A 144,179-nucleotide genomic window follows, 5' to 3' on the forward strand; every position below is an offset into this window, starting at 1 on the left:
TTTCATGGTAACTTTATTCTCAAATATGTAAGGTGCTCGAGTGATTTAAACATCTGTTCCACTAATTAGCATTTGCATATAAACTCTGTAGCACCGTCTTCCCAGCATCATGATTAAGGGTGAGTGTTTTCACCTGAAACGCGTAGTGCTGGTCATGTTATTCCCTGTGTCTGCATGATGAAATAAAGACGTGATTCTTTGCCTGAAAGAGCTGGACATCTTTTCTTCTTACAAAAATTATGGATGTCAAAGTGTATTCTCACCTAGACAGGTAGATGTAGGATGAAAGTATGAGTGTGAGCTGCTGCGGATCCATGGGCTCCACGAGCCGGGATATATGCAAGGTGTAGGAGGAGATTGTGAATATCCTGCATTGCTACTGTAACCAAAGATGTCACTCAATTGGAAACAGATGAGAATATACCTGGTTTTTATTGATCTACGAGTTTCAAAGTCATCCAACTTCTTCCTCAGGATCCAGCCACATTTAAAGTTTACAACATGTTCAATCCAAGAACGCAAGTGACGGCACTGCTGGAATCGCGCCGTCATCGAAGGTGTGTGTAGCCTTTTTTATTTTAACAGGGCAAACATGGTAAATGAGAAGGGGTTGTCCGAGTAGTGGACAAGCTCTTTAAAGGGTCTGCCGCATCTTGTTTGTGCTTTAGTTTCTGTGACATTGGCTGATAAATACCCATTGCCTTTTTGCTATGTTTAGAAATTCATTTGGAGGAATTTTTTAAAGTTCTTTTGGCTATGCTTTTAATTTAACTTTAGTGTAAGGACTTGCAAGTAGTGATGGGCAAACCCAGACTGTAAATTTTATGGATCTGTACCGGATATCTAGTATCCATGCACCGATCCCAAACACGGAATTCTCAGGGAATTCCATGTAACTATTTGGATTCAGCCACCTGGATAATTAAAAAATAAAAGTACGGAATAAAGCAGAAGAGTTATACTTACCTAGTCTCCCACGCATCTGTAAAACTACTTCTGGGGCCGCTCATTACACTCATACATATTCACTGCTTCCACGCCAACCGGCAGTCCCAGCATCTGTGATTGTTTACAGTCAGACTGTACCCCCACCCTGTGTGACACTGTGTGTGATTTCTTGGAATTACGGTGTCTATATATCTATAGTGGTGTAAAAATAAATAAATACAAAAATTGGCATTGAGTCCCCCCATATTATGATACCCAGCATAGATAACGTATACGGCTAGAGGCTGCAGCCCCCAGCCTTGTGCTTATATTGGCAGTGTATCAAAATAAGAGGGACCAATGAGGCTTTTTTTATCATTTCAATAAATAATTAAAAAAACGGTGAGCAGTCCCCACCAATTTTGATATTCAGCTGTGATAAGCCGTTATCTGGGGTCTGGTATTCTCAGGCCAGGGAGGCCCATAGTTACTGGGCCCTTCCATCCTAAAAATAGCCTGCAGCTGCCCAGAATTATTGCATCTATTAGATGCGACAATCCCAGCACTGTACCTGGCTCATCTCGATTGCCCTGTTGCAGTGGTTATCTGGGTAATCAGCCACAGAGCCGTGTGGGAGACTTGGTAGGTACAGTCATATGAAAAAGTTTGGGCACCCCTATTAATGTTAACCTTTTTTCTTTATAACAATTTGGGTTTTTGTAACAGCTATTTCAGTTTCATATATCTAATAACTGATGGACTCAGTAACATTTCTGGATTGAAATGAGGTTTATTGTAGTAACAGAAAATGTGCAATCCGCATTTAAACAAAATTTGACCGGTGCAAATGTATGGGCACCCTTATCAATTTCTTGATTTGAACACTTCTAACTACTTTTTACTGACTTATTGAAGCACTAAATTGGTTTTGTAACCTCATTGAGCTTTGAACTTCATAGGTAGGTGTATCCAATCATGAGAAAAGGGATTTAAGGTGGCCACTTGCAAGTTGTTCTGCTATTTGAATCTCCTATGAAGAGTGGCATCATGGGCTCCTCAAAACAACTCTCAAATGATCTGAAAACAAGGATTATTCAACATAGTTGTTCAGGGGAAAGATACAAAAAGTTGTATCTGTCAGTTTCCCCTGTGAGGAACATAGTAAGGAAATGGAAGAACACAGGTACAGTTCTTGTTAAGCCCAGAAGTGGCAGGCCAAGAAAAATATCAGAAAGGCAGAGAAGAATGGCGAGAACAGTCAAGGACAATCCACAGACCACCTCCAAAGACCTGCAGCTTCATCTTGCTGCAGATGGTGTCAATGTGCATCGGTCAACAATACAGCGCACTTTGCACAAGGAGAAGCTGTATGGGAGAGTGATGCGAAAGAAGCCGTTTCTGCAAGCACTCCACAAACAGAGTCACCTGAGGTATGCAAAAGCACATTTGGACAAGCCAGTTACATTTTGGAAGAAGGTCCTGTGGACTGATGAAACAAAGATTGCGTTGTTTGGTCATACAAAAAGGCGTTATGCATGGAGGCAAAAAAACCACGGCATTCCAAGAAAAGCACTTTTTACCCACAGTAAAATTTGGTGGAGGTTCCATCATGCTTTGGGGCTGTGTGGCCAATGCCGGCACCGGGAATCTTGTTAAAGTTGAGGGTCGCATGGATTCAACTCAGTATCAGTAGATTCTTGACAATAATGTGCAAGAATCAGTGAAGTTACACAGGGGATGGATATTTCAGCAAGACAATGATCCAAAACACCGCTCCAAATCTACTCAGGCATTCATGCAGAGGAACAATTACAATGTTCTGGAATGGCCATCCCAGTCCCCGTACCTGAATGATTTGAAGCGTGCTGTCCATGCTCGGCGACCATCAAACTTAACTGAACTGGAATTGTTTTGTAAACAGGAATACAAATATACCTTCATCCAGGATCCAGGAACTCATTAAAAGCTACAGGAAGCGACTAGAAGCTGTTATTTTTGCAAAAGAAGGATCTACAAAATATTAATGTCACTTTTATGTTGAGGTGCCCATACTTTTGCACCAGTCAAATTTTGTTTAAATGCGGATTGCACATTTTCTGTTAGTACAATAAACCTCATTTCAATCCAGAAATGTTACTGAGTCCATCAGTTATTATATATAGGAAACTGAAAAAGCTGTTGCAAAAACCCAAATTGTTATAAAGAAAAAAGGTTAACATTAATAGGGGTGCCCAAACTTTTTCATATGACTGTATAACACTGCTGCACTAATCCACCCAGCCCTTTCTAGCACCATTTTAAAGCACAATATTTAGGTTCCCATAGACTTATATGAGGATTGGCGTTAGGGTAAATATTCAGGATTAATTCTGGTCCCGAACCAGGTTTTTTTAAAAAAAAAATCTGGTTGGACCAGCCAATCCTGAATAACTGCGGGTTCACCCACCTATCTGACATCACACCTGAAAGATACTGACGAGCCTTTCTTGAATGTTCTAGCATGCCCCCTTTCTGGTTCTACAGTATATATACCCCATTTTATGTCTGATGTTTGTATATAATTTGTCCTCAGGAAGAAGCCATAAGGCTTTGAAACGCGTAGACAAATAAAATTATTCCTTCTACATGGATCCTGTTTTCTACGGCAGCGCAGTCTATTAATCCTTTTCTTTTCATATTTGAACTGCATGTCCACATGGGTTCTGCTGCAGCCGTATTTACGCCATTACAGTGGTTGTGACTCTCACAAGACCCTATTTGCGCTTACTGTTCCTTCCAGCATTTTTAACCAAGAAAGACAAAGCATCACTTTTACTCTCCGAAATATTCAGGTTTTTTATTTGAATAGACTGACAGCACTTATATTATCAGAAATACACATTGCCTAATAATTGTGGACACAGTGTATATGAAGGAAAATCATGTAACCTTTGACCACTACGCGAGTTTGAATTGAGTGGAATTTCAATTGTTCTGTTCCTTAGTCCCCTAACTCATAGCACCCTGAATGAACTTCACCAGAACAACTCCTTTCAATTGATTTATTGAAAGAAATGAACAGTCCGCCGTTTTATTCAGATGATATGGAGCCTGAGGAGATGGAGGACACAATTCTAACACCAAGCTGTGTTGCTGGTTCTGCGAGCCTAGTGTTAGGGATCCTGACAGTGGTAATAGATAAGGCAGAGTTTGCTGTGATATATACAGTGCCTTTTGAAAGTTATTCACGCATCTAGCCATTCTTCCAATTTTGTTACACTACAACCTGTGTTTAAATATTTTTTTAATCCTATTTGTGTGTGATGCATGAGAGCTAAATAGTGTGTTGGGGAAGTGAAGTGAGAAAAATATAGGTACAAATTAAATGTATGGGATAAAATAAATCAAAATTGACATGTGAATATGTATTTAACCCTTTTGCTCTGAAGCCTCTAAACATTTCTGGTGCAAGCAATTACCTTTATAAGTCCCATGCTTAGTGACAGGAAGTCCACCTATGTGCAATCTAAGTGTCCCATTCTCTGTCAGTATTTACACACCTTTTGTGAAAGGCCACAGAGGCTGCAACACCATTAAGCAAAAGGCACCACTAACCAAACCATGAAGACCAAAAGATCTCCAAACAAGTCAGAGACAAAGCTGTTGAAAAGTACAAGTCAGGGTTGGGTTCTAAAAATGTATCCCACTTTCTGATAATCCTCTGGAGTATCACCAAATCTATTATCATCAAATGGAAAGAAGTTGGTACCAAAACAAACCTACAAAGAGAGGGCCGCCCACCAAAACTCTCAGCCCGGGCAATGAGGCAGTAGTCAGATCTGCAGCACAGAGACCAAAGATAACCCTGAAGGAGCTGCAGAGTTCTCAGGAAGAGAATTGAGTATCTGTCCATATGACCACAATAAGCCATACACTACATAGAGCTGGCCTTTATGGAAAAGTCGCCAGAAAAAAAACTTTACTTACAGTCAAAAATTGGAAGACTCAATTTGATTTTGCCAAAAGTCATGTGAGAGACTCCCAAAATGTAAGGAGGAAGGTGCTGTGGTCAGATGAGACCAAAATTTAACTTTTTGGCCACCATGGTAAACGCTATCTCTGGCATTAAACCAACACAGCTCATTACACTAAGAACACCATCACACTATTTAATCACGTCATTAAACATTGTAAAAAAAAAAAAAAAAAAAACGTGGCAAGAGACCATGCTTTTTAATGATACCACTCAAAAAAGTGGAATAAAATGCGATCAAATAGACACATGTAAATAAAAGTGGTGCAGCTGAAAATTTCAGCCTGTAAAAAACAAGACCCCATATAGCTCCATCAGTGGAAAAATAAAAAGCTATAGCTTTCAGAATAGAGCACTGCAAAAATAATTATTTTTTTATAAAATTGTTTTATCTTCAAATATGGTGATGCAAAACTTTTTTTTGTACAAAAAAAAGCGTCGTTTTAGTGCGTTTGTAGCCTCAAAAAATATATAAATCTGGTATTGCTGTAATCGTACCGACCCAAAGAATAAAGACGTCTAATCACTTATACCAAAAGGTGAATGGCATAAAATATAAAAGCAATTTTTGAACTGCTGATTTGCTCATTCTTCCTCCCAAAGATCACAGTAAGACTCGGCTCACATTTATCTGCGCTCTATGATGTGCACTTACACCAGGTTTTACATGTAAATCTCTGAAATACATGATTCACACAATGCCCCTGACAGAACATTCACTATAATGAGGTAGAAGGAGTCACCTTGAACTCAGTTTGTCATTTGATCCGGAGGTGTCCATCTTTTCAGTGGTGCATATCAGTGTAAGCCGTGTAGCGGGGTGGGCTCTTTAGGATACACCAAAGTCACAAACGGGGCCCCAAAACTAGATCAACCAACAAAAAGTACTTTACTACAATATGGATATGAACGTAATCAATACAGGAGAGAACACTCAGGGAAAATCCACAGATACTCAGCGAAGAGGCTAAGACCCTTGTGCTATACAGCGTGGCGCCTTACAATATGTGGCAACTACAATATATACACTAGTATTACCTACAGGAGTGACTGGATAATCCAACCACCAACTATCCATTAATAACCTTTAACCTGAAAGAATTGAATGGGTGTGTTATACAAGCCGCCTGCAGCACAGCACAGCAGTTTACAAACTTACAATAAATTCACTCTAAATCTCAACTAAATATTCCATAGCCCCAATATAACTACAGTGAACTTTGATCGAGGGTACTTTCTCAGATTCTCCTGGAATGGCCAAAGAAATTATAATATACTGCTTAGCTGTAAACGGAGTGTTACAACTTGAACAAATAGCACATACTTATATTGTTCTTCACAAGTTCCCTCCTGGATGAGCTCAAATATGGCCTAAAGTACATGATAGGCCTTAGCAACACCTAGAAGTAAGTGAAGTCATTGTGGTCCACACAGAATACACAATGGTGAAGAGATAGGTGATATAGCCGTGGAAACGGTGATCCCAAATGGTGATCTGCAGTAACTGCAGCCTGACAGTAACTATATGTCTAAACTAACTGCAGGCCCTGACTCAGTCTCAAATATTCTGGCGCCAAACTGTTGTGAGGTCCGTGCTCGGTTACCCACTGCGATGTTGCAGTGAGCCTTAGATATCTTATCGACCCGGGTCTTTTCTAGACAATACGAATGAAGTTCGCAGTCAGACAAGAGGCTCTCCAACAGATGAGCAACTCTGCTGGTAACTGTGGCTTAACTCCTCAGCAACGCCAGCGTCCTATCAGCAATTTTCTCACATCTGGTAAGGATTTGTTAAAAAAATGTTAAACGAATATCCTCATGTGCCAAAGCGGAGTCAGGCAAAGCAGTTTACCATTAATCAAAGGATAACATTACCTGGATGTTGATAAGTGCAGGTTCATACCGAAATGCGCATTGGGCGCATTCCCACTGCACTTACCAACATCCAAGTAATGTTATCCTTTGATTAATGGTCAACTGCTTTGCCTGACTCCGCTTTGGCTTGCTAAGTAGCTATGTTGCCCCTATGTTTCATTCATGTCGTTTATGGTCAGTGTCTATGCTAATATTTACTATATAAAGGCACCCTTTCTCTGCTGCAAATAGTCTATAAATCAATATTGATTGAGCTTTGATTCTGCGATTTTTTTTGCAGCTTAGATAGTATATGACAATATACGATCCTACTTTATATTTATATTTAGTTTTATTGGGTGTCATTTTTTAGGATTTACACTGACTAATGACATGGGGATATTTTTTTAACATCTATGCTACACATTTGTTCGCTAAATATGATTGTTTCTGATGTACTCCTTCCCACGTTTCATGTTGGGTGTTTTTCTGCATGAACTAATTATTGATTATATATTATCAGTGGTTTTGAATTAACTTCATGCACAGAATACACCTTACATTAAGGATTAATTTTCATCTCTTTGAGTATGTCAGTTATTAGCGGTTCTTCAGGCTAATTATTCAATGTTTGGCCCATTAATTTCTAGACTGAGGATTTTTGCAGTCTGATTGGTGTATTTTCTTGCATCTTGATGTTATCATACCTGTTGTTTTGCAGTGATGTAATCCGTTTTTCTCCCCTACCACCTCTGCACCAATAAAATTTATATTTTGGACCTATTGATCGCCTTTCTCCTTTCTTGTTTACTATTGTCCTTGCGATTTGGTCCGTATGTTAGTCCTATAAGTCTGCAGGCTATATATATATTCATATATGTATATATGTTTTTTGCTTATTAATATGCAGCTATTTTTAACACCTATATTTACAAAACGGATTATGACTGATGGAAAAAAACGGAAGTGTGAAAAACACGGTAGCTGTGAGCTTAGGCTCCAGCTGATAGGTACCGTGTTTTTCCAAAAATAAGACAGTCTCATACTTTTTTTGCCCCCCAAAAAAGCACTAGGGCTTATTGGTCTTATTTTTGGAGAAACATGCTTGGGGTAAGTTTACCCCCCAAAAAACCAAACCCCTCCACTTCTCAGGAGAATCATACTTACCAGCTCCCGACGTCTGCGTGGCTCCCAGGTCCTCCCTGTGATCTCCAGTGGGTGCTGCATGCCGTCCTCCCCTGCTGCTGGCTGACGCTGACACACACACAGACACAATTTACGTCCAGCGTTACAGAATACTTCTGGCCGCAGGGAATGATGGGAGGAAGTCACGTGTCTGGCCCGCAGGTGCTGTAAGTAAGCATTCTTGCGCTCCACTGCACTGCCTCCCAGGATTCTGCCAGTCTGAAGAAATTGGTGTCGCTGGATGGGGTGAGTATGTGTGTGATGTGATGTGTGTGATCCAATGTTTGTGTGTGTGATCTGATTGTGTGTGTGTGAGATTGGATGTTTGTTTGTGCGATCTGATTGTGTGATCTGATTGTGTGTGTATGAGATCGGATGTTTGTGTGTGCGATCTGATTGTGTGTGTGTGAGATCGGATGTGTGTGGGGGTGTGATCACTGCAGGTCCTGCCGATCGGCATCTGTGAGTGTGATTGCGGGGTGCCCGCTTTCTATAATGAAGTGTTGTGTAGTATCTGTAACTTTTTTAGCTGCATGGACACTTCATTATTGAACCGCGACTAGGGCTTATTTTTGGGGGAGGGCTTATATTTAAGCCTTGCTCCAAAAATGCAGAAAATCCCTGCTAGGGTTTATTTTTGGGGGAGGGCTTATTTTTGGAAAAACACGATATCTAAGTTGTATTTCAACCTTAAAGACCGTAATATATCAATATGTTCATCTATTTAAAACACCTTTTATCTTATGAAAAATGTACTCTATGTGTAAATAAAAGCATTTGCTTGAAATAGTTTAATCAAAATATCCATTATTTCAAATAAATCAATAACGTGGAATTTAAATGGCTTCCTCTTTTCCCTGCAGGCTAGACTTTCACATGGATCACTTTGACCAACTTCAGGAAGGTGCATAGACCGTTATCTGGTATACAGTCATAAATATGGGAAAGAACATGAACATGGAAAGTATTTGAAAAAACAAAAAAAACCTATCCTTCATATTGCATAGCATGATGAGACTCACAGAGAACTCAATACTTAAATAGAGCAATGTATAAATGTAAGGTTCACAAAAGTATAAATATAATTCAGAAAATAATTTGATATTTTAATAAATAAAGATTTAAATAACTGTTCCAATAATATGTTCCTCCCTGAAGTGACAATTTGAATATTTCCCAGAGGAGCATTGCAGCTATAAGACTCCTCACCACTGACAGCCAGATGGGTTTGTCAGTCTAGTTATCCCCTTAGACCCCACTACAGCTTCTCATACGGCCAGATCAGATCTCATAATTTCACTGACAAGGGACAATCATCCCGAAACACCGGGTCTGCAAATTGAGGGTCTGATCTGGTATAACTCCTAGGTCATATGACAAGGCTTGTTAAAGGGCCACTTTTGACTTTTAGGATTGCTACTTCCAAGAGGTGGCACTAGAGTTCATCTCCTTCCTCCCTAAAGAGAGAATTTGAATATTTCCCACAGGAGCATTGCAGCTATAAGACTCCTCACCACTGACAGATTGATTTGTCAGCCTCCGCAAGGAGAAAAGTTTTCCCAAAAATATGTAGGCAAATTTTCTTCCTCCTTTCCTGTGTATAGTGGCCGCCGCTGATGTGTGATCCTGTGGTAGCGAGACGCTAATATACACAGGAGAAGGATGATTATTTATGTCTATACCCTTTATCTATCCCCCCATTTTTTGGAGATGGCTGGACTGTCGTTGTGAATAAGCATTTGAACCTTGTGTCATTCCCCCCAAAGAACTCCATTGTAGATTGTAAGTGCTCATGAGCAGGGTGTCTTTATTTTTGCAATAATTATTGTATCTTCTATAACTGTTATTTGCTTGTATATAAACCTCTGAATTGTAAAGTGCTGCAGAATATGTTGGCGCTATAGAAATAAAGATTATTACTTGTCCCTTGCACTATAGACACCAACACTGTGTCTATAGATGATTTTTGCAATCACCATAAGGGGAGGGGCGGAATATTGTAACTGAGAGGGTGGAAAGGTACACTGAGCTCTTGGACGTGTCAAGTGTGCGCTGAATTCCATTCATTTACAAATGTAATGAAACTGTTTTTCTGAAATTACATTTACTAAAATTGACAGAATCAGTAGGATTTTTATAGGGGCTAAGTGTTACACACCTCTCCTGGATCTGTGCTTTGCTTTCCTCATTCTGATCCGCCAAACCCTGTTTTTTTCACATAAGGCTTTGGTGATGGCCCAATCTATCAAAATATAAAATCAATTAATCTGATGAGTAAACAGCATAGCAGCAAAAAATTTCAAATGCCAAAATACATTTTTTGGTCGCCACGAATTTTGTGCAAACTATAATAACAGGTGATCAAAACAGTACCATTAAAAACTTCAACGAGATGCAAAAAATAAGCCATCACTGAGCCCCATATCCTGAAACATGTGAACGCTATGGGTTTTGAAAAACGGTGCAAAAAGTGCTGCACTTTTTTTGGACAAATTTGTGATTTTTTTTTAACACCTTAAATAAAAGTAAATGTATACATGTTTGGTGTCTACGAACTCATACCTACCTGAGGCATCACACTGACACATCAGTGTTACCATACAGTGAACACGGTGAATAAAATATCCCAAAAACTATTGTGCAATCGCACTTTATTTTGCAATTTTGTCCACACTTGGAAACTTTTTGCCGTTTTTCAGTACATTATATGGTAAAAGTCATGGTTTCATTTAAAAGTGCAACTTGTTCCACAAAAAATAAGCCCTTATATGGAGAGATTAACGGAAAAATAAAAATGTTACGGCTCTTGGAAGAAGGGGAGCAAAAAAAACAAATAAACGGAAAATCGCCCGAGGGTGAAGGGGTTAAAAGATACCCTACAAAATAGTTAATAAAAAATGACCATATATCAACTTTCAGTTGGCATAATTTCAATATGTCTATCTATTGTTTGGGGGCCTTAGATGGATTTGAAGAATTGTTCAGAAACCTTTTTTGTAGGGAACGATCTACAATCCCAAAAATGTAGGGCTCTATAAAATATAATGAAGATGAGAATGCAATAATTTGAGAATATTTTCTTCATAACAGAAAATAGAATGCAGATAAGAAATTAAAAGTTAGAGATTTTTCAAATTTATTTGAAAAGTTAAAGGTAACCACATATCTCAAAAATATTAGGACAGGGTCGGCCATGCCTACCATTGTGGCATCCCCTCTTCTTTTTACCAAACTCTGTAAACATAAAGGAAGTGAGACCATTTTCTGGAGTTTGGGGGAGGTATGTTGTCTCATTCTTGTCTGATCTAGGACTCTCGCTACTCAACAGTTCTGGGTCGTCTTTCCTGCTTTTTTCATCTCATAATGTGTCAATTGTTTTCTGTTGGTAAAAGGTCTGGCCTGCAGACAGCCAGTTCATCACCTGAACTTTTCTTCTGCGAAGCCATGTTGTTGTGATGGATGCAGTATGTCTTTAAGAATAGCAATGTGAATATAGAAATGATAGTGAACACCTAAAACGTACCTTTTAATAATAGATCGATAAAAAGGTCAATAAACAGACCCCAGGATAAAAAACAGACAGACAAGGACAATTGTATATGTAACAATAACAAGAGAGGGTAACGCCAGGCAATGGTCACCCCCTAGGGTAACAATACATGCCAGTCACCTCACACAAAAAAGCCCTGGACGATCATGAACAGGACCAACCTGCTGTCATTTCAAGAACAGCTCTGATACAAGTAAAGATAAGGGAACGGTCTTACCCAATCCGCCGTAATCCCCCTCCTTGTATGATAAATACCCCTGCTCGGTGATGTGGCTTGTTCAGGTCAGAAAACCTGGTCCTCTTCCTTATGACCCAGGATCCCCATAGACATAAAATGTGTGCTTTATATAGGGTCATGTTTGACCACAATCAGTAAATACACATCTCCCCTGATGATTTTGGAAACGCGTTGGGAGACAGTACCCTCTGTGATACTTTGGTGATGCGGTCTATGGGGATCCTGGGTCATAAGGAAGAGGACCAGGTTTTCTGACCTGAACAAGCCACATCACCGAGCAGGGGTATTTATCATGCAAGGAGGGGGATTAGGGCGGATTGGGTAAGGACCGTTCCCTTATCTTTACTTGTATCAGAGCTGTTCTTGAAATGACAGCAGGTTGGTCCTGTTCATGATTGTCCAGGGCTTTTTTGTGTGAGATGACTGGCATGTATTGTTACCCTAGGGGGTGACCATTGCCTGGCGTTACCCTCTCTTGTTATTGTTACATATACAATTGTCCTTGTCTGTCTGTTTTTTATCCTAGGGTCTGTTTATTGACCTTTTTATCGATATATTATTAAAAGGTACGTTTTAGGTGTTCACTATCATTTCTATATTCACATTGCTATTCTTGTCCTCATTGAGTGAATACTGTCCAGTAGCTATTTCTAATGCAGTATGTCTTTAGCATCATCTTGCTAAAATATAGAAGGCCTTCCATGTAATAGACATTGTCTAGATGGAAGCACATGTCCTAAAACCTCTATATACCGGTAATACTCAGCATTGATAGTGGCTTTCCAGATGTGTTAGCGGCCAATACCATGGGCACTAATGCAACCCCATACTATCATAAATGAAGGCTTCTGTAGTCTGTTGACTAAAAGCTGGATATTCCCTCTCCTCTTAAGTCTGCAGGACATAGTGTCCATGGTTTTCATAAATAATTAAGAGCATCCAGTGTTGACTGCCAGCCTTGTCCTTCATGGACATGGATTATCTATTGATGGTTTTATTACTGTAGATGATTCAAAGTGTTTACAATTTTCTTTGAGAAACATTTTTCAAATAATGTTCAACAATTGTTAGATACAGTTCAGATTAGTGATCCTAGGACCAGTTTTACTTTTGAGAGACTGTATAGTCATGCGAAACCAAAGTTGAAAATTGACCCTCCAGCTGTAGCACTAGTTTTCCAGCTCTTTGTTAACCCTGTCTGAAACTTTGAAGTGTGTTGGTGACATCAAATTCAAAATTACTTCATTCTTTCAAATGGAAAAATGTCCAACTTTCAATTTTTGATCTGTGTTTTATGTTCTGTTGTGAATAAAATATAGCTATTGGAATTTGCTAAATCTTTACATTTTTGTTTCCTTCATATTTTACACAGTGTCTTATCTTTTTGGAATTAACCTTTTCCTATCCTGAGTACCCCGGGGTGACCTTCAAAATAATTCGTTAAGCTCTTTTGTCCCCCTTTGTCCCCTGACAGGGGACATCACGTTGATGGATGGCAACGAATGTCGTCTTCTGCCAATGGGTTTGAGCAGATTCCGTTCTCACTACCGAACGCTGGAATAAATATAACTGATGACAACCTATAATAGGTTTTCAATGGGTGAAACAGGAAATTGTATTGGATAGGAAAAAGGTTAAGTTTGTAATTACCAAGTCATTTTGAGATGACTATAAATTAGAAACCCCACACTAATCAGTCCTTTTTAAAAAGGTGCGCTCCTTAAATATTTAATATACTAAGGAAGTTTCCTAACCCTTTAGGAGTATTATAAGAACTGTCATGATATGTAAATATTTAGTCATTTACTTTTGCAGATATTTAGTTTTAATGTATTATGCCAACGAAATCAGGCAAACACAATTCAATATTAATTACCCTTTTTTATTTTTTTAGAAATATCCCATATGTGGTCCAATGTGCTACTTGAAAAAAAGCCTAGGTCTGGCAACCGCCAATAAGTAGGGGTTCTGTGCCATACACCGAAATGCAGTAAAGCTAACAAGAGTAGGATTGGTGTGAACACGCACTAGTAACCTCAAATAAAGGAATATATACGACAGTCTACATGCAAGAATATGTGAAATATTTATTAAAAATCAAGGTGAACAAGAGGGCATTAAAAACATTTAAAAGGCAAAAAAGGGGGGAAAAAAGAGCTTTTTCACATGACCATAGCCCTATAGAAAAATATATATGGAGATGCTAAGCCAAAAATAAGGTTAAGCAGAATGAATAAATGGGTTACAAAATTGAAAGAGAAATACAGTACAACATATACAAAGACAAGAGCATAAATGCAAATGACAATATGTAACGGTTGTAATAAACCAACAGATCATAGACATATAATGGATGGAAAGCGGAAATAAACATAAAAACAAGATCAGGAAAACCAGATAAAAAAATAATAATCAGCATGTGACCTATGAAAAGTAAACCCTAATAGAGGTAGAAGAGAGAGGGAGAGAACCACACGCGTTACGGTTACGACATCATGTGACTGATACCCCTGAGGAAGCTACATCATGGCGTAACACATGGGGTTTATTCTCTCTCCCTTATACCTTTTTGAAGGTTTACTTATTATAGATCACACTCATTTTTTTATTTGTTTTCACTTATTTTTTCATGCAGACTGTTTTATATTTTCTTTTATTTGGAATTATACTAGTGCCAGTATACACCAATCTTCTTCTTCTTAACAATGTGCTACTTGACTATAACACAGGCCTTAGAAATAAACACATACTGTATGGATTTTACAACTTCCTCTTTATAATGATATTTTAGACATCTTTTCAGTTAGCAGAGGCCTTTCAGTGCCAAAAACATAAGAAAATGCCCAAAATATCCCCAGCTGTGGAAAGTAAACCCTAATTTTCCAAAAAGTGAATAAGATAAAAATATTCTACAATCTGTTGCACAATTGTAAATTTTGCTGGAATGGTTTTCTGTTGTTATATTGCATTTGCAGAGCCCGTGAGGTACCAGTACATTGTAAGGGGTACTTTGCACACTACAACATCGCAGGTGCAATGTCGGTGGGGTTAAATCGAAAGTGACGCACATCCGACGTCGCTGTCGACATCGGAGTATGTGAATCCTTTTTACTATGATTAACGAGCGCAAAAGCATCGAAATCGTATGATTGGTGTAGCGTCGGTCATTTCCATAATTTCGGAAGGACCGATGTTACGATGTTGTTCCTCGTTCCTGCGGCAGCACACATCGCTGTGTGTGAAGCCGCAGGAGCAAGGAACATCGCCCTACCTGCGTCCCGGCTGCAATGAGGAAGGAAGAAGGGGGCGGAATGTTTACGTCCCGCTCATCTCCGCCCCCTGCTTCTATTGGCCGCCTGCGTGTGACGTCGCTGTGACGCCGCACGACCCGCCCCTTTAGGAAAGGGGCGGTTCGCCTGCCAGAGCGACGTCGCAGGGCACGTAAGTGCATGTGAAGCTGCCGTAGCGATAATTTTCGCTACGGCAGCTATCACAAGATATCGCAGCTGCGACGGGGGCAGGGACTATCGCGCTCGGCATCGCTACCATCGGCTTGCGATGTCGTAGTGTGCAAAGTACCCCTAAACCCCAGAATTGATCCCATTTTGCAACCTGCACCCTTTCAAGCAGTGTTGGACTGGAGTAGCTATGGCCTACAAGTAGAATTGACTCTAGGGTCACACTACAGGTGTATGAAAATAACTATTAGATGTTTTCCCGCTATAGTAGAGTGTTGACAGTAAAATACCGAAGGCTTGTGCACATCTGCTGTGTGCACACACCATAACTGTGATGTACAAATATGATAGTTTGTAGAAGAGGGGTTCTTTGGTTAAAACAAGACATCACCTATTCAAAGGTGGGGATTCATCCGCTGGGACCCTCAGGGAACTTTTACTTCAAATGGACACTTTTATCCCAGTTTCCATATGGAAATGGAGTTCAGATGTCCATTCATGATCCATGGAGCTGTCAGAAAAATTAAAGAGCAGTGCTCAGCAGCCATATAAGGAATGAAAGAAATTGTGGTCGAACATACCGTTTCATTCTAATGGAGATAAAAATAACTCATTTTGTTGGTCACACTAAAGCCCCCATCACAGTTAATGACTTTCCAGCGATCCCAACAACGACACGACCTGATAAGGATCGCTGGTAAGTCACTATGTAGTCACTGGTGAGATGTCAAACATTCAGATCTTCCCAATGATGCAGCAACGATACAGTGAACGTAGCGACCTGTATAACAATCTCGGTGGTCGTTGGGACCCTGAGCTCTGAGCTCTGAGTCTTCAACGAGGTCATTGGTAAGGTGGCAAACACACCGATGCATCCTGCCCAGCAGGACCTCGCTGATCAAAAAATGGTCAAGGCCATTCCGACATGACCAGCGATCTCACAGCAGGGACCTGGTCGCTGCTCTGTGTCAAACGTAGCGAGATCGCTGGCGAGGGCATTGTTGCATCACAGAATCTGTGACTCAGCAGCGATCTAGTGATCTCGCTATGTGTGAATGTACCTTTATCCTCTGAATGAGTGATAAGCTGTTTTCACCAGAGACCACCTGTAAGTGCATCTTTGCCCCTGTGTAAAAGTACATTACAGGACAGGGGGGTTAAACTTTCAAGTTGGTTTTCTATAATTGAAAGAAATAATCTTATTAGTAACAGAAAGAAAAAGTTACCTTATGACACAAACTTTACTCAAGCATTTACTTTATTCGCTTGATTCATTGTATTTTAGTCACATGATTTTCCATAGTTTCATTTTTGTTCTTTCCTCACCTTTTTCCAAGAACCATGACTTTTTATTTTTCCATCAATTTTGCCATATGAGGGCACGCCTCACATGAGACTGTGGTCATGACACCACAGCATTCACTGTGTTACCTCTGACCACCAATGCAATCAGTTATGTTCTGATGAAGACTATGTTGGAATAGCCGAAATGTCAACTATTTGTGATTGCAAAAAATAATATCCTGTATCTAAATCTGCAAATTGAGTGCCGAGTTCACTTCATAAAGTATATATGTCCAAAGTCATGAAGAGATAAAGAGGTGTATACTTGTAAATAAATTAGGTGCTTTGCACTCTAACCAGCCCTCTCATCAAGACTGGTGTAAAATACACCAGTTTTGATTATTTGGGGGAACCTAATGTATAGTGTAAGTGCTCAGGTACATCCTGTGATTTATTAGTTATGTCTCTAACTGAAATCATTCATCTTCGCGTTTCTTCTTCATCTGAGCCAAGATTGGAGAAGAGATGTACTGCCACTAGGGAAGGATAGGGAGTAGCAACCCTCAACAGCTCTGAGCTCCCTAATGTCCCTAGACAGGTTATTTCACCCCGTGCGGAAATTAGGTTTATATCCCTGTCTTGCCCTGAACACAACATTGTCTAGTGCAGAGGTTCCCAACTCCAGTCCTCAAGGCACACCAACAGTGCATATTTTCAGGATTTCTTTAGCATTGCATGGGTGTTGGATTCAGCACCTTTGCAGGTGATTAAATTATCACCTGTGCAATACTAAGGAAATCCTGAAAACATGCACTGTTGGTGTGCCTTGAGGACTGGAGTTGGGAACCTCTGGTCTAGTGCACATGGCAGCGAGAACACTAGTCCCACTCTAGGTTAAAGACACAGAGAGGATAAGACAGACAGGGTTCAATGAAATAGCAATCGTACAAGGTACTCCAAACTACAGGAAGGTGTAAAGGGGAATGGACCGTTGAGTCAAACTGAAAAGGGAATAAAGAAGGTGAAAACATAATACAACTTCCACACAGTAATCTCTAGCAATGACTCCCAAAATGACTTCCTGGTCCTCAGCTCACAGATTTCCTCTAGTGACTAGCTATAGTAGAGCTATCACTGGCAACTCCCTAAGCTGAGAGAGGAGTATTTATACCAGAGGAAAACGGGAAACTCAGAACAGCTGATTGTCAGCTTTTCATTCAGCATTTAGGAGAAAAGACAAACTACCTAGACCTTGCAGCTCCAGATCTCAGGGGAATATGCACAACCAGCAGAATTAACTCGCGCAAGTATTCCTGAAGCCATGTGCTGCGATCTCCTAACACCAGAAATAGATGAACCACTCTCCGATGTAGTACCCTTGTGACAGATAGGTCTTATTTTTGGGGAAACACAGTAGCATTCACTTTTTATGCCTTAATACAGTTAGATGTTCAGAAATTATATATAATGTATGAGACCACAAAGGAGGCATTATTAATGTATCAGGTTACAATGAAGGCATTGTGAATGTCCTCAATTGTGGGCCCAAACATTAATATATATATAGTATATTGTGACGCCCTGGCAAAACCAGGTAGTCACAAAAGAGTTAATCCTCCTTGGCACCAACACAGTCCCCACACAGACATAGTCTGGTCATAGGGAACCTGAGGCCGACCGGGACAGGGTTGTAGCCCGCCGGTGCCAGGAGAGGGGATCCAGTCCGGAGACCGTTCAAGCGAACTAGTCCAGACAAGAAAGAGACAGACAGAGAGTGTGGAAGAAAGGGCCCCTGGCTATATATCTGGGTGTGGGACCCGAAGACACCCGCCAAAGGTGACTGGCCATTGGCAATTTGGTTTACAATACAGACTGTGTGTGGTTACTGACCATCCACATCATCAGCAGCTCATCCAACACCACGACAACCGAAATGTGAGTTTCCTGCTCCCTGCAATCCCTCACCATTCTCTGGGTCCCGGGACAACACCTCCCCTACCCGTGGAGGGGATCCCATCTTGCTGCTACGCTCCATCAGCCCCGGGCACCCAATCACCAGGCAGCGGCGGTGTCACCATCCCCCACCGCAACCCATGGGTGGCGTCACTGACAAAGACTCTATCCCCTGTAAATAACCCCTTTTCACTTGTGAGCGAAGGACGGCTGCGCGAGCCCCGGATCCAGCTGCCACTCGAGCCACAGCCACCGCCCGGATCCGAGTGCCTTGAGCGGCCCCCCCCGGTTGTTACCTGTCCCCCGCCCGCGACAATATAGTATATTGTCCCCCTCTTTGACCCTCATACTGAATAATGTCCTCTTTTTTTGCCTCATATAGAATGTCTCACTCTTTGGTCCCCATATGATATAATTTCCCTCTCTGTGGCCTATGGCCGGTGTTTATATGAAATCATGATTCTGCTGTACAGAACAGTGTTGATGTACTGCTGTGTGTAGCACAGATGATTAGACTATCGCAGCTTCAAGTCTCCTTAGTGGAGTATAAAATCCAGTAAAAGTAAAAAAAAAAAAAGCACAAAAGTTTAAATCACCCCTTTATTTGCCGCATTAAAAATAAAACAATGAAAAAATACACAGATTTGGTATCATTCAGAAATGCCCAATTTCTCAATATATAAAATTAATTATTCTGATTGGCAAAACGGCATAATGAGAAAAAGAAAATCAGATTCCCCAAATTATGTTTTCTTCAGCGCAACATTTCAGTTTAATTGTTAATACTGTACTAAAGCGGGCTTTACATGCTACGATATTTCTAGCAATTGCTAGCGATATCGTACGCAAAAGTACCCGCCCCCGTCGTGCATGCAATATCGTGTGATCGCTGCCGCAGCGAACATTATCGCTACGGCAGCGTCACACACACTTACCTGGTCATTGTCGTCGCTGTGACTGCCGAACAATCCCTCCCTCTAGGGGGAGGTGCATTCGGCGTCACCGCGACGTTACTAAGCGGCCGGCCAATCAAAGCGGAGGGGTGGAGATGAGCGGGACGAACATCCCGCCCACCTCCTTCCTTCCTCATTGCGGGCGGGACGCAGGTAAGGTGAGGTTCCTCGCTCCTGTGGTGTCACATGCAGCGATGTGTGCTGCCGCAGGAACGAGGAATAACATCTATAAACAACCATTAACAATTTTTGGTTTTAGGACAACCTCTCCATGGTGAATGATTTTCACCACTTTGGAGGACGTTTAAGGTCGCTGGTAAGTGTTACACGCTGCAATACCGTTAATGATGCCGGATGTGCGTCACTAATGACGTGACCCCGACGATAAAACATTAATGATATCGTAGTGTGTAAAGCCCCCTTAACACTCTAATGGGGATGGACAAACCAGAAATCCACAGATCTCAAAACAGGTTACTACTTGCCCTAAACTTGAACCTGATTTGTCCCTGCCTGACAGTGGAGGTTGGTACCCTAAGATCACATAATGGCGCCCCATGGCTGACCCTGAGTGTCCTTAACTGCATCCTAAGCTATAAACTAAGTGTAACACAAAAACAACAATAAAGATAACTGAAGTGCACACAGACAGAGGGTGAGACACAGGGCTAGGAACGTGCAAAAGCAGTCGTACAGGAATGATGGAATACAAGAAACCAAAAAGAATAACAGAATACGTGGAAGCCCTCCCAAACCTAAATGAAACAAAATAGGAGATACCTGAGAAGGGATTCACACAAACAAACTGCAGGGAATAACAACAGCAATGTCTCATTGAGAAAACCTTAACCATGGAGCTGGGACTCCAGACAATGATCCATCCAGAAATATAACCAGCACTGAGACATGTGAGTAGTAAGTATGAATTAGCTCCTCCCAAAATTTGATTGGAGAGAGAGTGCTCATACCTGAATAGAAGTCATACAGGAAGGCAGAACACTAAAGAAAGACAAGAGATCTTACAGCAGTTGAACAAACACAGAACAGGTTGTGGTCCAAGCAATAGATCACTTGTTTGAATCCCGTTGTGGAGCCATAACAAAACTACGATAAGAAACAATCCTTATATCTATAGAAAATAGTAACAGTAAAAACATCAGCTCATGGTTCAAAGAATAAACCCTCACATAGCCCAATATCACAAAAAAATGAGAATGGCGGCAGAGGAAGCAATATCAGAATCCAGGTTTCAGTGAGGGCCAGCAAATTAAGAGAGTTAGTGAGAAAGAAGTTGTGGCTGTAAGGAAGCTTGTGGCATATAGACTGTGGATTCCAGAGTACACAATTAAAAGAGGGACATGAAGGTGTATAACTAATGTTAATAAGGTTTTCAGGGTTTCTATGAGAGGTGGGGGAGGCGATGAAGTTGGCACAGGGTGGACCGGGATTAGGAGAGATATCACCTGAAAGAAGCAGCAGTAAGAAGAGAAAGAGCTAATAGTTTTTGGATTTGTGATAAGCCTTACCACACAAAACCCTCGAGCATGATAAACTGAGATTACTCAAGAAGGTGAAAAGAGCATGGGAGCTGTACATGGGAGAGGGGAGGAGATTTGATGCAGAAATCTGGTGCAGACATTTCAGCATCAAATTTGCATCTCCTGCCAGAAAACCACACCGAAATGGTGTCAAAAACGTTTTTATGTGTTTTTTGCCAAGAGATGCAGATTTGGCATTGAAATTTATACACCAAATTCCTGCACCAAATCTGTATTCCCTGGCAAAAAAAAACACATCAATAACACATAGCGATTTCATGTGTTTTTTTATATACAGCCATGATAAGCACATTGCGGGGAGCTGCAGCCTAAAGCCATCTGCTTTATCTGCGCCAGGTATCTACCGTATTTTTTGGATTATAAGACCCACTTTTCCTACCAAAAATTTGGGAGGAATGTGAGGGGTGCGTCTTATAATCTGAATGTAGCTTATGGCGGTGGTGGAAAGGGGTCGCAGGAGGCCGGGGCAAAGCTGCGGCAGCTGTGCAGGGATGCAGTGGCTGGGCTGGTGCTGCGGTGGCTGGTGTTGCGGCGGCTGAGCAGAGTCTGTGCTGGCTGGTGCTGTGGTGGCTGTACGGGGTCTGCGGCAGCTGGTGCTGCAGCGGTTGTGCGAGGTCTACGGAGGATGCCAGAACTGGGGCTGCGGGGCAGATGGTGAGGACTTCAACTAATGGCACCCAGAGTCGGCATGTGTGCAGATGGAGCTCTCGGCTCAAGATCTCATCTGCATATGCATCACCTCCGGCCTATTGATCTCCCAGCCGCAGACTTAAGGAAAATGGCGCCCGAAGGCGTCGCTTGTGCAGACGAGATCTCGGCTTGACATTGAGCCAAGAGCTCAATCTGCACACACACTGACTCTGGGTGCCATTTCTTTGAAGCACCACCCACAGCCGCCACAGCCCGAGTCCCAGCACATCTATCCCAGCACCAGCACATCTGCCTCAGCGCAGCTGACCCAGCACCAGCACAGTTGGCAGTTTCTGTGACATCTGGAACACCCACTACCTCTGCCTCCTGTGACCCCACTCCAGCAAGACACCACCGGATTATAAGACGGACCCCTTTTTTGCTCTGAATTTGGGGTGAGTCTTATAATCCGATGTGTTTTTTAAACTGAAAAATAGAGGGCACCATATGTCATTTTTTAAATGTATTTATTTTTACACTTTACTTGGGCAGACAGACAGCCTCTGTGAGGGCAACCAATCTGATGCTGGCAGTCTGACTGCAGCCAATCACAGACACTGTCACAGACGGTTGGCAATGGAAGCAGTGGATATGCATGAGGGATAATGAGCGGACCCGGAAGCAGTGTTACAACTGTGCTGATGAGACTGGTATATCCTGCTTTAACAATTTTACTTCCTTTTTTTTATAACAATTTCCCTGGCCAATCACAGCCTAAAAGCTTGCGGATTGGCTGCTCTGTATCCTTTCAACAAACTTTATTCAGGTTACAAACCTGAACAGGAGCCTGCAGTACAGTCAAAAGGCTGTGTTTGGTGTTCAGCACCGACCAGAAGGTGTTTGGTGCGGACAATAAACTCTAAAGTTCGGGTTCACTCAACCCTCATAGGTACCAATGACTGTTATGCTTTTTGTTAGCACCCTTCCCTTTTTTCATTACCCATTGGTGCCCTGTAAATAGTGTTGCGAGGAGACATGTGGGGGAAAATGATACAGAGGGGCAGTGTGTGGGGGAATATATTATACAAAGGGGCAGTGTGAGGGGGGATATTATACATAGAGGCAGTGTGGGAGAGATATTATGGACAGGGGTGGTGTAGTGGTTGTATTATTATTATTATTCATTTTCTGAGGTAAATACTTCATTTTCTGGAGCAACTTCAAGGGTGCGAACACTTTTGGCTATGACTGTGTATGTATACATATATATTTATACAGCCAGCAGCCTCTATAATAAATCTATAGTTATATTATATAAATAATATTTTCAGCCAGCAGATGGTGTTTGATGAGAACTATTAATGTGTGATTGGTGATGAAATACAGAAGTGAAGTTTTTCTAAGAGTGGCGGTGAGACTGGAAAGGTTTGCAGGGTGGAGGCGGAGCTGGGATTTAGCCCGAGTAGAGTCTCAAGGGGGTACAAAATTGTGTAAATATGGGGCCCTGAAATTCCTGGTGGTGCCCTGCCTGTATGAGTGATTTATGTTCATAATATTTTAATCTATTTTCATCACATTATGAAATGATGGTAACATTTATAATTGCAAATTAATTTTAGATCATATAAACAAGTGCATTTTTTCACTTTCTTTCTTCCCCTGATTAATTCATCCCTTACATGTCTACATCTATGAAACTGTTTTAGTTATGAAGTACTCTTCACTGTGTGTAATATGCCAATGTTTCCATATTGATTTCCTATTTTTTTCTGCTACTAGGCAATATCGGAAGGAGAATACCCAGCAGAGGTGTATCTAGGCTTTCTAGCACCCGGGGCAAGAATCCTGTTTGGCGCCCCCCCCGCCCCGCGGTTTGGGTAGTCGTCATGTGGCCGCTCATTCATATATGATTTGCACATTTACTCATGTGCAGATGAGCTGCTCTTCCTAAGGCCTAGCACACATGGGGAGAAATAAAAAACGGAGCTAGTGGAATGCTATAAAATCGCATTCTACTTGGACCAATATTAGCCTATGTGCCCGCTCCCATAAGCAATTGTTTACTCAGCCCTAATCAGACCGAGAAAACAGTCGCAGCATGCTGTGAGTGTAATGCGAACCTGTTTCACTCGCACCCATACACGTATATGGGGTGAGAGAAACATCGCACTGTACTCGCGTTACACCAGTGTAACGCGACTGCTGTGCGATTCTCTTATCAGCCGGCAATGGAGGAGTGAGGGAGAAAAATTCCGTCCCTCCCCTCCGCAGCACCGGCCCTCTCCACTGCAGCTGTGGTCTGATCGCATGATCGGACCACAGTTACATGACCCTCAGCTCCCACTGTGCTGCGAGCGTGAGCCGAGTGTCATGTGAGGACTCTAATAATAATCAATAATCCCCATGTGGCTTCAGCCTAAAGGGGGCTTTACACGCTGCGACATCGCTAATGCGGAGTCGTTGGGGTCACGGAATTGGTGACGCACATCCGGCCGCATTAGCGATGCCGTTGCGTGTGACACCGATAAGCGATTTTGCATCGTTGAAAAAACGTGCAAAATCGCTAATCGGCGACATGGGGGTCCATTCTTAAAAATCGTTACTGCAGCAGTAACGAAGTTGTTCCTCGTTCCTGCGGCAGCACACATCGCTGCGTGTGACGCCGCAGGAATGAGGAAGCTCCCCTTACCTGCCTCCCGGCTGCTATGCAGAAGAAAGGAGGTGGGCGGGATGTTACGTCCCGCTCATCTCCGCCCCTCCGCTGCTATTGGGCGGCGGTTCAGTGACGCTTCAGTGACGTCGCTGTGACGCCGCACGGACCGCCCCCTTAGAAAGTAGGCGGTTTGCCGGTCACAGCGACGTCGCCGGACAGGTAAGTATGTGTGACAGCTCTGGGCGATGTTGTGCGGCGCGGGCAGCGATTTACCCGTGTCGCGCAACAGATGGGGGCGGGACCGATATCGCAGTGTGTAAAGTAGCCTTAACTCTCTCAATCGTCACTGAAAAACAGAAGTAGAAAGAGATGCTAATTGTCACATGACTAAATATGAGACTTGCATATGAGTGGTGCAGCAATGTGATGACTGCTGTAAATAGCGAGCGGAGCTGAATCCTGACAGCGAGTATATTATACATTGTTAGCATTGGGCTACACTGCTTAATTTTAATGTTTTATGATGAAAGTCTATAGTGACTCTAGATGACTGCAGGCTTCTGAATTCTCACAAAGCATGCTCTGCACACTTTTAGGATTCTCCTATGCCATTGGCAAGAGTGGAGGGTCATGTGAGCACAATTATGCCAAGTACTGCACATCCACCTCATTGATTAGCATGGAAACATATGTACAGTACCCAACCGCAGCCACTATCAGAAGACGGAGCAGATCTGGAATTGAGCCCTCTAGCTGTCTGCTGCTGTCGTCGATATTTAAAGGGAACCTGTCAGATGCAATATGGGTGCTTATTGCTAATTCCTACCTAACTGTCCCTGTATACACTAGCATAGATAAAGAGATCTAAAAAAGGATTTCTAAAGATGTTTTATCGTATGCAATGCTGCCATCGCCACTTGACGCTGGATTTCGGCTCAGTGTGCATGATCCCGGAGTTTTAGTCATGTGCACTATGAATCCGGGTGTACACATCCTGGCTTCAAACTGAAGTAGTGCACATGACTGAAACTCTGGGGTCATACGCACTGAGCCGAAATCCAGCGTCAGGCGGCAACTGCAGCGGAGAGGTGAGTGAGATCATCCTCTAATGCTGCGTATTCATTAGCATGATAGCATACCCACAGGGGCCCACAGGGTTGTATTAACATGCTAATGGGGCTGACTAGCAAGGGAAGTAATGCCCAGGGGACTAGTGCCCTCGCTTATTAGCATCTATATATATAATTGCCTTATTCTGTCTGTCTGTCTTGCTCCAAAATTGTGTCCTTACGGTGACAAACAGCGGATTGGCCGCTGGGTTCGCCATGGCCCCGCCCCCCCCGCACGGATTGGCAGCTCGCCTCGGCTCCGCCCCCTCGCACGGGTTGGCCTCTCGCCACGGCCCCCTGCACGGATTGGCAACTCGGCCACGCCCCGCCCCCCTCACGCACTGCATGCTCGCTCTGGCCCCGCCCCCCACACGCATTCCCCGAACCAACTCCCAGGTAAGTGCTGTACCCCCGGGAGCCCACATCAGCGTACGCCGGCGTACGCTGGTGTGGGCTCCCGTGCGAGCGGGCGGCGGGGTACGCTGGTAACCATGTAATATTGTAGCATGGTTACCAGCGTACACCGGCTCCCAGGTGAGCGCATCAAGGTCCTGCAGCGGCGGAACACACACACACGCACACACATAAGAACAGACACACACACATCATATCACACTCACTCTCACACACACATCAGATCGCATACACACACTCACAACATCCCGTGATATCGCTTGCTTCTCGGCGGCGATCCTGTGCGTGCAGTGATCTTCCAGGACCTGCCGGAGGATCACATGGCCGGAAGCATGTGGTATCTCCGGATGTTGTGATTGTGTGAGCGCTGTGTGATATCGTCAGTGTGTGTGTGCGTGTATGCGATCGGATGTGTGTGAGTGTGTTCTGATGTGTGAGTGTGTGTGTGTGCGTGTATGCGATCGGATGTGTGTGAGTGTGTTCTGATGTGTGAGTGTGTGTGTGTGAGTGTATGCGATCGGATCTGTGAGTGTCGGCAGAGGAGCACGGCGTGCAGCACAGCTGCTGGGACCGCCCACCGGTGGGCACAGGGAGAAGTGGGGTGTGTGTGTGAGTGTATGCGATCACATGTGTGCGTGTATACTGTCTGATGTGTGACTGTGGAGCACGATGGGGGGTGCACAGCATGGGGGATGGAGCACGATGGGGAGTGCGCAGCATGGGGGATGGAGCACGATGGGGAGTGCGCAGCATGGGGGATGGAACACGATGGGGGGTGTGCAGAATGGGGGATGGAGCACGATGGGGAGTGCGTAGCATGGGGGATGGAGCACGATGGGGGGTGCTCAGCATGGGGGATGGAGCACGATGGGGGGTGCGCAGCATGGGGGATGGAGCATGATGGGTGGTGCGCAGCATGGGGGATGGAGCACGATGGGGAGTGCGCAGCATGGGGGATGGAGCACAATGGGGAGTGCGCAGCATGGAGCACGATGGGGAGTGTGCAGCATGGGGATGGAGCACGATGGGGGGTGCTCAGCATGGGGGATGGAGCACGATGGGGGGTGCGCAGCATGGGGGATGGAGCACGATGGGTGGTGCGCAGCATGGGGGATGGAGCACGATGGGGAGTGCGCAGCATGGGGGATGGAGCACAATGGGGAGTGCGCAGCATGGGGGATAGAGCACGATGGGGAGTGCGCAGCATGGAGCACGATGGGGAGTGTGCAGCATGGGGATGGAGCACGATGGGGAGTGCGCAGCATGGGGGATGGAGCACGATGGGGAGTGCGCAGCATGGGGGATGGAGCACGATGGGGAGTGCACAGCATGGGGGATGGAGCACGATGGGGGTGCGCAGCATGGGGGATGGAGCACGATGGGGAGTGCGCAGCATGGGGGATGGAGCACGATGGGGAGTGCGCAGCATGGGGGATAGAGAACAATGGAGAGTGCGCAGCATGGAGCACGATGGGGAGTGCGCAGCATGGGGATGGAGCACGATGGGGAGTGCGCAGCATGGGGGATGGAGCACGATGGGGAGTGCACAGCATGGGGGATGGAGCATGATGGGGAGTGCACAGCATGGGGGATGGAGCACGATGGGGGGTGCGCAGCATGGGGGATGGAGCACGATGGGGGGTGCGCAGCATGGGGAATGGAGCACGATGGGGGGTGCGCAGCATGGGGAATGGAGCACGATGGGGGGTGCGCAGCATGGGGGATGGAGCACGATGGGGGGTGCGCAGCATGGGGGATGGAGCACGATGGGGGGTGCGCAGCATGGGGAATGGAGCATGATGGGGGGTGCACACCTCCCCCCAAAACACACACACACACTGCCACACACGCACTGCCCAACACACCACACACACACTGGGAACCACAAACACTGCCCTACACAGACATTCACACACACAGACAACGCCGCACACACCCAACACCCAACACATAAACACCGCGGCACACACAAATATACGCACATACCGCACAACACACACATTGCACAAAACATACCTCCCCCCAAAACACACAGACACACCCCACACCCACACAAACCGCGCAACACACACACACAACGCTACAGACACACAGCACTCTACAAACAACGCAACACACAAACAACACCGCTCTCACCCCCCGCCACACCCAGACAACACCCAGAACATGTACAGCGCCCTACACAAACACTTGGTAACTACACACAACAACATCTATATATATATATATACATATATATATATATATATATATATATATATAAAACAAAAATCACACATTAACTACACAATACGTAAATTCTAGAATACCCGATGCATAGAATCGGGCCACCTTCTAGTATAATATAAGATTTTTAGAAATACTTTTTCGAAAGATCTCTTTATCTATACTAGTGTATACAGGGACTGACAGGCAGGGATGAGCAATATGCAACCAGAACTGCTCATGGTTCTGGGTGCATATTGGACTTGACAGGTTCCCTTAAAAACAGCCAATTGGCGAGGGTGCCAAGTGCCGGACCCCGACCGATCAGACGCACTGGCCATATACCGCACAGAGCCATGATACACTGACCCATATACTGCACACAGCCATGACACACTGACCGTATACCGCATGCAGCCATGACAGACTGACCGTATGCTACACACAGCCATGACACACTGACCATATAAATGCACACAGCCATGACACACTGACCGTATACTGCACACACCCATGACACACTGACCGTATACTACACACAGCCATGACAAACTGACCGTATACTGCACACACCCATGACACACTGACCGTATACCGCACACAGCCATGACACACTGACCATATAATGCACACAGCCATGACACAATGATCGTATACTACACACAGCCATGACACACTGACCATATACTACACACAGCCATGACACACTGACCACATAACGCACACAGCCATGACACACTGACCGTATTCTACACACAGCCATGACACCCTGACCATATAACACACACAGCCATGACACACTGACCATATACTACACACAGCCATGACACACTGACCACATAACGCACATAGCCATGACACACTGACCGTATTCTACACACAGCCATGACACACTGACCATATAACACACACAGCCATGACACACTGACCGTATGCTACACACAGCCATGACACACTGACCATATAACGCACACAGCCATGACACACTGACCGTATACTACACACAGCCATGACACCCTGACCGTATAACACACACAGCCATGACACACTGATCGTATGCTACACACAGCCATGACACACTGACCATATAATGCACACAGCCATGACACACTGACCGTATACTGCACACACCCATGACACACTGACCGTATACCGCACACAGCCATGACACACTGACCATATAACGCACACAGCCATGACACACTGACCGTATACTGCACACACCCATGACACACTGACCGTATACCGCACACAGCCATGACACACTGACCATATAACGCACACAGCCATGACACAATGACCGTATACTACACACAGCCATGACACACTGACCGTATACTCCACACAGCCATGACACACTGACCATATAACACACACAGCCATGACACACTGACCGTATGCTACACACAGCCATGACACACTGACCATATAATGCACACAGCCATGACACACTGACCGTATACTGCACACACCCATGACACACTGACCGTATACCGCACACAGCCATGACACACTGACCATATAACGCACACAGCCATGACACAATGACCATATACTACGCACAGCCATGACACACTGACCGTATACTACACACAGCCATGACACACTGACCATATAACGCACACAGCCATGACACAATGACCGTATACTACACACAGCCATGACACACTGACCGTATAACGCACACAGCTATGACACACTAGCCATATACCGCACACAGCCATGACACACTGGCCATATACTGCACACAGCCATGACACACTGATCATATACCGCACACAGCCATGACACCCTGGCCGTATACTGTACACAGCCATGACATACTGGCTATATACCGCACACACTGGCAGTATACAGCACATTGTACTCACACAATGGGCATATACTGCACACAGTTTTGACAAACTGGTCATATTGTATAATGCACATGACACACTGGCCATATACAGTACACATGCATTGGACATACTGTATGCCATACACAGCACTCACACCCTCTGCACAGCACTCACACACGTGACACGCTGTATACAGCACTCACATATCGTATACAGCACTCATACACGCGACATGCTGTATACAGCACTCACATACAGTATACAGCACTCACACGCTGTACACAGCACTCACACCCTGTATACAGCACTCACACCATGTATAGAGCACTGACATGCGACACGCTGTATACAGCACTCACATACCAAAAACAGCGCTCACATGCCATACACAGCACTCACACACGCGACATGCTGTATACAGCACTCACCCTGTATGCAGCACTCACAACCGGTATACAGCATTCACACACGCCGTACACAGCACTCACACCCTGTATACAGCATTCACACACACCGTATACAGCACTCACACAAGCCATACACAGCACTCACATTCTGTATACAGCACTGACACCCCGTATACAGCACTGACACCCCGTATACAGCACTGACACACCGTATACAGCACTGACACACCGTATACAGCACTGACACCTTCTATACTACACTCGCACCTGTTATACAGCACACACACCTTCTATACAGCACTCACACCTTCTATACAGCACTCACACCTTCTATACAGCACTCACACACTAGACATATAGAGCACACATACACTGAACATTGAAGTCACTAGTACATTAGATATATACTGTATATTAGACATAAACACACTTAGCTCAGATATAAATACCTGCTGCTTAGTTGCCCCTGTAAGCTCAGGTGCAGCACAATTTCCTGACTAAAACGCTCTCCTCCTGTAAGATTGAGGCAGCAGCTGGACACTAAGGGGTTAATGTGTGGCCAATCAGCGCTGGTTTGATTCTCCTCTTCTGTTTCCTCTGCGGTGTTAGAGCTGAGCACACAGGCCTGAGTGCACAGGACTGGAGGGTGACAGGCTGAGCACATGGCACTGTGCAGCACTGCCATGCGGGCCCCTCCGCAATCACATTGCAATCTGACAAGAGATGTGCAGGAGCCAGAGGCTTGGGGTGATCTCCCCCCAGTGCTGTCTGCCGGCCCTGTGTCACTGCACAGGTCGCACAAAGCTACCGCCGCCCATGCAAATGTTCACAGGGAGCCGCACGCCACACTTTCTCTGACTCCGGCTGTCAGCTTGACTGCTGGACTCAGAGAACAGCCGACTCCCACTACAGAGGGCGGTAAGACACACCGGCCCCCCGGCCGGAGCGCTGCATCAGGGAGCCTTACAGCGCCCCCCTGACAGCTGCGCCCGGGGCAGATGCCTCGCCTGCCCCCCCTAGATACGCCTCTGTACCCAGTGATTATTTTTTTTTTGTCTTGCGGTGTGAAAACAATAGATCTTGTCTTTCTTTATTGATAGCAGGTGTAAAGCTTCAGTAGTCACCAGTCTACGGTACCCTCTTATCGCGATTCCTATGATTGTTCCAAAAAGGACTCATACTTACGGTTATACTTCTTAAAGGGGTAGTCCCAATTCTGAAAATATTGTTCACTAGACACAGTTTGTTATTAAAAAAAAAAATCAAGCATTACTCACCATGCCAGCATCCAGCCCTGAGTCTCCACTGCTTCCAATGTCTGGTATTGGCTGCGGCACGGCTGCCAGTCAGTGAGCTCAGCATCTCTGCCAGTAAGGATGAAACGTCACAGCCAGAATTCCTGAGCTCACTGATCGTCGGTTCACGAGGAAATGTGGCAGAATAAGGAAAGCAGCAGGAGCGATATACTTGCCGAGTCTGCCAGGCGGCTGTAACACTACTTCTAGGTCCGCTCATTAACCTTTATACATATCCAATGCTTCCCCGCCCACCGTCAGTCCCGACATCTGTGATTGGTTGCAGTCAGACTGTGGCCCCACCCTGTGTGACAGCTTCTGTGATTGGTTGAAATCACAAACGCTGTCTACATCCCTGTAGTGGTGTAAAAATAAATACATAATTTGCTGTAGGGTCCCCCCATATTGTGATACCCAGCACAGATAAAGAAAATGGCTATCGGTTGCAGCCCCCAGCCATGTGCTTATCTTGGCTGTGCAACGAAATAAGAGGGACCCTATACAGATTTATTTAAATTATTTAATTAAATTAATTTAAAAAACGGTGTGTGGTCCCCCCCCCAATTTTGATACTTAGCCATGGTAGAGCTGACAGCTGGGGGATGGTATTCTCAGGCTGGGGAGGCCCATGGTTATTGGGTCTCTCCTAACCTGAAAATAGCAGCCTGCAGCCGCTCAGAATTGTCACATCCATTAGATGCAACAATTCCAGCACTTTACATGGCTCATCTCGATTGCACTGGTGTAGTGGCAATTGGGATAATATAAGGGTTTAATGACTGCTCACAGCTGCCACTAAGTCCTGGAGCATGGGAAAACTGGGTGCTCAGGGAAAGATGTATAGCAGAGCATGGGAAAGTTGGGTGCTGAGGGAAAGATGTATAGCAGAGCATGGAAAGGCTGGGTGCTGAGGAAAGAATCTCTTTCCCTCAGCACCAAACTTTTAAAATCACATTATAGATTTATTAATTTTGCATATAAAAATGGTATTTTTTTTTTAATGGTATACATTTTTTGGCATTTTTAAGAGGTTTTTTGGCACTTTTAGTTTTAATTATGCTTTTAAATGTCTGAATTGTATCACTAAAAATGTCACACATGTACATAGTGACTTATTCACACAAATGCAGACATATACACTAGATTTACTTTTATATACTGTATATGTGTGCATTTTCATACCCACTGTATACACAAAGAAACAGGAAAGTTAGATCTCTGACAGCACTTTACATAATAAAAACAATTTTATACAAAAGAGAATTGTCTGTGCATGAGAGCTATAGTTTTTTATTTTTCCGCTGACAAAGCATAATGGGGCTTGTTTTTTGCAGAGATGTTTTCAGCTATATCGCTGTTATTTACATGCAACTTTTTGATCGCACTTTATTCATCATTTTTTTTGCAGAACGATGAAAAAGCTGTTTTTTGCCATGTTTTCTATTTATTGTTTTTACAGTGTTCACTCAGTGGGTTAAATATTGTGACAGTTTTACAGATCAGGTGGTTCCAGATGCGACAATACTAAATATGTGTTGCTTATTTTTGTTCTTACATAAATATATGAATTTATTGATTTTTTTTTTTTTCATTTTTTTGTTCATTATTTTGGGATTTTTTAAAAAAATATATCTTTAAAACTTTGTTTCACTTTTTAACTTAGTCCCTGTATGCAACTTTAAGTTTTATTACTCTGATCACTGGTGTAATACATTGCAATACAGTCTTAAATTTACAGAATGCCTTTTAGACCATGCTTCTGGCATGGTGTAACAGGCCACCATAACTGGCAGACCTAGAGGTCATTATGTGACCTAGGATTGCCATGACAATGATTGGGACATGTGATCATGTTGCAGTGGTCCTGACTGGGTAGGAGAGAGTACACTCCCTCTCCAAGCCTCCTAGATGCTATGATTACTTTTGACCGCAGCATTTAGGGGGTTAAGAAGCCTAAGGCATCGCGGGCACGGGCCGTGACTATGACAGCTGCAGCTCAGATATGACTTAAGCCTGCTTACACGTTGCAATTTCGCATACGATATCGTATGCGATTTGCAACGCCCCCATCGTATGTGTGGCACGTTCAATTTGTTGAACGTGCCGCACAAATGATTAACCCCCGTCACACATACTTACCTGTCCATACGATCTCGATGTGGGCGGCGAACGTCCACTTCCTGGAGTGGGAGGGACGTTCGGCGTCACATCGACGTCACGCGGCAGCCGGCCAATAGAAGCGGAGGGGCGGAGATGAGCGGGACGTAAACATCCCGCCCACCTCTTTCCTTCCGCATTACCGGACGGGAGCCGCAGGATGCAGGTAAGATCTGTTCAATGTTCCCGGGGTGTCACACACTGCGATGTGTGCTGCCTCGGGAACATTGAACAACCTCATGTTCAATTCTAGAGAAATGAACAATGTGCGTGCGATGAACGTTTTACCGTTCAATCGCAATCGCACGTACCTGTCACACACTACAATGTACCTTACGATGCCAGATGTGCGTCACTTACGACGTGACCCCGCCGACACATTGTAAGATACATTGCAGCGTGTAAAGCGGGCTTTAACGCCGACTTCCCAGTGGCGATTGTGTGAACACAGCTCCTTCAATTATGTCAGTTTACGTAATTTTGCGGGAACTCCTTCCTAACCATGACATAAATTTACATCAAATGTCATGAATTGTTTAAAGTACCGATCCAAATATTGTGACAGGGACTCATTTACTGACCTATAACCTGCCCCAATAGGTCTATACCAGGAAGGTTCAGCAAGGTTTTATGAATTTGATTTAGTTGTTTTTTCAGGAAATAATTTTTCAGCTAAATAGTTAGGCAAATTTTTGATTTCAACACTGGTACAATTTATAGGTATGTTGTATTCAGTGTGCTCATCATGTGGACATTGTGTCATGTCATATTGATACACCGATGCACTCCATTAGCCAACGCAGCCAACGCAGCTAGGGCAATGTGTAATATATATGTGCTGTATGTGGTTTTTAACCCTTTATGCAACTGTTACCTTGATGTGGCTTCTATGGCATAATTGTGGATGTTTACGCTACAGATATTTGTTACCAAGGTTGAAACCTTGGTCCTTGATTTTGTGGATATTTATTATTCGAATTTGCCATCAAAGCCATAACTGTGGTTATTACCTTATGCATATCTGTTATTATACTACAATTGTGGTTGTTAGCTTTATTGTAATTACCATTATAGTTGTAATTGCTAAAACTATGGGTATTAGCCCTATATGTATATGCTAGCAAAGACATAGCTGTGGTTGTAAAACATGCAGGTATTAATATTAGAGCTATAACTGGGGTTATTAATAGAGATGACTGATGTTTGAGGTTCGAGGTTCGCCAATTTCATGTTTGAGTGATTTTGGGGGGTGTTCGAATCGTTCGTCGAACTCAAACGATTTGCTAAAAGTTCGGCAGTTCGAGTTACGCTCGAGAATGGTTTGATCACCAAAAGCGTGGCTTTTTACAGCTACGTGTGCAGGGAGCCATCACTGGCAGCCTGCGGTAAGCTGATAACCAGGGTAAATATCGGGTATCCAAGCAAAGCGCTTTGCTTAGTAACCCAATGTTTAACCTGGTTACGTGTGCAAAAATCCCCGGAAGCCACACAGAAGCACTTCCGTGTGACTTCCGTCGGATGCCGCTGCAGTCTGTGTCCCGCTCCAACCTCAGCCCCGCGGCTGCCCGCTCAGCAGTGTCCACAGCTGCCCGCACTGTACGGTGTCCGCAGCTGCCCACACTGCAGTGTCAACATATGCCCGCACTGTACGATGTCTGCAGCTGCCCACACTGCAGTGACAGCAGCCACGGGGATGACAAGCACTGCCGTCAGGAGGTTAGTGAAGTTCCTTACCTGTGGTGATGCAGACCTGCCCTCCCGACGTCAGCGCTGTCACTGTCCTCTATGGCCGCCGCTTGTCACATCTCCTCTCGCTGCCGACCCGAGACTGTCACTAGTGGTGACATCACAGGCACCCGCGATACTTGGTTGTGAAGGCTGCGGTCATTGAACTCAGTGACAGCTCTGCTATCAGGAGTGCAGCGATCACCGCAGGTAATGTACCTTGCTATCCTCCTGACAGCAGCTCTTGTCATGCCCTGCAGTGACCTGGGCTGACCTATTGATGTTAGCTCAGGTCACTGCACTGCTCTCCCAGCCAATATGGAACATTCTGTTCTTCATTGACTGGGACATTTACTATGGTATGGATCGTCATGGGACCCCCTTGGATTACACCAGACCTGGATTTGTTTTTCTTTCTAATAAATTGGTGAAAGAGGGATTGTTTTGGGGAGTGTTTTTTCAAATAAAAATGTGTTTGTCATCTATTTTTTTTTTTATTACTGACTGGGTTGGTGATGTCGGGTATCTGATAGACTCCTGACATCATGAACCCCAGGGCTTGATGCCAGGTGACATTACACATCTGGTATTAACCCTATATATTACCCCGTTTGCCACTGCACCAGGGCAACGGGTGAGCTGGATCGAAGCACCAGGATTGGCGCATCTAATGGATGCGCCACTTCTGGGGCGGCTGCAACCTGCTATTTTTAGGCTGGGGAGAGTCCAATAACCATGGACCTCTCTAGTCTGAGAATATCAGACCCCAGCTGTCCGCTTTACCTTGGCTGGTGATCCAATTTTGGGGGGACCCCCACATGTTTTTTTTTAAATTATTATTTATTTAATTTAAAATAGCATGGGGTGCCCTCAGTTTTGGATTACCAGCCAAGGTGAAGCTGCCAGTTGTGGTCTGCAGGCTGCAGACGTCTGCTTTACCCTAGCTGGCTATCAAAAATAGGTGGAACCCCACGTCATTTTTTTAAAAAAAAATTTTTTTTTTTACTAAATACAAGGCTAAGCACCCCTTAGTGCCACATGAAACGCACCTAAGGGTGCAAAATTACAAAATGCAGGAGAGTGGGACATTATGTGTCTTTCTGCCATTATAATGACAGAAAAGACTGATATGAAGTGTACAAGCACAAGAAAATCACCAGAGCGCTTTACGCTGTGAAAAGCAGTAGAAAATGGCACTGGAGTGAACATGTGACCGCCTCATGTAGGTTGAAGCTATGGATCCTGGGTAAATTTATGTATTTTCCCTCCTTCAGTTTTTTTGCAGTACGCAAAAAAATGGAAGGCACACGGATGACAAACGTATGACATACGGACCGCATACGGAACGGAACGGAGACGGATGCCCCACGGATGCATCCGTGAAAAAAAGGACCTTTTTTTGCGGACCGAAAAAAACGAATCGGTCGTGTGAATGTAGCCTTATTCTGATCTGCCGTTTATAAACAGCAGGCAGAAATAAGTGGATAGCGTCTCCCAGCGTCAGAAAATCTCCGGGGTTTCAGGGAGTAGCTGAGACCCTGGAGATCATGATTCAGGCCGGTTTTTCCGATCCCCGCTCCCATGATCACCGGTATACACCGTATACTGATGATCACGTTACAGTAAATGACAGCGCTGGCAAAAAATTATTTATCTCCTATCTGGCATGAACAAACATGTCAGATGGGAGATAAATCTCCTCCCCGATCCCCCAATGTCGCCAAAGTGCCCCTCCCGGCCCCCTCTCGGAAATCCAAGATGGCCGAGTGCACAGCAGTGCGCTGGCCGCATTCACCCTACTACTCTGATTTCTGTCGCATGTGCCATGACACATGCGACAGAAAATTCCTCCCCAGGCCCTGCCAGGTCACCCCCTATAACCACACCGGTGTTCCCCGGTGTCCCATGGTACCTATGCAGCGTTGATTCCCCACAGCCCCCTCCTTCACAATAGACGCTGCCGCATGCACAGAGCGTCTGTCAGCTCAGCTTCCTGTATTCAGACACAGTGAGTGGCGTTAATCATGCATCTGTAAGCTACTGCAATGCCATGCTCATGAGGTAAGGAACATAGTTGATCAGGAGAGCTATACTACATTTCCAAATGGAGGTATTTGATTTTATAGTTGCCCTGCTGAACGACTACCAAACATGAGAGTCCATTATACGCCACAAGAAAACATGTCTAAATAGCGAGTTCTGTTGTTTAGTATTCATTCAGCTGGATAACTGGACTTAAAGGGATATTCCATCTCTAGATCCTATCTCCAATATATAGTAGGTGGAATAGCAATAATATCAGCAAATACCAATATTTGGAAATGTAGAATAGTTCTCCTGATTAGGCATGCCCTTACCTCATGAGCAGGGCATTGCAGCTTTGGTAGCAACAGTTACGACATGGACTCTGCTGCTGTGGACCCGGGGAGAGTGGGTGCAGAATCATTGCACCCACACTCCTCACATGGAGGGTCTGCACTCCTAGGAATTGGGGGATACGTTCCCTGAGCATGTCCCCCCATATTCTAGACGGTCCAGAGTCGTCGTGGGACCGTCTTATTTTTTTTTCCTTACAATAAATTGGTGAAAGAGGAAATGTTTTGGTGAGTGTTTTTTTCAAATACATTTTTTTGTTAGTACTGACAGTTTGTGATGTCGGGTATCCGATAGACGCCATTACATCACAAACTGCTGGGCTAGCTGTCAGGTGACCTTACAGCTAGTATTAACCCCATTTATTACCCTGTTTGCCACTGCACCAGGGCACGGGATGAGCTGGGGTGAAGCATCAGGATTGGCGCTTCTAGTGGGTGCGCCACTTCTGGGGCGCCTGCGGCCTGCTATTTTTAGGCTGTAAAGGGCCAATAACTATGGACCTTCCCACCCTGAGAATACCAGACCACAGCTGTCCGCTTTACCTTGGCTGGTGATCCAATTTGGGGGGGACCCTACTTTATTTTTGTAATTATTATTATTTATAAATAATTATAAAAAAAAAGCCTGGGGTGACCTCCACATTGGATCACCAACCACGATAAAGCTGCAAGCTGTGGTTTTCAGGCTACAGCCGTCTGCTTTACCTTAGCTGGCTATCAAAAATGGGAGGACCTTACGTCATTTATTTTTTAAACTATTTTTTTAAATAAAAAAAATTAATGGGCTTCCCTGTATTTTGATTGCCAGCCAAGGTAACGCCAGGCAGATGGGGGTGGCAACCCGTAGCTGTCTGCTTTATCTACGCTGAAAATCAAAAATACCGTGGAGCGCTACGTCATATTTTTAAATGATTTATTTTTACAGTACTGTGATGTCAGGCAATCAAAATACAGGGAAGCCCATTTTTTTTTTAGTTATTTAAATAAATAATTAAAAAACAAATATATGGTCTCCGGCTGCATTTTTTGTATTGCTAGCTAAGAGTAATCTAAACAGCTACTGGCTGCTAACCCCCACTGCTTGGTGTTACCTTCACTGGCAATGGAAAATCCAGGGAAGCATTTATTTTTTTTGCCAAAAAACTAAAAAAAAAAAAAATGACGTTAGCTTCGCCATATTTTTGTATGCTAGCCAGGTACATCAGGCAGGTACGGCTGCCCCCAACCCCCAGCTGCCTATTTGTACCCGGCTGGGAACTAAAAATATAGGAAAGCCCTTTTCTTAATTATTTCATGAATTTCATGAAATAATTAAAAAAAAAAATGACATGGGCTTCGCCCCATTTTTGTGTCCAGCCAGGTACAACTAGGCAGCTGGGGATTGGAATCCACAGCACAGGTTAGTCCGGTTTCTGGGCCCCTCCGCTGAGAATTGCAGTCCGCAGCCGCCCCAGAAAATGGCGCTTTCATAGAAGCGCCATCATCTGGCACTGTATGATTGATTTTGATGATTTTGATTTTATTCATTTATATAGCGCTATTAATTCCACAGCGCTTTACATACATTGGCAACACTGTCCCATTAGGGCTCACAATCTAGAGTCCCTATCTGTATGTCTTTGGAGTGTGGGAGGAAACCGGAGAACCCGGAGGAAACCCACGCAAACACGGGGAGAACATACAAACTCCTTGCAGATGGTGTCCTTGGTGGGATTTGAACCCAGGATCACAGCGCTGCAAAGCTGCAGTGCTAACCACTGAGCCACCGTGCCGCCCATGTATCCAACTCTTCCAGCAGCCCTGAAGCCGGGTGACTTGCTGGGTAATAATGAGTTAATACTAGCTTTGTTTTACTAGCTAGTATTAAGCCAGAGATTCTTAATGTCAGGCAAGTTTGACCTGGCCATTAAGAATCTCCAATAAAGGGTTAAAAAAAAAGACACCACACAGAAAAAATACTTTAATAGAAATAAATACACAGACACACTTAGAGACTCCATGTTTATTACTCCCTCTCATTCCTTCATGATCCATGGTCTTCTGTCTTCTTTCTCCTTCAACCCATGCAGCTCTGCTACATCAGACAGCACAGCATGGGAGGAAGACGCTGCTGCTTCCGTGCAGTGTATTCACTCAGTGAGTGAGCAGCAGCTGCGTGCTGTAAGCGGTGACGTCACCGCTGACAGTCGGGTTACCATAGCAACGGTGCTCCGATCACGTGATTCCCGGTGCCACTATTTATCGGCTGTGACAGCTAGTCCCTGCATGTGGACTGACTCTGTAAAGAGCGCCAACATGCAGGAACGGGGAAGCCGACCATGTGCCAGAGCATTTCGCCGGTACATGGTCGGAGATGCTTGAACGATCACCGCGTACCGGAGAGATGCACTGACAGGACCTAGCAATGGCGTCTAGCCATGTGACCAGTCTGTAGCCAATGAGATAATAGACACGTGACTGCTCACATGCTATTTTGACGTCACGATAGGTCCTATCATCAGTGCTGGTTACCGGGAGGACGCAGCGATTATCGGAAGGAAAAGCGGCGGGAGACAGAGTGCGGGACGCATCGCGGGGACCTGTAAGTGTTATGGCAATGTTCATTAACTGTATGTGTACAGGTATAATGTGTTTTTATGCATTTGTGTTTGCCTCCCATTGTTTTCAATGGGGTTCAAGTGGTTCGTCGAATGGTTCATCGAACGGGGCCTCCGTTCAACGAACCGAACCGAACTTGAACGCCAGGGGGGTGGCTCATCTCTAGTTTTAACCCTATATGTAATTGCCAATTTTGTATTGTCATACATCTCATATATACGACTATTGTTGAACTTGCTTCGTGAATGATATGAATAATTATTCATACAATTTTGAAGTACGTATTTTATCTGTTTTTGATACGTTTGGATTGTACCATGTAATTATATGAATTTTGATACTTCATGTAATGTCTGTATACCCCAATTTGTATATGCCTATGGATTGTGTCACTGGTTTCCTTTTTGTGCCAGTTTCTTCATACAATTATAAATAATATTTTGTACTATACTTACTCATGATTGTTCTCCTTGTTTTTTTCATGTTATTTTGAGTGTGCTTTGTAGGGTATGAATTCAATTTCCCTACAGTTTTTTGGATATTTGTAGATTAATAGCCCTTCTAATCTATCCTGTCATACCGGTAACTTGCATACTTCCTCAGCGTCACTGTACTCACTATGGTCACGATGCGGCATCTCCTCAGGTCAGGTCATCTCACTGAGTTGCCTTTTGCAACACTCCTGTGCACTGCTGCATTAGCATGTAGCTTCCATTTGGCCTTTAGGAGCGCATGGCCGATCTCTGCAGGAACTTCACCATGCTATGTCCTGTAGAGATTAGGTTCCTTGGCCAATCCCATGCCAGCTGTCTCTATTTCAGCTCCTCCCACCACTCTTTGCGTAATCGCTGGTTCCAAATATTAAGATCTGTTTTTCTATTGTATCAAACACTTGTTTCATGCAATATAATGCAAGTTAATTATTTAAAAATCATATAATGTGATTTTTCTGTAGTTTTGGGGGATTCTGTCTTTTACAGTTGAAGTGTACCTATGATAAGAATTACAGACCTCTCGATCCTTTGTAGGTGGGAAAACTTGCAAAATCAGCAGTATATCAAATACTTATTTTCTACACTGTAAATCCTTTTTTTTCTGTCAATATGTTATTGACTATCGCATCTTCTCTTCCTAACCACATCCTGTCTTCATTCTTCTCCCCCTTATGAGTGTTCTTCATAGCTCTTCAGTCTTTTTAAACCCTGCTGTTACTGCATTGTGCACTCTTGATTTTCAACCTTGAGAAAGGCGTCAGTCTGGAGCCGAAACAGGTTGGAGTTAATTAAAAAAAACCTTGCGCACACTTGCCGGTTTTTGCCGCGGATTTCCTGCGGTTTTGCTGCATGTTTCGCTGCATGTTATGTTCATAACCTCTCTGCAGTGATTCACCAGCAAATCCTGTGGGAAAAATAAATGCTGTGCGCACTATGCGGATTTTGACAGCTGCATGTTTAGCTGCGGGATTCCCGCAGCAAAAACAATTGCATGGCACTTCTTTTCCGCACGTCGCTGCGGGATTTCACTCCATTGACTGCAATGTAATCATGAAATCCCGCAGGGAATAACGCAGGTATCAAATTCTGTGCGGTTCATTGCGTTTTGCTGCGTTATTCCCTGCGGTATTTCGCGTTTTCGGGACATAATATTCATCCTGCCTGCGGTTTGCAGGGAAGTGATGTCATTATGACAGGAAGAACACACACACATCACACACAGACACAGAACACACATATCACACTCACACACAGACACAGACATATAGAATACACATAAAAATCAAACGGACACATAAAAATAAAAAAAGTGTGCTCCGCCATATTTTTACCGTCCAGCCAGGTAAACACACAGCAGCGGCCCGGTATTCTCAGGCTGAGGAGGGCGAGGGCCAGGGTTAATGCCCACTCTCCCGCAGCCGAGAATATCAGCCTGCAGCTGCCCCGGGACTGTCGTATCCATTATGCGGCAGTCCCGGAGTGTCCCCGGCTCTTCCTGTTGCCGTGATGCAGTGGCAATCAGGGTAATAATGAGTTAATGGCAGCTATGTGCGTGCTGTCACTAAAGGCCACTTCACACATAACGAGATCGTAAACGAGATCGTTACTACGTCACAGTTTCTGTGACGCAAGAACGACTTCAATTGCGATCTCGTCACGTTTGACACGTACCAACGATTCACCCCCTGCTGCGAAATCGCTGATCGATGCCGAACAGCTTGGGCCATTTTTGGCTCGTTGGAGTCCTGCTGGGCTGCATGAATCTGTATGTTTGACACCCTATTAACGATTTTGTTGACGACCTAGATGAGATGCACGAAGGCGTGTTGTTGCGTCCCCGTTTCCGCGCCCCTCTCTGCACCGATTGGTTAGCTCCAGGTGCAGGTGCGGCTTCGATCCGAAAAACACACCAACAAAGGTACAATGGACGAAGGAATCAGGGTGGAGACGCAGGTTCTATCTCAAAGCAAAGCGCAAAAGAAGTGACAAAGGGTGACGCGATCCAAAATTTAACCGCTAGATACGCCCCCTGCATGCCCAATCAGAACGCAGTATTGGCCGCCAATGAAAGCGGAGGGGGGTATGGAAAAGGCGACGCAAATGCACGCCTACGTGACTCACTGCATTTTACTACGCCCCTAATGGGATTGGAATCGTTAACATAGTTGCTGTGTGACAGGGTCCCAGCGATTTGAAAGATCGTTATACGGGATGCATGCTCGTTCATAAACTCGTTATGTGTGACACCCAACATGCGATTTCAACAACGACTCATAAACGATCCAGAAAGTGTGACGTAGTAGCGATCTCGTTCACGATCTCGTTATGTGTGACTGGACCTTAAGTCCAAGCTTTAATCATGGCAGCGTCTATGAGACAGCTTTTATGATTAACCTGTAAGTAAAGTGAATAAACACACACACTGAAAAATCTTTTATTTTAAATAAAACACAAAAAAGCCCCTCTCTCACCTCTTTATTAACCCCCTCCCCCAAAAACACAGCTCCGGCATAATCCAACGAGGTCCCACGTCGCTTGCATACAACCGCGACTGACACTGTACTGAATGCAGGCTCGTAACGAGACTGCACAGGTAATTACAGGTCATTTCTCACGGCCGGTAATATGAACAACACATTACCGCTCGGGAGAAATGCAGATTGTTGATTGATCTGTCCTCTATCTATCTATCTATCCCTCTATCTATTCTTCTATCTCTCTATTTATCTATCTTTCTACTATCTATCTCAGAAGGAAATTACTTTTTTTTTTCTTCAATGTGCTTTATTGCATTGAATGCATTAAAACACATGTACCAACCCGCGGCAATACCGCAGCAATACCACGGTAAAACCGCAGCAAAGTGCAAAAAACTGCATGCGGTTTTCGGGTGCGGTTTGCTGCGGGTTTTTACTGCGGATGCGGTAATCTTTGAGACCCTGCGGAATTTTCTTAAAAAATTCCGTTTTCCAGTGCGCACAGGGCCTCTCCGAATCTCTCATCCTTTCAATAAGTGCAGCCCGATCAGTGGGATAATCTCTGTTTTGCCATACTGATCAGTACTACCATGTTTTTCCAGAAGCAAGCCCCCCAATAAATAACCCCTAGCAGGGATTTTTAGCATTTTCGGAGTAATGCAGGCGTCACACGGTAAGATATATCGGGCGATATGTCGTCGGGGTCACGGATTCCGTGACGCACATCCGGCATCGTTTGATATATCGTAGCATGTGACAGCTACGAGCGATGGTAAACGAGCAAAAATACTCACCTTATCGTTGCTCGTTGACACATCGCTCATTTTCAAAAAGTCATTTCAGCTTCTGTGCGCCGGTTGTTCATCGTACCCAGGGCAGCACACATCACTCCGTGTGACACCCCGGGAACGAAGAACTGCAGCTTACCTGTGTCCCGCCAGCAATGAGGAAGGAAGGAGGTGGGCGGGATGTTTTCCCCTCCGCTTCTATTGCCCGGCGGCGGTGAGATGTTGCTGTGACGCCGAACATCCCTCCCCCTTCAGGAAGAGGATGTTCGCCGCCCACAGCGAGGTCGTCCGGGAGGTAAGTGCGTGTGACAGGGGGTTAACGACTTTGTGTGCCACAGGCAACAAATTGCCCGTGACGCACAAACGACGGGGGCGGGTACGATTGGTCATGCGATCGCACGATAGATCGTCCTGTGTGACGCCCGCATTAGGCTTAAATATGATCCTTACCCCAAAAATAAGCCCTAGTCGCGGGTCAATTCAATTCAAGTGTCCATTCAGCTAAAAAAGTTATAGAATATTGAAGGACACTTCATTATACACCGTGTGCAGAATTATTAGGCAAGTTGTATTTTGGAGGATTTTTTTTATTATTGATCAACAACTATGTTCTCCAATCAACCCAAAAAACTCATAAATATCAAAGCTTAACACTTTTGGAAGTTAAAGTGTTTTTTTTTTTAGATTTGGCTATCTCTTAGGAGGATATCTGTTTGTGCAGGTAACTATTACTATGCAGAATCATTAGGCAACTTAATAAAAACTAAATATATTCCCATCTCACTTGTTTATTTTCACCAGGTAAAACAATATAACTGCACAAAATTTAGAAATAAACATTTCTGACATGTAAAAACAAAACCTAAAAAAATTAGTGACCAATATAGCCACCTTTCTTTATGATGACACTCAACAGCCTACCACCCATGGATTCTGTCAGTTGCTTGATCTGTTTACAATCAACATTGCATGCAGCAGCCACCACAGCCTCCCAGACACTGTTTCGAGAGATGTACTGTTTTCCCTCCCTGTAGATCTCACGTTTTATGAGGGAGCACAGGTTCTCTATGGGGTTCAGATCAGGTGAACAAGGGTCCATGTCATTGTTTTTTCATCTTTTAGATCTTTACTGGCCAGCCATGCTGTGGAGTAGTTGGATGCATGTGATGGAGCATTGTTCTGCATGAAAATCATGTTTTTCTTGAACGATACCGACTTCTTCCTGTACCACTGCTTCAAGAAGTTGTCTTCCAGAAACTGGCAGTAGGTCTGGGAGTTGAGCTTCACTCCATCCTCAACCCGAAAAGGTCCCACAAGTTCAGCCCATACCAGTACCCCACCTCCACCTTGCTGGCATCTGAGTCAAAGTGGAGCTCTCTGACCTTTACTGATCCAGCCTCTGGCCCATCCATCTGGCCTATCAAGAGTCACTCTCATTTCATCAGTCCATAAAACCTTTGAATAATCAGTCCTAAGATATTTCTTGGCCCAGTCTTGACGTTTTATCTCATGTTTCTTGTTCAAAAGTGGTGGTTTTTCAGCCTTCCTTACCTTGGCCATGTCCCTGAGTATGGCACACCTTGTGCTTTTTGGTACTCCAGTAACGTTACAGCTCTGAAATATGGTTTTCCTCAATTTATGGGCAGTTATTTTGCGCCTTTTTTGCCCAACACGCTTTTTGCGATCCTGTTGGCTATTTGCCATGAAACGCTTGATTGTTCGGTGATCACGTTTCAAAACTTTGGCAATTTCAAAACTGCTGCATCTCTCTGAAAGACATCTCACAATTTTAGACTTTTCAGAGCCCGTCAAATCTCTCTTCTGACCCATTTTGCCAAAGGAAAGGAAGTTGCCAAATAATTTAGCACACCTTATCTAGGGTGTTGATGTCATTACACCAGACCTCTCCTCATTACAGAGATGCACATCACCTGATTTACTTAATTGGTAGTTGGCTCTCAAGCCTACACAGCTTGGAGTAGGACAACATGTATAAAAAGTATCATGAGATCAAAATACTCATTTGCCTAATAATTCTGCACACAGTATAGACAGTAGACACCCTGCAATCATACTCACCAGACACAGAGCGGGAGGACCTGCAGTGATCGAACACCCACACACATCGGATCGCACAGCCACACACATCAGATCGCACACCCATACACATCAGATCGCACACACATATCACTCAGCACATCTAGCGATACTGATTTCTCCAAGTTTACCGAGTCCTCCATGCGTTTCAATGCACCGCTTCCCATCTTTCTCTGCTGACAATCGGTATCGCCCAGATGTGGTGAGTGTGCAATCTGATGTGTAATTGTGTGAGCGATTTTATGCGTGATTGTGTCTGTGATCTGATGTGTATGTGTGCGATCTGATGTATGTGTGTCGGCTAGAAGCAGGGGATGCAGCATGGAGCTTAACTGCTGTGAGCACCCGTCGAAGACCACAGGAGGACCTGGGAGCCACACATACATCTGAGATCTGGTAAGTATGAGTCTCTTGGAGAGGGGGGGTCTGCTTTTTTGGGGGGTAAACTTACCCCCAACTATGTTTCTCCAAAAATAAGGCCTACTCTAAAAATAAGTCCTGGTGCTTTTTTGGGGCAAAAAAAAGGATAAGACAGTGTCTTATTTTTGGAATCAATAAAGTATGTGGCAGCACCGGTTTACTTAAAAGTACAGGATCTCACGCTTTCACAGCGAGAAGGGCTGTGGTTGGGTTGTGAGATCCTGTCCTGCATTCTGGGCTCTTGCAACACAGAAATTCAAACCCAACTCTTGCTAGAAAGTCAGGTGTTGTAGCCTGGCATTGGGCCACTTTTCAGAATTTTTGATAATTAAATTTCATAATCATCTCTCTGTGGGGCTGCCATTATTTTCTTAAATAAAAAGGGTGACCACAGAGTGGTGTTGGGAACTTTTTAAGTTCTCTCTTAATTTTTTTGAGCAATGTATATATTATTTTTGCATGTGTTTAACAATATATTCTGAAGTGGTTTATATCTCTTGTAAATTGTTCTGCTTTGCTGTACAATGTGTAACATAATATCTTATAATATTAGGAATTTTTCATAAATTTTATTTATTACAAACAGACCCGTCCCTGGGCTGATTTTACGCTCCAGACCACATTAGTATATCTATTTTTACTTTCAAGAGAGCACTAAGTCAAATTAACGTTTTTGGCATTCCTACTGTTTTACCATCTGCCACCTCTAATGGAAGTTTATTCTTGGGAGGTAGCCCCCTATTAATCATGAAATAGCTCAGTAGTTCTTACAAATAAGTCTCCTCCCAGCATCACACTTCTGTCTAAAATCTGCAGTGAAATGCATCAGTTGCAGAGCATGCGTCTATTTGCACTATTTAAGCGAATATTGAATGTGTTCTTCTTTATGACCACACAATCTATAGAAATCTATGCCTTGGGTTCCTACTAAGAACACAAAGCTAGAATAAATTGTTCAGGCGTATTTCATTCCCCTCCCCCAAAAATGTAACTAGAAACCATGGGAAGGTATTTTCTACACAGTTCATAAACTTCAAGTTAGGATCTAAGAAGGAATGTAGAATAGGGTTAGTGAATCTATTCACAGCATACTAGCAGATGTTGAAAACCTTAGTAAACCGGCAAAATATGGCTTTGTCTCAAAGTACCTAAAAGCCATTTGATGCTTCTTTTCCTGGTCATCAAATAGGCTAGGAAGCCATGAAATGAGGTGAGCAGTTCTATATCGATAGAAAACATATAGATCGGGGACTCAATTCTACTGAATTTGTTCATATATTATTTTGAGAGATTAGTGAAAAGCTGGGATATTTTCAAAGCTCGAAAACAAACATAAGGCTACGTAAAAGGGAACATTAACAGGGTGGCTTGTTCTGTGTTTATTCCAGTGTGAAACCTTCCTAATTTATAATTTATTTTGTTGATTTTTTTTATATTTTATGTACCTTTTTTTAAACAAAAATAATTTCTAGAATTAACAGATGACAATTATTTTTATCGTCATCGCCAAGAGACGCTAATCTGAATGTATGATTTTTATGAGCTTCTTTACAACACGGAGGGACACAGTGAATCAGTTTTGATCAGATTTTAAATTTCAAGAGTTAATTTTTTTTTATTTGTAATTTACAAATCTGGTGGTTTCTAGAAATGTGCATGTGATGATGCTATCAGTATTTTATATTCATGGCGTATAAAACAATTCATAGAAACAATCTAAAATAGCATAATAAAATTTTGGTGTGAAAGTCCGCTGTCTGAAAAGTTGAAGCAAATATGCCATGTGTGAATTATGCCTTGATCATCATATCATTATCATATCATCAAGGCAGGGTTTCCATATAGCATATATTAATTTCAGCATTTCAAATGGTGGAATTTAATATCAAAATTCTGTGGTGCTATTTTTGGCTGGTTGTCTTAAAGAGGTTGTCCACTACTTTTATATTGATGGCCTATCCTCAGGATAGGCCATCAATGTCTGATTGGCTGGGCTACGACACCACGCAAGCCACCATTAGCTGTTCTCAGTGTCGTCGGCGACCAAAAATGCTCAGTTCCAGAGCTGCCCCGTCTTCTGATAGCGATTGTGGCCGGGTATGCACATCTGACTCCTATTGATTTGATTGGAAGGTGGATGTGCAGTACCCAGCCGAGGCCACTATGAGTTGACGGGGCAACTCAGGAGCTGAGCAATTACGGCTCCCGGCTATTGCCGACAGAAAAACTGGCTGATCAGCAAGAGTGCAGTGTCAGACCCAAGCCAATCAGGTATAAATGATCTATCCTAAGGATAGACTATGGGGTACTTTGCATGTTGCGACATCGCTACTGCGATCTCGTCGGGGTCAAATCGAAAGTGACGCACATCCGGTGCCGGTAACGACGTCGCAACATGTAAAGCCTAGAAGCACCGATAAATGATCGCAAAAGCGTCGAAAATTGGTGATCTGTGTAGTGTTGGTCATTTCCATAATTTCGCTGCAGCGACAGGTACGATGTTGTTCCTCGTTCCTGTGGCAGCACACAATCGCTGTGTATGAAGCCGCAGGAGCGAGGAACATCTCCTTACCTGCGTCCCGCCTGCAATGAGGAAGGAAGGAGGTGGGCGGGATGTTTACGTCCCGCTCATCTCCGCCCCTCCGCTTCTATTGGCCGCCTGCCGTGTGACGTCGCTGAAACGCCGCACGACCCGCCCCCTTAGGAAGGAGGCGGGTCGCCGGCCAGAGCGATGTCGCAGGGCAGGTAAGTGCGTGTGAAGCTGGCGTAGCGATAATGTTCACTGCGGCAGCTATCACAAGATATCGCATCTGCGACGGGGGCGGGGACTATTGCGTTCGGCATCGCTACAATCGGCTAGCGGTGTCGCAGCGTGCAAAGTACCCCTATCAGTGTAAAAGTAGTGGACAACCTCTTTATGCTCCGTCAGAGGAGTGTTGATATGTCAATGACAGGCACTACTGCCCTCCGAGAGATCCCTTGATTCTCAAGAACAATCATTAAATTATAGAGAGAGATAGTAGACTGGGGCTTTCATATACCGCGCCAAAGATCACTGATGAATTCTTGGATTAATGTAAACTTTTATTTTTTCTCAGATCTACGCATTTCAGGAGTCTCAGCTCCCTTCCTCAGGACCAACAGGCATAAGATACATCAAATCTCTTAATTAAATTATGGCATATACTAGTGATATGCTATCACTTACTAATATGGGAATATCCAATTAGTTTTTCAGGACAAAAGTGAAAAGTTTGACCTCTTTAAGAAGAAATATGGAACTTGCATTTTAACTAAAATTTACAGAATCTATACCATATTACACTTTTTACAGGAAATCTTTAAAGATCAAGTCAATTCGGGACTTATGGAGCAAAAACAGCTACAACTTTTGATATTTTTTTTTTATTCAGACCTTGCTGTATGAGACTTTTTTCTTTGCTGCCACTTTGTGACCAATATATTGTAACAATGGAAATTAAAATTAATTTATATATTTTTGGAAAAGCAAAAAATCTGTCATTTTTTTTTACTTTCTATTTAATTTATTTCTATATCTAAGTTACAGGAATCACAGACAGACACCCCAAAGGTCTTAAATGGACCCTGTAGAATGTACCCATATAAAGTATGTGCACTGATCCCTTGAATGTTGTGATTTCACAAAGGGTCAAAATGTAAAGATCTGTGAACAGAAAAATAAAGTGGTTCTGCATTACAGTTACTAACCCACTCTTTAAAGGGGTTTTCCCATGAACAAAGTTAATTTTAAAGTTAATTTTAATCAATATATCTTGGAATAATAAGTTGCACAATTGGATGTGTTTAAAAACAATGTTCCTGTGCTGAGATAATCTTATATATGTACCCCTGCTGTGTACTGTGTAATGGCAGTGTCTGACCGTACAGGGACATGGTCTGATCATACCAGATCTCCTGGGCTGGGGAAGAAGCAAACAGAGAGAAAAGAGACATAATAGCACAGGATCACAGCTAATTCTTTTTGTGAGGTAAAACATTTCCCTGTCTGTTTTTAAAAAAATGTTTTACCTCAAGAAAGAATAATTTTTGATCCCATGCTATAATGTCTGTATACTTTTTTTGCTTCCTCCCCAGCCCAGGAGATGTGGTATGATCGGGCCATTTGCTATTACACAGTACATAGCAGGGACATACATAAGATTATCTCAGCTATTATCAGCTCAGGAACCTTTTTTTTTTTTTTTTTTTTTTAAACACATCAAGTTGTGGAAATTATTTTTATTCCAAGATCTGTTGGTTAAAATGAACTTTAAAATTAACTTTGTTTGTTGGAAAACCCCTTTATCATGCAGGCATGGTGTACGAGCCCATGCAGTCAGTGTGCCATTATAATACAGTGGAACGTCTGGTAACGAGTAAAGGCCCCTTTACACACTGAGACTTTCTAGCGATCCCACCAGCGATCCCAACCTGGCCGGGATCGCTACAAAGTCTCTGGTGAGTCGCTGGTGAGCTGTCAAAACAGGCATACCTGGAAAACGACGCAACAGCGATACGGACCTGCAGAACGACCTAGCTAGTCATTGGGGACATTGCAAAGCAGCTTTTTGAAAGGGAAATCGCTAACGAAGTCGCTGTAAAGGCCCCTTTACACACTGAGACTTTCTAGCGATCATGCTGCACAGCGGGAAACAAAGGACCAAAGAATGGTCCTGAGAGATGTGTAGTGATCAGCAACCTCACACCAGGGGCCAGGTCGCTGATGTGTTTCACACATTGCAATGTCGCTGGGGAGGTCGCTATTACGTCACAAAACCGGTGACATTACAGCGATGTCGTTTGCGATGTTGCAGTGTGTAAAGGGGCCTTAACACAGTTAGCGAGTATTTCACTTTACGAGCAAAGCTTGCTGTAAATTTGTGACTCAGTTTACGAGCAAGCTTTGCCGTACAAGCAACTACTCACAACACACACTTACGGTTCCGTACTTCCACTGCGCTCTAACCCGCTCTTGCAGTCCACACAAACAAACACGCACACACAAGCACACACACATATTATGCTCACTGTTGTGAATGTTAGTCATGTTTTGGCTGCTGGGAGGCTCCCTCTGGTGGCCAGGAATGGTTTGGACTTGGACCAGGTGTGTTGTGCAGTGGGTGTTTCCTTTGCTAACTCTCTGCTTATTTAAGTCCTGGTCTGATTGCAGGCTGTTGCCAGATGTCAGTTGTTCTTTGTATCTCCAGCCTGCTTAATCCTGCTCTACTCCACATCTACTCCAGATAAGTGCTTGCTCTTTATTTATTATCTGGTTCTTTTGCTTATCTGGGTTTGTCATTTGTTGTGGTTGGTTTCAGTTTATTCCCTTCCAGGGATTTTCCCCCTCAGTGGATTGTTGAGGAACTCCCTGCAGTTCTGTGTGGAGTATAGCTCCTTTGGGTCCATGTGTTTGTGGCTTGTTGAATTTGTTATAATTCCTGTTTTCTGTTCATTGGTATGACAAGGGCACCTGGTATAGGACGGAGTTCAGATTGAGCGATCTGAGGGCCTTTTTGTACTATCAGGAAGTTAGTATTTTGCAGGGTTTTTCTCTGGCCACCATCAGTCCCTTTCCTGTCCTTTCCTATTTTAGTCAGCGGGGGCCTCACCTTTTGCTAATCCTGTCATCTACCTGTGTATTGTGTTTTTCTTATATCACCGCAGTCTTTGAATGTGGGGGGCTTGCTATTCCTGTCTATTTTCTGAGGCAGAGAGTTATTCATCTTTCCTACCTTCAGGATAGTTAGTTCTCCGGCTGGGTTCGCGGTGCACAGGATGTTAGTTCACCCCTCGGCTACTTCTAGTTGTGATGGTTAGTAAGGGGATGGCGACCAGATTAGTTACCAATGCTCTTGTCACCTTTTTGCCAATGATTTGTGGTGGTCTTCCATGATTCCGGATCATAACAGCTCACCTTACCTTCCGTTCCCTCGCCAGTCTCCCGGTTCTTGTAGTTCATCGCTACAGGATGTGTATCAGGTAACCATCGCGACGAGGGAGGAACTTCCACTGTCAGCCGCTACTCAAAGGCAGCGTGCTGACCAATCAGAGGCAAGCGGCTCCTGCCTTTGACGTCCGCGTTCTGGCAGCGGAAGTTCCGGCATCGGTCGTGATGGTTACCCGATACACATCCTATACCGGCGAACTGCAAGAACCAGGAGGCTGGTGATGGAACGGAAGGTAAGGTGAGCATAATATGTGTGTGTGCATGCGTGTTTGTGCATGTGTGGAATAGGACATTGAACAAGTTGTGGAACGAATTGTCTGCATTCCAATGATTTCCTATGGGAAATCTTGCTTTGCTAGACGAGTAACTTGGTTTACAAGCACACTCCCGGAATGGATTTTCTCGTCAACCAAGGTTCCACTGTACTATGGAGCTGTTCAAAAACCTCCTGCCAGATGAGAACTATGATACCCTGCTTCTGAAGTTCTGACTCCTTATACCGTATTATACATCAGAAGATGCAATTGCAGATAGTTAGAGGTGTGCTGAATTATGTTTAAATATAATTGCATTTTACCTTCATGACTCAAGATGACAACCGATCATGGGTTAGACAAGTGGGCACAGCCCAGCTGGTGTGAAAATGACAAAAATTGAAAAATGTTAGCGGAACCTTGCTATTCAAAGTGTTTTCCACAAGTAAGTACTATGATGAATCCGAGGCTATATGATTGCGCATACTCCACATTGAATTATATACAGCATGTCCTTTAAAAAGAACCTTACCAGCAGACTTTTCACTATTCAACCAATGTCACAGTGCATGGGAATGTCTATGTATTCATGTCCATGTTCTAACATACGCTGGACTAGCAGGGACAAAATCAGCCGCTAGGTTCCAAGACACATGGGCAGTGCTGCAGCACTTATCAGCTACGACTATAAGAAATGATTTAGTTGTGATCATGTTCACTGTTCCTTGATTGACTTCTTACATTCTTGGAGAATTTTTAGTTATCATTCTTTGTTTATGGCAGTGGTCTTAGGCAAAATACTGCGTGCTCTCATTCCCTTGAATGAAAAGCCCCTACACATGAATGGTCTCACGATGGTCTACTATAGGCATAATACCAGACTTATGGTGGCACTCACCTTTTTTTCTGAGAACCATCATTTTTCTAGATGTCCAAAATAGACTGAAGTGGGCTTCAAAGAAAAAACCTTTACCTAAGTCCTCTGCAGTCCAATCCCTATACTTCTTGCAGAATATCAGTCTGTCCTTGATATTTTTCTTGGAGAGAGGCGGCTTATGTGCCTACTTATTTGAAAGCAGGCAATCCTTCTGGTTTTGCCTCATAGATGCACTGACACCTACCTGCTGCTATTCTTGAGCAAGCTCTTCATTGGTGTGAACCATTCCTGTTCAGTGGACAATTCTGCCACTTGCTAGACTTTCTTGGGTGCCTTGAAGCTGTATTCACAGCAACTGAACCACTCTGTTTGATGTTTAAGATTATACGATAAATGGTTAATTTTGGAAAGTCTAAAGGGGGCTTTACACACTGCGACATCGCTAATGCGGAGTCGTTGGGGTCACGGAATTTGTGACGCACATCCGGCCGCATTAGCGATGTTGCTGCGTGTGACACCGATGAGTGATTTTGCATCGTTGCAAAAACGTGCAAAATCGCTCATCAGTGACATGGGGGTCCATTCTTGATTATCGTTACTGCAGCAGTAACCATGTAGTTCGTCGCTCCTGCGGCAGCACACATCGCTATGTGTGACGCCGCAGGAACGAGGAAGCTTTCCTTACCTGCCTCCCGGCCGCTATGAGGAAGGAAGGAGGTGGGCGGGATGTTACGTCCTGCTTATCTCCGCACCTCCGCTGCTATTGGGCGGCCGCTCAGTGACGTCGCTGTGATGCCACACGGACCGCCCCCTTAGAAAGGAGGCGGTTCGCCGGTCACAGCGACTTCGCCGGGCAGGTAAGTATGTGTAACGGGTCTGGGCGATGTTGTGCGGCACGGGCAGCGATTTGCCCATGTCGCGCAACAGATGGGGGCGGGTACCCACACTAGCGATATCGGGACCGATATCGCAGTGTGTAAAGTAGCCTTAAGGCTGGGTTCACACATAGCGACAGCGACAACGACGTCGCTGTTACGTCACCATTTTCTGTGACACAACAGCGACCTTGTATATCGCTGTTATGATCGCTGCTTAGCTGTCAAACACAGCGACGCAGCAGCGATCATAACGTTGCTACATGTGCAGAGAGCAGGGAGCCGCGCACACTGCTTAGCGCTGGCTCCCTGCACTCCTAGCTACAGTACACATCGGGTTAATTATCCGATGTGTACTGCAGCTACATCTGCAGAGAGCAGGGAGCCGCGCACACTGCTTAGCGCTGGCTCCCTGCACTCCTAGCTACAGTACACATCGGGTTAATTATCCGATGTGTACTGCAGCTACATCTGCAGAGAGCAGGGAGCCGCGCACACTGCTTAGCGCTGGCTCCCTGCACTCCTAGCTACAGTACACATCGGGTTAATTACCCGATGTGTACTGCAGCTACATCTGCAGAAAGCAGGGAGCCGCGCACACTGCTTAGCGCTGTCTCCCTGCTCTCCTAGTTACAGTACACATCGGGTTAATTACCCGATGTGTACTGCAGCTACATCTGCAGAGAGCTGGGAGCCGCGCACACTGCTTAGCGCTGGCTCCCTGCACTCCTAGCTACAGTACACATCGGGTTAATTAACCCGATGTGTACTGCAGCTACATGTGCAGAGAGCAGGGAGCCGGCACTGGCAGCGTGAGAGCGGCGGAGGCTGGTAACGAAGGTAAATATTGGGTAACCACCTTGGTTACCCAATGTTTACCCTGGTTACAGCTTACCGCAGCTGCCGGATGCCGGCTCCTGCTCCCTGCTCGCTTCATTTCGTTGCTCTCTCGCTGTCACACACAGCGATCTGTGCGTCACAGCGGGAGAGCAACAATAAAAAAACGAACCAGGGATGTGTGTAACGAGCAGCGATCTCACAGCAGGGGCCAGATCGCTGCTCAGGGTCACAAACAGCGAGATCGCTAATGAAGCCACTGCTGCGTCACAAAAAACGTGACTCAGCAGTGATCTCAGCAGCGATCTCGCTGTGTGTGAAGCACCCCTTACAAGAAGCAATGTCCTTACCTGTAAAACTATTTTGATGCAATGAAAGATAACTAGACGTTTACGTTGCATTACCCATGGTAAATAGAAGAAAACAGTGAATTCAAGCATCAGCCCCCTTATAAAGCAACCAGTCTGCTCTTATAGTTCAATCAGAGACTTCTATAAGAAATCGGGGATCATCGCCACGCTTGTCACCATTCAATCCAAAGAATCATTATTCCAAGTCATTTGTTTGGGCACATTAACAAAGTCTACGCGTTTCAGGGGTCTCTGCCCCCTTCCTCAGGACAATATAAAAATAATGACACAGAAGATAATAATTCTTTGGATTGAATGGTGACAAGTGCGGCGATGATCCCCGATTTCCTATAGAAGTCTCTGTTTCCATTTTACGGGTCCGCAGCTGTCTCCTCCAGCGTTTATGCTTCAATAGGTGTTGTGACTTTTCACAACATCTATAGGTGAGTGCACCCTATTAATCCTTTCACTGTTTTTATCAGTTAAGACACTATGCGCCTGTTCTTTCCTCCACAGTCCTTGAATTCCTGCTTATAGTTCAATCAGCATAACAGAGTGATATCAGCAGACTTGTCTTTGTTATTTTTTTTTTTCATGAGCTAATGAGATCACAGCATTGATGTAAGCAGGTCATTGTGTAGCAGGGCTGAAATTCATTAGAAATGGTTTGATTGTAACTAAGTTAATTTTCATGGCAAGGAATGACTATGCATTTTTTTGCAATTCATCTGATCCCATTCCATAGCAGTCTACAGATAATAAGCACAATGACCTTAATATAGATTAAAATACCTATAAACTTAATTGCACAGAATAACACACAGATAAAAAGTATTCGGCAAAATAATTTTTATTTAAAAAACTTGATAAAAATAGTGTTCAATACAAAAAGTTGCTATTAAAACGCCATAGTCTGGTGAAAATTTAGGTCATTCCAAGTAAATTGCACATATATGAACTGACACCATCCATCATATATACAGTATAGTACTAGTGCAGAGAAAATAAATATTAATTTAGATTCCTAAAAGTAAGTGTATACAAATATAGATATATGTAAAAAATATATACAGTCATATGAAAAAGTTTGGGCACCCCTATTAATATTAACCTTTTTTCTTTATAATAATTTGGGTTTTTGCAACAGCTATTTCAGTTTCATATATCTAATAACTGATGGACTGAGTAATATTTCTGGATTGAAATGAGGTTTATTGTACTAACAGAAAATGTGCAATTCGCATTTAAACAAAATTTGACCGGTGCAAAAGTATGGGCACCCTTATCAATTTCTTGATTTGAACACTCTTAACTACTTTTTACTGACTTACTAAAGCACTAAATTGGTTTTGTAACCTCATTGAGCTTTGAACTTCATAGGCAGGTGTATCCAATCATGGGAAAAGGTATTTAAGGTGGCCACTTGCAAGTAGTTCTCCTATTTGAATCTCCTATGAAGAGTGGTATCATGGGCTCCTCAAAACAACTCTCAAATGATCTGAAAACAAAGATTATTCAACATAGTTGTTCAGGGGAAGGATACAAAAAGTTGTCTCAGAGATTTAAACTGTCAGTTTCCACTGTGAGGAACATAGTAAGGAAATGGAAGAACACAGGTACAGTTCTTGTTAAGCTCTGAAGTGGCAGGCCAAGAAAAATATCAGAAAGGCAGAGAAGAATGGTGAGAACAGTCAAGGACAATCCACAGACCACCTCCAAAGACCTGCAGCATCATCTTGCTGCAGATGGTGTCACTGTGCATTAGTCAACAATACAGCGCACGTTGCACAAGGAGAAGCTGTATGGGAGAGTGATGCGAAAGAAGCCGTTTCTGCAAGCACACCACAAACAGAGTCGCCTGAGGTATGCAAAAGCACATTTGGACAAGCCAGTTACATTTTGGAAGAAGGTCCTGTGGACTGATGAAACAAAGATTGAGTTGTTTGGTCATACAAAAAGGCGTTATGCATGGAGTCAAAAAAACATGGCATTCCAAGAAAAGCACTTGCTACCCACAGTAAAATTTGGTGGAGGTTCCATCATGCTTTGGGGCTGTGTGGCCAATGCCGGCACCGGGAATATTGTTAAAGTTGAGGGTCGCATGGATTCAACTCAGTATCAGCAGATTCTTGACAATAATGTGCAAGAATCAGTGACAAAGTTGAAGTTACGCAGGGGATGGATATTTCAGCAAGACAATGATCCAAAACACCGCTCCAAATCTACTCAGGCATTCATGCAGAGGAACAATTACAATGTTCTGGAATGGCCATCCCAGTCCCCAGACCTGAATATCATTGAACATCTGTGGAATGATTTGAAGCGTGCTGTCCATGCTCGGCGACCATCAAATTTAACTGAACTGGAATTGTTTTGTAAACAGGAATGGTCAAATATACCTTCATCCAGGATCTAGGAACTCATTAAAAGCTACAGGAAGCGACTAGAGGCTGTTATTTTTGCAAAAGGAGGATCTAAAAAATATTAATGTCACTTTTATGTTGAGGTGCCCATACTTTTGCACCAGTCAAATTTTGTTTAAATGCGGATTGCAAATTTTCTGTTAGTACAATAAACCTCATTTCAATCCAGAAATATTACTCAGTCCATCAGTTATTAGATATATGAAACTGAAATAGCTGTTGCAAAAACCCAAATTGTTATAAAGAAAAAAAGGTTAACATTAATAGGGGTGCCCAAACTTTTTCATATGACTGTATAGTAACAATCACAGTGAAAAATCAAAATCAAAAAGTGCAGAGTGCAAGTTAGTCTTGATAAGAGAAGTAGCCAGTGCTAAATTGATAATGGTTAGAACCAATTCAAAAAAGAGAATTTTGTTTACTTACCGTAAATTCTTTTTCTTATAGTTCCGTATTGGGAGACCCAGACATTGGGTGTATAGCTTCTGCCTCCGGAAGACACACAAAGTACTACACTAAAAAGTGTAGCTCCTCCCTCTGAGCCTATACACCCCCTGGAGAACCAGATCTAGCCAGTTTAGTGCAAAAGCTGAAGGAGAATAGCCACCCACAAGGAAAGACAGAGCAAGAACCGGAACAACCGGAGACTCTGTCCACGACAACAGCCGGTGATAACACGTGGAACAAGAAACTGCCAACAGGCAACAGGGAGGGTGCTGGGTCTCCCAATACGGAACTATAAGAAAAAGAATTTACGGTAAGTAAACAAAATTCTCTTTTTCTTTATCGTTCCTATGGGAGACCCAGACATTGGGACGTCTCAAAGCAGTCCATGGGTGGGAATAAACAGAAAAACTGAGAAGTAGGCAGAGCCTAACTTCACAAATGGGCGACAGCCGCCTGAAGGATGCGTCTGCCCAAGCTCGCATCTGCCGAAGCATGAGCATGCACTTGGTAGTGCTTTGAAAAGGTATGCAGGCTAGTCCAAGTGGCAGCCTGACAGACTTGCTGAGCCGTAGCCTGGTGCCTGAAAGCCCAAGAGGCACCGACAGCTCTGGTCGAGTGTGCCTTGATCCCCGGCGGGGGAGGCACCTGAGAACACTGGTAGGCATCGGAAATGGTCGACCTAATGCAAGGAGCTAAGGTCGGCTTAGAAGCAGAGAGGCCCTTACGCCGACCTGTGGTTAGCACAAAAAGAGAGGTGCACCGCCTAAGAGCAGCGGTGCGAGACACATAGATCCGGAGCGCCCACACCAGATCCAGAGTATGCAACGCTTTTTCAAAGCGATGAACAGGAGCCGGACAAAAGGAAGGCAGGGAAATGTCCTGGTTAAGGTGGAAAGGAGAAACCACCTTAGGGAGAAAGTCCGGAGTCGGACGGAGAACCACCTTGTCTTGATGAAAAACCAAAAAAGGTGACTCCGAAGAGAGCGCAGCCAAATCAGCTACTCTTCTGAGGGAAGTTATGGCCACTAGAAACACCACTTTCTGTGAAAGACGAAACAAAGAAACCTCCCTAAGAGGCTCAAAGGGGGGTTTCTGCAAGGGCGTGAGGACCAAATTGAGGTCCCAGGGATCCAAGGGCCGCCGGTAAGGCGGAATGATGTGAGACGCGCCCTGCATGAAGGTGCGCACTTGAGCCAGCCGGGCGATACGCCGCTGGAACAGTACTGACAGAGCCGAGACCTGTCCCTTGAGGGAATTGAGGGATAGTCCTAGCTGCAGACCGGACTGTAGAAAGGACAGAAGGGTCGGCAAGGAAAAAGGCCAAGGAGCATGGCCGGAAGAGCGACACCAGGACAGGAAAATTCTCCAAGTCCTGTGATAGATTTTGGCCGAGGAAGACTTCCGGGCCCGAGTCATAGTGGAGATGACTTCAGGAGGAATACCAGAAGCCGTCAAGATCCAGGACTCAAGAGCCACGCCGTCAATCTGAGAGCCGCAGAATTCTGGCGGAAAAACGGACCTTGTGAGAGGTCTGGACGGTCCGGAAGATGCCACGGCACCTCTACGGACAGATGGAGCAGGTCTGGGTACCAAGCTCGCCTGGGCCAGTCCGGAGCAATGAGGATGACCCGACGGCCCTCCATTCTGATCTTGCGCAGAACTCTGGGCAAGAGAGCTAGAGGGGGAAACACGTAGGACAGACGAAACTGGGACCAGTCTTGAACCAGAGCGTCTGCTGCAAAGGCCTGAGGATCGTGGGAGCGAGCCACGTAAACCGGAACCTTGTTGTTGTGACGGGTTGCCATTAGGTCCACTTCCGGAGTGCCCCACTTGCGGCAGATTGACTGAAACACTGCCGGATGCAGGGACCACTCACCACTGTCCACGGTTTGACGGCTGAGATAATCTGCTTCCCAGTTTTCCACGCCTGGGATGTGGACTGCGGATATGGTGGACTTGGAGTCCTCCGTCCATTGAAGGATGCGTTGAACCTCCAACATTGCCAGGCGGCTGCGTGTCCCGCCTTGGTGATTGATGTAGGCAACCGCTGTCGCGTTGTCTGACTGGACTCGGATGTGCTTGCCCGCCAACAGGTGGTGAAAGGCTAGGAGAGCTAGATGCACAGCTCTGGTTTCCAGGACATTGATCGAGAGGGCTGACTCGGACGGAGTCCAAGTGCCCTGCGCTCGGTGGTGGAGACATACCGCTCCCCAGCCGGATAGACTGGCATCCGTGGTGAGGATCACCCAGTACGGGGCCAGGAAGGAGCGCCCCTGAGACAGAGAGAGGGGCCGAAGCCACCACTGAAGAGAGCTCCTGGTCTGTGGCGACAGAGCCACTAGCCTGTGCAAGGAGGAAGTCCGCTTGTCCCAACAGCGGAGAATGTCCAGCTGCAGAGGACGCAGATGGAACTGGGCAAAGGGAACAGCCTCCATCGACGCCACCATCTGACCCAGCACCTGCATTAGGTGCCTGATGGAATGACGGCGGGGCCTCAGCAGAGAGCGCACCGCCAGTTGGAGGGACTGCTGTTTGACTAAGGGCAGCTTCACAAGTGCCGGCAGAGTCTCGAACTGCATCCCTAGGTACGTGAGCCTCTGGGTCGGAGACAGAGTGGATTTGGGCAGATTGACAAGCCACCCGAATTGGGCTAGAGTGGCGAGAGTGAGTGAGACACTCCGCTGACAGACTGCGCTGGATGAAGCCTTGACTAGAAGGTCGTCCAGGTAAGGAATCACTGCCAACCCCTGGAGGTGCAGAACCGCAACCACTGCTGCCATGACCTTGGTGAATACCCGAGGGGCCGTGGCTAACCCGAAGGGGAGAGCCACGAATTGGAAATGTTCCTCTCCGATTGCAAAACGTAGCCAACGCTGGTGTGAAACTGCAATTGGCACATGCAGATAGGCATCTCTGATGTCGATGGATGCCAGGAAATCCCCTTGGGTCATTGAGGCAATGACTGATCGCAGAGACTCCATGCAAAAATGCCGTACCTGAACATGCTTGTTGAGAAGCTTGAGATCCAGGATGGGCCGGAAGGAACCGTCCTTTTTGGGGACTAGGAAGAGATTTGAGTAGAAACCTCTGAACCGTTCCCGGGCGGGAACCGGTACAATTACTCCGTTGGCCTGCAAGGATGCCACGGCCTGAGAGAAGGCGGCAGCCTTGGAGCAGGGGGGAGTTGACAGAAAAAATCTGTTTGGCGGGCTGGAAGAGAATTCTATCCTGTAGCCGTGGGAAATGATATCCCGCACCCACTGATCGGAGACGTGTTGAAACCACACGTCGCCAAAGTGGGAGAGCCTGCCACCGACTAAGGACGTTGATGGCGCGGACAGATAGTCAAGAGGAGGCTGCCTTAGTGGCAGCAGCTCCTGCGGTCTTCTGTGGACGCGCTTTTGGGCGCCAGTTGGATTTCTGGTCCTTGGTTGAGTTAGTGGACGAGGCCGAGGGCTTAGAGGATGACCAGTTGGAGGAACGAAAGGAACGAAACCTCGACTGGTTCCTACCCTGGACAGGTTTCCTGGTTTTGGTTTGTGGCATGGAAGTACTCTTCCCGCCAGTAGCTTCCTTAATAATTTCATCCAGTTGTTCACCGAATAGCCTGGACCCAGCAAAAGGGAGCCCAGCAAGGTACTTCTTTGAAGAAGCATCTGCCTTCCACTCTCGAAGCCACAAGATCCTGCGGATAGCGAGGGAATTATCCGAAGCCACCGCAGTGCGGTGAGAAGCCTCCAGCATGGCAGACATGGCATAGGATGAAAAAGCTGAAGCTTGGGAAGTTAAGGTAACCATTTCGGGCATAGATTCCCTGGTGAGGGAATGCATCTCCTCTAGAGAAGCAGAGATGGCTTTGAGAGCCCACACTGCTGCAAAAGATGGGGAGAACGAGGCCCCTGCCGCCTCATATACAGATTTGGCCAGAAGGTCAACCTGGCGGTCAGTGGAATCCTTAAGAGAGGTGCCATCAGCCACTGATACAACGGTCCGGGCTGAGAGTCTAGACACCGGGGGGTCTACCTTTGGTGAATGAGCCCACTTATTGACCACCTCAGGTGGAAAGGGAAAACGGTCATCAGAACCACGCTTTGGGAAGCGCTTGTCAGGACAGGCCCTAGGCTTGGTCACAGTGGCCTGAAAACTGGAGTGGTTAAAGAACACACTTCTTGTCCTCTTAGGCAAGGTAAACTGGTGCTTTTCTGCCAGAGAGGGTTGCTCCTCGGATACTGGCGGATTGAGGTCCAGTACAGAATTAATGGACGCAACCAAATCACAAACATCTGAGTCACTTTCGGACAGATCAATGGGGCACATGGAGGTAGCCTTCGAGCCCCCAGTTAAGGCATCCTCCTCGTCCGGCGAGTCAGCTTCTGAAACAGAGCCGCGGGACGAGGAAGGAGAGGGAGCCCTGCGTCTCTTTTTAGGAGGACGGGGTCTGGGACCAGATGATGAATCCTCTGTGAGCTCCGCTGAGAGAGCCCTAGCAGCAGAGGCACCCTGTGAAGGGGGCTGATGCATGTTCAGCAAAGTCCGGGACAGCTGTCCCATGCAGTCGGCAAAAGACTGGGAGATTGACCTAGAGAAGGATTCTACCCAAGCCGGGGGTTCAGCCACAGGAGCCGGAGCAGCCGGAGAGACCACTGTGGGTGCAATTCCAGGCTGAGGCATTGTCAGGTTAGAGCAGGCATCACAATGTGGATATGTGCTCGGTTCAGGCAGCACAAGCTTACATGCAGTGCATACTGAATATAGCTTTGGAGCCTTGCTCCTCGTGTGAGACATGCTGCTGAAGTGGGGGCTCTGCCAGAGTGACCCTCAGAGAGTATATACAGAGGCCCACAACCAGAGGTTGTGGCTTACCAGACCGCTGGAGCGGTGTTGTGTGCCCTCCAGATCCCGAAGCCCGGACTCCCAAGCACCTCAGCAGGGATGCTGCAGCCAGTGCTGATTGCAGAGAAAACGCTGATAAAATGGCGCCGGAGCGAGGAGAGGGGGCGGGGCCAACCCTGAGAGCGGGATCTGGAGGGCCAAAGAGACTTACAGGGGAGGAGACATGTGCTCAGTGAGGAGTGTCCCTCCCCTGTGCAGAACGGCCGCTGGGCGGAGCCACACTGTCCCTCTGCATGAATGACATGCGAGGGCAGTGAAAGCGAAAGTAGGCCTCCGGCGAAGCCGGGGCCTAAATTTGAGCGGTGCGGCCGGCGCGCAGGCACCCTCGGCGCGGTTCTCAGGCGACAGCCAGAGAACCGGCCGGAAATGTCACAAAAATCACTCAGCACACTCTCCCCACATAATAAAGTACAGGGACCCCCAGAATATAAACGTCTCAGGTACTTAGCTTGCTGAGACGCAGGGCCATGTCCCTGGGGATGAGTGCTCCGTCCAGCAGGATCCTGAAGGGCTGCGGATGGAGACCGGTCTCCTGCAAAGCATGGAGAACCGTGCTGGCTCCCACTTCAAGCCAGAGCCCGAGGGATGGTGAAGGAGCGCGGCATGTAAGGCTCCAGCCTTAAAATCAACCTTAACAGCACCGCCGACACAGTGGGGTGAGAAGGGACATGCCGGGGGTCCAGACTTGGACCCGCTTTTCTTCAAAATGTTTCCAAAAATGAAAAATCAGATGAGAATGCATGTGTGGATGTATGCCTCCTGAACACAAAGCAATGAACTGGCTAGATCTGGTTCTCCAGGCGGTGTATAGGCTCAGAGGGAGGAGCTACACTTTTTAGTGTAGTACTTTGTGTGTCCTCCGGAGGCAGAAGCTATACACCCAATGTCTGGGTCTCCCATAGGAACGATAAAGAAAAGTGCATAGTGCAAATATTAAAATGAAACAAAGTAACACTTATAGGAATAGGTTAAAAACCAGACCCGGCCACCCCAACATATGTTTCAAAAGCGTCTTCTTCAGGTAATAAGCGATTTCTTCAGGATGAAGAAGACGCTTTTGAAACATATGTTGGGGTGGCTGGGTCTGGTTTTTAACCTATTCCTATAAGTGTTACTTTGTTTCATTTTAATATATGCACTATGCACTTTTTGAATTGGTTCTAACCATTATCAATTTAGCACTGGCTACTTCTCTTATCACGATTAACTTGCACTTACTTTTAGGAATCTAAATTAATATATATCTTCTCTGCACTAGTACTATACTATATATAAATATATATATATATATATATATATATATAAAATGGATGGTGCCAGTTCATATATGTGCAATTTACTTGGAATAACCTACATTTTCACCAGACTATGGCACTTTAATACCAGCTTTTTGTATTGAACACTACTTTTATCAAATTTTTTAAATAAAAATTATTTTAGTCGAATACTTACATTTTTCTGTGTTTTAGTTTACAGATAATGCAAATCATCACTATAAGAACTGAAGCAGTAGACTTTGTGAACACAAAATTTGTGTCAATCTTTAAACTTTTTGTCACAACTGTAGCCAAATATCAGATTTCCACATGGTCATGTTTATAAATGTATTTCCATGCAGAATACAAATAGTATAAACTCTGCTGATAGTTTCCCTTTAAATTTGTGATCCAAACAGGAATGCAGTGCTCCACCTGCCGATGTATTTCCTGTAGAGCAGCTAGATATGCACTTAACAGGATTTGTCTGGGGAATGTAAAAAATTAGTCTTAAGCGGGCTTTACACGCTACAAAATATCTAACGATGTGTCGGCGGGGTCACGTCATAAGTGATGCACATTTGGCATCGTTAGTGTTGTTGTAGCGTCTGAAACCTACGTGCGACCCAGATTGTACGATAAACCGTTGGTCGTATACACGTCGTTGAATTTCTAACAATTGAACGTACGGTTGTTCAATGTTCCCGAGGCAGCACACATCGCTGTGTGTGACACCCCGGGAATGATGAACTCAGGTTACCTGCGTCCCGCGGCTCCCGCCGGCTATGCGGAGTGAAGGAGGTGGGCTGGATGTATACATCCTGTTCATCTCCGCCCCTCTGCTTCTATTGGCCGGCTGCCGTGTGACGTTGCTGTGACGCCGAATGTCCCTCCCACTCCAGGAAGTGGATGTTCGCCGCCTACAGCGAGGTCATATGGAAGGTAAGTACGTGTGACGGGGGGTTACTCATTTGTGCGACATAGGCAACAAATTGCACGAGCCACACAAACGATGGGGGCGGGTGCGATCGCATACGAGATCGCATAGGAAATTGAAATGTGTAAAGCAGTCTTAACAGCAGAAAATGCATTTAATTTATTTTAAAAAAAACCTCATTACTTACTAGGGATGAGCGAATGTATTCGCCACTATTCGGTATCCGACGGCTAATAGGTTATCCGAGGTATCCGCTATCCGACGGCTAATATGGTATTCGCTCCGGTACTTTCATTTTCGTTTCTGGACTTCCTGGCGCCTTGTTCCAGCCAATGAACACATCTGACGTTGCTTGCCCTCACAGTAACGCCGCAGCCATCTTTGTTGTGGTGTTACTGTGATTGGCTTGGCCGCACAGCGTCATAGGGGCTATATAAGGCAGCCGCCATTTTGTCTGCATGCATTTATTCCTGAGCTGCCGGTGTAGTGAGACTGCTTTGTGTGCGGTACAGCGTTTTTCCAGCCAACTAATACTAGTGCTTCTAAGGGCTGAAACTATTTAGCATTAGCTGTTAGGGACTGTGTAAATCATAGAAACAGGTATAGGGGCAGTGCAGGTCGTTCTATGAGATAGTGTTCCTGCTGCAGAATCCAAAATAGTCCTTTTAAGGGCTGAAGACAGTGTCCACTGTGCTATCAGCTGTGTACATCATAGAACTGCTGCAAACAAAAAAATGTTTTAAAAAATCCTCTTCTTAGTGCTGCATACGCTCTGTTCCTGCAGTGTGTGATATAGGGACAGCTAGGGACAGCGTACTCACAGGCAGGGAGAGATTTAAAGCTGTCCTGACATCTGCTACTAATAATCAATAATCTCAGCACTGCTACATCCCTTGTGTCTGTTATACTAGCAATAGGTATTACAACTTGCAAAAAAAATGTCCCAAAATTGTAAAAACAAGGGGTTCAGGTGTAGTGTAGTGCCTGTCAGCCACCATCTCAATTCACAGTGTGAGTGTTACCCAATTTTTATTAATACTTGCTGTCCGGGGAACAACTTCTGCCTCAAGGCCAGTACCTTCCTAGCAGCCACCTAGCATATTTTGGGAGGTTCATATCTTACAGCACCTACCTAGTGGCTTTCTGCAAGTAACACACAGTCTCAGTGTTAGCCAATTTTTATTAATACTTGCTGTCAGGGTAACAACTTCTGCCTCAAGGTCAGTACCTTCCTAGCAACAACCTTGTAAAGTTTTGGGGGCTTCATATCTTACAGCACCTACATAGTGCCTTGCTCTTACGAAAACACAGTCTGAGTGCCAAGAAACAATACAAAAAGAAAAGCGTTGTCAAACCCTGTTTTCTTTTGGGGCTGAAAGACATTCACAACATCTTTGTCGACTCCTCCAAGTGGTAGTTTATCCAATAAAATTACCTTTTGGTTTTTAGACTTGCAGAATCAGCTATCGTGAGAAACTATTAACGCAAGTTTAACAATCCGGCATAAGTGTTGTTCCACTGCCTGTAGAAAAGGTCACGTTACAGTATTCACCTTGAATAATCAAACCAAAAAAATGGGAAGAAGAGGGGGTAAGGGCCGTGGACGAAGTGGTAGTGACAGTGGTGGTCGCCCAAGCAGTGTGATCGAGTCAAAGAAAAAGGTTCCTGCTTTATCGATCCCTGCCATCCTATCCCAATTTTCTTGTCCAGGTGGGAAAGCACTCTTGCGCCCTCAACAGTGCGAACAGGTAACAAGTTGGATAGCAGAAAATGCCTCCAGTTACTTGCCAAGTAGCAAATCCCAAGGGTTCCCACAGACAGACTTGAGTAGCCCAGAGGCTGGCCCATCAAATCCTCAGCCTGGTCATCCTTCCTCACAACATCAGCATTCTAAGGAAACATATGACACCAAAGCAGGTTACTCTGAGGAACTGTTTACGGGACCCTTTTACCTTTCATGCCTCTCACCGCGCAACACCACCAACGCAGGTGAGGCCGTGGTGTGCAGTGATGCACAGATATTTGAGCACCCAAGGCCAGAAGAAAGCCATGTTGTTAGCCGTGACATGTTGGGCAATCAGGTGGAAGTGTTGGAGGATGATGAGACACAGTTGCCCTCAGGTCAGCCTCAAACCTCCATCACTGAAGATGTTGACCTTGAGGAATTTGAAGACGACCTGGTCGATGATGAGGTGACTGATCCAACATGGACAGGTGTCATGGATTGCGATAGCAGCAGTGCAGAGGAGCATATGCCCATCCGCAATAAGGCTGTAAGACATAGGATTTCGACCACTGACAGAAGTCAATCAACTGTGCACATGACACCACCACCTGTGGCATCTCAGAGTCCAAGGGTCAGTGCACCACCTGTGCCATCTCAGAGTCCAAGGGTCCGTGCACCACCTCAGCCATCTCAGAGTTCAAGGGTCCGTGGTGCGATTGTGTGGAAGTTTTTTCCAAGAGTCCTGCGGACCAAACAGTTGCCATTTGTCAAATCTGTCAGACCAAGCTTAGCAGAGGCAAAAATACTTCCAGCTTGGGCACCTCCAGCATGAGAAACCATATGTTAGCCAAGCACACCACAAGGTGGTTGACAACTCTAGGTGAAAAACACGATTTCCAGACTCAAAACTCTGCACTTCCCCTGGGCTGCCTGCTTCCCAAACTGATGTGCAAGAAGGTGTCGCTGATGGCTACTTCTCCCACTCTCATGTTGGCCAAACTCAATCATCAACGACATCAGCTTCGGTGTCCCAGCGTTCCATTCAGTTATCCTTACCACAGACCTTCGAAAATAAGCGAAAATACCCAGTTACGCACCCCAGGGCAGAAACCATAACTGCACACATTGCACGATTGATAGCCCTTGAGATGTTGCCGTATCGGCTTGTGGGAACAGAGGCTTCTGCGACCTTTTGGTGGTGTTAGAACATCGGTACTCTGTGCCTAGCCGCCACTATTTTTCTCGTTGTACCGTCCCCGCGCTCCACAATCACGTGTCCATAAACATCAAACGGGCTCTCACCAATGCCATAGCAGGGAAGGTCTATTTAACCACAGACACGTGAACAAGCGGAAGTGGACAGGAACGCTACACTGACGGCACACTGGGTGAACCTGGTGGTGGCTGGTACAGAGTCTGAGCCGGCAACATCCCATATAATTCCCACACCCTGAATAGCGGGGCCCACTTCAATCCCAGTTTCAGTAGCCTCCTATACAGCAACAACTCCCTCCTCCTCCACCTCCTCTTCTTCATCTGGCTCCTGTGCATCCTCCTCAACATCCGCCAGTGTTCAACCGTCGACATCATTCCCCAGCTGGGATCTCTGCAGCACTGCCTCGGCTAAGCTCTACTGAAGCTCATCTGTATCGGTGACAAATCTCACAGGCACCTGAGCTTTTGAAAGCGATAACGGAGCAGACAGATGAATGGCTTGAGCCTTTGGATCTCCGTCCAGGCATGGTAGTGTGCGATAATGGTTGTAATCTGGTGGCAGCTTGAAAGCTTGTACACGTTCCTTGTATGGCCCACGTTGTAAATTTAGTAGTTCAGCACTTTTTGAAGAAATACCCTGGGATACCAGACCTACTTACCATGTTACGACGTATTAGCGCACATTTCCGCAAGTCATCTCCCTCTTTTGCTGGCCTGGCAGTGCTGCAGCAGCGCTTACACTTGCCTTGTCACAGACTAATATGTGACCTCCCTACGAGATGGAATTCAACCTATCATATATTGGCCAGGATCCATGAGCAGCAGAGGGCAGTATCCCAATTCCAGCTGGAACATGCCCGTCAAACGCAGCTGCAAGACATAAGTACTGCCGAGTGGGTGTGGATTGCAGACATTTGTCAGGTCTTGGAGAATTTTGATTACTGTACCAACATTGTGAGCAGTGATGATGCTGTTATCAGCATTACCATTCCACTGATTTGTTTATTCAAACGCTCTCTGGATGGTCTGACTGACCAAAGTGTTTATGCACCCGAGTTGTCTGTGGATCCAGACTTCACAACGGTTGCTAGTAATCCGCACAACCTCAGACAACAAGCTCAGGCCACCTTTGCTTAGCATCACGAGGATGAGGAGGATGATGGCGAACAGGAATGCTTTGAAGTTGGTAACCAAGGGATTGACAACCCAAGCTTCAGGGCTATCCAGCATGGATGGCCTGAGGAGAAGCAGGAGGAGGAAGAGAGAGAGACTGAGGAGGAGAGGAGGTTTAGGGGGACAGAATGTATACTTAGCAGTGACACACAAAGGTTTCCAGTTCGGAGTCTGGGACACATGGCACAGTTCATGTCACACTGCCTTTCTCATGACTGTCGGCTAGTCCACATTTTGGCAGACAACAAATACTGGTTATGTACCTTCTTTGACCCACGCTACCAAGACAAATTTGCTTTGCTACTTGTGGAGGCAAATAAGGATTGTACTTCGAAAACATTCAAGAGGGCTGTAGTGGAACAGTTGATGAAACGATTACCCTCAGATCATGCTGGCGCCAGAGGTAGCGTCTCATCTCACGCAACAGGATTACAACAGAGGGCTATACATAGTAGGAGCAACACAGGCGGGGGACTAATGTGCTAAAACTGGTCCATTTTCCACAAACCATCAACTGCGACACAGATAACAGTTGGAGGAACGATGACAAGGAGGGAACATTTAAGTAAGATGGTGATGGACTATGTTGTTGACCATATCAGCGTGCTTTCAGAGTCTACAGTTCCCTTTAACTATTGGGTTTCCAAGCTCAACACTTGGCCAGACCTCGCGTTATACGCTTTGGAAGTGCTAGCTTGCCCTGCTGCGAGTGTGTTGTCTGAGCGTGTTTTCAGCCCAGCGGGGTCAATAATAACAGATAGTTGCACACGACTATCCACGGAAAGTGCAGACAGTTTGACCATGATCAAAATGAACCATAGATGGATTGCCCCAGAGTATCTCAGGCCGCCTGTTAACAAGACCCAATAATAAGTGTAGCTCCAAAATTTGGATTTCTTAAGTTCAAATAAGTTCCATTGTTTCTCATTCAAGACTATTTTGTCTTCTATCATCTAATGACACCGCATGAGTAATGTAACTTGTAAGGCTGCTGCCGCCATATAATTGTTTGGCCCAATCACCCAGGGCAATATTTTTCAAGCCTTTGTACATTATGCACTGGCACAAGCACTGTTGAGGCTACACTGTCTAGAACAATTGGTCAGGCAGTCTCTATTTGTGTTCTTTATTGATGCTGTGTTCCACGGTGTGTTACACATGGCCCCCTGCAAAACCAGAATTTTTTTTGCTTCTTGGCATGTTATGCCCTGTTGCTTATCCTACCAATTTTTTTTTAAAAAAGCTGTTGGTAGTACCTACTGATGCAGTGCTCCATAGTGTCTGAACCATTATCCCCTGGGGAAACTGAATGTATTAAACTCCTTGGTATGTTATATTCTGTTGCTTATGCTAAAATTTTTTAATGAAAAGCTGTTGGGAGTACCTACTGATACAGTGCTCCATAGTGTCTGAACCATTATCCCCTGGAGAAACTGAATGTATTAACCTCCTTGGGTTGTTATGCCCTGTTGCAAATCCTACCAATTTTTTTTAAATTAAGCTGTTGGGAGCTCTTGGGAGTACCTTGTACTGCTTAGCTACATGATGTCAGGACCACTACACCCTAGGGGAACTGAATGTATTAAACTCCTTGGCATGTTATGCCCTGTTGCAAATCCTAACAATTTTTTGAAAAATAACTGTTGGGAGTACCTACTGATGCAGTGCTCCATAGTGTCTGAACCATTTTCCCCTGGGGAAACTGAATTTTTTTTAAATCCTCGGTGTTAGCTAGTGGAATAAAGCCTGAGTTCCAGACTCCAAACTCTGCCACTTCCCCATGGCTGCCTGCTTCCCAAACTGGTGTGCAAGAAGGTGGCGCTGATGCCTCCTTCTCCAAAGCTGATGTTGGCCAAACTCAATCATCAACGACCACATCCACTTCGGTGTCCCAGCGTTCCGTACAGTTGTCCATACCACAGACCTTCAAAAAGAAGCGAAAATACCCCGTTATGCACCCAAGGACAGAAACCATAACTGCACACATTGCACGATTGATAGCCCTTGAGAATTTGCCGTATCGGCTTATGGGAAAAGAGTCTTTCTGCAACCTTTTGGCGGTGTGAAAAAATGAATGTATTAAACTCCTTGGCATGTTATGCCCTGTTGCTTATGCTACCATTTTTTAATAAAAAGCTGTTGGGAGAACCTAGTGATGCAGTGCTCCATAGTGTCTGAACCATTATCCCCTGGGGAAACTGAATGTATTAAACTTCTTGGCATGTTATGCCCTGTTGCTTATCCTACCATTTTTTTTATAAAAAGCTGTTGGGAGTCCCGACTGATGCAGTGCTCCATAGTGTCTGAACTATTATCCCCTAAGGAAACTAAATGTATTAAACTTCTTGGCATGTTATGCCCTGTTGCTTATGCTACCAATTTTTTTTAAAATAAGCTGTTGGGAGCTCTTGGGAGTACCTTGTGATGCTTAGCTACATGATGTCTGAACCACTACACCCTAGGGGAACTGAATGTATTAAACTCCTTGGCATGTTATGCCCTGTTGCAAACCCTAACAATTTTTTGAAAAATAACTGTTGGGAGTACCTACTGATGCAGTGCTCCATAGTGTCTGAAGAATTCCCCCCTGGGGAAACTGAATTTTTTTAAATACTTGGAATAAAGCCTGAGTTCCAGAGTGAAACAACTGCCACTTCCACGGTGCTGCATGCTTCACAAACTGCGCTCTAGGAAGCAGGCGATGATGCCTCCAGCTCCCAACTTGCTTTTGGTCAGATACAATCATCATCAACAACGTCAGCTTCGATGTCCCAGCGTGGTAGTCATTTGTCCATAAAACATACTTTTCAAATTCATTTGAATAGAATTTGAATAGAGGGCCACTGGAGCTGGTGGGGGAGGAGAAGGAAGAGGGCAAGGCCAACATCCAAATGGCCACATTGGCAATGGTACTGTGAAGTGTTATGGAGTACGTATTCCAACTTTCACATTAATGATATAGGGGACGCAGAAAACTGCAAATGCCTGCCATCCCTCCCCAATGTATGTTACAGGGCCCACCTGAGAGCTCTAAGAAGTCTGAGATTTGAGAACAGCCAGTGGCCCTTAGAGGGCCACTGGAGCCGGTGGTGCTGGTGGAGGAGGAGGAGGAGGGCAAGGTCAACATCCCAACGGGCACATTGTAGCTGACCTTTTAAAGTGCTGTCAAATATGTCCCAAAAAAGGAGGTGTGAGACAGACACCAAAATAATGTATAAGTTACAGCCCTTTCTAATCGAAAAGGGAAAATGTAAAAAACGAAAAGTGTGAACATATGCTAAATTGTTTTTTTTTTGGCGGTCGGGGCTTGATTTGACGTTTTAGTACATTTATTAGGCACTAGAAACTGTTTCTTAGCAATTTCCCCTCTTTTACATTGTTTTGAGAGCTGTTCTGGCGACTACGTAAACGCCGCGTGCTGCTCTAACCATGTTATTCAAAGACACCAGAAATGCAGTCAGGCACCTTCTACAGGCTGTGCCCATACTGTTTCAGCCTTTTCCCATCCATTTCAGCCTTTTCCTCAGTCACCACAGGTTACCGACAGGTTCAACGTAAAATTATTTGAGTTTCCCATAGGCTTACATTGGGGGTCGAATATTCGCGAATACTCGAATAGCAGCGAGGTATTCGGCGGACAGCCATCGAAGCTAATAATAGGGAATTCGATCATCCCTATTACTTACCTGTTAAATGTCACAATGCTATAACACTAACATGGGCACAGCAATGATTCTGACCATTCCTAGTTTACTTTGCTCCAGTGATGATGTGCTACATGTGACCACTGCAGCCAATCCCTGTCATACCTACAGGAATCACCACTGAGCCCTGTGAGGAGCTATAACAGTCACATGTATGTACAGCACAATGATGTAAATATTGAGTGGCTTACCTTCCTGAGAGCTGATGCTAAAGTAGTAGGGAATGTGCCAAATGAGAACTGATTATTTTCATCACATTCATCAAACAAGGCTAATTTGACATAAATTTGCAAAAACCATATAACTATTTGTGTACCACTAGTGATAAATATGATAAATAATATGACTAAAAAAAGCTGTTTTATGTCAGAACTCTGGCGTAAACACCTTAATGAATCAGGGTCTAAATATTTCAGCCATGTCTACTTGATAGCCGCAATAATGCTCTGCCACCACTTGTGATGCTGCAGCCAATCAATGGCCTCAAAGATCACACTAAAACAATATATATATATATATATATACACATACGGAAAGTATTCAGACCCCTTTAAATTTTTCACTCTTTATTTCATTGCAGCTATTTGGTAAATTCAAAAAAGTTCATTTTTTTCTCATTAATGTACACTCTGCACCCCATCTTGAAAGAAAAAAAAAGAAATGTAGAAATTTTTGCAAATTTATTTTAATTTATTTTAATAAACAAGAAATACTGAACTATCACATGGCCATAAGTATTCAGACCCTTTGCTCAGACACTCATATTTAAGTCATATGCTGTCCATTTCCTTGTGATCCTCCTTGAGATGGTTCGGCTCCTTCATTAAAGTCCAGCTGTGTTTAATTGAACTGATAAGACTTGATTTGGAAAGGCGCACACCTGTCTATATAAGACCTCACAGCTCACTGTGCATGTCAGACCAAATGAGAATCATGAGGTCAAAGAAACTGCCAAAGGAGCTCAGAGACAGAATTGTGGCAAGGCACAGATCTGGCCAAGGTTACAAAACAATTTCTGCAGTACTCAAGGTTCCTAAGAGCACAGTGGCCTCCATAATCCTTACATGGAAGAAGTTTGGGATCACCAGAACTCTTCCTAGACCTGGCCGTCCAGCCAAACTGAGAAATCATGGGAGAAGAGCCTTGGTGAGAGAGGTAAAGAAGAACCCCAGGATCACTGTGGCTGAGCTCCATAGATGCAGTACAGAGATGGGAGAAGTTCCACGAAGTCAAATATCACTGCAGCCCTCCATCAGTCGGGCTTTTACGGCAGAGTGGCCCAACGGAAGCCTCTCAGTGCAAGACATATGGAAGCCCACATAGAGTTTGCAAAAAAAACACATGATGGACTCCCAGACTATGAAAAATAAGATTCTCTAGTCTGATGAGACGAAGATAGAATTATCACCAAAAAGTTCTAACCGGTATGTATGGAGAAAACCAGGCACTGCTCATGACCTATAATATGGGAGGACGAGAGTTAAATGTGCAAAAAATTAATTTATTAGATACAAAAAATGGTGGCACACATAAAAACGAGAGAACAGACATAAAAACTGGACAATAAATAGCAGCAACAATTTTTGGCAATAAAGAAGAATGTTAATTGCTATGCAACATTAAATAAAGTGCATGAAATGGTAGAGAGTAATAAATATCGCCAATGGTATAACTGCACCAGGACATTTAAATATAGGGACACAATCCCAGAGATGCATTGTTAGTTACTTTATAAAGTGCCACATGCAGGAAAAAAATTTCCAATACAAAGCATACCAAAGGGAGGTGGGATCAGCGCCCATCAGGCAGCCCAAAAGGGTAAATGCAGTAAGAATAAACCCATGCCATTAAAGTAATACATTGTATACCCAATAAAGTGCCAGGTGCTTCTTAGGTGAATAGTGAATACATCCTGTGGGAAGAGAGCTCCCCCAACACCCACCAACGTACGTTTAGCCCGGGGGAAGTTAGTGTTCCCATGTCTGGCTTCTTCAGGGGGCTCTATAACTAATAATAGCATGTCACACCAGACCACATATTACCACCACATAGTAACTGAATAATACCACCAGACTGATCATTATAATAAACCATAGTGCTAACACTAATGTTATAGTAATGAGAGAATCCAGAGTCAGGGTCTTAGGCTGGAGTCACACTTGCGATTGGAAAATCGGACCGATTCTCATGCTAGAAAGTAGCATGAGCTCTGTCCGAGTGTTGATCCGTGTGCAATGCAACTGCAATGCGATTCTGTGATTTTTCTCTCGATTGTAGTCCGTGTGTGATCCGTACATGATCCATTTTTATTCTCAGCAGCATGTCATCTGCCATTCAGCTCTGCTACATGGCCGCTGACAGCAGACACAGACAGAGCCGCGCGATCAGAATGAACTCGGATGAACTTCACTCGACTTCACTGTCATCCCGCGGCTCTGTATGTGTGTCGTGGCCTGATTTTCGGTCACCGGTGAAGGTCTCACTGGGACTGCAAATCCCCTGAGTGACTGAAGTGATCTGCGTGATCAGCAGTGCCGTCACTCAGGTGACCCGCGGCCACAGCTGAAGTTCTCCACCTGAGATCTGTGGCCGCGGTAACCTGAGTGACGTCATCGCTGATAGCGCGACTCACTTCAGTTGCTCCCGTGGAGCTCACAGAGAGCGGTCGTGGTCTGTGGCAGCTCTCTGTCAGCTTCCGATGTAGCAGAGCTGAAAGCGTCGTGGGACCTCTGTGGATTACATCGGACCTGGAGGGGTATTTGGGGACTTTAATAAAGTGGTGAAAGAGGGTGGGTTTTTTTTGTCATTTATTTCAAATAAAGGATTTTTGGGGGTATGTGGTTATTTTCTTTATCTTACAGGTTAATCATGGAAGGTATCTCGGGGAGGCGCCTGCCATGATTAACCTAGGACTTAGTGGCAGCTATGGGCCGCTGCCATTAACTCCTTATTACCTCGATTGCCACCGCACCAGGGCAATTCGGCATGGGCCGGGTACAGTACCGGGACTGTCGCATCTAATGGATGCAGCAATTCCGGGCGTCTGAAGGCTGATATTTTTAGGGTGGGGGGCTCCCCATAACGTGGGGCTCCCCATCCTGACAATACCAGCCTCCAGCCGTATGGCTTTACCCTGGCTGGTATGAAAATTGGGGGGGACCGCACACCGTTTTTTTTTTTTAATGATTTATTTATTGTACTGCACAACAAAGACCCGCCCACCGGCAGCTGTGATTGGTTGCAGTGAGACAGCTGTCACTCAACATGGGGGCGTGTCTGACTGCAACCAATCATAGGCGCCGGTGGGCGGGGAAAGCAGTGAATACGTGATGGAATAATGAGCGGCCGGCTTTTTCAAAAGAGGAAAAGCCGCCGGAGATTTGTGACAGCCATGCAGCGCCGCGCCCCGTGATCAAGGATCGGTGAGTATAAGAGAGGGGGTGGGAGACACCGACAGAGAGAGAATAGAGACCGACTGACAGAGATAGAGATTGACCGACATCGACAGACCTCATTCATTTCCAATGTTCTCTGCAACATGCGATCAATATATTTAGAAAAACGCATGTCACTGGTCCGTGTGACATCCGTTTTTTTCACGCACCCATAGACTTGCATTGGAATGACTCGTGCGGGAAACTCTAAAAACCGCAGCATGCTGCGATTTTTTTTCTCAGTCCGATTTGAGCTGAGAAACAAATAGCAGATCGGAGCTGCCTCAGTAATTAACATTGGTCCGAGTGCAATGAGAGATTTTCTCACATTGCACTGGTGCGAGTTAATCACAAGTGTGACTCGAGCCTTAGAAAAATTTCTCCTTGTCATCCCAGTTGTTGGAAGTTGTGATTTTTTTACTATTGCGAATAGACATTTGTTTATACGCAGACCTTGACACTGGATTTTCTCCTTACTACAATATCCTTCCTTGCAGCACTGCCCATGTCCATGTATCGGGTCTCCTGGTGGGTGAGCTGACATAGAATGCGTCCTCCACACGGGGTTGGGAAGGACAGTGTTTGCACAAGATGGGGGAGGCGCCGGACCGAAATCAGCGACACCCATTGAGCCGGACCGTCCCCGGAGGTGAGTATTATAAAGGTGTTTTTTACATTCTACAGAGCGGCCTGGGCTCTTATATACAGCATGTTAGAACTCTATATATAAGGGCTCACTGGTGATGGCAGCAGCTCATAAAGGAAAATCCTGGTGACAGGTTTTTTGTTTTCCTAAAGTGGTTTTTACAGACATATCCTCTTTGGATTGCATTACATCAGGATGTGCACCTTCTTTGTATTTTCCTCATCAGGCACCTTTAGGCCCTGTGCGCACTTGCCGTTTTTTGCAGCGGATTTCCTGCGGTTTTGCTGCATGTTTCGCTGCATGTTATGTTCATAACATCTCTGCAGTGATTCACCAGCAAAACCTATGGGGAAAAAAAAATGCTTTGCGCACTATGCGGATTTTGACAGCTCCATGTTTTGCTGCGGGATTCCCACAGCAAAAATAATTGCATGTCACTTCTTTTCCGCACGTCGCTGCGGGATTTCACTCCATTGACTGCAATGAAATCGTGAAATCCCGAAGGGAATAACGCAGGCAGAAAATTCTGTGCGGTTCATTGCGGTTTCCTGCGTTATTCCCTCCAGTATTTCGCGGTTTCCCTGCGGTAATGTTCATCGCTGCCTGCGGTTTGCAGGGAAGTGATGTCATTATGACAGGAAGAGGAAGCGGAGCAGAGAGTAAACACACACAGATCACAGACACACACAGACATCACAGACATAGAACACAGACACATATAGAATACACATAGAAAGCAAACGGACATATAGAAAAAAAAACACGTGTGCTCCGCCATATTTTTACCGTCCAGCCGAGGTAAGCACACAGCGGCGGCCCGGTATTCTCAGGCTGGGGAGGGCGAGGGACAGGGTTAATGCCCCCCTCTGTCAGAGTTCCGGGTTTTCCAGTTTTCTTTTGAAAGAGCTTGCCCTTTGTTAACATGGAGTTTTCTGTTCTGTTGCCCTACTTCCTGTCCATCTGCTTAAAAGCCGCCCCTAAAGCTTAGTCCAGTGCCTGAGTATACTGTTTCCTGTGTGCTCCTGCCCTGCTGCCTGATTGTTATTTGGATCCCCTTGAAAAACAACCGACACCGACTCTGGACTTCATCTGGTCTCATCTAGCTGTGCCCGGACTCTGTTTACCGTCTTTGGTCGGTACTTCCGCCCGGTTCCTTCCGTTTCTTAACCGCTCTGGACTCATACCGTATGGACATTTTTGGACTTACCTATTGCCCTTTTGTGTCCCGGCTGCTGCGCATTTAGGCCTTCTGGGGTGATTGCCAGACAGTCCCTGTATAGGGGTTTGCTCTTGGTGGTCTCCCTGGGGGAGTCCGGTGCGCGGTCCCGGGAATTCCCTTTCGCTCCGACCCTGGAAGGTATTTCCTGTGTGTATGTTCTACTGTGTTTTTGTTCTGTCTATGTACATATTGCTGGTTGCATATTATAAACATCTTGCACCAAGAACTCGTCTCTGGTTGTCATTGCCCTAACGCAATTGAAATCCTCAGTACATACAATAGTATTACACCCTCCTCCCGCAGCCAAGAATATCAGCCCGCAGCTGCCCCGAGACTGTCGCATCCATTATGTGGCAGTACCGGAGTGTCCCCAGCCTTCCTGTTGCCGTGATGCGGTGGCAAATCAGGGTAATATAAGGAGTTAATGGCGGTGGATTGCCGCCGCTAAGTCCAGGCTTGATCTTGGCAGCGTCTATGTGACAGCTCACATAATCAACCCGTAAGTAAAGTGACAAAACACACACACCGAAAAATCCTTTATTTTAAATAAAACACAAAAAAAGCCCCTGGTTCACCATTTTATTAACCCCCCCAAAACACACAGCTCCGACGTAATCCACGTCCTGCGATGCTTGCATCCAGCCGCGACTGACACTGACACAGCGCTGAATGCAGCCTCGCAGCGAGACAGCAGAGGTAACTGTTACGAGGGGGACCCGGGGAAGCGTGCCAAGATGGGAAATGGACAGCTTCCGCCGGTCAAGGTCCACTGTGCGGTGTAAGGGACCGCCGCTATGGTGGGTGAAGAGTGAGCGGGTTGCTGCTAGCGATCGTCTGGAATGTCACAGACGATCTATGTACACCGATCTGCCCTAACCCGTGAGGGTTGTATGGCAGGGATCTCACGGCTCGGTGTACCTGTTGCACGGGGAAGCACAGAGGTGCCCACGCACGTGTGCCAGTGGAAGTCACGAGAATATGGCACGAGGGTAGCACAGAGGTGCCCACGCACGTGTGCTTTCAATAACCAGGTGAGTCCGGTGGAGGCTTGAGGAGCTCACCTGGGACAGGAACACGGCCTGTTGAAGGGGATACTGCCGGAGCAGCAAGGCAGGAACACGGCCTGCAAACGAGGTACTGCCTAAGCAGCAAGGGCCAAGCCCACAGAAGACAGTAATGCCTGAGCAGTGGCGTGGCAGCACGCTGCCAGACATCCAAACATAGAAGGACGGTCGCGCGCCGCCATGATGGCAGGAGGAGCTTTTAAGGAGGTGTCGTTCCACCCAAGGGCGGGCGCGAGGCGGAGATGACGGACTTGACCCAATCAGGGTCCACGACGTCCCAGCCTGGCCAGTCAGGATTCACCACGTCACCTGCCTTGTCATCAAGCCGTGTGACGTCAGTGGGCGAATCAGAACCCACCACGCATAGCACATGCTCACCCTCCTGCCTCTGGGAAATAGAGGCGGGATCCTCGGTCTCACAATGTGCAGAGATAACGGGAGTCTCACTGCTTCCCTGAGCAGTAAACCTCTGCACATTGCGCAACCTCGCAGACCTTCGGGGCCGCTGAGCAGGAGGGCCTGCGGCAGGCCAGGAATGGGAGACCGCTTCACTCCTTGTAACAGGAGAACCACTAGGTGTCGCTCCTCTGCTGCCTCTCTGAGAAGGTATCTCCTGCACACTGCGCAGTCTGGCAGACCTTCGGCGCTGCTGAGCAGGAGCGCTCGTGGCAGGCAAGGAATGGGAGACTGCCTCAGTCCTTGCCTCAGGAGAGCCACGAGATTTAACAGGTAACCACAGGGTATTTCCCACGGCCGGTAATGTGAACTCACTACCGCTCGGGAGAAATGCAGCATGTGCTCACAGGGACTCTATCTATCTATCCCTCTGTCTATTCTTCTTCTGTCTATTTATCTGTCTACTATCTATCTCAGAAGGAAATGACTTTTTTTTTTCAATGTGCTTTATTGCATTGAATGCATTAAAGCACATGTACCAACCCGCATGCGGCAAAACCGTGGCAATACCGCGAACAATACCGCGGTAAAACCGCAGCAAACCACATGCGGTTTTCGGGTGCGGTTTGCCGCGGTTTTTTACCTCGGGTGCAGTAATCTTTCAGACCCTGCGGAATTTTCTTAAGAAAATTCCATTTTCCAGTGCGCACAGGGCCTTAAAAGGTGAAGCTGAAAAAAATGGTCAAAAAACTCTCAAATGACCAGCAAAATGGATTTCTCATACACATTGATATAAAGAGTTTTCCATACGTTGAAAGAGGTTTCTTAGGCCTCTTTCACACGTTCGTGAAAAACCACGCACGTTTTTCACGGACGTGTCAGAGGTGCGTTTTGCCCTCCGTGACCCGTGTTTATGGGCTACGTGTGTTCTCCGTGATAACACACGGAGAACATGAACTTTCTACTCACCTGTCCCTGGCGTCGCTGTCCGTGGTGCTGATCTTCGGTCTCCGGTCCTGCCGACTTCCCGCTGCTGCTGCTTCTGTCCACAGTGAAGTGAATATTCAATGAGCATAATGAGCAGCGGTCGGCAGCAAGTGACAGCAGCGGCAGAGACTGCAGGGCTGGAGAAGGTGAGTAAAGTGTTGGTTTTTTTTCTCACAGACACGTGTCTTTTCTCCGATGTGTGTCACACGGAACACATCCGTGTGGTCCATTTGTGTTACGTGTGACCCGTTTGCGTTCCGTGTGACACCTGTGATGCCGGAGAGAAAACTGACATGTTGCCGTGAGAAACTCATGGACACACGTATGTACGGAACGAACACACGTTCCGTGTGTAAATACATACGTGTGTCCAACTCCATTTGAAAACATAGGTCTAGGTGTGTACGTGTCTCCGGTACGTGAGGAAACTGCCAAACACGTACCAGAGATACGTACGTGTGCAAGAGGCCTTAGGAGGTTCTGCACTGTGTGACCACAGCCATGTGCACCGTACACCGCACAGGATCCGTACACCGCACAGGATCCGTACACCGCACAAAATCCGTACACCGCACACAATCCGTACACCGCACACAATCCGTACACCGCACAGGATCCGTACACCGCACACAATCCGTACACCGCACACAATCCGTACACCGCACAGGATCCGTACACCGCACACAATCCGTACACCGCACACAATCCGTACATCGCACAGGATCCGTACACCAGACAGAATCCGTATGTGGCGCCCTGGACAAGCCAGGACGTCACAGGTACTGCACCAACACACCCCACACCCCGGTTAGGAACATCAAGGTCAGACACAAATCCTTGTTGCCTCCCTCCAGGGGCTGATGTCCACACCAGGTGGGGTGGAGCCAGGCAGTTGGCTCCTCCCACTGAGGAGTTCACAGTCCTGGAGGTGGAAAAAGAGTTCAGTGCAGTTTTAGAGTGGAGTTGAGGAAAGTGGTAGTTGAGGAGCTGACTGACCGTGTCCGGGTACGTGGCCCGGGCACCTAAGAGCAAGGTTGGCAGACGGTGGTGACCGTCTGCAGGAGAGGCCGACTGACGCACAACCGTAAGGACGGGGGACGGGCGGTGGCCCCTACCCACGGAGGGGAGAGAACCATCCCAGCTGCTCCCTGTCATCGCTCCCGGGATCCCCGTACAGAGCAGCGGTGGTGTCACAACCTCACCACAACCGTGGGTGGCGTCACAAACCGACATCCCCAAACCAAACCATCCCTTTCACTCACGGGCGAGGAGCGCCGCTCGAGTCCCCAGATCTGGTCCACCGCTCGAGCCACCGAGCAGCAGCAGCGCCGGACCCGAACGTGGTGAGTGCAGCGTCCCCTCCCCGCCCGCGACACGTACGCCGGACAGAATCCGTACACCGGACAGAATCCGTACACAAGACTCCTCTGCTGTCTTCTGGCGTGTTCTAGTGTCTGTGTGATTGCAGATACCTGAAGCCGCCACATATCAGTCTGGCTGGAGCACGTTCACACCGTACATGCCCCGCGGCTTCCTCCTGCTGTCAGGGCACACAGCAGGCCGGCGCACGTGTATGGGACCATGTGACTGCGGCTCGTCCAATGAGCGGCTGTGCTGCAGTGGGCACCGCCTATAGGGGCAGGTAGCGGCTGTCAGTGGCCACACGTGCACTGACTGGGTTGGCAGCAGTGTTGTCAGTGACAGGAGCCTCCCGCCGGCAGCAGTGCCATCCAGTGAGCGGAGCCTCCCGCCGGCAGCAGTGCCATCCAGTGAGCAGAGCCTCCCGCCGGCAGCAGTGCCATCCAGTGAGCAGAGCCTCCCGCCGGCAGCAGTGCCATCCAGTGAGCAGAGCCTCCCGCCGGCAGCAGTGCCATCCAGTGAGCAGAGCCTCCCGCCGGCAGCAGTGCCATCCAGTGAGCGGAGCCTCCCGCCGGCAGCAGTGCCATCCAGTGAGCAGAGCCTCCCGCCGGCACTATGCCGTCCCCCATCCCTGTGGAGCGCTTCCTGCCCCGGGACCTCTCCCCCTCCATAGACCTCCGCCCGTGCAGCAGTCCGCTGGAGCTGAGCCGCAGTAAGCCCGGCTCCTTCCTCCCCGCCGCCGGCTCCCGTCGTCTGGCCGTCCTCCCTCCCCGCCTGGCCTGGTGCAGAATTGACTGGGAGCAGGTGCGGGTGTTGGAGCCGCTGGGCTCCGGGGGCTTCGGCTCCGTCTACCGGGCCACTTACTGCGGACAAACGGTGGCGCTGAAGAAGGTGAAGCGCTGCAGCAAGAACCGGCTGGCCTCCCGGCAGAGCTTCTGGGGAGAGCTGAACGCCGCCTGCCTCCGCCACCCGCATGTGGTGCGCGTCGTGGCCGCCAGCGCCTGCTGCCCCGGAGACCCCGGCAGTCCCGGCACCATCATCATGGAGTACGCCGGCAGCAGCACCCTGCACCAGCGCATCTACGGCCGCGGGCCCCCGCTGGACAAGGAGCTCTGCGTGCGCTACTCCCGGCACATCGCGGACGGCCTGAGCTTCCTGCACCGGGGGAAGGTCGTGCACCTGGACCTGAAGCCGGCCAACGTGCTGCTCGCCCCCGGGGACCTGTGCAAGATCGGGGACTTCGGCTGCTCGCAGAGACTGCGGGACGGGGAGGATCCGAGCTGCTCCCAGCTCCGCCACCTGGGGGGCACCTACACCCACCGGGCCCCGGAGCTGCTCCGCGGCCAGCCGGTCACTGTGAAGGCGGACATCTACTCGTACGCGGTGACCGTGTGGCAGATGGTGAGCCGGGAGCTGCCGTACACCGGGGACCGGCAGTGTGTGCTGTACGCCGTGGTGGCCTATGACCTGCGGCCAGAGATCGGACAGCTGTTCAGCAGCACAGAGGCCGGCGGGGCGCTGCGGGGCATCATCCAGAGCTGCTGGGCGCCGCTGCCGGAGAGCAGGCCCGGCGCACAGGAGGTCCTGCAGCGCCTGGAGCTCTGCGCCTCGGTGCGGCCGGAGGGGGCCGCTGCCCGGAGTCCTCCCGCGGCCTTCACCTGAGCATACTGCTCCCCATGGAGCTGCCGCAGTGATGAGAACTCCCGGGCCTCATGGAGTGTGGAGCGGCCACTGCGCCGGGTGATGGTGGTGGCGGCACCTAAACTAAATGTTTCCGTTCTGTGTGTTTTACAAGACTCTAATAAGAGATGTGGAGAATACTGAGCGCAGGATGCTGTGCCCTGCTGACCAGGATCAGTCCCAGGATCCCTGTACAGACTGGGGGGGTCCGGACTCTGGGATCGGATCCCTGTACAGACTGGGGGGGTCCGGACTCTGGGATCGGATCCCTGTACAGACTGGGGGGGTCCGGACTCTGGGATCGGATCCCTGTACAGACTGGGGGGGTCCGGACTCTGGGATCGGATCCCTGTACAGACTGGGGGGGTCCGGACTCTGGGATCGGATCCCTGTACAGACTGGGGGGGTCCGGACTCTGGGATCGGATCCCTGTACAGACTGGGGGGGTCCGGACTCTGGGATCGGATCCCTGTACAGACTGGGGGGGATCGGACTCTGGGATCGGATCCCTGTACAGACTGGGGGGGATCGGACTCTGGGATCGGATCCCTGTACAGACTGGGGGGGGTCCGGACTCTGGGATCGGATCCCTGTACAGACTGGGGGGGATCGGACTCTGGGATCGGATCCCTGTACAGACTGGGGGGGTCCGGACTCTGGAATTTTGATTCCTTTGGTTGTCACTGACGCAAATATTTATATGTAGATCACAACTGTTTTAGAATAAAATATATATTTCTACCTGTTAATTTCACTGTTGTGGCTCCGGTGGTCCGCACCGCTCGTCCTGCAGTGATGTCTGTGCTGGTGGCCACTGCAGCCAACTGGGCTCTTTATGCCCTCAGAAAAGACATCTAAGCTCCCAGCCTGGCGTAGTCCTGAATGGACAGGTGACTGTTACAAAAGGCTCGTTCTGTGATGTCTGTAGCTCATAAAGTTTCTCTGGCCCGTAATTGTCCATCTGACAGCAAGTGGAGGTGTTCAGCTATTGGCCACAGGATGGATGACATATAGATCAGGAGGGCCGACTATTAGTCTACACCATATGGCAGAATGGCGCCCCTGCGTGATGCCAGGCTTTTCCCTATAGGGCTGCTTGGTGCGGTTTTCTGCTTTTTCCTGCAGCTCCATGGAGAAGGAATGGGGCTGAGGTCGGCTGCTCCCTTCTGACGGCGGGGCCAAGGTTGGCTGTTTCCTTTTGATGGGGATAAAAGCAGGGCTGTGGAGTCGGAGCTCATTTTGGTGGAGTTGGTATAAAATGCACGGACTCCTAAAATATATAATAAATTGGGGACAGGAGTGCAATGCAGAATGTGCTGAATATTTTACTAAATAATATTTAGTATAATGCTTATATTTAAGTGAAAAATGTATTGTAGTACAATGTAAACATTAGATATTTACCGTATTTTTCGCTTTATAAGACGCACTTTTCCTCCCAAAAATTTGTGAGGAAAATGGGGGGAGGGGGTGCATCTTATAATCCGAATATAGCGGTACCGGGGGGGCCTGTCCGTGCGGCGATCGGGTGCTTGTGGCTGCGTGCAGGTGGCAGCCGGGTACCCGTGGCAGTGTGCAGCCCTCACACAGGCACCCGGCTGCCGCCCGCACGCAAGCACAGGTACCCGGCCGCTTGCACGCAGGGTGGGCGGGCAGCCTGCTGGTTGCCACTCTGTGCGGGCGGCTATGCAGCAAGTTACCCAGTTTGTCCGCGGTCCCAGTTTCAAATGATGGCGCTGGGAGCGGGCGCATGCGCAGATGAAGCTCTTGGATGAGCGCTCCATCTGCTCATGCGCCGCTCCAGGCACCATCAATTGAACCGGGACAGCGGACACTCACTGCACCGACCTGCTGCACGACTCACCTGCCGCCGCTGCTACTGCTGCTCCTGCCACCACGGACGCCGCGGCTCCTGCCACCACGGACGCCGCGGCCACTGACCCACCGTGCCTGCCAGCACAACCTCTGGCTCCTGTGACCCCGCTTCACCACCACTGCTGCCCCCCTCCGGTAAGAGAACACTGGAGTATAAGACGGACCCCATTTTTTATTTTTTATTTTTTATTTTTTTTTTTTTTTGTATCATGGCGGGGCTAATCATTTTATATACTCATTCGCACCTCAGTCTCCACCCCGTTCCCTCTTCTTTGATTAACAGATGGTTTCATAGATCCAGAGAAGGGTGGATATAGGTGTATGTAAATGTTTGGCCTGCCATGATGCACAGACTCCTGTCCTGGAGAGACTGTTCTGCTTACTTATAAAGTCTATGGAGAAGGCATTTGTACATGGGTCACCCTTGGATGAATCTGAGGAATCTTCTCAGAATTAAACTTTTAGAAAAGTGAATCATTCTCTGCACAAGGCTCAGTTGTCGCCTGTTGTAGGGTCTCCGTACGGAGCCTCATTGTAAGACCGTCTATTTGATGGGAAGAACAGTGCAGCTTGTAAGGCTATTCCCATCAAAGTGAGGGACACAACAATGGATCCCTGAAAAGGACCCTTGGCGCCATTATGTCGGATCTGTCATTCTGTCCCTTTCAGCTCCTATGACAGGACTGAAAAAAATGGAAACAAATGTAAAGTCGGCTTGTTTCTTAACCCTTCAGTTTATTCAGTTGCCAGCGAGTGCTGAGGTAATCTTTCAATATCTACATACACAATCGCCAGTTTCTGTAACCCTATTCCAGCATCCACCGCAGCACTGCCAGTTGAGCAGATGCAGTTCAAATTGCGCCTGTGCAAGTGACATACACGTCACCGCAGCTTCCGGGCACGAACTGCGCTTGCGCAAGTAGCAGTGACTCACCACTCTAACCACACATGCGCAGCCACGGCTGGTACTGCGCCTGCGAGGGAAGAGCGGTGACGTCACCACTACTTGCGCACGCGCACTTCGTGCCCTCCTATTACCATAAATGTCAGGTGCTGTCTCAGGTCACTGAATGGAAAGGTTAAGCAAGCATTGTTGACCTTAGGGAGATCAACATATCCACTGCGGAGACACCATCACGTGTTTCTCAACGCAGTGATTCTAGAGCATTGACCCCCTGGGAAGTATGCAAATAAGAAAGCCGCGGAGACACCATCACGTGTTTCTCAACGCTGGCAGGAAACTAGCCAGGTCTTTCACCGGGAAGGAACAACCACGGGAAGGGCAATCTCCAGTCAAGGAGACCACCTATACCAAACATGGTATCCATCCACAGACAGCCGTTTCGGGGTATTTGCCCCTCATCAGTGTGGAGTAGGAATCTGGCTAGTGGGGGCAATGCCTAGTATAAGACTACTTAAGCAAGCATTGTTGACCTTAGGGAGATCAACATATCCACTGCGGAGACACCATCACGTGTTTCTCAACGCAGTGATTCTAGAGCATTGCCCCCTGGGAAGTATGCAAATAAGAAATACTTCCCAGGGGGCAATGCTCTAGAATCACTGCGTTGAGAAACACGTGATGGTGTCTCCGCAGTGGATATGTTGATCTCCCTAAGGTCAACAATGCTTGCTTAAGTAGTCTTATACTAGGCATTGCCCCCACTAGCCAGATTCCTACTCCACACTGATGAGGGACAAATACCCCGAAATGGCTGTCTGTGGATGGATACCATGTTTGGTATAGGTGGTCTCCTTGACTGGAGATTGCCCTTCCCGTGGTTGTTCCTTCCCGGTGAAAGACCTGGCTAGTTTCCTGCCAGCGTTGAGAAACACGTGATGGTGTCTCCGCGGCTTTCTTAACTGAATGGAAAGGTGGCTGCACATGGTTCTTTACAGTTCTGTGGAAGTTTCATAAATGGCCGTGCAAGCTTACTCAGTGTGCTAGGACCACAACCTCAATTCCCCCTTCAGGATCAGTTGCCACAAAATCTGTTCACCTAAGGCTATGTGCGCATGCTGCGTTTTTTGTCTCTGCGTTTTTGGTCGTTAATCGCACCAGCAGCAAAAACGCACTGGGAAGTCATGCGTTTTTGGTGCGTGTTTTGCTGCGTTTTTGATCTCTGCGTTTTTCCAATGCATTGCATGGAGGGAAAATGCAGGAAAGAATTGACATGTCCACTTTTTTTTTTTTTGTTTTTAAAAGGGGTGTGTGTGCGGACAGCAAAAATGAAAACTCACACTTTGCTGGGGGAAGCAAAGTCATGCTGTTTTGAGCCCAAAAACGCACCCGAAAAACGCAATGCGCACTTAGCCTAAATGTTGCTGAATATAGAAATCCTGATTAGTGACAGGGCAGGTCTCAGATCAATATTTACTCTTGTACAATGTAAATCAATGGGTTTATCTAAGATAAAATGGATGAGGTGTAAAGGCCCCGTCACACTAAGCAACATCGCTAGCAACATCGCTGGTAACGAACAACTTTTGTGACGTTGCTAGCGATGTTGCTGTGTGTGACATCCAGCAACAACCTGGCCCCTGCTGTGAGGTCGTTGGTTGTTGCTGAATGTCCTGGGCCATTTTTTAGTTGTTGCTGTCCTGCTGTGAAGCACAGATCGCTGTGTGTGACAGCGAGACAGCAACAACTAATGTGCAGGGAGCAGGAGCCGGCTTCTGCGGAGGCTGGTAACCAATGTAAACATCGGGTAACCAAGAAGCCCTATCCTTGGTTACCCGATATTTACCTTCGATACCAGCCTCCTCCACTCTCACTGTCAGTGCCGGCTCCTGCTCTGTGCACATGTAGCTGCAGCACACATCAGGTAATTAACCCGATGTGTGCTGTAACTAGGAGAGCAAGGAGCCAGCACTAAGCATTGTGCGCTGCTCCCTGCTCTGTGCACATTTAGCTGCAGCACACATCGGGTTAATTAACCTGATGTGTGCTGTAACTAGGAGACTGGGGGCTGGTCACTGGTTGCTGGTGAGCTCACCAGCAACTCGTGTAGCCACGCTCCAGCGATCCCTGCCAGGTCAGGTTGCTGGTGGGATCGCTGGAGCGTCGCAGTGTGACAGCTCACCAGCAACCTCCTAGCAACTTACCAGCGATCCCTATCGTTGTTGGGATCGCTGGTAAGTTGCTTAGTGTGACTGGACCTTAAGTCTTAAGGCCCCGTCACACTAAGCAACATCGCTAGCAACATCGCTGCTAACGAACAACTTTTGTGACGTTGCTAGCGATGTTGCTGTGTGTGACATCCAGCAACAACCCGGCCCCTGCTGTGAGGTCGTTGGTTGTTGCTGAATATCCTGGGCCATTTTTTAGTTGTTGCTGTCCCGCTGTGAAGCGCAGATCGCTGTGTGTGACAGCGACAGAGCAACAACTGAATGTGCAGGCAGCAGGAGCCGGCTTCTGCGGAGGCTGGTAACCAATGTAAACATCGGGTAACCAAGAAGCCCTGTCCTTGGATACCCGATATTTACCTTTGTTACCAGCCTCCGCTGCTCTCACTGCCAGTGCCGGCTCCTGCTCTGTGCACATGTAGCTGCAGGACACATCGGGTTAATTAACCCGATGTGTGCTGTAACTAGGAGAGCAAGGAGCCAGCGCTCAGTGTGCGCTGCTCCCTGCTCTGTACACATTTAGCTGCAGCACACATCGGGTTAATTAACCCGATGTGTGCTGTAACTAGGAGAGCAAGGAGCCAGCGCTCAGTGTGCGCTGCTCCCTGCTCTGTACACATTTAGCTGCAGCACACATCGGGTTAATTAACCCGATGTGTGCTGTAACTAGGAGAGCAAGGAGCCAGCGCTCAGTGTGCGCTGCTCCCTGCTCTCTGCACGTGTAGCTCCGTGCAGTGGTAACCAAGGTAAATACCGGGTTGGTTACCCGATATTTACCTTAGTTACCAAGCGCAGCATCTTCCACGCGGCGCTGGGGGCTGGTCACTGGTTGCTGGTGAGCTCACCAACTTGTGTAGCGACGCTCCAGCGATCCCTGCCAGGTCAGGTTGCTGGTGGGATCGCTGGAGCGTCGCAGTGTGACATCTCACCAGCAACCTCCTAGCAACTTACCAGCGATCCCTATCGTTGTTGGGATCACTGGTAAGTTGCTTAGTGTGACTGGACCTTTAGGGCTGGTTCACACTAAGCGACAACGAGGTTGCTGTTACGTCACCATTTTCTGTGACGTAACAGCGACCTTGTAAGTCGCTGTTATGATCGCTGCTTAGCTGTCAAACACAGCAGCCGAAGCAGCGATCATAACCGCGAGAGCAGGGAGCCGCGCACACTGCTTAGCGCTGGCTCCTTGCTCTCCTAGCTACAGTACACATCGGGTTAATTAACCCGATGTGTACTGCAGCTACATGTGCAGAGAGCCGGCAGCACAGGCAGCGTGAGAGCTGCGGAGGCTGGTAACGAAGGTAAATATCGGGTAACCAAATTGGTTACCCGATGTTTACCCTGGTTACAGCTTACCGCAGCTGCCAGATGCCGGCTTCTGCTCCCTGCTCGCTTCATTTGTCGCTCTCTCGCTGTCACACACAGCGATCTGTGTGTCACAGCGGGAGAACGCCTTTGAAGAAAACGAACCAGGGCTGTGTGTAACGAGCAGCGATCTCGCAGCAGGGGCCAGATCGCTGCTCAGTGTCACACACAGCGAGATCGCTAATGAGGTCACTGTTGCGTCACCAAAACCGTGCCGTAGCAGCGATTTCGGTAGCGATCTCACTATATGTGAGGCACCCCTTAGGGGTACTTCTTACATAGCGAGATCGCTGCTGAGTCACATTTTTTGTGACGCACCAGTGACCTCATTAGCGATCTCGCTGTGTGTGACACTAAGCAGCGACCTGGCCCCTGCTGTGAAATCGCTGATCAGTGCTGGTTCATTTTTTGCTCGTTGCTCTCCCGCTGTGAAGCACACATCGCTGTGTTTGACAGTGAGAGAGCAGCGATCTGAATGTGCAGGGAGTCGGCGTCTGGAAGCTGCGTACGCTGGTAACCAAGGTACACATCGGGTAACCAAGCGAAGCGCTTTGCTTGGTTACCCGATATTTACCTTGGTTACTAGCGTACGCCGCTCTCGGGCTGCCAGTGCTGGCTCCTAGCACACGTAGCCAGAGTACACATCGGGTAACTAAGCGAAGCGCTTTGCTTAGTAACCCGATGTGTACCCTGACTATGAGTGCAGGGAGCCAGCGCTAACCGGTGTGCGCTGGTAACCAGGGTAAATATCGGGTAACCAAGCAAAGCATTTTGCTTAGTTACCCGATATTTACTTTGGTTACCAAGCGCAGCATTGTTTCCACGAGTCGCTGGTGGCTTGTCACTGGTCGCTGGTGAGATCTGCCTGATTGACAGCTCACCAGCGACCATGTAGCGATGCACCAGCGATACTGACCAGGTCATATAGTGGTTGGAATTGCTGGTACGTAGTTTAGTGGGACGGTACCCTTACAGTGAGGTATAGGTTCCCGTTACACGTAGCGATGTTCCAGCGATTCCCGACAACGATATAACCTGGTCAGGATCGCTGGTACGTCGCTACATGGTCGCTGTTGAGCTGTCTATCAGGCAGATCTCTGCAGCGACCAGCCAACAGCAAGCCGTATAATGACGGCTCCCTGCACATTCAGAACCGGTGCTCGTTTGTCTCCCGCCGTCAAAAACGCCGATGCGTGCTGCACACCGGGAGACCAATGAGCAAAAAATGGTCCTGATGATTGTGTCACGATCAGCGACCTCACAGCAGGGGCCTGCTCGCTGCTGCTTGTCATACACAGCGATATCGCTGGCGGGGTCGCTGATACGTCACAAAACCTGTGACGTTTCAGCGATCTCGCTAGCCATCTCGCTATGTGTGACGGGGGCTTTAGACTTCACTCACTCCTGTCTAAAATTGTGGTTGTTTGGTGGTTTTTTTTTTGTTTTTTTTTTTGGGAAGTGGGGGAGACTTTGGGGGCTTAAGGCTATGTGCGCACGTTGCGGATTTACCTCGGATTTTCTGCAGCAAATATGTAACATTTCTGCAGTCATTCCTCATCAAAACCTATGGGTATAAAAAAAAAAAACTGTGCGCATACTGCGGGTTTTTTTGTTTGTGTTTTTTTTTTTTTTTTGTTTTTTTTACCTGTGGATTTACCTGCGGAATTTCCGTTGCAAAATTAATGTGCATGTCACTTTTTCTGCAGGTACCTGCGTTTTTTGCCATAGATTATGATAAAAAACCGCATGGACCAACCTGCAGAAAAATCGCGACAACAAACGCGGGTGCGGTATTCTGCCAGTGGGTGCGGATTTTTTTTAAGAAAAGTCCATTTTCTAGTGTGCACATAGCCTTAAACTGTAGCTTACATTTCTTCAGCCTTAGCTATAGCACGGTGAAGGTCAGGTCAAAAAAGCGCGTTAACCTACAAACAGGGGCATGTGTGAGCTATTAACCCCTTCCTACCCATGCTTGTTGTAGTAATATGAAAGTAATAAAATACGTTTTATTACATATTCCCTATGTAAATGATCAGAGGCTGTAGTACCCTGGGCGTTGCATCACCCTGTGGGCGTTTGAATGCTTTCCATGGGATCACTCCCCTGTGAGTGTGATACCATGGATTTACATGAGCAAAGTCAGTTAGCGCCTTCAGAATCCCACGCGTGCTCACTTGCCGCCTTCTCATCCTGGTGGTTACTTACCACGTTCAGCCGCACATGGTCGGAACCACAGGAGTCTTCTGAGCATGCGCAGTGCGTGTCTGAAGCCAACAAGCAAACACCAGGATGAGAAGGAGGCGAGAATGGTAAGCGCACATGTGAGATTCTGAAGGAGCTGACGTGACTTCGCTCATGTAAATCCATGGTATCACACCCACAGGAGCATGATACCATGGAAAGCATGCAAATGCCCACGGGATGATGCAGCGCCCAGGGGGGCTACAGCCTCTGATCATTCAAAGTCTCAGATTGAACACACAGGATCTATTTTAATACTGTGTGTGGCTCAGTGACACTGTAGAGGTCCATGTGCTGAGGAGGGGTAGAAGGCACACTGCATCTTTTCCTAACCACAAAGATGCAGCCTTTTTGGCCCTAAAAAACGCAGCCGAGGCAAAAACGCATCCAAAAAAAGCACGTTTGACACACTTTTACCACATTTTACCCAATTCGTTTAAGTCAAATCTATTGACTGGAAGGGCTCAAACACAAAAAGAATTGACATGCTGCATCTTCAAAAATGCAGCTAAAAAAATGCAGTGTGGACCGTAAAATAGAAATATCATAGCCTTTGCTGGGAGAAGGAAATGCATGAATTTAGTAGCATCTCTGTGACTTCAAAATGCACCAAAACCGCAGTAACAAATGCAGTGTGTGAACATAGACTTTAGGTCCAAAATCACTTAATATTGTTGCCTAGACAGGGAATTTTTTTTTTTCCTCACCAACATAAAATGTACTGTTTATGGTTCGCACAACATTGTGCAAATGGGCATGTGTCAGCCTGCTTATACTGGGTCAGGAATATGAAAATATACTTTCATATTCCTGACCCATTATAAGCAGGCTGACAGATACCCATTTGCACTATGCTGTATGGACTATAAACAGTACATTTTATGTTGGCGAGAAAAAAAAAATTATATACCGGTAGATTTATATTTTATATAAAAAAAATTTTTTTTTCTCTTCTTCAAAAAGATGTGGGTTCTCCCTCCTTTTTCATATCCTGCACAGGAACAGCTGTTGGTTGTTGTTGTTGTTTGTTGTGGTTGGTGGTATTTGTGGTTGGTTGTGACGTGGGGGTCCCTCCATTTTTCTAAAACAGCCATGGTACAGCAACTCTGGGATGATATTAAGATGGGAAGGCCCATTGATATTTGGCCCTTTCCAGCCTAGCTATAGCAGCCCACAGCTGCCCCAGGAGTGGTGCATCCATAAGATGCTCTAATTCTGGCTCTGGACCTGGCTCTTCCCGTTACCCTGGTGCGGTAGCAATGGGGGTAATAACGAATTAATGGCAGCCCACAGCAGCCACTAGGTCCTAGATTAGTGATGGCAGTAGTCTAAGACTCTGCCCCATCACTAATCTGTAAGTGAAAGTAAATATACACTTCCAAAATCCTTTATTTGGAATAAAATACAAAAAACACCCTCTTTCAACACATTAACCCCTAAACACTCCTGCAGGTCTGAAAGTAATCCACACTAGGTCCCACGGCAATTCAGCTCTGCTACATCCCTGTCCTGTTACAGCGAGCACCATAGAGCATGACTGCCACGCTGACAGCAGACAGAGCCGCACGATAAGAATTAACTCAGGTGAAGCTCTGATGTCAGTGCCTCAACACAGGCAGTAGTGCAAGGCCCACAGCTGTGATGTCAGAGGTTCATTTTCATCGCGCGGATCTTTCTGTCACGGCCTGATTTGCGGCCACAGGTGAAGGACTGCAGCTCTGACCGGAAATCACCTGAGTGACGGCACCACAGATCGTGCAGCTCACTTCAGTCACTCGGGTGATTTGCTGTCACAGGTGGAGGACTCCAGCTGTGGCAGCTGCTAACCTGAGTGATGTCACTGCTGATCACACAGCAACTGAAGTGAGTCCTGAGTTCAGTGAGCAGTCATGCTCAATAGTCGCTCGCTGTGAGTTTCAGATGTAGCAGTGCTAGAAGTGTCGTGGGACCTCGTGTGAATTACGTTGGACCTGGAGGGGTGTTTGGAGGGTTATTAAAGTGGTGAAAGAGGGTGTGGTTTTTCTTTTTTTGTTTTAGGCTGGGGGGCTGCCAATAACGTGGGTCTCCCAAGCCTGAGAATACCAGCCCCCAGCTGGAGGGACTGTATGCCGTTTTTTTAAATTATTTATTGTACTGTACGATATAGATCCGGCGGCTGTGATTGGTTGCAGTCAGACAGCTGTCACTCAGCGTGGAGACGCGTCTAACTGCAACCAATTTTATTGGCGCCGGTGGGTGGGGAAGTAATGAATATAAGGTGAGCCTAATGAGCGGCTGGCACTTTCAGAAGCAGGAGAGGCTGCGGCAGTCATGTAACAGCTGTGCTGCGCCGGTGATCGGTGAGTATGAAGCGGAGAGAGGATGGAGAAAAGTTGGTGACCTGTGTTTTTCTTGATCCAAAACGCAGTGCAAACGCACAGCTAACCATTTTGGTTGTGCTTTGACACATTTATTCATGTCAATGGGTGGTAAATGTTCACAAAATGCAATGACGTGCTGCTTTTTTTTTTCTTCTTCAACAATTTTGACAAATATTTGTTAAACAAAACGTTGCCTAAAAAAAAAAAAAAGCAACGTGCACATAGAATTTCTGATTTATCATAGACTTTGCTGGGGAAGCAAAACGCATGCATTTTGTCAATGACACAGTGCACTTTAAATCACAACCAAAATGCAACTTGCGCACATGGCCTTAAAGAATGATAAAGAAAAAAAGGTATATCAAAAAAGATTTAGAGAAACTACAGACTCAAGACCCCTAGGAGTGGAGACATGGAGTACTAGAATTAGGGCTCATTCACCCGCCTGTTCCGTTTTTGCCGTCCACAAAAAACAGTCCTGTGTTTTGTTTTTTTTTCTTCACGGATGCATTTATGAGATAACCGCATCCGTCCCGTTCCGTAAACTGTTTGTGTGTCATCCGTGTGACTTCTGTTTTTTTGGTGGACTGCAAAAAGATGGAAGGAGAGATACATGCAGTCCAGGGTATCTAGCCAGATGCTTTTCCCCATATAAAGTTAATGGGGAACAGAATCTGGGGCAAAGGGGTAGAAACAAACGCTACATACTCACCGGCACAGCTGTAACTGCTCCCGCGGCAACTCTTTGCTCTTCCTGAGCCGGCCGCACATTAGGCTTATACACATTCGCACCTCCCCCCCCCCCATCTGTGATTGGTTGCAGCCAAACAGCTGACACTCAACGTGGGAGTGTGTCTGACTATAACCAATCACAGCCACTGGTGGGTGCGTCTATATCCTACAGTACAATAAACAATTTAAAAAAGCAGCGTGCAGTCTCCCCCCTCAATTTTGATACCAGTCAAGATAAAGTCTCACAGCTGCTGGCTGGTATTCTCAGGCTGGGGAGACCCGCGTCATTGGGACCCCCCCCCCCCCTCCCCAGCCTAAAAACTTCAGCCGGCCGAAATTGGCGCATCCATTGGATGTGACAATCCCGCGACTTTACCCTGCTTATCCCATTGCCCTGGTGCGGTGGCAAACGGGGTAATATATGGGGTTGATACCAGATGTGTAATGTCACCTGGCATCAAGCCCAGAGGTTAGTGATGTCACAGCGTCTTATCAGATACCCAATATCATAACTCAAGTCAGTAATTAAAAAAAATATAAAAAAAAAATTATTTGAAAAAACACTCAATCACATTCCCTCTTTCACCAATTTATTAAAAGAAAAAACAAATCTAGGTCTGGCGTAATCCAATAAGGTGGTCCCAGGACAATCCATACTCGCTGTCCCAGTCAAAGAAGAACAGAATGATACCCACAGGCTGGGAGCGCAGTGCAGTGACCTAAGGTAACATCAATAAGTCAGCCCAGGTCATTGCAGGGCATGACAAGTGCTGACTTCTGGAGGTTAGCTAGGTACATTACCTGGGTGATGAAGTCTGCTGAACTCCTGACGTCAGCTCTCGTCACTAAGTGTAATGACCGCCATGTTCACAAGCGAAGTATCGCAAGCGGCCCGTGACGTCACCGCTAGTCACAGTCTCCGGCTGCCCGCGAGAGGTGATCTGAGAAGGGGGTGGTCATGTAAGTAAGTGATGAGTGATGATGTCAGGAGTGCAGCAGACTTCATCACAGCAGGTAATGAACTTTACTAACCTCCTGACAGCAACACCCATCCCCACAGCTGCTGACACACTGCAGGGCAGGAGCGGGACACAGACTGCATGGGCACCCGACGGAAATCACACGGAAGTGCTTCTGTGTGGCTTCTGGGGATTTTGCAGACCCATTGACTTGTACTGGGTCAAGGTCCGTTATTACGGAACAGAATAGGACATGTTCCATAATAACGGAACGGACTTACGGCATCTGATATGGTTTTTTTTTTTGTTGTTTTTGTATTATCGGATGCACACAAGACATTGAAAAGATGGTCTTGTCAGTAGGTCCGCAAAAAAACAGGAACTGACCAGGACAAACGGAACGGTCGTCTGAATGAGCCCTAAAATAAATGGGATATGATCAATGTGAGTCTTTGGCTATTTTTTTGCATTGCAAGATATTGCTGGCTGTGGTTCATGTGGCTGCTCAAATGCGCATATCTGAATACCATTAACAGTGGCTCAAGTAAGATGTCCTTCCGCATAATATTATACAGAATCTGAAATACAATATTTTTTTTATCACTAAGGTTTTAATAGTGAATACATCACCTTAAGTATTTTAGAGTTTTGCAATTAAATAAATAAAAAAAATATACACTTATAGATCTAGTCTCTAACCCTCTTCACCACTGGGCAAATTTTCTGTTTTTCATTTTTTTCCCATCAATATAGTCATGAGGGCTTGTTTTTTGTGGGATTAGTTGTACTTTTTGAATGACCCCATGCACTTTGCCCCATATTGTACTGGAAAACTGGGGGGAAAAATGCCTAGTATGAAATTGCAAAAGAAAGTGCAATTGGACAAATGTGGTGTGGGTTCTTTTTTTTTTTTTTTTTTTTTTTAATACCATATTCACTATGGGATTAAACCTGGCATTATTATTCCCTAGATCAGTACAAGTTCATAGGTACAAACATGTATAGTTTTTACTTTTTCAGTGCTGAAGTGGTGAAAAAAAATTCAGAAGTTTGAAGACATAAGAGAACGTTTGTCGCCATTTTCCGAGATGCATAGCTGTTATGATTCAGGGACCAAGGAGGATCAAAAAAAATGCGGAAGACCAAAAAGTAACCAGAGTGCTGGAACCTTAACGAACTGTAGACCTAATCCTGACACACAACTAGAAGTAGCCATGGGACAAGCCTATGATGACCTAGTCGTCTCAACACAGCCGGAGAACTAAATATTCTTACAGATAGAAATATTAGAGAAGCTAATCTGCCTCGGAGCAATCCGCAAAGATATAGATAGTCCCCCACATGTAAAGACTACGGTGATATAGTAAAACACAATACAAAGCTAGAAAAACTGGTTCAGCAAAGGTGAGTCCCAAACTATCTTTATAGGAAAGGATAGGAAGGAGTACTGTCTGTAGCTGTAAAAACCCTAATAAATACCAGCATGTCTGATATGGAAAAACCCTGAGACCAAACGGCCTTCTCCCCACTATATCAGCACTCTGATGTTACTGGGATCCAAAAACACTAATATAGATGAGGGACTGAATTAATACCAAGCATGACAAAACAAAATACATTGCAGAATCATGGAGCTGGGTATACAGACACTCCCAGCAGGAAATGATCCAATTCCACCAGGAACTCCAAACAGGCAAAATAGGACTCAAGCATTAGTATCAAAGCAGAAAAAACAAAAAGAAAGTGGAAACAATAAACAGAGGTACAAGACCAACTTATCTGAGAGGAGTTCTCGTAGAGAGCAGGGCTGGTTTCAGAATGTCCTTAACACACAAGATATCCATTGAAAACCGGCAAGTAATAGGAGAAAACTACTCAGCTATATAGCCCAATCTGAGAGACCTGATTGCCAGTTCTCCACAGGTATGTGGCTTTCATTCCACAAATAAACTGCACTGCCAGCATTGAGCACAAGAGGGGGCCCCAGAGTGAATAATGTAATCACAACAGTACCTCTCCCCCTCGAGGAGGGGTCACCGAACTCTCACCGGAACCTCCGGGTTTATCAGGATGGGCTCGATGAAAAGCACGATCAAGCAATCAGCATGTATGTCGGAAGTAACCACCCAAGAATTATCCTCCTGACCATAACCTTTCCACCTAACCAGATACTAGAGCTTCTGTCTAGCAATACGGGAATCCAAATTTTTTTTCCACTACATATTCCAGATCCCCTTCAATCAACACATGGTCAGGAGGCGCAGCCATGGGCACTACCGGTTCAACATATTTTTTCAACAAAGACTTATGAAAGACATTGTGAATCTTGAAAGTCTCTGGAAGAGCCAAACGGAAAGAAACAGGATTATCTTCGAAATTTTATAAGGTCCAATAAACCTTGGCTTAAATTTCGGAGAAGAAACTTTCATAGGAACATGTCTGGAAGACAACCAGACCAAGTCCCCTACCTTAAACCGGGGGCCCACAGTCCTACGTCGGTTGGCAAACCGGTGGGCATTTTCCTGGGAATGGGACAATTTATCCACCACTTGATCCCAAATATGCTGCATTTTCTCTACTGCCGAATCAACACCCGGGCAGGTGGAAGCCTTCATCTGCCTCAAAAAAAACAGAGGATGAAACCCAAAATTGCAAAAAAAGGAGACATCAAAGTGGCCAAACTGACTCTATTATTAGGAGAAAACTCAGCCAATAACAAAAAAGAAACCCAGTCGTCCTGATCAGCCGACACGAAACATCGCAAATAGGTTTCCAAAGTCTGATTTGTCCTCTGTCTGTCCATTGGTCTGAGGATCATGAAACGCAGAAGAGAAGGATAACTCAATTCCCAGCCTAGAACAAAAAGCTCTCCAAAATCTAGACACAAACTGGACTCCCCTATCGGACACAACATTCTCAGGAATACCATGCAAACGAACCACCTGACGAAGAAACAAAGGTGCCAACTCCGAAGCTGATGGAAACTTAGGCAGTGGCACCAAATGAATCATTTTGGATCTATCACAGATTACCCAAATAACCGTCATCCCCTGAGAAACAGGGAGATCCAAAATAAAATCCATTGAGATGTGAGTCCATGGTCTCTTGGGCACCGTCAATGGCAATAATGGGCCACTAGAACGAGAACAAGAAGACTTGGATCTAGAACAGATTCCACAGGACTGCACAAAACTCCTCACATCACGAGACTGAGAAGGCCACCAAAAGGACCTACTCACCAAATCCCCAGTGCCAAAAATCCCAGGATGATCAGCTAACACAGAACAATGAACTTCAGACATCACTCTACTCCTCCATTGGTCAGGAACATACAATTTCCCCCCAGGACATCTTTCACATTTGTTCTCCTGAAATTGCTCAAGAGCAAGCCTCTAATTGGGTGAAATCGCAGACAGAATCACTCCCTCATGCAGGATAGTAGCAGGCTCGGTCACATCCAGAGAATCAGCAAAGAAACTCCTAGAAAGGGCATCCGCCTTAATATTCTTAGTACCCGGAATATAAGAGACCACAAAATTAAAGCGTGTGAATAACAAGGCCCATCTAGCTTGCCTAGGATTCAACCTCCTGGTAGGTTCAAGATAGATCAAATTCTTATGATCAGTAAGTACAACAATTTGATGTCTCGCCCCCGCTAGCCAATGTCGCCATTCTTCAAAGGCCCACTTCATAGGAAATAATTCCCGATTCCTCACATCATAATTTCGCTCCAGTGGTGAAAATTTCTGGGAAAAAAAAAAGCACAGGGTCTAATTTTAGAAGTCACAGGGTCTCTTTGGGACAAGATAGCCCCAGCTCCGATCTCTGAGGCATCGATCTCCACCTGAAAAGGAATAGACAAATCAGGCTGCCGCAAGACTGGAGCAGAAGTAAACCTTATAAGCTCCTGAAAAGCCAAGACTGCCTCTGAAGACCAATTCACAACATCACCTCCCTTCTTGGTCAAATCAGTCAATGGCTTGACAATACTGGAAAAATTGCGTATGAATTTACGATGGAAATTAGCAAAACCCAAAAACTTCTGAAGGCCTTTCAAAGAAGTAGGCTGAACCCAATCATGAATGGCCTGGACCTTGACCGGATCCATCTCGATAGAAGATGGGGACAAAATAAATCCCAAAAAAGAGATCTTTTGTACGCCAAACAGATGATTAGATCCCTTGACATAATGCATTGTCCCTGAGAACCTGAAACACTGTCCAAACCTGTTCAACATGAGAATCCCAGTCTTCAGAAAAAATCAAAATGTCATCCAAATAGACAATCAAAAACTTGTCCACAAAATCCCGGAAAATATCATTCATGAAAGATTGAAAGACGGAAGGGGCATTAGTGAGCCCAAAGGGCATCACCAGGTACTCAAAATGCCCCTCAGGAGTATTAAACACCGTCTTCCATTCATCACCCTGCTTAATGAGAATGAGATTATATGCTCCCCGAAGATCGAGCTTAGTAAACCAACTAGCACCCTTCACTCTAGAAAACAGGTCGGAAATCAGAGGCAATGGATACTGATATTTAACCGTGATTTTATTAAGGATATGATAGTCAATATAGGGCGGCAATGAGGCATCGTCTTGGCCACAAAGAGAGAAAACAGTGCCCAGAGGTGAAGATGATGGTCTGATGTGACCCTTCTCCAAAGACTCCTTAATATAAGTATGCATAGCAACATGTTCAAGTACAGATAAATTGAAAAGCCGTCCCTTTAGAAAATTTACAACCAGGCACTAATTCAATAGCGCAATCATAGTCCCTAGGCGGAGGCAAAGACGCAGCCTCGGTCTCATTAAATACATCTATGAAATCCGCCAAATAGTCAGGAACCTCCCGTGTCTGAGATGAAATAGATAAAACAGGAGTATCACTATGCACACATTGGCAGTCCCAACTAGTCACAGATAAAGATGTCCAATCCAGAACTGCATTATGGGCTTGCAACCAAGGAAATCCCAGTACCAAAATGTCATGCAAATTATGCAAGACCAAACACTTACCACCTGATGGTCAGGTGTGACCCGCATTGTCACCTGGGTCCAAAACTGGGGCTTATTTTCAGCTAAAGAAGTAGCATCAATACCCCTCAAAGGGATAGGAGCATGCAAGGGACCATAGGAAAACCACAACGCTCAGCAAACCCAAAATCCATCAAGTTCAGGGCAGCTCCTGAATCAATAAAAGCCATAGCCGAAAATGATGATAGGGAACAAATCAAAGAAACCGACCAAAGAAACTTAGACTGTAAACCGCCCAAAGTAAATGAACGGGCAAATCGTTTCTTGCGCTTAGGTCAGACAGAAATAGTATGAGAGGCGTCTCCACAGAAGAAACATAACATATTACGCCGTTTAAATTCCTGCCATTCCGCCCTAGAAAGGACCTTATCACACTGCATAGGCTCCGGAGACTGCTCTGAGAGCAACACCTCTGCTCGTATTGTTTTACGTTCACATAAACGTCTATCAATCTGAATGGCCAATGACACAGAGTCATTGAGACCAGAGGGGACAGGAAAGCCAACCATAACATCCTTTACAGACTCTGCCAACCCCTTCCGAAAGAGAGTCGCAAGCGCCGCATCATTCCACTCTGTAAGCACAGCCCACTTAGGAAATTTCTGACAATATACTTCTGCAGGTTCCTGACCCAGGATCAAAGCCAATAAAGTTTTCTCGGCTTGATCAATAACATTAGGTTCATCATATAACAACCCCAGAGCCTGAAAAAAAATTCCACAACAGCAAGAGCAGGATCTTCAGACGCCAGGAAAAAGGCACAATCCTGGGGGTCACCACGCAGCAAAGAGATAACAATCTGAACTCGCTGCCTGGAAGACCCTGAGGACTTTGGTTTCAGGGCAAAAAATAACCTACAATTGTTCTTGAAGTTAAAAATTTAGACCGATACCCAGAGAATAAATCAGGTAAAGGTATCTTAGCTTCTACAGCAGGTGTTTGGGCAAGATAATCTGATACAGTATATCCTTAACCTAAGACGTAAGCTGATCAACTCACTCAGCTAATTGTGTAATATCCATAACAGCACAAGATCCTCCAGGGCACCCAGAGATAAAGAGGAAAAACACACAAAAAAAATTGACACATCCCCCCCCCCTCTTTTGAGTACCCTAGAATCCTAGGTAAGACTGGTGCTACTGTTATGATTCAGGGACTGAGGCGGATCAAAAAATGCGGAAGCCCAAAAAGTAACCAGAGTGGCTGGAACCTTAACGGACTGTAGACCTAATCCTGACACACAACTAGAAGTAGCCATGGGACAAGCCTACGAGCACCTAGTCGTCTCGACACAGCCAAAGACCTAAATATTCTTACACATAGAAATATAAGAAAAGCTAATCTGCCTCGGAGAAATCCCCAAAGATATAGATAGCCCCCCATATGTAAAGACTATGGTGATATAGTAAAACACAATACAAAGCTAGAAAAACTGGTTCAGCAAAGGTGAGGCCCAAACTATCTTTATAGGAAAGGATAGGAAGGAGTAATGTCTGTAGCTGTAAAAACCCTAATAAATACCAGCACGTCTGATATGGAAAAACCCTGAGACCAAATGGCCTTCTCTCCCACTATATCAGCACTCCGATGTTATTGGGATCCAAAAACACTAATATAGATGAGGGACTGATTTAATACCAAGCATGACAAAACACAATACATTGCAGAATCATGGAGCTGGGTATACAGACACTCCCAGCAGGAAATGATCCAATTCCACCAGGAACTCCACACAGGCAAAATAGGAATCAAGCATTAGTATCAAAGCAGAAAAAACAAAAAGAAAGTGGAAACAATAAACAGAGGTACAAGACCAACTTATCTGAGAGGAGTTCTCGTAGAGAGCAGGGCTGGTTTCAGAATGTCCTTAACACACAGGATATCCATTGAGCACCGGCAAGTAACAGGAGAAAACTACTCAGCTATATAGCCCATCTGAGAGACCTGATTGCCAGTCCTCCACAGGTGTGTGGCTTTCATTCCACAAATCAACTGCACCGCCAGCACTGACCACAAGAGGGAGCCCCAAACTGGAAAATGTATTCACAACACATCGCGTTCTCATTCTTCAGTATCTGGGCCTGTGTGAGGGTTTATTTTTTGCGTCTTGAGCTTGAGCTGATCATACCATTTTTGGGTAGATACGATATTTTGATCACCTATTGTATTTTAATGCAATGTTACTTCTATCAAAACTTTACCAATCAGATTAGTTGATTTTCTGTTTTTATTTTGCATTTCTTAATATAGCAATACCAAGTGTGTGTGTGTGTGTGTGTGTGTGTGTGTGTTTTTGTTTTGGGCAGCCAGAAACAGAGCAATGATTGCCAGAGCAATCTGTCAGAGTTTAACAGCCTAAGGCTATGTGCGCACTTACCGGATTTTGCCGCGGATTTTTCGCGGATTTGCTGCATGTTTCGCTGCAGAAAATGTTCATAACATCTCTGCAGTGAATCACCAGCAAATCCTATGGAGAAAAAAAATCCTGTGCGCACTGGGCGGAATTTGACAGCTGCATGTTTTGCTGCGGGAATCCCGCAGCAAAAACAAGTGCATGTCACTTCTTTTCCGCACATCGCTGCGGGATTTCACTCCATTGACTCAATGTTAATCATGAAATCCCGCAGGGAATAACGCAGGCAGCAAATTCTGTGCGGTTCACTGCGTTTTCCTGCGTTATTCCCTGCGGTATTTCGCGGTTTATCTCCGGTAATGTGCATCGCCTGTCTGCGGTTTTGCAGGGAAGTGATGTCATTACAGGAAGAGGAAGCCGTGCAGAGAATAAACACACACACAGATCACACACAGACATCACAGACACAGAACACAGACACAGACATATAGAACACACATAGAAAGAAAACGGAAATATAGAAAAAAAAGAACGTGGACTCCGCTGCATATTCACCGTCCAGCCGAGGTAAGCACACAGCGGCGGCCCGGTATTCTCAGGCTGGGGAGGGAGAGGGGCAGGGATAATGTCCCCCGCCTCACTCCCCCTCCCGCAGCCGAGAATATCAGCCGCAGCTGCCCCGGCACTGTCGCATGCAATATGCGGCAATACCGGCGTGTCCTCGGCTCTTCTTGCCACCGTGTAGCAGTGGTGGCAAGGTAATACAAGGGTTAATGGTGATGGGGGACTACCGCCATTAACCCCAGGCTTGATCATGGCAGCGTCTATGTGACAGCTGACATGATCAACCCGTAAGTAAAGTGAAAAAACACAGACACCGAAAAATCCTTTATTTTAAATAAAACAAACAAGCCTCGTTCACCATTTTATTAACCCCCCCCCCCAAACAAAGCTCCGGCGTAATCCACAGCTCCGGCTCCGGCGTCCTGCACTGCTGACATCCAGCCGCGACTGTCACAGACACAGCGCTGAATGCAGCAGACAGCAGAGGTAATTACCGGTCATTTCCCACGGTCGGTAATGTGAACTCACTGCCGACCGTGGGAAATGCAGCGATCTGTCCTCTATCTATCCCTCTATCTATCTGTCTATCTATCTATCCCTCTATCTATTCTTCTCTCTATCTACTATCAGAATTAAATGTATTTTTTTTTTTTTTCTTCAATATGCTTTATTGCATTGAATGCAATAAAGCACATCCCAACCCGCACGCGGCAAAACCGCGGCAATACCGCGAACAATACCGCGGTAAAACCGCAGCAAACCGCGGCAAACCGCATGCGGTTTTCGGATGCGGTTTCCCGCGGTTTTTTACCGCGGGTGCGGTAATCTTTGAGGGCATGCGGAATTTTCTCAAGAAAATTCCACTTCCCAGTGCGCACAGAGCCTTAAGGAATTAACAGGCGCGGGTGGATCTCCCATATTAGCTGAACATGTCGGCTGATCAGAGCCCACATCAAAGAGAGGGATGCAATCTAGGATGGGTGTATATATACATCCTAGGTCGTTAACTGGTTACGCTTTTAAATTTGATTAAGGCCAGCATCACCTGGCATGGCTGCACACTCTCCCGACAGGAACGGGTCAGCTGCATATATTTCTATGCAGCCGAGACTCTGTTGTCCGGAAAGTGTGCAGTCGTGACGGGTGATGCCGATGCGAGACTTGCGTAAGTGTGACTCTGGCATAAGTAACTTTGTTTTACCATCAATTAATTTTGTGGGAAAAGAGAGCAGGGATTTAAAGTGAACCTGTCAGGTGCAATATGCACCCAGAACTACGAGCAGTTTTGGGTACACATTGCTAATCCCTGCCTAACTGTCCTTGGTTCTAGTAGCTTACATAAAGAGATCTTTAGAAAAATTATTTCTAAAGATCTTTTATGATATGTTAATGAGGGCAGGGATTAGTCGCAAGGGCGTTGGTTCCTACACTCGTTCCGCCCATAGGGGCGTGCTAACATGCTATTCAATGCAACATCACCAACGGTGACGCGCGTATCTGTGTCTGCTGCTGTCACTGTTGATCTGGACGCTGAGCATTTCTGGTGCAGTTCCTGCGTTCGTTCCGCCCTCTTAGTATATGAAGCATCACCAGTAGTGAGGCGCGTACCTATGTCTGCTGTCGCCGCTGATCCAAAGTCCCAGTAATTCTGGTCATGTGCACTAGACCTCTCTAAAGCCTGGACGCATACACCCAGTTTCATGCTGCGCATGACCGGTAGGGCTGGACGATCAGATCAGCAGACACAGATACAAGTGTTACAGCTGATGATGCTGCATTGAATAGCATGTTAGCATGCCACTATGGACAGAATAAGCGTAGGAACGCCCTTGTAACTAGTCCCTGCCTCATTAGTATATCATAAAAGAGCTTTAGAAATACTTTTTCCTTTCCCATGACAGCACTGTACATGAGAGAGTGTATCCGGCCCCAGGAACAGGAAACCTTTCTGAAATAAAAGGGGTGGCATCTCTCCCAAGTCCCATTGTGGTTTCCTGTTCCTGGAGTGGATACTGAAGTTTCCTTGGTGAAATTTCTCCAGATAATCGGGTTTCGGCGGGCCAGGAAGTTTCCGGGATCCAGGTGTCATGGGGGGCTGCGCTGGTCACATGTCACGGCCTCCTTCTTCCATGCCGATGTTGCACAGTTGAGATGTTTCTGATCGGGCAGTGGTCCATGGGTTGGCTTACAGGGCAGGTGTACCAGCTGGGGCTCGCTCCTCCACATGGACAGCTGGGGCAGTGACACTGCAGCCACTTCTGTACCTCGGAAGGCGATGCGGCATGTGCCGTTTTTGTGCTGGAAATTGCTCATGGCTGTGTGCACAGGCTCCACTTGCACTTCCGGAGTAAGTGGGGACCAGAGAGGCTAATGGGAGTGGAAGTGACAGCGCACACCGAGGATGGCATCACAGACCACCTCCGAGTTTAGAGTCTGTGTCTGCAGGATTTAAAAGTGATGGGAAAGCCTGTCATTTCGGACAATGAAAAACTAATAAGAGCTACTATTGGGATGGAATCCCGAAAAGAACAATGATCAGTCCAGGACACCATATTCTCCAACCTAGCAGAGCGCAGGCATAGGGTCTTCCCCGTACATAAAAACCTGCTGAATCTCATTACGAAAGAATGGAAAAAAACAGGAAGGTGTCTGTCCCCCAACTTCTGAAAAGAAAGTATCCTTTTCCAGAAGATTTGTGCCAATCTTGGGAAAAAGCGCCAGCGATAGCTAAGGTCTCTAAAAACATGATCTCATGATCTTGGGTCCTAGGGTCTTTGAAAAACCCATTGGAGAAGGTGGACACATTCCTAAAGGGAGCTAGGGAACCAGCGGCAGGATCCTTCAAGCCCAACATTGCTGCTACTTGCACTGCAAGATCCCTGGCAAAATAGCTGCAAGAACTTGAGGTCCAGATTAGAGATACATGCCCAAGGGAACGGTTGCTAGAAGCTCTAACAACCATTCAGAATGCAGATAACATCCTGGCCGACGCCTCAGTAGATGGGGTTAGGTTAGCAGCCCATGCCTGTGCCCTATCCAATTCCAGCAGAAGGGCATAATGGCTAAAAAACTGGAACACTGCTTTTCAATCAAAGATGAGGTTATGTGCAGTTCCATGCCAGAGGGACTATCCGGGTCGGCTCTAGCCAACATCCTGGAGAAAGCAGAAGATAAAAAGAAAGGTTTTCCTCCACCCTCTGGATCAAGGTTTAGAGGTTCCTTTCAGACCTCGGGAGGAAGAAAGGGCCAGAAAGAAACCAGTTTCAGGGGGTGCCTGTGAGGAATAGACAGAGAGAGAGCTCAGTCTTAGGGGTGTTTATTTAATAAACCCTCCCAAAGAGGAGCCCCTAGAAAGCAATGACCACAGTCCTTGAGTGGGGGGAAGGCTCAAACAATTTTGCCATCAGTAGGCTGGCCGCCGACTGGGTGTTAAGAACAGTCTCTCAGTCTTAGGCTCAATTTTTCTTTCCTTCCCCCATAACGCATGCAGAGTTCTCAGGTGGGCCTAAAGAATCAGGGGATTCTGGAGCATAAAGTCCTTTTGTTGATAGGGAAAAAAACGTAGTGGTAAGGGTTCCAGTAGCAGAAGGTGGTCCCGGGTAATACAGCAACCTGTTCTTATTAAAAAAAAAAACCAGGATCATTTTCAATCTGAGATCTCTGAATCGCTACCTGTCAGTAGAAAGATTCAAGATGAGACCCTAAAATCAACAGTATGCTTACTATTCCCCTTCTGCTACATGGTGATAATAGATCTGATGGATGCTTATTACCACATCCCTATCTACAGAGAACACAAAAAAATACTTCAGGCTGGCGGTAATAATCAAAGGTGAGCTGACTCCTCTCCAGTATCAGTGTCTTCCATTTGGCATTGCAGTAGCCTCAAGGGTATTCACCAAACTAGTGGCAGATATGGTATGTTAGACAAGAAAGAGATGTCTTAATAGCTCCTTATCTGAACGACTTTTGAATGTGGGAAAATCAAGAAGGGATTGTTCATCAGCCATAAGCCAGGTCTCCTCAGTCCTCTGAGTTGGGATGGTTGGTGAACGAGAGAAAATCAAGGAAAGTCACAGTTCAAAATCAGTTATTTTTGGGCATCAACCTACACTCAGTGCGGTAGTACCGTTTCCTTCCAACCGAGAAAATAGTCAAAATAAAACTGAAAATCCTATCCGTTCAGATGAAGCTGAGGATTTCTCTAAGGGGAGCAATGTCTCTATAAAGGTCGGTTAAATCTATAATCACTGCAGTACAGTGGGCTTAACTTCACACAAGAAGCCTTCAGGGACAAATTTTGTCTTTCAGTCGGCTGGAATAAATCTCGAACACATGGTCCAACTGTCAGGAGAGGTCCTGAGATCACTGGATTGGTGGCAGGACGAAGACAACCTCAGGAGAGGGGTTCCCTGGAACACATAGGAGCTGGTGGTTATCACTACGGCTGCCAGTCCAGTGGGGTGGGGAGCCCACCTAGTGGACAAGTAAGTACCTTCAAGAGGAATAGGAACCAACCTTCACAAGCAGCTCCTCAAACCTCAAAGAACTAATAGGAGAGTCAAAGGTATTACAGTTTCTAGTAGAGAAGATCGCCTGAGAGAACGTGGTCATCTTCTCAGACAACAGTACGGTAGTAGCTTACCTAAATCAACAGGGAGGCACCAGATCAAAGCTTTGAGACAGACTCTTCAGTATAGCGGATGAGAGATTGCTCTCACTTACAGCACGTCACTTGAAGGGATCAGACAACATCATAGCCGACTACCTCAGTCGCCATGCCTTGCAACAAACAGAGTGGACTTTAAACCGGGAGGTGTTCAAACAAATTTTTCTGAGTTGGGCGGAATTAGAAATAGACTTGTTCGCAAATCAGGAAATATGGCAATTAGGTAGATTCTTTTCCCTTGATCCTAGGGGAGGACCAGAGGGAGTAGACGCACTCTTAGGGCAGAGTCACACTTGCGAATGACTCGCACTAGTGCAATGTAAGAAAATCTTGAATTGTACTCGACCCCATGTAAGACAATGCTGCAGCTCAGATCTGCTTGTTTTTCTTCAGCCCTAATCGGACTGAGGAAAAAAATTGCAGCATGCTGCGATTGTCTGCGAGAGCCGTATCAGTCGCACCCATTCAAGTGTATAGGTGTGAGAGAAACATCGGACTGCACTCGGATGTTATCCAAGTGCAGTGCTATATACTCGCAGCTTGACAATGGAGAAGATGGGGAGATTAACCCCTCCCTCTCCTCTGCAGGGCCAGTCCTCAGCTTTGCAGCTGTGACCCGATCGCAAGATCGGGTCTCAGTCGCATGACACTTGACTCACGCTCGCAAAAGAGCCTTAGCTGGGGGTCATTAGCATATCGCATCCGTTGCTCTCGCATCGGATGCCATACGCTAATGTGACTCGAGCCATACAGAGATGGAATTTCCGGCTGCCATATACATTCCCACCTTTTCCACTTATCCCGCTAGTCCTGAAGAAAATCAGGAACGAGAAGGACAGAGTCATTATGATAGCCCCCTTCTGGCCAAAGAGAGCTTGTTTCACATGGCTGAGAATTTTGTCTCTATCGCACCCCTGGATTCTACCAGACAGACCTGATCTACTTTCTCAGAGGCCGGTCCTTCATCCTCAAGTACAAGGGTTACACTTGACAGCCTTGAACTTGAGATACACCTTCTAGCGGCGAGAGGATTTTCTTAAGGCTTAATTTCCACCCTCCTTCGTAGTAGAAAGCTGGTCACTTCCACCAAGTATGCAACAGTATGGGGAAAGTTCCTGGAGTTCTTGGGGCGCCAGATAACAGGTGCCATTAGCGGAAGTGTTAGGCCCCTTTCTAGGTTCTTCTGCAGAAATACTATCTACCACCACGTTAAAAGTACAGGTAATAGCCCTGGGTACACTTATTGATAAAAAGATTGTAGCGCCCCTGAGACTAGTCGCTACAGGGTATATCATTATATCCTTCCCGGGAAGGGAAGAGGTTGGTCCGGTAAGTTTACACACACGTCACACCACTATACAGCAGGGAGAAGCAGTCACTAGGAAAGGGTTAAGAATGTTTCTACACACACAGTTCCTGGCAGACGCTAGGTGGCCGCCACTAATTAAAACTAAAGTGGTTGCCATAGCAACTTGCAAAGGTGGGAGCATGGGCAGTTAGGAGTAGAAAACAGTTTCCCTTTATCTGAGAACAGCTTGGACACGAGACAGAGCAGACGCACAGTGTGTAGTTCCCCGAGTGAGGGCTGCCTGGCCCCTTGGGGAGGTAGAACAGAGCTGTCTGGATGTAACACCGTACAGACAGCACAGCCAAGTCGAACCAGTAACTCCTAGAGAGATGGGACCCGGCACCTGTAATCGTGGACTACAAGAGAGTAGTCGCCAGAGCATGTGACTGAGCAAAAGAGAGGTACAGAGCCCTAGTTCGGGTGGCCGCGGCGCGGCAGCAGAGAGGGAGTCTGGGAGATGGGACAAAGGTCCGACCCACGAGAGGCCCAGGCTGCCGGCCTGTACGGGCCAGGACCAGGGGAGAGTACAGAGTTGTGCATGGAGAAGAAAGGCCACAGATTACCAAACCGGATCCAGCTCCTGACCTGCCCAGGATCGACAGGAGTCTCTGACGGCGAGGACCAGCACCCCGGGTGCGATACCACCTGAGCCAGTAAATAAAGTGACTGGAACCCGCACCTGGTGACTCTGTGAGTAACTACCGCCGCCCTGCACTCTGGTACTCCCATGGACTACCGCCCTTGTTCTCACCAACCTCCTGGGGTTTCCCGCTCTGCCCTTGGGGAGCGACACCACCCTTGCTGCACTTAACACCTGCCCCGGAGAGAGACTGTGCAGCGGCGGCTAATTCCTGGCCGCATACCACGGGTGGTGCTGCGAAGCATCATCACTATCACCATCTGTACTGGACACTTGTTTGTTTTTCATATAGCTGACGGGGTCACGGAACCGGGTCAGGCCAGTCACAGCTACCCCAAGGAACCACTGGCCCGGTGACGAGTACCCTAAGGCCCTGTGGTATGCAACAAGATTGTGGACCATCCATGGGTGCATAGGTTCATTAGGGCCTCATTTGCTTCTAGACCTTTAGCAGTGCCTAGGATAGCCCCCTGGGACCTCAACCTAATATTAACTGCCCTCACTAAACATCCCTTTGAGCCCATCTCCTCGGTCTCCACTAAGGCTCTCACCCTGAAGGTAGTATTATTGGTAGCATTAACATCAGCTAAACGCATTTGTGAACTTCAGGCCATTTCCATTAACCCTCCTTTCACTAAAATTCAGGATGATAGAATAATATTTAAGCCAGACCTTGCCTTTTTTCCCAAGGTCAATTCAAAGTTCCATAGGGGCCAGGAAATTGTTTTGAATTTCTTCTGTGACAATCCCAAATTACAAGGAGAGCAGGTCTTTCATTCCCCGGATGTACAATAAGGATAAAAAAAGAATCAGGATCAATGCTGCGCTAGAAACCACATGAATCCAAGGATGGGTATTAAAAACCTTTTCTTTATTTCTGCAGGTCAACACATTTCAAAGACATATCCGTCTTCTTCATCAGGACACAAGAAACATTGTTTTGTATTGTTTCTTGACTCCTGATGAAGAAGGCGGATATATCTTTGAAACGCGATGACCTGCAGAAATAAAGAAAAGGTTTTTAATGCACATCCTTGGATTCATGTGGTTTCTAGCGCAGCATTGAACCTGATTCTTTTTTTATCCTTATTGTTCACCATTCTTTTCGGGGCTGCTGCTGACCACTTTTGATATATGTGTTTCAAGGAGTTGTGCCTGTCACAACTTCAGCAGGTAAGTGTGCCTTTGGTACCTTATTTGTAAAATCTCATACCTGGTAAGACCCTATGTGCGCTTTCTTTTCCACAGACAAATAAATTCCCTGGATGTAAGAAGAAGCGTCCTGAGGTACCTGGACATAAATCGGCCATGGCGAAAGTCATCCACCATGTTTGTTCTTTTAGGCGGTCCTAATAGATGGAATGTGGCCCCCAGATCAACTATTGCTAAGTAGGTGAGGGAGGGAGGCTATTAGTTTAGCATATTCAGCGTCAGGTCAGGCCCCTCCTCAGGGGATTAGGGCCCATTCTACTAGGGCTATATCCACTTCCTGGGCGGAGAGGGCAAACGCCTCAGTAGAGCAGATCTGTAAGACTGCTGTGTGGTCTTCAACTTCCACCTTCTTTAAGCACTACCGTTTGGATTTGGGTCTTTCGGATCTATCCTTTTGGGAGAAAAGTGCTTTCTGTGGTGGTCCATCCTGAAATTTCTTCTATTTTATTCTCTCACATACGGTGCTGTCATGGGAGGGGAATAGACGATAATTACTTAGGCTGGTTTCACACTACGTCTTTTTAACATCCGTTGAAAACGTTATTTTAGCGGAAGTACGGATCCAGTGCAAATGCGTTTTCATTTCAATGCATTTGCAATGGACTCGCGTTAACATCCGTTCACCTGCGTTTGCCTGCATTATAGTGCGGATCCGGTGACTTGCAGTTTTTTAACATGTTTCAAAAACGCTACTTGTAGCGTTTTTGAGCTGCGTCAAAATACTGCAAGTCACCGGATCCTGACTAAACAGCACGCGAACGCAGGTGAACGCTGGCGTGCTGATAGACAGGATCCTGCTTTTGTACTGAGCATGCCCAGAAAATACTGAGCATGCCCAGAACCAGTCTCGCGTGATCTGTCTCTCTCTCCTCCTCCCTCCCTCTCCCTCTCTCTCTCTATCTCTGTCTTTCCCCCTTCCTCCCCCTCCCTCTCCCCCACCTGAGAGCTGCGGACACTCGTAACCAAGGTAAATATCGCGTAACCACTTCTCTTAGTTACCCGATGTTTACGTTGGTTACGCGTGCAGGCAGCCCTGCTCCTAGCAGCTGCAGACACTCGTAACCAAGATAAATATCGGGTATCCAAGGCCGATGTTTACCTTGGTTACCAGTGTCTGTAGCTGTCAGAAGCCGGCTCCCAGTCTAGTTCCCCTCACTCCCGATCACATGACTCCAATGCCCGCCCCTAAACATCCAGTGCAGGATCCTGCAAAATAACACATGCGTTTGCATACGTTATTTGCTGTAAAAGCAGGATCCGTACTTCCGCTAAAATAACGTTTTCAACGGATGTTAAAAAGACGTAGTGTGAAACCAGCCTTACCGGTAATTGGATTTTCCAGAGCCATGACAGTAGTAATTTTGTGGCTGGTACAACCATGTGGCTGTAGGTCTGTAGTTTTTATCTTGCACTAACAACATTCTAGTGTACACCATAAAAGTATACCTACTGTATATAGTACCATGCACACAACTAATAGCCACCGAATGTAAACAAAATAAATTCAACTCAGCCTTCAGGCATTGGACCCTAGCACCTGCATTGAATTGCCAGATTTTGACACTGGCCTTGTATGAGTTTTATAGTAGTGTAAGGGAAACTATAACATCAATAAAATAATTACATCCACATGACGGTCTGCATAAAAGACATAACCCCTAGTTACTCTTATTAAACTCAAACCATAGGGGGTTTTGCTAAGAATACAGATGTCAGTTGTGGCACATTGGCTTGTTTGGCCCCATAATGGCAAAATTTTCAGGCCCCCTTCAGACTCTGCTCAGCCGCCACTCCTCAAACCTTCCACAGTCCCACTGCCACTCTCACCAATCATACAATAACAATTCCCATCAAACACCACTGTGTGTGGGTGTTGAGGTCGCAGCTGTTGCACGCTGGGCCATGGGATGACCTATACTGCCCCTTATGCCACCACATGGCTAATTTGCATGCAATGTGTCTGGATTCCCATCACTTGCAAATTAGCTATGCGGTAACGCACACTCTGTATAAATTGGCCAAAGCAACACGACCGGCCACAGTGCTGCAGCCATATTTTCTGCAGGCTGCGGGTATGATGGGGCCTGGGGCTTAAGAGAAATCTGTCACCAAGTTTTTGCTCCCCCCGATCTGAGAGCAGCATAATGTAGAAACAGAGACCCTGATTCCAGTGATGTGTCACTTGCTGAGCTGTTTGATGTCATTTTGATAAAATCAATGTTTTCTCTGCTGCAGATCCAGCAGTTATATGGAGCTGATGAATATGCTGGACTACATGGCAGCAGACTAAATAATCCTCTAATGGTAATCTCCTGCTAATTAAACAGTAATTTTATTAAAACTACACTAAGTGACAAATCGCTGGAATCAGGGTCTATATCCCCATGTTATGCTGTTCTCAGATTGGGTGTTAAAAGTATAGTGACAGATTCCCTTTAATAAAGCTAAGAAATTACTCTGGGCCCTTGCCCCTTCTCCGGGCCCCATATTCCAGTAAGGGCAGTAATGCCCTGTTGGTGGCCCTGTTTGTAAGCCAATCACTAGGAGTTGGTAAAAAATACAGAAATGTTGCCCTTGTTTCTAATTATACTTTTCCTCTGATTGTTTCACTCCTGATTTTTGCTTACAAATACTGATGGGCGAATAGTAACTATTCGTGTTTGGATTATTCATAACGAATCCCAAAGTGCTATTCCAACATTCATCACGAATAACAAACCCAATGCAAGTCAATGGGGACCTGAGCATTTTTCTTGTCGGAAGGAATAGTACTCTGTATTCGGTAAGCATTATCCGAACACAAATAGTTACTATTCGCCCATCACTACGTACAAATGCTGAGGTAAAAAACACCATATACTGAATATATAAACGTGGCCTTAATGGAAAGTTTACAACGTTTATCGGTGTTTTTTCGAGCTGCTCTTAGCTGATTTTTTTTTCCACAATTACATTAAAATTCAATGTTAAAGGAAATAAAGAGCATGTAAAAGGTAAATGGTACAAAATTAGTAATGAAAAATTGCACTTTTTTTTTTTTAAACCCAAAATAAATGTATTAAATTATATATAATATAAAAAAAAAGTGTCCAACCCCTTTAACACAAATTAAAGGGTATACTGTGGCGCCCCTGAGGCTTCAGTCGCCACAGAGTACTGCACATGATTTAAGGTGTAGTGCTTAACCAGGATCCAAAAGAGGTCGGTACTGGTTTCACTACTTACACACTCAAATACACAACCAGCTTGCCCTCCCCAAAGGGGACCGGGCTGGAGTAGGGTCTTAAAGTTGCCTGGAAACATGGGGGGCACCACCCACTAGTGACAGGGACCCAGGGAGGAGCAGCCACTTAGGGGGAGTTAGGAGCCAGCACAACAGTTTCAGAGAGTTTTCCAGCAGAAGAGGAAAGGAGCAGACATGGCTCACCGGTGCTTTGGTGGGACACAGGAGTTCACACGGTTGCTGAGGGGAGAGCTTAATAATACTCGAGACGGACTGGGGTCCCCAAGTAGCTTGAAGCCACGGAGATCCAGCACACAAAGTGCTAGGAGGAAGGGGCCCACCGCGCATCACACCGCACTGACCTCCGAAGGAATTCGGGTTCGACGGAGTCCATCACAGCGGGTGACCAGTACTATCCGGGCGAGCGGCACAAAGAGTGATTAAAGACACCTGGAACCGCAGCACTGACTCTGACTTTTGATTACCGGTGCCGACGCCCCGCGCCTCGGCGCCAAAGGCCAACACCATCACTACTTCCCTCATCATCCTCCCCGGGGCCCGCTCCACCTGTGGGGAGCGACACCATCTCTGCTGCTATTACCATCCGCCCTGGAGGACTGCGACAGCAGCGGTGGCTAATCCCTGGCCGCATACCACAGGTGGCGTCACGACCTTTATCTTACTGCTACCCCCACCATCTATCCTCCTTATTAGTGTATACCATAGGGCATGAAGCCGGGCAGGCCACTGCGACATCCCAGATCATCAGACCAGCCCGGTGTCGAGTAACGCAGGTACAAGACACCTCGTGCCTGACACCCCCTGCCCCCTGGGTGCTACAATACCATCATTGTTACACAAGGCTCCTTTGTCTATGCATTGGCCAGGATAAAGAAGGGTGTTGGTTCAACTATTGAATGGGTAGTCAGCCTGCCCCCTTCACGCATTAAACTGATAATATGCCAACAACGGAAACTTTCTTGTGTCAAGCACAAAATTAGAAGTATAGGCACTTGAGTGGACATTTGGATATAAGGAGACCTAGCATAATTGGACTACGCTTATATACATAACTTGTACTTTAATGCACATTAATGTCTTTTTGGGGGGCAGGCATGTTATGGGTAATGCGAGCATGTCTTCATTTTTTTTTTTTCTTTTCATATGCGTATAGAACAATAGGGCAAGGACAGCAGTTTGGGCAAAACTAAGACAGCTGTAGGATCCTTTTTATGGCCTGTCTAGCCATGCCCTCAAGAATAATGTAATATGTCCGCTATCCTTAATGTTATTTATGGCACATAGGCAAAGTTTTTGTTCCAAGAAAGGCTAAAAGTTCACAAGAAGGTTATAGACAGCTGACAAATCGTGGAGATCTATTTATGAAGAAGTCCATGGTGGTCGTAAAAAGGGATGTCAAAATAGTTTAGTGCTGATCAAAGGTTGCACAATGGAAATGGATGACCTCAAAGTGAACTAGGGTCATGCACTGGCATCTTGCAATGTCCTCTTATTATAATTCAAGTGACTGATAATTCCATATAAAAGAACTAAAACAATCGTAAAGGCGTGAAGAAAAGTATAGCAAGAAGCATAGTAAGTCATATATACAGGCAAAATAATGTCCCACCATGCTACGTGATAATCCGTTCCAGCCTTTAAAACCTCATCGGCATAATCTCAAGCACTATTATCCTTTCTAGATGCACCCTGGGCATGTTCAGTGTAGTTCTGCTAAAAATGTGGTGTCAATTATATATTCCTGGAGATCACAGAGGCCATGGGAGAACATATCGGGTTTACTGTGATTTATTGTGTTAGATGGTAACATGCATTATACAATATATATGACATATACAGCATGTCATGGTGCACTTTATACACTGCTTGTCTGGAGTGCTGGGCTCCATGTGATATAACGTTCCTAATATTGGCATTTCTGACTGCGTCGCCGCACAATGCATGTTTCCTTTTAGTAACCTTTCACTGACCTCAGTCTTGACCTAAGGAAACATTATTCTCTGCAGAGGAAGCACGTTATTTACAAACCCCCAATAACTTTAACTTTCCTACTTCCTGAACTCCACTGCCCAATTTAGCCAATAAAATGAATGAAATCCCACAATCTACTTTTGTGTTCTTCCATTCTAAAACTGTATACTTAACACACGTGGCAGATTTATCAATGCTGTCTAGTTCTTAGACCATGGATGGGCAACATTTTGTTTTTCTTCTTCTTTCTGCCAAGAACCATTTGGATATTTAAGCGGGCTTTACATGCTACGATATCGTTAATGAATTATCGTCAGGGTCACGTTGTTTGTGACGCACATCCGGCGTCTCGTTAACGAGATCGCAGCGTGTAACACTTAAGAGCGATCTTAAACGATCGCAAAAGAGGGTAAAATCGTTTGCCGTGGAGAGGTCGTCCTGAAACAAAAAATCGTTTTCAGGATGTTAGCGATGTTGTTCCTCGTTCCTGCGGCAGCACACATCGCTGTGTGTGACACCGCAGGAGCGACGAACATCTCCTTACCTGCCTCCATCGGCAATGCGGAATGAGGAGGTGGGCGGGATGTTACGTCCCGCTCATCTCCCCCCCTCCGCTTCTATTGTCCGCCTGCCGTGTGACGTCGCTGAGACGCCGCACGACCCACCCCCTTAAAAAGGAGGCGGTTCGCAGGGCAGGTAAGTCCGTGTGACGGGTGTAAGCGAGGTTGTGCGACACGGGCAGCGATATGCCCGTGTGGCACAACCGAGAGGGGCGGGTACGATCGCTTGCGATCTTGCTAGCAAGATCGCAGCGTGTAAAGCCCGCTTTACAGTACCTTGAAAAAGTATTCATACCCTTTTCTTCATTTTTTTTTTTTAGTGTTACACCTACAAACGGAATGTATTTTATTGTGATTTTATGTAAGACACCAACACTAAGTAGGAAGTATGTGTGCAGTGTAAAGGAAATTATACATGCTTTTCTAAATATTTTTCAAATAAAAATTTGAAAATTGTGATGTGCATTTGTATGAAACCCCCTTTAGTCACTACTTTTGTAGGACCACATTTAGCTGCAACCACTGCTGCAAGTCTTTTGGGAATGTCTGTTCCAGCTTTACACATCTGGCGGCTGAAAGTCTTGCTCATTCTTCACATGAAAAATAGCTCTTGCTCAGTGACATTGGATGGAGGGTGTCTATAACCAGCAATTTTCATTTTCTTGTCACAGATTCTCAATGGGATTTAGGTCTGGACTGCTTGGACTATTCACACACATGAATATGCTTTAATCTAAACCATCATTGTATCTCTGGCAGGAGAATCTACATCTGTGTCTCAAGTCTTTTGCAGCCGCTAACATGTTTTCCTACTAACATAACCAATGGACCAAGTCCTGCAAATCGATATGCACCAACTCTTGTTCCTACCATATTATTATTATTATGGGCCACAATTGTTGGTGATTTTTTTAGGGAGTCAACAGGGGGATTAAAGTGAATCTGTCACCAGATTTGGCCCCTATAAGCTGCAGCCAACACCAGTGAGCCCTTACATACAGCATTCCAGAATACAGTATACACTGTGTGCAGACTTATTAGGCAAATTAGTATTTTAATCACATGATACTTTTTATACATGTTGTCCTACTCCAAGCTGTATAGGCTTGAGAGCCAACTACCAATTAAGTAAATCAGGTGATGTGCAATGTGGAGGGGTGTGGTATAATGACATCAACACTCTATATAAGGTGTGCTTAATTATTAGGCAACTTCCTTTCCTTTGGCAAAATGGGTCAGAAGAGAGATTTGACGGGCTCTGGAAAGTCCAAAATTGTTGTCTTGCAGAGGGATGCAGCAGTCTTGAAATTGCCAAACGTTTGAAGCGTGATCACTGAACAATCAAGTGTTTCATGGCAAATAGCCAACAGGGTCGCAAGAAGCATGTTGGGCAAAAAAGGCGCAAAATAACTGCCCATGAATTGAGGAAAATCAAGCGTGAAGCTGCCAAGATGCATTTGCCACCAGTTTGGCCATATTTCAGAGCTTCAACTTTACTGGAGTATCAAAAAACACAAGGCGCGCCATACTCAGGGACATGGCCAAGGTAAGAAAGGCTGAAAAAGGACCACCTTTGAAGAAGAAACATAAGATAAAACGTCAAGACTGGGCTAAAAAATATCTTAAGAATGATTTTTCAAAGGTTTTATGGACTGATGAAATGAGAGTGACTCTTGATGGGCCAGATGGATGGGCCAGAGGCTGGATCAATAAAGGGCAGAGAGCTCCACTCCGACTCAGACGCCAGCAAGGTGGAGGTGGGTACTGGTATGGGCTGGTATCATCAAAGATGAACTTGTGAAACCTTTTCGGGTTGAGGATGAGTGAAGATCAACTCCCAGACTTAATGCCAGTTTCTGGAAGACAACTTCCTCAAGCAGTGGTAAAGGAAGAAGTCGGTATCGTTCAAGAAAAACATTATTTTCATGCAGGACAATGCTCCATCACATGCATCCAACTACTCCACTGCGTGGCTGGCCAGTAAAGGTCTAAAAGATGAAAAAACAATGACATAGCCACCTTGTTCACCTGATCTGAACCCCATAGAGAACCTGTGGTCCCTCATAAAATGTGAGCTCTACAGGTTGGGAAAACAGTACACCTCTCGGAACAGTGTCTGGGAGGCTGTGGTGGCTGCTGCATGCAATGTTGATCGTAAACAGATCAAGCAACTGACAGACTCTATGGATGGTAGGCTGTTGAGTGTCATCATAAAGAAAGGTGGCTATATTGGTCACTAATTTTTGGGGGTTTTGTTTTTGCATGTCAGAAATGTTTATTTCTAAATTTTGTGCAGTTATATTGGTTTACCTGGTGAAAATAAACAAGTGAGATAGGAATATATTTGGTTTTTATTAGGTTGCTTAATAATTCTGCACAGTAATAGTTACCTGCACAAACAGATATCCTCCTAAAGGCCCCGTTACACGCTACGATATATCGGGCGATATGTCGTCGGGGTCACGGATTCCGTGACGCACATCTGGCATCGTTTGACATATCGTAGCGTGTGATAGCTACGAGCGACTGTTAACGAGCAAAAATACTCACCTTATCATTGCTTGTTGACACAACGTTCATTTTCAAAATATCGGTCACATTCCTGGATGCAGGTTGTTCGTCGTTCCTGAGGCAGCACACATTGCTCTGTATGACACCTCGGGAACGACGAACGCATCTTACCTGTGTCCCGCCGGCAATGAGGAAGGAAGGAGGTGTGCGGGATGTTACGTCCCGCTCATCTCCGGCGCTCCGCTTCTATTGGGCGGCTGCTATGTGACGTCGCTGAGACGCCGAACGTCCCTCCCCCTTCAGGAAGAGGATGTTTGCCGCCTACAGCGAGGTCATTCGGGAGGTAAGTACATGCGACAGGGGTGACCAACTTTGTGCGACACGGGCAACAAATTGCCCGTGACGCACAAACGATGGGGGCGGGTGTGATCTCACATGCAATCACACGATAAATCGACGCGTGTAACGGGGCTTTAAGATAGCCAAATCTAAAAAAAAAACACTCTAACTTCCAAAAATATTCAGCTTTGATATTTATGAGTCTTTTGGGTTGATTGAGAACATAGTTGTTAATCAATAATAAAAAAATCCTCTAAAATACAACTTGCCTAATAATTCTGCACACGGTGTATAAGAGTCCAGATCATGCTGTGTAATGTAAAACACTATATAATACTGACCTAGGGGGTGGTCTGGTCCGATGGGTGTCGCTGCTCTCCGATCCGGCGCCTTCTCCCTGCGGCAATTGCCGTCCTCCTTCTACCCAGCCCAGTATGGATGACACGTCCTACGTCATCCACACAGCTCGGCATTGCGGTCCTCTGCAGGCTCCCTTTGATCTGCCCTGCTGAGGGCAGATCAAAGTACTCATGCTCAGGAGTGACGAAAGGTTAAAGACCGCATGGACACTACAATACTTTGATCTGCCCTTAGCAGGGCAGATGAAAGCGTGCCTGCACAGGACCTCAATGCCGGCCTGTGTGGCTGATGTAGGATGTGCCATGAACACTGGGCTGGATAGAAGGAGGACAGAGATCGCAGCAGAGAGGAGGCGCCGGCCCGAAGATCAGCAATACCCATTGAACCGGACCACCCCCTGAGTATTATAAAAGTGTTTTTTACGTTATACAACGTGGTCTGGACTCTGGAATGCTATGCTGAATATAAGAGCCTATTGTTGGTGGCCATAGCAGCTTATAGGGGCCAAATCTGGTGACAGATTCCCTTTAAATTCAAGAACAAGAGTCCTATATATTGCTTTTAAATACTGCACCTCATGTCAAGAAATAACAGCCCATCATGATATTCCTGGAGGACTGCACTGTAAAAACACTACATGCAACCTATGGAAAGCAGTGGTGTAGTATAGACATCACAGGCTCTGCCTTCATTGTGTCAGGTACATGGTTGTAACCATGCTCCAACATGTGGTATTCATTACATGCGTATACAATATGCATAATGTCTTGATTATAACAGGAGAGATTTTAATAAAATCTCTTTAGCGGCTGACTTTTTACTTAAAGGCCAGTATTGTGAGGTTAATTATAGCAAAATGTTTTTATATATCCGTTACTTCATTTATTTTCATTTCAACTGCCAGTAGTAGACATCTAATTGATAAAATGTGGTGAATGCGGTATGGCAGTCGCTTTTACATAAGAAGCTATTTTAATTATATGTTTGTATATTAATCTACGATGATGATATATTTTAATAGCCACATTTTCTACCAATCTAAATCTGTTCCATACTTTAATCAAAGGTGTTTTCCTCTACTATGATACTGATAACTGGTCCTCAGGTAGGATAAGTAACAGATCAGTGGGGGTCATCTGAATCGGACCTGACCTGCAGTATCAGGCAGTGGTCACTGCACCACACAATATTTGCGTCCAATTGCTGACGAAGCTGGTAACAGCTGATTGGAGGGGTACTGCTACGAGTATAATGATACTGATGATATATCCTTAGGTCACAGTTATCATTGTAGCAAAAAACACCTTTAAAATCGGTGCCCATAATATAAATATATTTTTCTACCTTGTCATTTACCCTTTTGTTTGTCACTGTACATCTTTTGTGTCCTCATAACCAAAAGGTAACAATGTTTTGAATTATTGACTTTCAGGCTTCATATCTCACCATCCACTACAGCTTTGAGCATGAGACTACCTTCATTTTATGAACAATCATCTTGCCTTTCTCAGACATAAATTTGACTTGCAACTATTTAGCATATGATTAGTTATGCAGATCCTTGTCATGTCACTACATTGTTACTGTTTTGCTCTTAGTAGTGGAAAAATCTTTTTCTTACTGTGTACTACAAATCACAACCTTCTCTCACATTCCTAATAGCTCAGTGTGTTATTAGGTTGATTCCCAAGTGAATGGTCACTGGTTTGAATTGAGGAACAGCCATGAAGATTTTCCAAGAAAAGAGAAACAGCATCATCCAGTTCATTGATAGCGGTCTCTCAGCCAAGAAAATTGCCAAACTGCATCATCTGAGTGTCATAATAGTTTGAATAATACAAAGTGAAGTCCGTCCATCCACTCAAAAGCCAAAAGGTGGGCATCCACCCAAAATATTGGAGTCAACAAGTCTGCTCATCACAAGGTCTATCAGTTCTGGCACAATAAACATGGCAGTGGAGGTGGCTCTTATGCTTGGTAATGGTGAAATCAAAGATGTTTATGCAAGCATCGTGTGCCGCACGTTACACAAGTCTGGAATGGTGACCCAAAAAAAGGATAAGAACCTCGACTTCAATATCGTAATAACAATCATTGGCTTGAGTTTGAAAAGCAGTATGAATATTGGACAGAAGATTGGAAATGAGTGATATGGAGTGATGAGACAAAAATAAATAGACTAGACTATGATGGGTGCAAATGGGTCTGAAAGAAACAAGGGAAAAAAAGAGGCTAAAGGATAGAGAAATTGAAAGAATTTTCAAGTTCAGTGGAGGAAGCCTAATGATTTGGGATTGTTTCACAGCCAATGGCATTGGATACTTGACCTGGATCGATGGATGATGGTCCCAATGCTAAGCTATATGTGACTATCCTACAAGAACAGTTACTTCATTTACTCAAGTACTATGAGTATGAAAAGGACGACATAGTGTTCCAACAGGACAACGACCCAGAGCATACGTTGAGATTGGCAAAGAAATGATTCAATGACAATGAATTAGAAGTGCTGGATTGGCCCCCACAGTCCGCAGACCTTAACTCAATCAAACACTTGTGGGTAGAGTTGAAGAAAAAGCTGTATACTGTATATACCCAAGTGAGACCAACCATTATACACCAACATTTGGGACGTATAGGAGAGACCTGGGATCAGATTTCTGTCAAGACTTGCTTGAAACTGATTGAGGGTCCAGAAGGATTCATGTAATGTTGAAAGCCATAGGACATTTACAAAATACTAACAAAAAAAAATACCAATTTAGATTTTTAGAAGCAAAACAGTAACAATGCAATGACATGATAAGAATCTGCATACCTAATCATATACTAGATAATTGCTAGTCCTATTTATGAATGAGATAGCCAAGATGATTGTCTATAAAAGGTAGTCTCAGTCTCAAAATTGTAGTGGATGGTGAGATAAAAGTTCAAAACATTGTTACCTTTTTGCTTGTCACTGTAAGTGATAAATTATTCACAGGACTGCTATAAAAGGAAAAGTTGTCAACCTGGGAAAAAATAAGAAAATATCACACACTATTTTTGTGGTGGTTTAGGTACCTGGGCAAATTACTTATTGTTTTTCCGGCACACATGACAGTACCAAGAGAGAGGGGATCCGCCTTTGAAGGACAGGAAACCTACAGGATAAAAAGGGCGGTAACTCTCCTCACATCAGTTGGTTTCCTGTCCTTGAACAGTGAGCCTCCAGAAATCGGTGGGATTCAGGATGGTCCTAGGGGGCTGAAGATGGAAATTCCAGCCCTGGCCGGCTGGTATTGGCAGAGGCACGGGTCCTGCTGCAGGCAGCTGAGGTGCTGTAGAAATGCCACAGCAGACCTACTGAGGTACTGGCTACGTGCAGGATCACCTCCCTCCAGTGACGCCACGACAGGCCTATGGGGGCTGTGATTGGAGTGGCGAGGATCCCTGTGCGGGAGTACACGGAGGCGGTGAGAAGTCCCAGGGGGACCAGGTGAGGCTTGGCACAGGCGGTGGTGCAGGTTCGCTTACCCGGCACGGATGGCACGTTCTCGTAGCTGATTGTTCCGATGGTGCTTTCGGTACTACATGGGAAGCGCCATGTTGTGTGTGGCAGGCGGATGCGATCATTGGCATTGCGCATATGCGGGGCGTCATCTCCTATTGGACGCGCCACCTGGCCACATCAGCCATCCGGAAGTGAGGGGGCGGAGTTACTAACTTAAAAAAAAGCAGCAAACCTAGTAGGCTGGTGTATTACAGACTCTGAACCCTCCAGTAATATGGATGAGCAGCAGAAGCAGCAGCTAGCACCATTACCATCACCTCCTATATCACCGAGGCCGCAGTCTGATCAGACGGATTGTCCTGACACTCAGAAGCGGCAGCAAAGAGGCAAACCTCAGCGTGGTCGAGACAGGAGTACCACGGGCTCTGGTGGAAAGCGTTCCAGGAAAAGTGATGGCCTATCCAGCCAGCGAGAGGCAAAGTCTGGCAGACCTGACAAAAAGAGATTCTCCAAGGGAGGAACTCCTGACCCAGTTTCGCCTCTTTGCATCTGAATGGTGAGTAATCGTCGTGAAAGTTCACTTTTTAAAGTCGTCTTTGTCTCTGTTTCTTCTAGATTCGGGACAAACCTAAGTCTGAAGGAGAATGCAATTCTTCTGTCTCACCTTGACCCTCCTCCTCAGGTAGCGACTTAGGGGGTCGTCAATGCTTCCCGGTTGAAAATACAAGGAAGCTAGTGAAGGCAGTACGAGCCACTAATGCCATCCCAGTTGAGAAACCCGTAAAGTGTATCCAAGATCATATGTTTGGTGGCCTGGAGCAAAGGAAACAACAAACCTTCCCTGTCATAGACAAGGTACAGGCCCTGATTACAAGGGAATGGAAGAGACCGGATAAGAAGCGTTCCATTCCGGGTGCATTTAAAAGAAAATATCCCTTTGAGGACACCTCCTGTTCCACCTGGGATAAGGCTCCTAAACTGGATGTTACAGTTGCCAAGGCATCTAGAAAATTTGCTCTGCCATTTGAAGATATGGGATCCTTAAAGGACCCATTGGATAAGAAAGCAGATCACTTTCTGAAGAATGTCTAGGAGGCTTCTGACGGAGGATTGAGACCTGCCATTTCAGCCACCTGTACGGCCAGGTCGCTGGCAGTGTGGATCGATGAGCTGAAAGATTAGCTTAAGGTGGCGTCACACGGTACGATATATCGTGTGATCGCATGAGCAATCGCACCCGCCACTGTCGTTTGTGCGTCACGGGCAATTAGTTGCCCGTGGCGCACAATGTCGTTAATTCCCATCACAGGTACTTACCTCCCTAACGACGTCGCTGTGGGCGGCGAACATCCTCTTCCTGAAGGGGGAGGGACGTTCGGCGTCACAGCGACATCACATAGCGGCCGCCCAATAGAAGCGGAGGGGCGGAGATGAGCAGGACATAACATCCCGCCCACCTCCTTCCTTCCGTATTACCGGCGGGACGCAGGTAAGCTGTGTTCGTAGTTCCCGGGCTGTCACACGTTGCGATGTGTGCTGCCTCGGGAACGATGAACAATCGGCACACAGAAGGAGGAACGACATTATGAAAATGAACGACGTGTCAACGAGCAACGATAAGGTGAGTGTTTTTGCTCGTTAACAGTCGTTCGGAGCTGTCACACGCTACGACATCTCTAACGATGCCGGATGTGCGTCACAAATTCCGTGACCCCGCTGACATATAGATATATCATAGCGTGTGACGGGGCCTGTAGAACAAAGGCCCCAAGAGAGGAAATGTTTTCATCCCTTTCCCGGTTGCGTGGTGCAGCGGCCTTTCTAGCAGACTCCTCAGCGGATTCCACTAAGTTAGCAGCGAAGTCAGCATCCCTATCCAGTGCAGCCAGAAGAGCCCTTTGGTTAAAATGCTGGCCAGGGGGCATGCAGACAAAGTCTAAACTCTAGAAAAAAAAACAAAGAGAAAATTGCATGAAAAATACCCTGACTATAAATAAATAAATTGCAAGTGCTTAATAACAGGGTACTTAGTGTATACATTTTTGCAAAAAGGTAAAAAGCTGTCTCACCTCGTCACGGTGTACCCATCTGAGACAGTCCCTAACCTACTGAAGTTAAAAACATTATCAATACCTGACTTGTGTCATGTCAAACTCCAATATGAATGGTGGCAAGTGGTCAGCTGTGTCCCAGATTAAATACACAGTGACGTGAGACACAATTAGTTGTTCAGTCTCAGTATTAGGAGGGCTGCGCCCCCAACTTGCAAAAAAGCAAGATAACATACAAAAAACACAAAAAACCTGAGCTGAAACAATGTTCAGTAAACATGCAACATTAAGCATGTGAATTGCAGCCTTAAGACTAGAAAAAAAAAAAACCAAAGAGAAAATTGCATGAAAAATACCCTGACTATAAATAAATAAATTGCAAGTGCTTAATAACAGGGTACTTAGTGTATACATTTTTGCAAAAAGGTAAAAAGCTGTCTCACCTCGTCAAGGTGTACCCATCTGAGACAGTCCCTAACCTACTGAAGTTAAAAACATTATCAATACCTGACTTGTGTCATGTCAAACTCCAATATGAATGGTGGCAAGTGGTCAGCTGTGTCCCAGATTAAATACACAGTGAAGTGAGACTTATAGACTTATTTATAGTCAGGGTATTTTTCATGCAATTTTCTCTTTGTTTTTTTTTCTAGTCTTAAGGCTGCAATTCACATGCTTAATGTTGCATGTTTACTGAACATTGTTTCAGCTCAGGTTTTTTGTGTTTTTTAAAGTCTAAACTCTGCATCATCCCATGTCAAGGAGAATATTTATTTGGGCCAGTCTTGGATGATATCCTAGAGAAGGGTAGTGATAAAAAGAAATGATTTCCTTTCCACCCTCCAGACGGTCCTTTTGGACGAAACAGATTTGCCGCGGTACCCCACACAGGAATCAAAGTACTTGGTCCGATAGAAAGAAGGCGGGGAAGGGGGTTCATGTTCAAGTGACCCTCTAAGGACCAGAAAAGACTATCCCAGTGACTTGTTTCCCCATGTAGGAGGGAGATTCTCTCATTTTCTTCCGTCCTGGGAAAAGATCTCGTCGAATCCATGGATACTCAGCCTAGTAAGATTGGACCTCAAACTTTCTTTTCACCAAACTCCTCGAAGGTTCATTCTTACGCCTCTAAGGCGGTTAGGCTGCTTTCACACATCAGTTTTTTGCCATCAGGCACAATCCGGCAAAAACATGAAAAAACGGATCCGGTGTCTGTTGCCGCCGAATCCGTTTTTTCCCCCATAGACTTTCATTAGCGCCGGATTGTGACGGATGGCCTTGCATTTCATCCGTTTTTTGCTGGATCCGGCAAAATTTACTTGTCCGGCGGCCGGATGAAACGTTGAAGTGAACGTTTTTGTGTCCGGCAAAAAAACGTATAGCGCCGAATCCGGCGCCGTATGGCGGGGTTTATAATGGAAGCCTATGGACGCCGGATCCGGCGTAATGCGGCAAAAAACGGATCCGGCCCCCAGATCCGTTTTTTTAAACTGAGCATGCTCAGAATCACACCGGATCTGTCAAAAAACTGAAGGAACTGATGGAAAAAACTGATGCAACTGATCCGCTTTTTCGCCGGATCCGTCGCATCAGTTTTTTCGCCGAATCGTGCCTGATTCCAAAAAACTGATGTGTGAAAGCAGCCTTACCTGCGAACAGCTTGCCTTGGAGATGGAGATTCAGCGGCTTCAAACCAAGGAAGTCTTGGTAGAAGTTCCCAGACAAGAAGAGGGGGAGGGGTTCTACTCCACCCTCTTTTTGGTGAAGAAGCCCAATGGTTTATATCGAACTATAATATAACTGAGAACTCTCAACAGGTTCCTTCATACAGACAGCTTCAAGATGGAGTCAGTGAGATCCACAGTGAAGTACTTGTTCCCACATTGTCACATGGCGGTAGTGGACCTACGCGATGCGTACTATCATGTCCTGATCAACAGTCAATATCAGAGGTTCCTCAGAGTAGCCCTGAACATGGGCGGAAAGATCTGCCATTTTCAATACAAAGCCCTTCCTTTCGGTCTGGCAGTGGCACCAAGGATTTTTATGAAGCCAATATCTGAGGTAACCGCTTATCTGTGTCAGAAAGAAGTCCTCATCATACCTTATCTAGACGACTTCCTGATCATCGGCACCTTTGCTCACCATTGTGCTGCCCTTCTAAAAGAAGTGCAGTCTTCCCTGACAGGGCTAGGGTGGCTCATAAACCAGGAGAAGTCCAGATTACATCCGTGCAAGATTCAGCTTTTTCTGGGACTTATCTTGGATTCAGGCACCCAGGTGTGTCGACTTCCAGATTCCAAAGTGGAAAATCTCCAAACTCAAATAGAACAGTCATGCCCCATCCTGTGCCGTCCCCAAGCGCTGTGACTCCTGCTCTCCTGCATTTATAGTAAAGGTACTTTTACACTTACGTTTTTGTTTTTTTTGGCGCAATCTGCTGTCTTGGGAATCAGCGGAATCCGTTAACGGATTCCGCTGTTTCCCATAGACTTGCATTGATGACGGATTGTGCCAAAAGTACCTGCGTTGCTTCCGTTGGCCGACGCTCCGTTGCTTCCGCCAAGCGGAAGCAACGCTGAATGTAACGTTATTTGCTTGCGTCAAAATGACGTTGACCAGCGGATTCCGTTGCTTCCATTAATATTTATAATGGCTCCCTATGGTAGCGGATTCTGTTGCAAAGTGCTTTACAACGGAATCCGCTGCTGGATTCCGCTAATTTCTACTGAGCATGCCCAGAATGAAAAAAATGAAAAAAATGAAAAAAAATCAGAGCCGATGCATTCCGTTAGACGGACGCCTAATGGACGCCAAACGGATGCAACGGGTCCGTTATTTCACAGGAATCAGCTAATGTATTCCTGTGAAATAACGGATCCGTTGCATCCGTTGACACCACAAAAATAACGGATGCGTCAAAACGACGCAGCAACAGACCCAGCGGATTTCGCCCAACGGAAGTGTGAAACTAGCCTAACACTGCAGAATCCTGCATGCACTAAGGATCATGTGATCTCTGACTCCTCCCCTCCCTCTGACATCATTGCAGGTGCTGTTACTACTGAGCTGTTTTCAGTGCAATTCCCTCTTAGCCTATTGCTGAGCAGCTCTGTGTATATAAAGCATCCTCTCCTTATGGGAAGTGCTTGGGCAACATTTCCTATTCTTAGGTATGTTAGCAATGTTGGGGTCACGCTGTGTACGTCTTCCTGTGCCTCTTACTAATGTGTCATTTTCTATCCTTAGATTTACTCGTGTTTGCTGTGCCTCCAGAACTGCTACTTCTGTGTTGCCAAAAGGACCCGTAAGCTGTGGCTCCTACTTGGTCTCAAGCTCCACTTGCGGTTCCATGTCCACAGAGCCTTGTATCAGCGGTGCTGCATCCGGACGAGCCACTTCCACTTCCTTCACATTTGCCGTGTAGTCGCACGTTGTGCCACTGTCTGGGTACACTAACCAGAGACTTTGCTCTTTCCCTGTGACACGGTGAGTGGTAACCACTGTCTTGGAGAAGGTGCATTTAGGCCCCCTGGGGTTGGGCCGGACAGCCCCTGTATAGGAGTTTTCTCCCGGTTGCTCCTCCAGGGGAGACCGGTGCATGGTCCGGTGGAGCTTCTCCCGGTCACCCTCGCACTCCTTCCCTGTTTAAGGATTATCAATAAACCTTGTCTATTGCTCACCATCCAAGCTCTCCCTTGTCCTGCTTGTGGTCAGCTACCACAGCTCCGCTGCGGTCTAGTGGGTTCACAGGTGTCTCTAAGAGGAGCAATGTCCCTTCTGGGTTCCTTAACATCAGCCATTCTGGCAGTCCTTCGGGCTCAAGCACACACCAGAACCCTCCAGTGGGATATTCTGGAACACCAAGCAGTTCTGGGAGATCACCTGGACAGGACTATTGTACTCAGCCCTCACACGATACAGTGTCTACATTGGTGGATGAATCCAGACAATTTAAGAAGAGGCCTTGGATAATCCCGGAGTCCGAGGTAGTAACCACCGACACACGTTTGTACAGTTTGGGGGCCCACTTACACGATCATCTGATCCAAGGAATATGGTCTGGAAGAGAAGCTCACGGTTCCTCGAATACCAGTGAATTACTGGAGGTAGAAAAAGCGTTAAGACAGTTCCTGCCGTCACTCAAGGGTCGCCACGTCAAACTCCTGTCGGACAATTGGGCAACAGTTGTGTACCTCAACCACCAGGGAAGTACTCGTTCCAGACCACTTATGGATATAGCAACAGAATCCTTTGTCTGGGGGAAAATCATCTGGAATCCTTATCAGCAGTACACATAAAAGGGAAGGAGATCGCTATGGCGGACTTTCTCAGTTGCAGCAGATTACATCAAAGAGAATGGATCTTAAAACAGTCTGTTTTCGAGCAGATAACGGAGATGTGGGGTATTCGGAGATAGATCTCTTTGCGACCAGGAAGAACAGGAAAGTTCACCAATTTTTCTCCCTAGACCCAAGGGATCGACCTCACTCAGTGGACACTGTGTTGATCAAATGGGACTTCAACCTCGCTTATGCCTTCCCTCCAATAACTCTCATTCCAGCAGTCCTGAGGAAATTATGGGAGGATAAGGCAGTAGTTATTCTAATAGCCCCCTTTTGGCCAAAAATACCGTGGGTTTTATTGGCTGACCAGACTGTCGATAACCAGACCATGGGTTCTACCAGAACTACCAGACCTCCTCTCTCAAGGTCCAGCCTTCCACCCTCTGACCAACAGATTTCATCTAACGGCGTGGAATTTGAGAGGTCACTGTTAGGAGACAAAGGGTTCTCTCTGGATCTAGCTTTTACCCTGATGCAGTGTAGAAAGCTGGTCACTACACAGATTTATGGACAGATACGGAACAAGTTCTTATCCTCCACAGGTGCAGATCCTGCTGCCCCGGTTCCAGTGTCAGTCACTCTAGAATTCCTTCAGCAAGGGTTAGAATTAGGTCTGTCAGTTAGTACCTTTAAAAGTTCAGGTCTCAGCCTTGGGCGCTTTGTATAATTATAACCTGGCCGGAGATCGCTGGATTTACTGATTTATTAGGGGCTGTTCTAGCTCCAGACCTCAGCGCTGTATGCCCTTACCATCATGGGATCTTAATTTACTCCTATCAGCCTTAACTAAGCCCTTGGAGTCTGTCACTCAAAAATCTGTCCCTCAAGACTATTAGGGTAAGTTCACACAGTGCGTTTTTCGCGGCGTTTTTGCGCAGTTTTCGGGTGCGTTTTTGCATAGAAAACTGCATGACTTTGCTTCCCCAGCAAAGTCTATGAGTTTTCATTTTTGCTGTCCCCACACAGCGTTTTTTTTCAGCTGCGTTTTTGTGGTGCCACAAAAACGCAGCATGTCAATTATTCCCGCGTTTTTCACTGCGCTTTTCATCCATTGAGTGCAATGGGATGTTGAAAGACGCAATGAGAAACGCAAATAGCTGCGTTTTGGTGCGTTTCTAAGACCAAAAACGCAGCTATAAACGCAGGAGGTGGGTAGTAAAGTGACATGTACAGGAAGAGGATTCCTTCTGTCAGTAAATACAGAAGTGTGAATCCTCCCGGTACCGTCACCGCCGCTTCCACCTCCGGTCCTGTGCATGTCTGCTGCCGTGCGGCGCCATGTCTGGGTGGGAGGTGGAAGCGGCTGCGAAAACAAAAGTGAACAGTACAAAAAAAAAAAAGTTATACTCACCTGTCTGCAGACTCCCAGTGCCATGCCCGCTCCCATCTCCTCCCGGTACCGCCGCTCCGGGTGTGTGCAGTCTCCCCGGGTGCGTATGCCTGCAGGATGCAGGACCTGGCGATGGATCACCTGATGCAGTCACCTGATGCATCAGCTGATCGTAAGTATCGCGGTGACGCCGGCGCCCAGCCGGATATCAGCGGATGCGTCAGGAGACTTCATCCCTGATTACCGGCAGCTGCTGCAGCGATCGGACGGGATCAGACTCGCTCTAGGAGCTGCCGGTAATCAGCACATAAGTGAGTATTTTTTTTTTGCACCGATGCATCAGCTGATTTTATACAATCAGCTGCTGTGTGATGTGCTTCAGCCCCTAGAACCTGACACATCATCTGATCGCTCTGCCTTCCAGCAAACCGATCAGATGATATTGGATCCGGATTAGACGGCGCGGGACCCTTGACCCAGGATTACTGCGGAGGGGGGGTTCTTTATTTCAATAAAGATGGAGTCACTAATTGTGTTGTGTTTTATTTCTAATAAAAATATTTTTCTGTGGGTTGTGTTTTTTTTTTATCTTTACTAGAAATTCATGGTGGCCATGTCTAATATTGGTGTGACACCATGAATTTCGGGCTTAGGGCCAGCTATACAGCTAGCCCTAACCCCATTATTACCCAGCGAGCCACCCGGCATCAGGGCAGCTGGAAGAGTTGGATACAGCGCCAGAAGATGGCGCTTCTATGAAAGCGCCATTTTCTGGGGTGGCTGCGGGACTGCAATTCACAGCGGGGGTGCCCAAAAAGCATGGGCACCCTGCACTGTGGATTCCAATCCCCAGCTGCCTAGTTGTACCCGGCTGGACTCAAAAATTGGGCGAAGCTCACGTCATTTTTTTTTTTTTAAATTATTTCATGAAATTCATGAAATAATTAAAAAAAAAGGGCTTCCCTATATTTTTGGTTCCCAGCCGGGTACAAATAGGCAGCTGGGGGTTGGGGGCAGCCCGTACCTGCCTGCTGTACCCGGCTAGCATACAAAAATATGAAGAAGAAAACGGCACTTCCTTCGTATATATTTTCAAAAGGTGTTGGGGTGCACTTCAGGTTCCAAAGCCATAAAACAAGAAGTAACAAGGCACTCCCAGAGTGTGATGAAAAAGTATATTTATTGTGCTTGAAGAACGTTTTCGGCCCAAATTGGACCTTCCTCAGTAGCACAAAGCATAAAAATAAAATACAAAAATAAATAACATAAATACAAAAGATGTATATAACACTGAGGGCAAACAAAATAGTTTCATATACGTGACAGTGTACATTACAATATTCAAATTCATATTCTTTGACAGAAAAAGTCTCATACATATATTCATTTCATATATGTGACAATTTATACATCATTCTGTAATAAACAGATTTCATATTGACTCAGAGAATTTTTGAAAATTAAAACATGAAAATGAAGAAAAGAGGAGTAAAAGAAAAGAAAAAGAAGAAGAACCAAAGAAAAAAGGGGAAAAATGTTGGTTTGTACAGGGTTAATGGAGGGAGGGAGGAAGATGTGTAGTAAATGTCTATATGGGTGGATGAGAATGGTAACAGGGAAAGACCAGTGGATAGCATATGTGTATATCCATCAGGGGTGTAGGATGTGATAGTATGATTACAGAGTAAGGTGAATTAGTATGAATGTAAGCGCTGTGTGTGGGAGAATGTTTATAGGAATTGTAAGCATTGTGTGAATGAAAGTGGAAGACTGGATATGAGTATTGTGAAAGAGAGGGAAAGGATTTAATGGATAGTCTGTGAAGAAGTAAATAACTCCTCTTTTCTTCATTTTCATGTTTTAATTTTCAAAAATTCTCTGAGTCAATATGAAATCTGTTTATTACAGAATGACGTATAAATTGTCACATATATGAAATGAATATATGTATGAGACTTTTTCTGTCAAAGAATATGAATTTGAATATTGTAATGTACACTGTCACGTATATGAAACTATTTTGTTTGCCCTCAGTGTTATATACATCTTTTGTATTTATGTTATTTATTTTTGTATTTTATTTTTATGCTTAGTGCTACTGAGGAAGGTCCAATTTGGGCCGAAAACGTTCTTCAAGCACAATAAATATACTTTTTCATCACACTCTGGGAGTGCCTTGTTACTTCTTGTTTTATGGCTTTGGAACCTGAAGTGCACCCCGACACCTTTTGAAAATATATATGAAGGAAGTGCCGTTTTCTTCTTCATATCTATGGTACCTTTGAATGAGCACTCCTAGCAAGTATGTCAAATACGTTTTCCTATAACACTGAGGAAACTTCTACAATTATATCGCAAACTACTATTTCTGGTGATTTCCTATTGCTCCCTCCAAAGGAGGCCAAAGGAAAAGAATTCGAAAAGGAATCACGTCATCTCATCAACTTTGAACTACATTGTGCCACTCTCACAGAGTATTTAAAGGCTCAGAGGATACCCCGGGGACTCCGGGTTTCCCTACGTCCCACTATCTTTAGTGAGGATATTGAATACAAGAAAAGATTTGAACAGATCTTGAACAAATGTTCATTGGACCTTATGACGCTGACGGTTGACTACCTACAAAGAGATATTAACAAAACCAAAGAACGTATAAGGAATATTGAAGCACAATTGGAGACAGCAAGCGCCACAGTGGAAAAATTCAACAACTTCAGACAGAAGATTCATAATAATCTAGAACAACACAGGAAGGATCTTGAAATTCGCAAACATAACAAATTTATCCGAGACGCGGATGACTACAGTCAAGGGAGGGTCTACAGATGGCAGGACAACTACTCTTCCACAAAATTCCGCTATCAATCCAGGCGGTCTTTTTCAGAACACTCCAACTCCAGCACAGACAGCGAGCGCAGGGGCCCATCCACAAGCAACTAAGTTCCTTTTTTAGGCCCAAGAGGCGGTCATGCAGGACGAAGAAAAAGACAAGACGTGGCGGGCAGTGCAGAAGGTTTCGACACCTTCTGATGGCTATACACATATGCTATCCACTGGTCTTTCCCTGTTACCATTCTCATCCACCCATATAGACATTTACTACACATCTTCCTCCCTCCCTCCATTAACCCTGTACAAACCAACATTTTTCCCCTTTTTTCTTTGGTTCTTCTTCTTTTTCTTTTCTTTTACTCCTCTTTTCTTCATTTTCATGTTTTAATTTTCAAAAATTCTCTGAGTCAATATGAAATCTGTTTATTACAGAATGATGTATAAATTGTCACATATATGAAATGAATATATGTATGAGACTTTTTCTGTTAAAGAATATGAATTTGAATATTGTAATGTACACTGTCACGTATATGAAACTATTTTGTTTGCCCTCAGTGTTATATACATCTTTTGTATTTATGTTACTTATTTTTGTATTTTATTTTTATGCTTAGTGCTACTGAGGAAGGTCCAATTTGGGCCGAAAACGTTCTTCAAGCACAATAAATATACTTTTTCATCACACTCTGGGAGTGCCTTGTTACTTCTTAGCATACAAAAATATGGCGAAGCCCACGTCATTTTTTTTTTTTTTGGGGGGGGGGGTGGGCAAAGAAATCCTGCATACAGTCCTGGAAGGAGGATGCTGAGCCTTGTAGTTCGACAGCTGCTGTCTGCTCTCCTGCATACACTATTGGATGGAAGATGCCTGAGCCTTGTAGTTCGACAGCTGCTGTCTGCTCTCCTGCATACACTATTGGATGGAGGATGCTGAGCCTTGTAGGTCTGCTCCCCCTGACTCTCCCTCAAGCATACAGTCCCGGATGGAGCATGCTGAGCCTTGTAGTTCTGCAGCTGCTGTCTGCTCTCCTGCACTATTGGATGGAGCATGCTGAGCCTTGTAGTTCTGCAGCTGTCTGCTCTTCTGCATACACTAGTGGAGAATGAAGAACACATTGAAGAAGGAAATGACATCAGACCTTTTTTTTTGTTCACTGATAAAAAACGCATAAATACGCAGTGAGCAAAAACGCAGCAAAACGCAGCAAAAAAACGCACCAAATCGCGGCAAAACGCGTGCGTTTTTTGCCGCGGGTGCGTTTTTGTGCGGTTTTTGACGCAAAAAACGCACAAAAACGCAGCGTCAAAAAAACGCAGTGTGTGAACCTAGCCTTATCCTGGTCGCCATCACCTCAGCACGCAGGGTTAGTGACCTAAAGGCTCTGTCCATACATCCACCCTATGTTTAGTTTTTTGAAGACAGAGTAGTCCTAAAACCTGACCCAGCTTATTTACCAAAGGTGAATTCTCAGTTTCATAGAACTCAAGAGATTGTGCTTCCTTCATTTTATGATAATCCATCTACTCAGGAAGAGATAGGGTGGCACTGCATGGATGTCAGACATTGTCTTCAGGAGTATTTGTCCTTCACTAAGGGTTGGAGGAAGGACAAGTCATTGTTTGTAGTATTTCATGGTAATAGGAAGGGGCTAACGGCTTCTAAGTTCACTTTAGCTAGGTGGATCATGGATGCCATTTCTATAGCTTACACAGCTAGTGGTAAGGAAGTGCCTGCAGGTCTGAAAGCTCACTTCACAAGAGCGATGGCATCATCCTGGGCGAAAATACCGGACGTTTCAATCGAGTAGATCTGTAAGGCGGCCAAGTGGTCTTCTCCGTCCACTTTTTATAACCACTATAGACTGGATTTGTCCTTCACCAACCTCACCTTTGGGAGATGGGTTCTGCAGACTGTAGTCCCCCCTACTAAGATATTGACTATGTAATTCTCTCGTGGTGCTGTTATGGGTGCTGTAAAAATACGTAATTACTTACTGATAATGTGTTTTTTTCTGAACCCATGACAGCACCCTAACATTCCCTCCCTGCACCTGTGTGTTTTAACAGCGGTCTTGTGTTCTCCCCTAGTCACGTGGGAATAGTTGGTGGTGGGGATGTCATAACGATGTTCCTTTTTTCTGAGGTACTTTCATGCTCTGTAATCCAACTGATGCGGGAAGAGGTACCGCCCTTTTTATCCTGTAGGTTTCCTGTCCTTGGAAGGTGGATCCCCTCTCTCGTGGTGCTGTCATGGGTTCAGAAAAAACACATTACCAGTAAGTAATTACGTAATTTTAAGTTGTGGAGTACTAAACGTTCCAGTGATTTCAAGTGAGAGCTGCTGAGCGGAGCATGGGCTGCAGATAAGTGCATAGTTAACATTTATAGTTTTTCCATTTATTTGTGAAAAAAAAAAATTGGAGATTTGACAAAATATTTTAAAATTTAGCAATTTTCACATTTTTAATTTTTATGCCCTTAACTCTCTGGTTTATGTCACACAAAATAATTAATAATTAGCATTTCCCACATGTCTACTTTGTATCAGCACCATTTTTTTTCCAAAACGTTTTTTATTGATTTTTCAAATTTGTAAAAACATGACAAGTATCATTGCAAAAAAAGAACATTCGTCTGACAAAATGTGACATAGAGGTGGGTGATACCCCAATTTGGAGTTCCATGTTGCTGTTCGATTTAAGATAGTATACAGTAACATTAAACCAAAACAGAGGTAATGAAATATAATATAACATATGCAATACAATTCGTTAAATCTCTGTGTCGTCCCTGAATGATTTCAATTTTGCTAGCGTGTCTTGGTATTCCCAACCGTCTCGTCTCCCCCTCCCGCCAGAGCCCCCTCCTAGGTGATTCTCAGTTTACCCAGGCTGTCCTGGATATCGCTCAGGATATACCACTCCGAGTGAACAAAAGGTGCCATCAGGTTAATTATTTCTCCCTGTGTGAATTGGCTTTCAATAAAATGTCTCCATCTCACAAAAAACTTGGCTGTCAACCCATCTTTATCCCTCTCCGCTTCTAGTTTTTCCCACTTCAGAAGGTTGTGTAATTCGCCCACAACCTCCTTTATGGATGGGCCCTCCCTTTGAATCCAGTGTTTTAAGATGCAACGCTTAGCTATCATGGCTATGTCATGCGTTATTGCGTATTTCCTCTTTTCCTGCGTGCTCGGTCCTCCTCCTACTCCTCCCTCAAAGGAGTGGAAAATCCACACCATTAAGTCTAGTTTGCTGAAAATTCCCCATGTTGACTGGGCAAATAGTCTGACTTGGTTCCAGAACCTAGCGATTGTCTCACATTCCCATAGCCCATGCAGCATATCCGTTTTTTCTTTTTGACACTTAGGACACCACCTATCCCTACCTGGTATGTTGAAACCTATAATGGCCCTATGTAGAATTCTGAATTGAGTGTCTCTCCATCTCTCATTGGTAATATGTTTCCGCACTTGTACCCATCCTCTCAGTATATCATCCACCACTTCTTCCCTTCCCAATTGTTTCCCCCACGCTTTTAAAGTCCGACTATCCTCCCGTGAGATAAGCACCCCCCTTAGCGATCGATATATTTTAGAGACATTTATACTTGTTACATCACATTCCAGTAACTCATCAATCGAACTTCTGTTCAGCTCTCTTCCAACCACACCCAGGTCTCCTATTATTCCATGTTTCAATTGTTCATACTGGATGACATGTGAGCTATTAAGGTTGTACTTATCCAACACTTCCCGACCTGTCATCCACCTCCTGTCCTCCACATTCATAACATCTATCATTCTCCTGACTCCCCTCTCTTTCCATCTAGTAAATAGCTTGTTTTCTCGTCCCAGGGGAAAATTTGGGAATGCCCAGGGGTTCAAGTACTTGGACACTTTCCATGAGAGCCCCAGTTTTTTCCTTACCGACTTCCATGTTAGCATGGTGTCTCGGAATATAATTGAGTTCCTTATGTGCCCTTCAACCCTGGATAGTGGGGAGTGCAGAATGGACGTCAGATCCCACGGTGACGCATATTTAGTTTCCATCGCATGATCTGAGTGCCTACTCGTTCCTCTCACCCAATCAATTACATGCCTCATGATACATACAAGATTATACCCTTGGACATCTGGAAAGTTTAGACCTCCCTCCTCTGCTGACTTCATCAGCGTACGCAGCTTTATTCTGGGTTTCCTTCCCCTCCACAGAAATTCTGTATACGCGGAGTTGAGCTTATTCACATCCTTTAGTTTTAGCAATAGCGGGATTGTCTGGAAGGGATACAGCAGCCTAGGAAAGCTCATCATTTTTATCAGGTGGCATCTTGCCAGTAATGGAAGTGGCAGACCTTTCCATCCCTTTAATTGAACTATAATTTTCCTGATTAGCGGTCCATAATTCAAGTTATAGATTGTTTCCACCGATCTTCCTATATGCACTCCCAGGTATTTAATTGAAGATTGTGCTATAGGAATTCCACATAGACAGCCATCCCTTATTTGTCCCCCCATTGTCCCATGATGCCCCTTTAGGAACATGATCTCGCATTTTTTTTTGTTCAGTTTGAAACCGGAGAATGAGCCAAATTTTTCAATCAAGGCAAGAGTCTGTGGCAAATCCGCACCGGGGTCCCCCATATAAAGTATGATGTCATCAGCAAAAAGCGCTGTCTTTACTTCTGAACCCCTTATCTTGATTCCTTTAAAGCTATTTTGTCCCTGTAGTATTCTTGACAACGGCTCGATTGCCAGGTTGAATAAAAGAGGAGATAATGGGCAGCCCTGTCTTGTTCCCTTCATCAAAGGGAACACGTCTGATAGAAAGCCCGGAGTGTGTACCCTAGCTCCCGAGTTGGCATAAAGGTTTCTAATGTAAAGTCTCATCTTGCCTACAATCCCTATGGCCTCCATTACCCTGTCTAACCACCCCCAATTTACATTATCAAACGCTTTTTCTGCGTCAAGTGTAACTAGGGCAGGTCTAGCCCCTCCCTCAGTGAGACCCAGTCTAACCGCGTCTACCACTAGAATTGTCTTTCGGATATTGGTAACGGCATTTCTCCCCTTAATAAACCCCACCTGGTGATTCGTAATGATCCTAGGTAAGATCTCAGCCAGTCTATTAGCCATGATCTTGGACATAATTTTTAAATCCTGATTTATGAGCGATATAGGTCTATAACTAGAGGGATCATCCAGGTCCTTGGTTCCCTTGGGGAGTAATTTAATATATGCTATGTTGGAATTTTTGGGTATTTCCGCCCCTCCCAGGAAAGCATTAAAGACTGAGGTTAGATCCGGCGAGATCAGATCCTTCAGAGCCTTATAGAATTCACTATTGAAACCGTCAGGTCCCGGTGCCTTGTTGGTGTTAAGCTCCCCAATTGTTCTCGTCACCTCCTCTACTGTGATATCTGCGTTTAAGGCACTCAAATCTTCCTCCGTCAAGCTAGGCATTTGGGCTTGTCTTAGCCACTCTGCCTCATCAGTCATGTCGTTATTCCCTGACCCATATAGTTTTCTATAGTAATCTCCCAACAGTTTATTAATGTCCTTAGGATCCGTAGTCACCTCCCCCCCCTTTGTTTTCAGTTTAGAGATCACTGTCATCTTTCTGCTGCCCCTTGCCAGATTGGCCAACATCCTTCCCGCCTTGTTGCCAAACCTATGTAAGTCAACCTCCTTGTGCGACCAGAATAGTTGTTCCTTTTTTTTGGCCCATTCGTCAAATCCCTCTTTTGCCTCCAGCCATCTGCCTTTTGTCATGGGAGATCTATTTGTCACATAATTTGTATATGCTACCTGTACTGCTTCACTATGGAAATTATAATTCTCATTGGTTTTCCGTTTGATCATGGCTGCGTACCCCACCAGACGGCCCCTTAGGACCGCTTTTGCCGTTTCCCAAAATATCACTGGGGACTCTCTATGTTCCTTATTGTCCTCTGCGAATTCTCCCCACCACTCCTGTAGCACCTTATGGAAATTATCTTGCCTGAGAAGGAACGATGGGAATCTCCATATGATCTCTGTACCTCTCCTGAATTTCTCTCTAATGCCCAATCTCACCGGACTATGATCAGAGATCACCATATTCTCTATCACACAATCTTGCGTACCACTCAGTAAGTCTTGCGAGATCCAGAACTGATCAATACGTGACCAGCTATCATGAGGGTGAGAGAAGTGTGTATACTCTCTGTCATGTGGGTGAGTTAGTCTCCAGATGTCTTTCAGTCCTACGTCTTCTAATGTTACATCCCTATTGTCTAAACTCCTGCCCACATTAGCTGTCCCCTCCTCGCCCCTCCTCCTATCTTCAGCTGAGTCTGGGACGGTGTTAAAATCGCCTCCCACTATAATGTTAGCCTCCCCATCTGCTAATATGGTGGCCTTTATGTCATCATGAAATGTGATTTGTTGTGAATTTGGGCCATAGACATTATAAATACTGAGTTTACCCGCTGGACTAACGATTGTTAAGTGCTGCCACCTTCCATGGTCGTCTGCCTCATGTGCCACTACCTCATGACTGAATTGTTTATTTATTAGAATCATAGTGCCCGCTTTTCTACCTTGTGCCGCTGCCCCGTAAACGGTGCCCACCCAATGTTTCTTCATGCGGAAAAAGTCCTCCCCCCCCAAGTGGGTTTCCTGTAATAAGGCAATGTCTGTCTTTAGTCTTTTCAGATGTCTCAATATCATTGCTCGTTTGTTAGGTGATCTCAACCCTTTAACATTCCACGTAGTTATCTGTATCATGTTTACCTGTGTGTTCTGCTTTTACTACTCCCTCCCCTATGGGCCCCTGCATCAAGGAAGACGAGATGTTCGACACTAGAATCACAGTTGGTACCACAAAATCGACACTCCCTTTCCCCACCTTGCAAATATAACAAATACAACAAAAAGCATGTAACTGTAAAACATATTTTCCCTTCCGAGAAATCCACGGCGCTTCCCGCCACGTTGGTGAGCTCCCCTATTCCTAGCCAAAATATGTAGCTCCCTAATCACCCCCCAAAAAATATATGTTCTATCCCCGGACTAACTTGAATAAGCCTTTGAAAATTATGCAAAAATTAGCACAGTATGTCAAAACCTCAGCAAGATTCTCCAGTCCTACTTATCTCTGACTCCAGGTAGCCATCAGTCCGCCCAGAACAGGCCCACTTCATTTGAATTTGGATGATGTTCCTGGACAAAGGAGAAAAAGAAAAAAAAGACCAAGGGGAGAGAAGATGGAGAAAGAAAGAAGAAGAACAAAAAAAAAAGAGAGGGGGGGGGGAAGAGGACCCAGACTTTGGGATGTTTTCCTCTCTTTTCTCCCTTCCCCCTCCTCCTCTCACCTCCCCAACCCTCTCTCCGTAATGCATCCTCCTCAACGCCTCTCCCTGTTTGGGAAGAGAAAAAAAAAAAAAAAAAAAAAAAAAAAACAGGCAAAAAAAGGAAAAACAATGAGTGAGTTCCAGTTCAGGTATCATGGTTTCTCTCCAAGGGTTGGTTCCTGTGTTCCAGGCGAGAATTATGCTGTCGACCCGGGCTTGGCCTCCTTTCCTCCCTGGTCTCGACTTGCTTTTGTCCCCCAAGACGTCCCACATCTCTTCCTGAGCTTGTGGGGGATCCTCTTCTATTATTCCCTTCTCCACTAGCTCCTTTTTCTTGCCTTTCTGACCTAGTCTTGTTGAGCTCTGCCATGAGAATGTTTTCTGCTTCTTTGTAGTCCTTGTAGTATACAAACGAGCCATTGGGGTTTCTAACTTTCAGTGTAGCAGGGTATAATAGCTGGCACTTTACTTTTTTGTTGTACAGAAATGAGCAAATTTTGGTAAATTCTTTTCTCCTTCTGGATACTTCCGCTGAATAATCCCCAAAAATTAGCAGTCTGTTGCCTTGATATTGTAGTGGACGCTTTCGTTCTCTAAAAGCCCTCAATATTTCCTCCTTATGCTTATAATCAAGGTACTTGACAATCACCTGCCTGGCTCTTATCGGGGTATTCTTGTTTGAGTTTTGGCCCTCTCCCTTATTCGCCTCCTGGTGTCTCAGTGGACCCACTCTGTGGGCTCTTTCAACTCTGAATTTCGCCTTTATGCCCAGGGCCTGCGGTAGCTCCAACTCGCATATATTATCCAACTGTCCAATCGATACAGACTCTGGCAACCCGACTATACGTAAGTTGTTTCGTCTCGATCTGTTTTCCAAATCGTCTGCTTTATCCTTCAAGTATTCATTAGATTTTGCTAGAGCTGCTATTTGTGCTTGCATAGCCAGTATTGT

At 45.8% G+C, this 144,179-nt stretch overlaps 1 protein-coding gene and 1 long non-coding RNA gene across 2 annotated transcripts; one reads left to right on the plus strand and one right to left on the minus strand.

Moving 5' to 3' along the window:
- Positions 1 to 10,145: 10,145 nt before the first annotated feature.
- Positions 10,146 to 109,759, minus strand: LOC142244138 (uncharacterized). The gene is made up of 3 exons (XR_012724450.1): positions 109,632 to 109,759; positions 85,118 to 85,645; positions 10,146 to 10,220 (listed from the first exon to the last, which is right to left on the minus strand). It is a non-coding gene; the product is annotated as an uncharacterized LOC142244138 (long non-coding RNA).
- On the plus strand, positions 82,989 to 85,124 carry MOS (MOS proto-oncogene, serine/threonine kinase). The gene has a single exon (XM_075316342.1). It carries the CDS (start codon positions 83,311 to 83,313, stop codon positions 84,355 to 84,357), a length of 1,047 nt encoding a protein of 348 aa, XP_075172457.1. The 5' UTR covers positions 82,989 to 83,310; the 3' UTR covers positions 84,358 to 85,124.
- Positions 109,760 to 144,179: the final 34,420 nt, after the last annotated feature.

This window comes from Anomaloglossus baeobatrachus, chromosome 6 (assembly GCF_048569485.1).
Source record: "Anomaloglossus baeobatrachus isolate aAnoBae1 chromosome 6, aAnoBae1.hap1, whole genome shotgun sequence".
Lineage (NCBI taxonomy): Eukaryota > Metazoa > Chordata > Amphibia > Anura > Aromobatidae > Anomaloglossus > Anomaloglossus baeobatrachus.

Bases quoted from the DNA above. Each gene is read 5' to 3' on its own strand.
- MOS (XM_075316342.1), top strand. From the start codon at position 83,311: ATGCCGTCCCCCATCCCTGTGGAGCGCTTCCTGCCCCGGGACCTCTCC.